The sequence below is a fragment of the Bufo bufo genome, chromosome 1 (genome assembly GCF_905171765.1).
Source record: "Bufo bufo chromosome 1, aBufBuf1.1, whole genome shotgun sequence".
NCBI classification, from domain to species: Eukaryota; Metazoa; Chordata; class Amphibia; order Anura; family Bufonidae; genus Bufo; species Bufo bufo.
This window is the reverse complement of record NC_053389.1, coordinates 764,743,844-764,859,493: the sequence shown is the minus strand read 5'-3', so window position 1 is coordinate 764,859,493 and position 115,650 is coordinate 764,743,844. Positions and strand designations below refer to the sequence as shown.

General features: G+C 44.1%; 1 protein-coding gene and 1 long non-coding RNA gene across 10 annotated transcripts; both read left to right on the top strand.

Moving 5' to 3' along the window:
• Positions 1-13,649: 13,649 nt before the first annotated feature.
• On the top strand, positions 13,650-81,705 carry LOC120986241 (patatin-like phospholipase domain-containing protein 6). 9 transcript variants are annotated; one of them, XM_040414710.1, is made up of 35 exons: positions 13,650-13,675; positions 16,173-16,259; positions 19,190-19,289; positions 20,920-20,972; positions 21,780-21,820; positions 21,893-22,024; positions 22,182-22,341; positions 23,730-23,810; positions 26,249-26,377; positions 28,778-28,858; positions 29,811-29,883; positions 30,076-30,171; positions 31,268-31,335; positions 31,979-32,062; positions 32,570-32,647; positions 34,193-34,395; positions 36,649-36,780; positions 38,389-38,512; positions 43,030-43,143; positions 48,566-48,641; positions 50,714-50,824; positions 50,914-50,977; positions 51,147-51,315; positions 53,645-53,827; positions 53,990-54,108; positions 54,203-54,359; positions 54,543-54,659; positions 54,737-54,806; positions 54,883-54,999; positions 55,076-55,224; positions 58,884-59,036; positions 68,694-68,810; positions 70,150-70,241; positions 78,253-78,314; positions 81,106-81,705. In XM_040414710.1, exons 2-34 carry the CDS (start codon positions 16,209-16,211, stop codon positions 78,281-78,283), a joined length of 3,525 nt encoding a protein of 1,174 aa, XP_040270644.1. In that variant the 5' UTR covers positions 13,650-13,675; positions 16,173-16,208; the 3' UTR covers positions 78,284-78,314; positions 81,106-81,705. The 9 variants fall into 9 exon arrangements, 8 of the variants coding, with proteins under 8 accessions (XP_040270644.1, XP_040270640.1, XP_040270637.1 ...); XM_040414706.1 differs by having other exon boundaries at positions 30,079-30,171; positions 70,150-70,276; positions 81,106-81,701; XM_040414703.1 differs by having other exon boundaries at positions 70,150-70,276; positions 81,106-81,701.
• Positions 81,706-83,629: 1,924 nt separating this feature from the next.
• LOC120987212 lies at positions 83,630-96,257 on the top strand. Its single transcript, XR_005775959.1, has 3 exons — positions 83,630-85,696; positions 91,886-91,889; positions 96,247-96,257. It is a non-coding gene; the product is annotated as an uncharacterized LOC120987212 (long non-coding RNA).
• The last annotated feature ends 19,393 nt before the right edge of the window (positions 96,258-115,650 follow it).

Genomic DNA, 115,650 nt, shown 5'->3' with positions numbered 1-115,650 from the left:
GAGGTCAACTCGGGACCGTAAAGACTTGAGCTACAACTAGGACATCTGCTTTCAGGCACTCTTGTGATCCTCTTTCTAAGAAAGTCCTGATAGTTTGTGTTTCTTTAGTCAAATCTTCAGGATTTGCCTCCAGCTAAAGGTTAAGCACATGATCTTTCTTAACGAAAAAAAAAAGTATAAAAAAAAGAATGTATTTTACTGCACTAAGTTACTACATATTTCAGCACAATGTTTGATTCTTATAGCTTGGGGTCAACAAGCGTCTATGTCCCAAAAACAAGTTCCTAGTATGGAGAACTCTTGTACTGTACAGCGTGTCCCCCACTATTACAATCAATGTTTGGTTTGTTTTTATAAGTAGTGAGCGAATTAAAAAGAAGAAAAATCACAAGCTAAAGAACTAGGTTTGAGCAACAAGATGCATCTGTTAAAGACATCTATACTTGTGGAGATGAATCGCTCTCTGAAGGGCCTAATGGTTGCATAAGTACCCACTGTGCTGTTCCATGAATTCCTGGAGATTGACCCCTTGACCTCTGTAGGGGCAGCAACACAGAGTTTAAAAATCCACCACTCACCCTCAGTGTTTCCTGTCCCTACGGGGGCACCTCACAGAGATACCTCCTGTAGGAGGTGAAAGATGGCTGGGTTTGTTTTTTAAATACCTGTTGGGATCGCTTATCCCTTCTCTCTGCCCTCCGACGGCTCCGTCCTAAGCTGGGCAGAGGAGGACTATGGAGTGGATCTCGTTCCTGTTCCAGCAGGGGCCCCGAATCCCTCCCCAAAGTGCAGGGTCCCCCTTCCCTCAGTAGGAAGCTGACTGCGCACCATTGAACGTGCTGCACGCGGACCCCTCAGTGTGAAGCCGCAGTGTTCTCTGTTCCGGCAGGAGGTTGAGGGGGCGGGGCTTGGAGCTAGGACGCGCGCACATGGATGACGTCAGACGCTGCATCTATCACTCAAAGGCGGCAGATTTGAAAGGAACTAGCGTCCCAGTGAGGTTCCTGCTCCAGATGTCAGCCCCCGATACCCCTGCAGACCAGATGGACTCCACAGATTTCCCCTCGGCTACTCAAATCATGAGTTCCCCTGTGGGGGAAGAAAAATATGTATCATGTTATGCTGCCTCTTGAAATAGCCTACTGATACTGGGTTGCTCCTCTTTTAGGGAATTAAAGATCCCAGAACTAAGGCCAAAATCCCTAGATGCGCTACTTGTGGCAAGATTGCTGGAAAATCACAAAAAGAAGCTCTGCCAAGTCTGCATTAATGAGCTTGTCAAAGAGGAGCAGCCATCCATACTTATGGAGGTCAAATCAATGATTCAAAGCAAAATAAAATCCTCGCTAGCCTCTCTCAGATCTGCCCCTCCTACTCCGCCTGCGACAGGACATGGACGAAGACTCTTCCACCTCTAGACAGAACGTAGACAAGAGAGAAATGGTGGAGGACCGGAAAAAGTATTTATTTTAGTCTGAAGAGATGGAGGAATTATTGGGTGCCGTAAGGGCAGCCATGGGCATTGAGGAGGTACAAAAACCTCGATCAGTCCAAGACTAGATGTTTGGGGGGCTCAGATCTAAATAATCTAAAATATTTCCAGTGAACAAAAATATAAAAGATTTGATCATGGATGAGTGGACGGACCCTGAGAGGGGACTGGGAGTCCCCAGAGACTTCAAAAATAGATTACTGTTTGATCCAACCGATTTTTTTTTTAACGAAATTCCAAAACATCGACGTCCAGGTAGCAAAGCTGGTCAAGAAGACCTCCCTTCCTTTTGAGGACTCCTCTCAATTACAGCATCCGATGGAGAGAAAGGCGGATTCTCTCCTGGGAAGCGTCCATGTTCGGTATAAAAATGAACATGGCTGCAACCTCTGTAGTTAGGTCAATGTACTTCTGGCTTAGCAAACTAGAAAACCATATTAAGAATAAAACCCAGAGAGAAGAAATTCTAAATTCCATTCCTCTCCTCAAATCAGCTACAGCATTTTTGGCGGATGCCTCAGCCGAGTCCGTTAGGTTTGCCGCCAAGGATGCTGCTCTCTCAAATTCCGCAATATGGCGGTAGAGGCGATAGTGTCAAAAGAAAAATTACGCTCTATCGCTTTTTCAGGGGGATATGTTTATGGTCCCGTACTGGATTCCATCCTCGAGAAAGCGGCAGATAAGAAGGGATTCCCTGAGGAAAATAAAAAGAAGCCCTTTCGTCCCTTTAACACCCAATCCAGGTCCTATAGGGGGAAAGGGAAAACGGGTAGGTGGAGCTACCAAAAAGGAGGAAAGGGCAGAGTGTTCCTTCTCAATCCCCAAAACAAACAGTCTGACAAACAATGACACCAGAGTGGAAGGAAGGTTGAGGAGATTTCTACCTTTTTGAGAAACCATGACCCAGAACCCCTGGGCCTTGGATATTTAAAAAAAACTGTTACTGGATAGAATTTTCCTCAACCCCTCAAAAAAAGTTTTGGATAACCTCCCACAGCTCAAAAGTTCTGGGAAGGATTTGGCAGGGCGTCTTGCAGTTAAGAGTCAGGTGTGGTAGTAAAAGTCCACTGTTCAGAAGAAGGAAGGGGTTATTATTCCAGCCTGTTTTTGGTACACAAGTCAGACGACCTAAAGGGGTTAAATACGTCCATTGTATACAGGAAATTCAAAATGGAATCTATAACCATCACTACTCAAAGAAGGAGATTACATGATGTCCATAGATTTGAAGGACGCTTACGATCATATCCCCATACACGAAATCTCGCAAAAGTTTCTCAGGTTTGCACTGATAGACAGCACCGGAGTGGTAAACCACTTCCAGTTCCCGGCTCTACCCTTCGGAATTTCTTTGGCTCCGAGGGTTTTCACAAAGCTAGTAGTGGAAATGATCTCTCCTCTCAGATCAGAGGGAATAAAAATCTTCCCGTATCTAGATGACTTCCTCATTCTGGGAGACTCCGAATCAGAGGCGTCCAGTCTCACCAATTACCTAATTCATCGGTTTTCAGAGTTGGGCTGGATAATAAATTAGAAAAAAATCTTGTCTGGTCCCATCAACCAAGATTAAATTCCTAGGAGTACTTTTAGATTCAAAAACTCAGATGACATCTCTTCCTCAAGAGAAACTAACAACCTTCATAGGAAAAAAATAAAAAATGTCAGGGCCAAGCCAAGTGCTCCATATGCAATGCCATGAGTCTATTGGGAATGTTGACATCCTGCATCACATCGGTATTGTGGTCCCAGGCTCATACCAGGATAACCCGATCCTGAAGAATTGGGACAAGAAACAGTCCTCCTTAGGCCTCTTTCAGACGGGCGTTGTGGGAAAATGTGCGGGTGCGTTACGGGAACACCCGCGATTTTTCCGCGCGAGTGCAAAACATTGTAATTTCTCGCGTGAGAAAAATCGCGCATGTTTGGTACCCGAACTGCTTCACAGAAGTTCGGGTTTGGGATCGGGGTTGTGTAGATTGTATTATTTTCCCTTATAACCTGGTTATAAGGGAAAATAATACATTCTTAATACAAAGAGTAAAATAGCGCTGGAGGGGTTAAAAAAAATAAAATATGTAACTCGCCTTTAGTCCACTTGATAGCGCAGCCCGGCGTCTCCTTTCTTCAGGACCTGGGGTGACGTCACTCCGGTCTTCACATGATTCATCACCATGGTAAAAGATCATGTGATGACCGGAGTGACGTCACCACAGGTCCTTTACCCAGGTCCTGAAGAAAGGAGACAGAAGAAGATGCCGGGGAGCGCGAACAAGTGGACTAAGGTGAGTTAAATTATTTATTTTTAACCCCTCCAGCCCTATTGTACTATGCATTCTGTATTCAGAATGCTATTATTTTCCCTTATAACCATGTTATAAGGGGAAATAATAATGATCGGGTCTCCATCCCGATCGTCTCCTAGCAACTGTGCGTAAAAATCGCACCGCATCCGCACTTGCTTGCGATTTTCACGCAACCCCATTCACTTTTATGGGGCCTGCGTTGCGTGAAAATTGCAGAATATAGAGTATGTGAACGGCCCCATAGAAATGAATGGGTCGGTATTCAGTGTGGGTGCAATGCGTTCAACACGCGCATCGCATCCGCGCGGAATACTCGCCCGTGTGAAAGGGGCCTTAAAGAAAAAAAAATCCATTCCCATTCACGCAAGATCCAATTTGAATTGGTGGATAGAAAAGACAAATCTGTCAAAGGGTGTAAGTTGGATAAAAGATGCAGGTGTTCACAGATGCAAGCGGCACTGGATGGGGGGGGGGGGGGGGGTGAGTGTAGGCTCCTCAAACTACCAAGGCAGATGGGCAGACGACATGAAAGTAAAATCATCAAACTACCGAGAACTAGGGGCGATCTGGGAGACTCTAAGATCATCCCAAAAGATAGTACTCGGAAAACACCTGAAGATTCTCTCCGACAATGTGATGGCAGTAGCATACTTAAAGCACCAGGGAGGCACAAGATCTCCAAGTCTAGAGAAACTGGCGGGGAAAATATTATTTTGGGCAGAAAAGAATGTATCTTCCATCACGGCAATTCATCTAAAAGGTACAGAAAATGTACAAGCAGACTTCCTCAGCAGAAAGACCATAGACCCTGGGGAATGGTCCATAAATCCAGAAGTGTTCAGACAAATCTCCAAAAGGTGGGGAACCCCCTCAGATAGACCTTCGCAGCAAGAGAGAACGCGAAGGTCGGGCACTTTTGCTCCCTAAACCCTGAGAAACACCCTTGGGCGGTGGACGCCTTCTCGATCAGATGGACCTGGGAACTCGCCTATGCTTTTCCTCCATTGGCGTTAATTCCCAGAGTACTACAAAAGATAAGGTCCGACCCGGTAACAGTGATCCTAGTGGTCCCATACTGGACAAAGAAACTAGTTCCCGACCTAAAGGAATTAGCGCTGGAGGAGCCATGGAGAATTCCCTTCCGGGAGGACATTTTATTGCAGGGTCCGATTCTCCATCAGAATCCAGGCCTATTTAAATTGTCGGCATGGATCCTGAGCGCGAGGTATTAAAAAGCAGGGGTCTTTCCGAAAAGGTCATCAATACCCTTAAATCCAGCAGGAAAAAAGTCACCTCCGCGATATATCTCAAAATCTGGAGGAAATACTGCAACTGGCTAGGTCAGAACCCTCCAGTAAATTCTCCCCCAAACATCATAAACGTTCTTGATTTTCTTCAGAGGGGGCTGGATTTGGGTCTGAGACCTAGTACATTTAAAATACAGATCTCTGCCTTAGGAGCATGCCATGACACAGACCTGGCCAGCCATAGATCGGGGAGAAGATTCGTAAGAGCTGCCTCGAGATTAAGAACATCCATAACCCCAAGGGCCCCTCAGTGGGACTTAGACCGGGTTCTGAAAGGATTAATGAAACCACCATTTACCCCAGTACAGGACATTTCTGTCAAACATCTGGCGCTCAAGGCTGCCTTCCTAATTGCCATAACGTCAGTTAGACGTTTAGGAGAGATCCAGGCGCTCTCCTGTCGGGAACCCTATCTTTCTGTATTTCCCGATAAAATAGTATTAAGGTTGGATCCAGGTTTCCTTCCAAAAGTCGTTTCTGACTTGCATAGAGACCAGGAAATTGTCCTCCCGTCATTCTCTAAAGAGGTGACGAGTACATCGGAGGATCAATACCAACTCCTGGATGTCCGAGATACTGTCTTACAATACCTAAGGGCAACAGAGGAATTCAGGAAGGAAGTTAATCTTCTCGTTCAGTTTGCTGGTCCTAACAAAGGGAAGAAGGCATCTAAGGCCTCCATTGGGCGCTGGATCAGGTCCACTATATCCTGCTGCTACCAGATGGCGGGTCTTGATAGTCCTACAGATATAAGGGCCCATTCCTCAAGAGCGGTGGCCTCCTCATGGGCAGAAAAAGGAGGTGTTTACTTAGATAAGATCTGCAGACCAGCCACCTGGTCCAGTATTAATACATTTATTAGGCACCATCGTATTAACGTTTTGGCTTCTGCTGACTTGACCTTCGGTCAAAAGGTCTTGCAAGCAGTTACCCACCCTACTAAATAATCTGGTAGTTCTCCAGGTTAAGCCGTCATGGTGGACGAAATGGAAAAACCGTAATTAGACTTACCGGTAATTCTGTTTCCTTGAGTCCACCATGACGGCTGGTATATTTCCCTCCCCTGAGAATTTAAAGAGGGGTTAGAGTATGAATTAATAAAAAAAAAATAATAATAATTATATATAGATATAAAATTAAGGCTGCACCCACTTGGTAATTTGGAAAGCACTGAGGGTAAGAGTGGGTGGTGGCCTTTTAAACTCTATGTTCCTGCCCCTACAGAGGTCAAGGGATCAATCTCCAGGTTAAGCCAGGTGGACTCAAGGAAACAGAATTACCGGTAAGTCTAAGTTTTTGTTTTGTTTTTTGTTTTGTTTTGTTTTGTTTTTTCGGATAGGATGCGGACCCATTCATTTCAATATTTCAATGGGTCCGCAAAAAATGCGGACAGCACACCGTGTGCTGTCCGCATCAGTATGTCCGTTCCGTAGCCCCGCAAAAAAATAGAACATTTCCTATTCTTGTCCGTTTTAGGCATTGTTACAGGTCTGCTCTCCTAATAGACCCAATGGCCTCTTTCGCACGGTCAGTATTTGATGACCATTTTTGCGTCAGTATTCGTAAGCCAAAAACAGGAGTGGGTCCAAAACACAGATCTAGATATACCTTTTCTCTGTAGGTTCCACTTCTGGTTTTGGTTTAAGAATATTGACGCAACATGCGGACTGTGAAACAGGCCATAGGCACAGCAATGATTGGGGCAGATTTACTAAGTCTATAGATGGCACCAGATTTATCACAGGGGCTCAGGCTGGATGATAAATGTGGAGCAGGGATAGACACTTTTCTTGGACTCTGTACCGGCTACTGGTTGGCTCCATATGAGACAGAATTTTACAGCAGAAATGTGGGGCAATTTTTGCATAAAATGTTGAATCTTAGACCACGCTCCTAAGATCAAATAAATATAGCCGAAATAGCTGGTAAAACATCTACCTAGTAATACAATCTGCCTTAATCAGTTGGGGAGATTTATCAAAACTGGCTTAGTGGCCCATAGCAACCAATCAGATTCCACCTTTCATTTCTCACTTCTCCTTTGGAAAATGAAAGGTGGAATCTGGTTGCTATGCGCAACTAAACCAGTTCTACTTTACACCATTTTAAAAAAATCTCCCCCAGTGAGTATATTCGATGGAATACTATAGAGCCACAAGATCCTACAAATATACAGAAGTAAATGTTATATAGTTCCGATAGGTCAAAGAATTTTTTAATCCTGCCCTGACGCTGGATTAAAGGACTTTCAAGATATTGCGTCCCTTTAAGATCAAACATGTATTTAGAGTGTTTTTGCTTAGTACTATTAGGGCTCATGCACACGACCGCTGTATTTATCGATCCACAAAAAAATACGTACTTTGAGGAACGAAACAGCTGGCCCCTAATAGAACAGTCCTATCCTTGTCCATAATGCAGGCAATAATAGGACATACGGAAACGTGCGGACCCATTGAAATGAATGGTTCTGCTTACGGTCTGCAAAAAAAAAAAAAAAAACGCAACGGACACAGAAAGAAAATGTTTGTTTGTGTGCATGAGTCCTTACTAGTACATACCATACGCGCTGCCCCGGACCAGCACTAGCTCTAAAAATAAATCTATTCCAGGAAGAAGGAGCGGTATGTGGAGCAAAGGGCAAAATGTTACTTATAAACTAGACTAAACAGCAACCTAGAATAGTTGGCTACATGCCTGAGCACAAATCATGAAGAAATCATGTACACCAAATATTTTTAAAAAAAAATGCACAATCTTTATTCATCAATTACCATGAAAACACAGAATTCCACACAAAAAGATGTCCCATTATTTACATCAATAGAAAGGATTATTTTAATTCATGTTACTTTCATCCAGCAGGTGTCCCCGCTGTTCCAAATTTCCATATTTTTTGTGTGTGGAACTCTTTATTGTATTTTTATAGTAATTGATTTTTTGCATTTTTTTTTTATATTTATTATTAATTGGTCTACATGATTTCTTTGGATTTATAAACTAGACTAATAAACCCATCACAGCTGATATACTACTGTCACCCGTAGAGCAGATTATATACTGCACTATAGAATGCAGTATATACCGCTATCACATGAATTCCTGATTTTAAAGGGGCAGTGCACCTATAGTCCATATCCTATAGGAGAACAGCATTCTACGGAGGTGTATGATGAGGCCTCATGCACACAACTGTATGTGTGCATGCCGCCTATTTTTTATACCGCCTGTAGAAATGTCCTATCCTTGTCCGCATGTTCCCGTGTTCTATTTTAATTTTTTTTGTGGACTCTACATACGGATGCGGACAGCAGATGGTGTGCTGTCTGCATCTTTTACGGACCGAAAATAGTGTAATGTGCATGGGGTCTAATGTAGTAATCATGGTGGCAGGAGTTTTCTTGATTTCCTTTCGTTAACCTTATTACTGTTGAGCGCTGCCCAATCTGAAATGACTGATAACAGAGAACAATAGGTTGCAAATTGCAATCAACCAAGCAGCAAATTGAGATGCATTGGGAATTTGGGGCTTATTTATCAAGCTTGCCTGTTTTTAGGTGTAATGGCGGATTTGCTCTGCCTGTCTTTCTTTTGCCTAGTAGTTGATGAATTAGGCACATTGCTATTAGTCTGACCTCTAGTGGTTCTATTTCAGTACGACAGGTTCACATTCAGTTAGGTCTCTCACACGAACGATACGAATTGTCAGAATGCGTTCAGGGTGCGTTCAGTGAAACTTGCACCATTTTGCAAGCAAGTTCAGTCAGTTTTTGTCTGCGATTGCGTTCAGTTTTTTTGCGCGGTTACAATCCGTTTTTACCCCTTTTTCACGTTCGCAAAAAAAAACACCTGAAGATTTACAAACAACATCATCTAGCAGCCATCAGTGAAAAACGCATTGCATCCGGATTAGGGCTCATGCACACGACTGTGTGCCCAGCCGGGCCAGTACTGTGGACCTTAAATTGCGGTCCGCAATGCACGTACACACTGTGGGGCCTCCACATGCGGATTGCGGATTCATTCACTTGAATGATGTCCGCGATCCGCATCCGATGGTCTGCACCGCAAAAAAAAGTAGTGCATGCACAGAAACCCCACGGAAGCACTTCGTAGTGCTTCCGTGGGGTTCTGTGCCTCCGTTCCGCACCAACCTACCGGATTGCAGACCTATTCAAGTGAATGGGTCTGCATTCGTGATGCGGTGCCAGAACGGCCGGGGCCCGTATTTTGCAGACCCGCTGTTTGTGGGCCGCAATACAGGCACGGCCGGCACACGGTTGTGTGCGTGAGCCCTTACAATGAGTTTTTGACTGGAGACCTGTTGAGGAAGGGTTGAGATATATGCATATGTATATATGCATGCGACGTGCATGTATGATTATATGCATACATAGGCACATTGTGGGATGATGTGCCCAACATCAGCGCACATCTGTCCTTAATATTCCACAGGTGCTCATTGTGGCCCCTGTGGGAAATATGTGCCCCCTCATATGTCCCATATATATACACATTGATGTGTCCCCTTATAAGATCCATATTCCTATACCCCCCCCCCCCATATCCATAGGCCCCATTTGATGTCACCTGAAACCAGAGGTATCAGTGTGAATGTGGTTAATTGCATCAGAATGACCGGACAAGAGTCCGGCCATCCTGCATGCTTCAAAGAACTCCGATTCAATAGAATCTGAGTCCTTTGTTGTAATTATCTCCAGCGCTGCTGGAGATAATTTTGCATGATAGAAGGAAGGGAGAAACCTCCCCTCCTTCTATTATGTGCATTTCGGCAGCGCGATTACTATCGCACTGCCCGGAATGCAAAGTGTTACAGGCGGGAAATCAAAGGCTTCTCCCGCCTGTCAGGAAGTGGGGCGGCCCCGATGCGCTCGTGCAGGGACGCGCGGGCTGGTGCTGGACATAAATATCCGGCGGCCCCTGCACTGGGCAGAAGAGCCAAGCCGCACCCCTAAAGAGGACCCCCCCCCCCCCCTGGACAACGAGCATTCCCTGGATGGGCTGAGTATCCACTACCCCACCAACGATTAACCCCTACTTGCCCATATTACTTCTCCATATTCCCTATCCCACCAACGAACCCTTACCACCCCTACTCCCATATTCCCTATCCCTGATATAACCCCTGGAGGGATCCACTCTTTCCATTAACCTCTGCCTTGCCAACCCACCATTCCTTGCTCCTATACCCCCTATCCCTGCTGTCCTGACAATACCCCACCATTTACCCCTATCCCTGATAAACCCCTATAACCCCTGCTCGGTCCCACCATTAACCCCTACAATATCACCCCCTATCCCACCAACAATTACTCCTATACCCTATCCCATCAATACCCTTACAATCAGTGGTATTTAACCCTTCATTTCCCTGTAGGGATAGTTTAGTCCAGGTTGGGTGGGCTGCTAATGTATGTGTGTGTGTGTACTGTAGAGTTAGTTTGTGGGTGGAACTTGGGATTGAATAGTGTATTTATGGTGCTGTATTGTGTACTGTAGGTTGATAATAAATATTGTGTATTTGTATTATACCTATCGTGCTACGTGTGTTTATTAGCGGTAGCTAGCTCAGTTAGGCGCTTGCAGCTAGTTTAGTGATTAGCGTAAGGTAAAATGAAAGTATTATTCTTTACTTAAAGGGCTTCTGTCACCCCACTAAACCGTTTTTATTTTTTTTGGTTACTAATAATCCCTACACTGCGATCTCTGCATACATAAGCAAAATAATGATTTTTGTTCAGTAGAATTTGCTAAAAATCGATTTTTAAAATATGCAAATTACCTTGCTACCAGCAAGTAGGGCGGCTACTTGCTGGTAGCAGCCGCATCCTCCGATCCAAATGATGCCCCCTCAGCATTGTGATTGACAGGGCCAGGGAACGGAATCTTTCTCTGCTGGCCCTGTTAGAATTTCAAATCTCGCGCCTGCGCCGTACATGTCTTCAATCAGCGCAGGCGCATTGAGGGGCGGCCGCTGGCTCGACCGCTCCATCCTCAATGCGCCTGCCCCGGTGACGTCATCGCATACACCCGGAAGAGAAGACGCCGGCATCGCTGGAAGGAGTCCGGATGACGTCGCTGGATGCTCGAATCAGGTAAGTATGTAGGTAATAAGCATGCTGCCACAAAAACCACCAACGAAATGAGAATAAAAAATAATAAATGATTTTATAAAGAGTACAATTATTAACACTATACCACCAACGAATATGAATAATAAGCACCTAGTCAATAAATATACAGATGCTTATATATGACACATATAAATATCTGTATATATCTGTCAAATAGTAAATATATATATATATATATATATATATATATGCCATTTATATATATTTTTGAGTAAGTGATATATATCATTATATATGTTTCTTTGTGTATATATATATGTTCATGGACTGGCATATATATACACATAGAAACAGATATAGAGATACACATAAATATATGTGAGCTGTGCGCTGCGATTGGCCAGCGCTGCAGCCTAGGAGGGGGAGACGCCCACAGGACAAGGGCAGACACCGCCTACTATAACTTACTGAGTAAAGATAACGGGAGAACGGAGCGTCTCCTTAGCACTCCCTCAGTGCGCCTGCGCCGATGACGTCTTCTCTTTCGGTGATGTCATCGGCGCAGGCGCACTGAGGAGACGAGCCTCCTCATCTCAGAGCGCCTGCGCCGAATGACCAGTGGCGCGCGATTTTTGAATTACTGACAGGGCTGTCCGGAGGAGGAGATCCCGGCTGGCTCTGTCAATCAACACGGCGAGGGGGCGGATTGCTGCTGCGGCTACCAGCAAGTAGACGCCCTACTTGCTGGTAGAGCCCTCATTTACATATTATAAAACTTCGTTTTATAAAGAATCGGCCGCATGAAAGTAAGTAAGACTATTATATTCTCCTATATCGCCCTATAAGGAATCTAACTATCCAAAAAAAAAAAAAGGAGTTTTGTGGGGTGACAGAAACCCTTTAATGCTCTCCACAGGTCCTATACAGTAAAAGAGTCAGACGGAGATGCCGGGCATCGCGAGCAAGTGGATTAAGGTGAGTTAAATGATTTTTTTATTTTTTTTTAACCCCTTCAGCCCTGTTTTACTTAGCATTCTTTATTCAGAATGCTATTATTTTCCCTTATAACCATGTTATAAGGGAAAATAATAAGGTTCGGGTCTCCATCCCGATCGTCTCCTAGCAACCGTGCGTGAAAATCGCACCGCATCCGCACTTGCTTGCGGATGCTTGCGATTTTCACGCAACCCCATTAATTTCTATGGGGCCTGCGTTACGTGAAAAACGCACAAAGAGGAGCATGCTGCGATTTTCACGCAACGCAAAAGTGATGCGTGAAAATCACCGCTCGTGTGCACAGCCCCATAGAAATAAATGGGTCAGTATTCAGTGCGGGTGCAATGCGTTCACCTCCCGCATCGCATCCGCGCGGAATACTCGCTCGTGTGAAAGGGGCCTTAGTTCACAATGTTTTTCAAGGTGAAAGGTCCTCTTTAAATAAGGTGAACCTACATAAATAAGTTGCAAAACAGGCATAAAAGTTAGAAAACTTCTAAATTAGGGTGCATTCACACAACTATATGTATTTTGTGGTCCGCAAAAAATACGGATGATCATGTGATGTCTGTGTTGCAACCGTTTTTTGTTTTTTTTGGATGACCCATTGTAACAAAGCTTATGCTGCTCTGCAAAACCGACAAGATTAGAACAAACGCAAAATACAAATGCAATAGCACTCTGCAACCAACATTCTGCCCTGCCCTTAGAACACTTTCTATCTTTTTTGCGGGGCCGCCAAACGGACATACAGATGTGGACATCTCACGGTGCGCTGTCCGCATTTTTTGGAGCCCCATTGAAATGAATCAGTCTGATGCGGATCTGATGAAGAGCAAAAGTACGGTTGTGTGAATGGAACACGGATAACGGCTGTGTGCATTCCGCATTTTGCGTAACGGAACGGCCGGCCCCTAATAGAACAGTCCTATCCTTGTCCGTAACGCAGACAATAATAGGACGTTGAATTTTTGTTTTGCAGAACGTACATGGAATGCACGCTGAGTTATTTCCGTTTTTTTGCAGCCTCACTGAAGTGAAGGATTCCCGCAAAAAACAACAACGCAACGGACGCAGACAAAAAATACGCTCATGTGCATGAGGCTTTAGTGTAAAAAAAATCTAAATAGGTAAACGAGGCATGTTTTCAGCAGTAAATGCGGCAAAAAATAATAATTCTACATTCTAAAACAGCATTATGACCCCTAAAAAAACGCGCAGACACCATAGTAATTGTGCCTCTTCGACTTTAGGTCATGTCCCTTTAATGAATGAGCTGCCCTTGGTGTTTACAAGCGCTGGTGTAGTCAGCTGGCACATGTCCGCCCATATACAGGGATCCTGGGTGGAGTAATCGTGCTGGTGTTTACTATGCCACCCAATTATGGCTGCAGTCCCTGCCCAGCGCAGCCCATGATGTCACCAGTAGTGGCTGAGACTTGATAATAAAGTCAAAAGAAGGTCGAGCGAGTGAGGAAAGAGGTGAACGGTGTCCTTCTGTGATCGGGAGCTACTGCCAGACATGGGAGGGGGTGTAATAGTCTGCAGGGGTCTGCTTGCTCCTCTGTGCCTGTTTATCCTATAGTAAAGCATGCACAGCTTTATTTAGGTGAAGGCGCAACGCTCTGCAGAAAATAATGCAATGTTAAACTTGCTGTATAGTCTTCACCCCCTCACTTTTTACTGTTCTTTTATTACATTAGTAATAGCTCATTTTGGATTTCTCACTGTGTGAACGTGGTTTTCGCGTGTTTTGCGCCTTTTGGACCCCATTTAAGGCTGGATTTAAGGAATTTTGGTGTATTTAAGGGGTTTAGTACCATGTAATAGTTTGATCGGTGAAATGATGCGTATGTGTGTTGGTTTGGCTTTTATCACTAGGGCTAAATCTGTATTTGGTGAACTTTTTCAGCAAATGTGTGGTAAAATCAGCAAGTGTTACATGAAAAGGGATTAGGCTACAGATTCACCAGGACTTTACACTGTGTGGGAGATTTATCTAAATTGGTTTAAGGGAAAAATGGCTTACTTGCGTCTAACAACCAATCAGATTCTGTCTTTCATTTTCCAAAAGGAGCTCTGAAAAATGAAAGGATCAATCTGATTGGTTGCTATGGGCAACTAAGCCAGTTTTGGTAAATCTCCCTCATTGTGAACCAAAACCAAAGCGTACTCAGAGATAAGGTATAATGTGTGTGTTTGACCCGCACCTGGTTTTGGTTCACAATAACTGACCAAATAACTGAAGTGTGAACTGAGCCTTAGTTGCCCATAGCAACCAATCAGATTCCACCTTTCATTTTTCAAAAGAGTTGTGAAAAATGAAAGATGGAATCTGATTGGTCGCTATGGGCAATTAAGCCAGCTTTCCTTTACACCAGTTTTGATAAATCTTCCCCTGTTCATTTTAAAGAGGAACTCTCCCCTGTCCTGACATGTCTGTTTTAGTAACTACTTGCACCCCCTCCCCCCCCCCCCTCTAATAGCAATTCCATGATATGTCATGCCTTTATTATTCCTGCTGGAAGTTATGAATCAATTGCTAGCAGTTTACATATGAGGTCCAGCTGGGTGTTACCAGTTGGCGGTGTGTCCTTCCACAATCTGAGATTATCCAATCGGTGATGCCAGTGTAAGTGAGTTTTCCATCTGGATGCGATGCGTGTAGAGAACGCATAGCGTCCGGACTAAATCCTGACCGGTTAATTTTCACGCAACCCTGGCTCCATAGAAGTGAATAGGATCCGGATGCAATGCTTTTTTCACTGATGATTGCTGAGAGATGAAGATTGTGAAATACGCATGCACTCCGGATACAATCCAGACAGAAAAAACACACACTGAATGCAATAGCGGAAAAAAACTGATTGAACTTGTGTGCAAAACCATCACTTTTTCCTGAACAGATCCTGACATACACACTGTATTGTTCGTGTGAAAGAAGCGCAACCACCAACTGGTAACACCCATTTGGACCTTCATTGTAAACTGCTAGCAATTAATTAATAACTACTAGCAAAAATAATAAAGGGCTGGCACATCACAGAGTCATAAGAACAGATGCTCCAAAACAGTTGTTACATGGGGGATGCAAGTAACGATTACCACAGACCTGTCTGGAGAGGTGACAGGTGCCTATTAAATGGTGAAATCTGAGCTGAAATCCGAGAGATTTCACAATTTGAAAAGTTGCAGAATGCTTGTATTTTTATGCATATTACATTTTATTTTCATTACATGCGAATGGGCTTCTGAAAACCTGATGTATTGCGCTGGCGATTTGCTCATTATTCAGGTGATCACTGCCACATGTACACAGGAAAATTTATGCAAACCAGTGTTTATATGAGCAGTTGTTACTGGTAAGTGGCCCAGTCGTCGACCTGTGTGGATAAAGCTTAAAGGGGTTGTCCAGAATTTTGTTACTGATGACCTATGCTCAGGATAGGACATCAATATCAGACTAGCAGGGATTTGACATCCCGCACCCCCACAGATCAGCTGTTCAGGAGTGGCACCAGAACTAAACAGCTCTGCCTGTTCTCTAGTGGACGGAGCTTGTAAATGCAGCACTGCTCCCATTCACTTCAATGGGAGCAGTACTGCAGTTACCAGCTGAGGATAGGACATCAATATCAGACTAGCAGGGATTTGACATCCCGCACCCCCACAGATCAGCTGTTCAGGAGTGGCGCCAGAAGTACACTGCTCTCCCTGTTCTCTAGTGGACGGATCTCGTAAATGCAGCACTGCTCCCATTCACTTCAATGGGAGCAGTCCTGCAGTTACCAGCTGAGGATAGGTCATCAATATCAAAATCCTGGACCCCTTTAATTGTTAGAATACTACTACTAGGATGTGGGGGGGGGGTGTTTAAAAAGGGCATTATGATGTCAAATCCGCCTTAGCATCCTGGACCTGTCACCTGATTCTCCACAGAAACCAAATTATTGACGCTGTCTCCAATTTCATTGACCAGGATATTGCAGTATAGAAGGTCTCCTATTCGGGCAGGATGGTCGGTCACGTGATGCAGGAAGGGCTGAAATTACTTGAAATTGACTTGGTAAGTGTGAGGCACAGTGTTTTTTGCTTGTCATGTGTCATAAAGAGATTTTAGACCTCAATTTTTGGGTTCTTTGTAGAAACCCAGTAGAATCCCTCTGATGGTCCCAGAAATAGTCCGAAATTAAAAGGGGTTCTCCAGCTTTTTAGCAAATAACTGTTCTCATTCCCTACCAGACCTGAAGAGTTTTTTGTTTCCGTTCTGTTTTTCCGTATGCCATATACAGTATACATTAATTACATAGAAGAAATTGGGCTGGGCATAACATTTTCAATAGATGGCTCAGCAAAAACGGAACGGATACGGAAGACATACGGATGCATTTCCGTATGTGTTATGTTTTTTTGCGGACCCATTGACTTGAATGGAGTCAAGCACCGTGATTTGCGGACAAGAATAGGACATGTTCTATCTTTTCACGGTACGGAAATACTGAAACGGAATGCACACGAGACACTTCAGTTTTTTTTTTCTGAACCATTGAAATGAATGGTTCAGTATATGTACCGTATACTGAACGCAAAATACTGTCGTGTGCATGAGCCCTTATTCTGGCTTCTTCTATCCACCACTCCGCATGCTGGTGCCCACTTGTAAACTTCCAGTTCGGATGGGAGTCATGTGTGCCACTGCAGCCCATAAATGGCTCCAGCAGTGACATGTCGCCCAAGCGCCATGTGACTGTCACGATAGGTAGGTAAGCAGGGAAATAACCAAACACCGGAAAACAAACGACTAGGCCCAAAAGCTAGAGAGAAAAGGGTCACCTCCTAGCGATCCCTAAAAGCTTTCCCTAAACTGCTGTGCCCATGTGTATACCCTTATGGTGTATATGCACATGCCCTCATGCCTAAACCTAAACACCCTGGGCAAACCCTAAGCAGCAGGGAAAAGGGAAGAGGCAACCTACTTCTTCAAACCAGGAGGAAGCAAGCGTCTCCCTAGAGGCTTAGATAAAACACACAAAGGGAAATAACGAAGAGGACTTATCTTGAGCAGAGCTGGAGCAGACAATCCACCACACATCAAGAGCTCCCAGGAAAGAACTATAACCCGCACAGGCCACTGGGGGGGGGGGGAAGAAGGGATAAATAGCCTCACTAACAATGAAACCCAGTACACCTGAGGGAAGGTGGATCCAGCTCAAACCCAAATCAAAACAAACAGAGAAGTCACACATGTGCAGCCAGTCTGACAGACCTCTGCACATTCACAGGGCAAGGCGTGACAGTGACAGGAGGACTTGTTCTGCCCTGCATTACACAGACCATACATTGACTTGGTGGACATTGTGTACCACTTGATTTCTCCAGTGGTGGCACTGCAGAGAAATTGAACGCTTATTGCTAGGAATTCCCCTAAAAGTTACAGCTGCTCATCTGCCTCAAAGAGGGCCTGTCACCTCTCCGGACATGTCTGTTTTAGTAACTACTTGCATTCCCTATGTAATAATAATTCTAGAGTAACTGTTCTTGTCTCTATGTTGTGCCATTCCTCTAGTATTCCTACTAGAAATTTATAAATGAATCGATGGCAATCTGCAATGAATCTGGGTCTTACCAATTAGAGGTGTGTCCTTGCATGATCTGACCCTGGCAGCTCAGACTGGATAGTGTCAGACTGTGCAGGATCACTCACTCAACTGGACCTTCTTTGAAAACAGCTAGCAATTCCTTCATAACTTCCAGCAGGAATAATAAAGGGTAATCGAAGTAGTTACTAAAACGCACATGTCAGGAAGGTAACAGGTCCTCTTTAATTTCAGGTGGTGCCTTGTGTGGAACTTTCTATTGCACTCTCCTTTCCTTCTGGATAACCATACAGTGCCCAAATATTATAGCTTCTGTTGAGCGAATCGAAGCATCCAATGTGGAATTCTATCAGATCACAAAAAAATAATATTTGCAATGAATCCGAATTTCCTTTCGCTTCGTGATAACGAATAGGTTTTTTCATAAAACGGCGGCTACATGTGTTAACAAAGTGAAAATTAAGAAGCCCGGGAATGCAAGATCACTCATAATGCCGTGCAGACAGCCAATCGGCAGCTAGCAAGCCCTTGTGATGTCACAGCCCTTTAAAATCCTCATCCCACGCGGTCTCCGCCATTTGACTCTGAGCTCAGCAAAGGGAGAGAGAGACGTGACAAGCGCCAGGGACGGTGTTGCTAAAAGCTTTTAATTGTGGAATATTGGATAGGGAGAGTGCAGGGACAGTGTAGGGAGATCGTAGGGACAGTTTTTACACACTCAAGGGAGAGCATAGGGAGACTGCAGGGACTGTAATATAAAACTGAAGGGATCCATAGGAGACAGTTTGCATCAATCCTTTTGTAGGGCACAGAGCTAACTAATTGTACAGTGTCCTCCTTGTTTATTATATAAGTAATTCAATTAGGCCTTGATTCTGAACTTGGATCTGTCTATTTCTACTGTTCTTGGGGTGCCCATCTGCCTGTCACAGTAACTGTTTCACTACTAGCTATGAATGTTGCTGCAATGCACAGTGATGTACACCGAGATACACTTCCCCTGCAGGCCAGGATTTAGCTGATTTAACACGCAAATTTCTTGAAAAAATTCGGAAAAGCGTCCAAATTGAATTTTTGAAAACTTCGCTCATCTCTATAACCGTACAGTGTAAAAATAACACTGCCTCACCCTAAATCTGATTCTCCAGGAAGCGGTGACCTCTCAGTTCTTTGTGATAAGGTTATTAGTGATTAAGATTGACCAACAGAAATGTTTCCCTAAAAAGTGGAATTTCTATGACATTTCTCCATCCATCTTGTCAGTGATCCACCTCCTTGGTCCCTAATATCTGTAAAACACAACCACTATAAATGTCAGCACTCCTAGTGTAGACCGTGCAGAGTCAGCACCATTCTTACGCGTCATCTTCATATGTAACCAGGAATTTATTCCCCTCAGGATTTCACAGTGACAAATTACACCGTGGGGGCAGGACTACTCGCGGGTGGCGTATGCTTATTGTGGCTCATCCAGTGGTTATCACAAAGTCAACAATCAGGTGAGTCCTATCATTTGTATCCCCCCCCAGGGGCGTAGGTTGAGGAGTTGCAGAGGTAGCAGTCACACCCCCTGGTATCTGATGGGGCCCAAAGGTCCCTCTTCCCAATAAGATGTCACTAGATTTTGCTTTGAGGCTCAGGAGTTTCAAGTCACGCCTCTGCCCCTGCCCCTGAGGAACATGAGTTCATTCTTGTATTACCATTACTAAGTTCTTCAAATAGTTTTTACCCATCAACCATACAGACAGAATGGCATAGATATACTATTGCAAATGCAGTTTAAGACAGAATTTTGGTGCAGAGGCCATGCACCACAAGTACTAAATGCTGCAGACACTTTTTTTTATTGCCCCATTCGACAATAGGATGGAAAGTGGACTGGGAGCTGATCTGCAGTAACATGGCACACCCTCTACACTTTTAACGGAGCTGTGCTTATGGCTCTGTTTAACCCTTTCCCAACGTGTGACGTCATAATACGTCATATGTCGGGTCTTTAAAGATGGTGCTTGCTCTGGGGGCCCGCCTGCTCTGCCATAGCTGCTGGGTGCCCGCTGTTTCACACATGTCACCATGGCATATGAAGGGAGAAAATGCTGAATCCGTGCTCTTTCTTGTAGCAGCCTCCCTTTGCTGAGATCGGGGAAGCTGTTGCACTGTAATAATAGCCCAGAGCCTGCATGAGGCTCTGATGCTGATTGCTGGTATATCCTAATACAGGCCTGCAGGTGGTAGCACTGCATTGGGACATACTGAAATCTTCTGTAATGAATAATACAGGCCATCTCTTTTTGTGGTGTGAAAACCTCTCTGATTCAGTGGGGCATATTTATCGAGCTCGTCTGTTTTGAGGTGTAAAATTAGACAGGCGGATTTGCTTCATCTGTCTTTCTTTTGCATAGTATTTATAAAAAGTCGTACAGCACTTCATGAATTAGACTAGGCGTATTGCTATTAGTCTGGCCTCTGGTGGATCTTTTTTAGTCTGACAGGTTCATATTCACTAAGACTGGTCTAATTAGTATGCACATTAAAATGTTGCACAAGTGAGCTGAGAATAGGCGCATGTCTCCATGAAAGTGCGACTTTTAAGGAAAACTTTTGCGCAATTCGTCACTCAAAGCCAACAAAGAAAAGTACTCTAGCCATGGAGTGGAGTAGAAATTAGACTGTTTTGTGACTAAATCAGGCACAAAATAAGGCACACCTACATAAATAGATTAGAAAATAGGCACAAAAGTTAGAAAACTTCTGAATTAGTCTATAAAATAAAAAATAGGCAAACGAGGCGCAAATGCCTCCAATACAGGCGCATTTTCAATAAAAAGGAATAATGATGCCCCAGTGAGTTTCATAAAAAAACTTAAGGGCAACCACAACCAGTAAATAGAACTTACTGCACGTCACAGGCTTTTCCACTAGAGGGAGCTATAGTATTGAAATTACAATGATCACCGCCATTGTAAGCTGCTTCTAATTTCCCAGACCTCATATACAGTAAATGGTTTTCTTTAGATAATTTAGGTCTACATCATACCTACAGTATTAGTTATTTGAGGATTTGAGGTCCATAAAATATTCAACACAACTTTCACAATCATGATGTATGTATTATGTCATTCTCGACAGACCCTCCATTACCTGAAACTCCGAGGCGGCCAATACAGAAGATTCCTCACAGGGTAACATTAAATGCATTTTCTTTATTGTACAATTTTCACTCAGATGTGTCACAGATATGACATTACAGCTCATTCAAGTGAGTGGGACTGAGCTGCAATACTAGACTCAGCCTGTGGACATGAGTGGCGCTGTTCCTGGAAATCTGGTAACCAATGAAGGTGGCACGGCGCTCATTGCAGTTCTTCAGCTCTTTCATTCAGCTGATTGGTAGGCTTACTGCAAGTTCCCCCCCCCCCCCCCCCCCCCCAACGATCTGATACTGGTGGCCCATCTTAAGGAGAGTTAACAAAATTAAAGAGGACCTGTCACTTTTCTAACATGTCTGTTTCAGTAACTACACGCATTCCCCATGTAATACCAATTCTGGAGCATCTATTCTTACTGTATGCTCAGTATTGTGCCACTCCTTTATTATTCCTGCTAGAAGTTATGGATGAGTTATTAGCAGTTTGCAATGAAGGTACAGTTGGGTGTTACCAGTTAAAGGGGGGGGGGGGGGGGAGGTGACACTATCCAATCAATCCTGCCAGTGTCAGACTGTGTAGAGACACAACCCCAACTGGTACAACCCAGCTGGACCCTCATTGCAGACTGCTAGCAATTCATCCATAACTTCTAGTAGGAATAATAGAGAAATTGCACAACAGAGTCATATGAATAAATATTCCAGAATTGTTATGATTTTGAATTCAAGAAGTTACTAAAGCAGACATGTCAGGAGAGGTGACAGGTCCTTTTTAAAGAGGACCTGTCACCTTCCTTATCTGATATGCCTGTTTTAACAGCTAATAAATTTATCTTTTTAGCAGAGTAAGAAGAGGAAGAAGGTGCTGAGCATGAAACAAAGGTGAAGAAAGGTAGAAATGGTCTGGTCCACATATATGAATGACTTGATCGTCTACAGCAACCTTTATTGCAGGATTCGCCAGGGGAAAAGAGAACCCTCCCAACATCACCAAGAGTCCATGCCTAGTCCTCTCCTCAGCCGCCCTTCTGAATCCGAGACACCAGCTTTGCCCCCTGAAGTGATTTACATGCTGAAAAGTGTCCGGTGAGATGCACAGTCCCCATAATATTGTGGTGCAGGGTCCACGGGTTCCTCCTCAGTGTGCTGTGTAGACCTTATCTCGAGGGACAGGACTGTGGGAAGTTAATACTTGACCTCTGTAACCATCTCGTCTTCCTCCTGCTTCCCTTGTCTTGTATAGCGTGCTGGGACATTTTGAGCGACCTCTCTTCCTGTCATTGTGTCAACACGTGGTGTCGGAGTATTATGAGCCCGGAGATTTGGTCTTCTGCCCTGGACAGCCTGACTCCAGTATTTACATAGTCCTGGAAGGCAGACTGGAGCTCTCGCTTACTGATCCAGTAAGACTTATTCTTGGCATGGCGGCAACCATTCCATATGTTGGGTGAATTATTCTGTAAGGTTTCAGGAAGGTTCAGTCAACATTACAGATAAGTTCTACTTAGGCTTTCCTTCACCCCCTCCCTTCTGCCACCCGGGGCACATGACTCATTTGCGCCCTTTCCTTTACTCCCTCCCTCCTGCCACCCAGGACACGTGACTCCAGTATGCCCATTCCTTCACCCCTTTCCTTCCTGCCACCTGGGGCACATGACTCCGGTGTACCCTTTCCTTCACCTCCTGCCACCTGGGGCACATGACTACGGTATGCCCTTTAATTTACCCCTTCTCTAATGTCACCTGGTGCACATGACTCCAGTATGCCCTTTCTTTCACCCCCTTCCTCCTGCCACCCAGGGCACATGACTCCTGTATGCCCTTTCTTTCACCTCCTGCCACCCAAGTCACATGTATCCTTTAAATGCTTTTCTTCACCCCCTCCAACTTAGCACCCGTGGTACATGACTCCTGTATGTCCTTTCCTTCATCTCCTGCCAGCTGGGGTACATGACTCCTGTGTCCTTTCCTTCATCCCCTCTCTCCTGCCACATGTGGCACATGTATTCTGTATACCCTTTCCTTCACCCCCTGCCACCTGGGGCACATGACTCCTGTATGCCATTTCCTTCACCACCTCCCTCCAGGCATCCAGGGCACATGCACCTACCTCCTAGAATCAGCTAGAATTGTATTCTGTTATAATGGCCATATAGGTTGATCCAAGTGGCTGACCGCCTAATATGTATGGGGTTTTCCAACTTTATAATAATGGCAGATGTCGTTGGAAAGAAGGATTGGACTATTGGATTTTAACATGCTTAATCCTTTTGCTCCTGTGGGAGTTAAAGAGGCATGTCAGCTTTTACAAATTGATAACTAAACCTCTGGATAGGTCATCAATGTCCGATCGGTGGGAGACACCGGGCACTCCCACCGCAGAGAACTATCAGTGGATGGGGACAAAAGCTGAAGGCTCTATCCACTGTGTTGTGGCCGTGCTGACGTACTGCAGTACTGAAGTCAATGGTAGATATATATATAAGCTGCAGTACCCAGGCGTAACCACTACGAAGTGGACGGACCCTTCTGCTTCCGGCTTCTTGCACGGTTTAGATTTCATTGCAAGTGCTTCAGGAAAGAATTGATGGGTGGAGGTGCAGGGTGTCTTATATTGATGACCTGTCTGGAGGTCAGCTTAATTCTACAACCACGTGAACAAGCAATACTCCATCAAGTCCAGGGTTTTGACCGTAGGACGTCACAGTCCTCTCATCTACTAATCTCATATGCTCATTATACCCAATACATTTCCTGACATCATCAAAAAAAATCTTTATCTTCTTCAAAGGACGGTACCAGACATTACATGAAGTCCATAGTTCCTGGTGACAACGTCCACAGTCTTCTGAGTATTCTGGATGTTCTCACGGTAAGCTGATGTTATGAGCAGGGGCGAACGTACCATATGTGCACCTTCTAATTGTAGGACAACTAGGTTGTATCCAGTGGTCCAAGTTTGAGCTTGGTTGCCAACATAGAACACCCACTATTGTTTAAATTTTCCCAAAATTCAAAGGAAAGGTTTCTTTGGCTCTGCCAATATATCTACCAAACACGCCCTCTGAAAAGGAATCTGTCAGAAGTTTGACCATACTAAACTGTTGACAGAACTAAGTAGGGATTATCAGGGGGAGAAAAACAGAACTGGATCGCACATCCACAATGCTATGCTTTGATCTGACTCGCTTCTCAGCGCTATATTAAAGTGTACAGCCCCCCATACTGCATGCTGTACAAGAGGCATTAGTGTACATTTTGATCAAAAGGCATAAGCCCACTCACCACGTCAAGGTCGCCTCTTTGAGTGGGACCTACTCTGACAAAAAGGCGCAGCGACAATGCGGTGACAAAGCGGCACTGCCCTAGTAGGCGGCGGGACCCAGGAATCAAACAGCACCTCTGCTGTCTGATAATGCCACCCATCTTTCTTCTTTACTACTGGTATCACATTGACCTGTAGCTCCTTATAGCAATGGACATCTTGTGTTAGACAACTGTTCACATGGTGCAGTACTGCGTGGTGGCCTTTGTTTTTGTGGCGCTGTGCTGGTGGGTTGGTCGGACCCAGTGCCATGGGTGGCATTGTCGGACAGCAGAGGTGCTGTTTGACTCCTGGGTCCCGCCGCCTACTAGGGCAGTGCCGCTTTGTCACCGCATTGTCGCTGCGCCATTTTGTCAGACTAGGTCCCACTTGGCGTGGTGAGTGGGCTTATGCCTTTTGATCAAAATGTACACTAATGCCTCTTGTACAGCATGCAGTATGGGGGGCGGTACACTTTAATATAGCGCTGAGAAGCGAGTCAGATCAAAGCATAGCATTGTGGATGTGCGATCCAGTTCTGTTTTTCTCCCCCTGACCAGAACTAAGTAGGGGCTGGGGGAGAATATTACAAACATACCTTTTTTTGTGGAGCTTTGTATTATCATGAGTGGTGTGGATATGAAGTTTTATTCTGCCATGCTATTCTCCTGCCAGGGTTCAGGGCAGGGTTTCACTGTGAAATGTTCATTGCTCTCTGCACTAAATTACCTCACTGCCTCTCTCCTCTCCTCTGGGTAAAAGCGATACTGGTCTCCTGGTTGGAGGCTACAGCAAAGGGTGGATGATAATAGGGCCGTTTGGATCTGCAGCCCTGGGCTCTATGTCAATGAGGGGCTCATTATGGCCCCAAGCGCCATTATATATTCATATTTTCATTTCTCACTAAGCGCAGCTCTAGTGCTGCTCTAACAGTAGGCAAAGCCCCAAGTGGAAGGAGTAAGGGAGAGAAGAGTGAGGAAGGACTCGCTTAACTGCAACACCTTCTGTCTGCCAGTCCCCACTATAGTGGGGCAGCACGCGGTTGCACCCAGCAGGGATGGATCCAGCAGGTTGTTCCCAAAAATGTCTCAACTATTAAAATATGAAAATAGTTGTCCTGCACAGTGTACGCCGTAAGGTAAAAAAATTAAAACACACGATTTGCCATTTTTGGTCACCTTATCCCCTTCTGAAAAAAACCCTGTACATTTGGTATCGCCGTATTCGGATTGAGCCGCAGAATAAGGACCTCATGTCCTTTTTTAGCGCACAGTGAACGCTGTAATATCAAAAACCCCAAAACTTTGGCAGAATTGTGGGTTTTTTCAATTGAATCCCACAAAGATTTTTTTTTTCTTGTTTTCCAATACAGGACCTGGTAAATCAAATGGTGCCATTAAAAAGTACAACTTATCCCACAAAAAAATAAGACCTCATATGGCAAAATGAACAGAAAATTAGAAACGTTATGGCTATTGGAACTTGAGTTGGGAAAAAATGAAAGTGCAATCCTGAGCCAATTTAGATTGAATGAACATGTGTCCCAGTAATGGGACCCTCAGGAAAACCGAAAAATGCAAAGAAGTTGTCCAAAATTTTCGGAATTGGTTTTATGTATCTGAAATAGAAAAAAATAATACATTTTGTGATATACTGACTTGATATTTGGGTGACTGTGACAGTACCGTAACATCCTTAATGACAACACATTAGTGTGGTGGGGGCTTGAGGAAACTGGTAGCAGGTACTGGGGCAGAATTTCATAGATGTTGGATTAGACTTTAGAGGTGCATTTTTGTACTATATAACATTAAGGCAGTGCTCATTTTTAGTGTTTTTGGCACAGTTAACATTACAAAAGGTCATAAACCCAAACTTTCTCTTTTTTGAATATATAATTGGTATTGGATAATTTTTTAGTAGCAGATCTTATTTTTATTTTCCAATACTAGGTGTATTTCATAAAAAAATAAAAATAAAAAATAAAAAAATGTTTCCTCATATAGGGTCATCAGAGGCCTTACCGCACAGTGACGGCAAAGGCCATAGAGAAAAGCACTGTACTGCGTCTTCCTGTTGAGGCATTTTGTGCTGTCTTCAAGGAGTATCCCCAAAGCCTCACCCGAACTGTTCAGGTTGGTACATGCATTTTCTAGGTCTTATTTTTACATATGGTTCTATCTATCTATCTATCTATCTATCTATCTATCTATCTATCTATCTATCTATCTATCTATCTATCTATCTATCTATCTATCCATCCATCTATAAACTATTATGACTCTTTTTGTTAGTGCAGTACGCAGCCCTGCAGGGTGAGTGAATGTGAGGTCACAGGGGTAGTTAACAAACCGAGGGTTGCTCTTGGTACTCACAGTTTTTATATACCCTGGGCAGGCGTACAGCAGTGATGGAGAGGCTGGCACATGGATCCTCTGGGGCACTCTCTGTGTATAGGGACCAGGCCAGGTGGTAGGTGAGGTGCCCTGGGTGTTGTAGGTTTAGTGTGCCTGTGGAAAGATCCCTTATAGTTCGTGACGCCAGTGCCGGTAACGGTGGCACACCGATTTATTGTAGGAAGAATTGAGGTACACACAGTTGCAGTGAACCAGAACTTCTTTTTACTGAACAGTTCAACTATGTACAGTCTTCAGTTAGTTCCATATGTATAATGTTGAATACAGGCAGGCTTCATACAATTGGCAGGCAAAGTCTTTGCAAGATACTCAGAGGGTATAACACTTACAGATCAGGCTGTACTTTCCTCAGATCCTGTCTGGCTTTCACCAAGGCCCGTATGCCCTATTGCTGGCTTTATCCTTGGGTAGGGAAAACGTCCTCCGGTATATATCCTCTTGCTGTAAATATCCTTCTGCCCTTCAGCTTTCTATTTGGTTGGATAAAAGTGGCTCTGCACTGTACTTGGTAAGGTGCTATATATCCTCAGGAGGCAACTTCTTCCCCTGGATTAACTTCTGAGCTTCTCTTGCTCAGGGACCTCAGGCAGGCTAGCCTGAGCTACTTAGCCTCCTGGATTAGACTGAACTAACTCCTTCCTGTCTGGGCCTAACTATATATACTAAGGGGTTCCCTAGCTCCCTCTACAGCTTGGGAGGAGAAATTACAACCCTAACATGCTTGGTACACAGGAATTAACATGACATTATACATCACATTGCAATATAAAATACCATAGCAATTTCCCACAGGAGGTGGGGCAACATGACCCTTAGTAGTGCCCACCCTTACGTAGTGGGACACTACATTAGGGCATGCTGGGAGTTGGAGACCACTGCTCTAAATCTTGGCTCTTCAAATAATAACCTATGGTTTGCATGTGTGTAACCATATTCACGTAATGTCTTCAGATGAATAAATCTTGTAGTTACAAGAAGATTAATCTATAGTTGGTATGACGTCAATGATCCCCTATTTTGTGGTCCAATAATAATCAGAAAGATGCAACAATTATAATTTTGGGGAAATGTTCTTTGTTTGAGCATCCAAAATGTGGACATGAGAGTACAGAATAATGCATGATGATTGGTTTCAACCATGGACACTTTTAGTTTTTTACGAGTTGAGAATTTTTTGGGCTGAGAATGTTCATTCATGGTGACACGTAATCACAACTGTATTGCATAAATTATGAGCACACAGTAAGAGATCCCTCTGAGTTGCCTTAATTTTGTGTTGGACAAAATTCATTTTCATGATGGTGGTCTACAGAACATTTGTAAAACCTTTTCTCATCAAAGGGCCATATTGTCAAACTCAACCACTGCAGCACTTCCATGAGCTACAAAAAAGAATAGAATTTACAGTTAAGACATTTATGGCATCTCAACAGTATATGCAATAACTATCTGGTAATTGGGGTCTATTTTTGGACCCTTTTCTTTGTATTGTAGTTTATTGGAGAAGTGGAAGATCTTGAGCTTTTCACACCTCCAATAATCTTAAATAGAGGGAGTTTTTCAGGATTTTACAATTGATGGCCTATCCTGAGGATAGGCCCTCAATATCTGATCAACAGGGGACTGATATCCTACACCCCTGCTTTTGGTATTGATCCTGCACCAGAAGTCAGCACCAGAATTACACGACTCCACTTCTGCTCCCTTTCACATCAATGGAACCATCGATGCAGTAACCAGCTCCATCCACTATACAATAGATGAAGCTTTGGAGTTTCTGCACCAACTTCAGGTGGTGGAGCTACTCTTAAACAGCTGATCGCTGGAGGTGTCAGACTCCTGATGATCAGATATTGATTGACTATTCTGAAGAAAAGCCATCAATAGTAAAATCCTGGACAAACCCTGTTATACACTGCCCCCTGAGGCCTACACTAGGCATTACACACTAACAGTGTTGCTTGGATCTTTTGACAGCTATGTGTTCTTTAGATGCCAGATGCCATGCAAATTGACATTGCAGGCCTCTGGTTGTGTGCTCTTGATCTGTAACATTTGAGCTGAAAATGCCTTACTATATTTCAGTATCCCAGTTACCCCTTTTTTTCCTCTCAACAGATCATTGCCCTTCGTCTGCAAAGAGTCACATTCCTTGCCCTGCATCATTATCTGGGACTTACTATTGAGCTCTTCCAGCATGTGAGCACCATCGACTTAGTTACAGAGCTGATAAAATAAAAATAAATTACACAGGTCCATCAAGTCCTACCTATAATCTCACTGTGTTGATCCAGCAGAAGACAAAAAACCCTCTGAGGTGGAAACCAATTGCTCATATTAAAGAAAAAAAAAATCTTCCTGTCTCCAAATATGGCAATTAGAATAAATCCCTGGATTATGTCCCTTCTCCAGAAATCTAGTACATATATCTTGTCATAATGTTTCTCTCAAAGATATCTGTTCCCCTCTTGAACTTGTCCAATGAATCAACCATCACAACCTCTTCTAGCTAGGTGTCCCAAAGTCTAATTGCTCTTACAGTAAATAGTCCCATCTATGTTGATGATGAGACCTTCTTTGCTCTGTAGAGAATGCATTCTTGTCATGGCTACAGGCGTAAGTATAAAAAGATTATTGGAAGGATCTCTGAACTGTCAATCTATATATTTGTATATTGTAATTAGATCTCCCTAAGCCATGTGTTTTTTCCCCAAAGTGCCCTCGTCTACGCTAGTTGAGCTATATACTTCTTAAACACAGGTGCCCAAAATTGTGTACAATATTCCATGTGTGGTTTGACTAATGATTTGTTTAATAGGCAGAACTGTGTTCTTTTTATGAGCATCAGTGCCTCCTTCATACATCCCATAATTTGCCTTGGCAGCAGCTGCCTGGCATTGGTTGCTAAAGTTAAGTTTACTGTCCACTGATATTTCCAAATGTTTTAGTGGCACATTTATCCAATGTTTTACTATTTAATACATAATTGTAGAACTTGCTTCTTCTGCCCATAGCTATAACACTTATCCCCAATAAATTTAATTTGCCATCTCTTAACCCAAGCCTCCAGCTTTCCCAAATCCCTCAGTCTGGATTTTAACAAGTGTGGTGGTTAGAAAATGTAACCAGGGGTTTGTGTCTCTATGAACAGGACCTGCAAGCCGAGTCAGGCACTACTCGGGCAGCACGACCTCGTCTTGCTAGAAGTATGACTCATTTTGAAGGTAAGATTAAGATACCTTCACATTTTGGGAATAATTATGGGTGATTTCTCAAGATACCTTATAGATGTTGACCCCCAGCTGTTCTTAAAAAAAAACATATATCTCCAAAGACCGTTTGTTGAAATTACTTTCCAATGTGGCGTTAGAGAACTATTTCTTCATGCATCATAATATCCACTTTTTTAATTTAAGTAGATTTAGAAAGTGCTGCAGTGGCATCATCAACTCACCAGAGACCTCCAATGCTGGGTAGTTGCAAATCTTCTTCGAGAAGACCAGGTGTGAATGGTACTACAGTTACTTGTGACCACTTATCTTTTGTTATTTCAACAGTGAAACCTCTCCAGAAGACCACTACTTTGAGTAGACCACTTCTGATGTTATGCGGGTTGGCCACTCTGTGAGGTCTTTTATAGTCTTGGATAACCCCTTTAAGTTATCATTATATGCTTTAATATTAGGGAAGGTTCATAAGTTGTTGTCACAACAACCCCACCGTGGTGTTTTTGAGATTCATGAGATTTTATACACTATTAGTAAGGGCATCTTCTAGCTGACCTTGGCTGCAGTGGTGACTACTGAAACCAAGTAAATTGAGACCACTAGGGAGGACTAGAGTGGCGACACTGGAAGAGCGACTTTTGTGCTGAAACATTGTTGTTATGTTCTGCTCGACAATAAAACATTAAATCTGCTGGTACTTTGGAGCCTTCTTGCGTATTGGACTTCTATGTTGGATCTAGGTGGAATCCAACTCCATGTAAACAGGCCTCATCCTTACCTGGTCCAGATGTTGCCTGTTTGGATATACCATCTGCTCTGTTTCATAGTAATTTAGTTAGTATGCCATGATCTTTATCATTTTTAGGGTCCATTCACACGTCCGTTTTTTCTTTCCTGATCTGTTCCGTTTTTTGCGGAACAGATCTGGACCAGATCTGGACCCATTCGTTTCCCTTGTTCCGTTCCGCATGTCCGTTTAAATATAAAACTTGTCCTATTCTTTTCCGCAAAATTCAGATCCTGGTACAATACAAAGTCAATGGATCCGCAAAAAACGGAAGACATTCGGATGTCATTACGTATGTCATCCGTTTTATGCGGATTCCGTTCCTGGAAATTACATTTACATTTTTTATTTTTTCAAAGAAATCCAAACAACTTTATTTGCTTATTGAAATTTATACATGTTTCCGTTTTTTGCGGATCCGCAAAAAACGGATGACATACGGAAACATTTTCAGGAACAACGGATCAGCAAAAAACGGACCGAAAATCGGGATATAGAAAAATACTGACGTGTGAATGTAGCCTTATTGTGTCTTCACAATGGTAGCAAAAGAGTTCTGTAGGGTTTTTCTAACGTTAGTATGATTACTTACAGGTTTTTGGCGGTCTCTGGACTGTGAACTGGAACAAAGTCATATCCTACAGACATCTACATCTGATGTGGTAAAATCTTGCTTTTGAGAACAGAGACCTAGTGGTTGGAGATGATTTTGGTGGGTTCCCTTTCCCTCAGGAGCCCACGTTCCCTGTCTAATAAAAGAGCTGTGTAAAGCTTTAGTGGATGGGTTTTATAGGTCTATAATATCATCATAAAGGATTGTGTGTGATCCAAGAGCAGCCATATGGGGGTAGGGGCAAGGTTTAGCTTTTACACTCCTGAGCTTCAAGGTAAATATTACTGTCTGGGACTCCTGTGGATTAATGTCAGTAAGGCTACTTTCACATTAGCGGCAGCCTTCTCCGGCAGGCTGTTCCGGCGGGTGAACATGTCGTAGTTTTATTCCGGCTCCTCTCGGCATGTTTGCTGTGCTGGCGCCGGACCTCCGGCCCGCCCCCATTATAGTCAATGGGGCTGGAGCGGACTTCCGGCGGCATGCGTGCACTAGCGGCTGCACGGATCCGGCAGGCTGTTCACCCGCCAGAACAGCCTGCCGGAGAAGGCTGCCGCTAATGTGAAAGAAGCCTAAACCTATCCTGTCCTTTATAACAAGCATGTAAATTTTTCTCACACTGATTTTATGGGAATTTTGGGGGATTCTATGGATGAATACTTTTTACTTACCAAAGTCTATGGATTTTGTTGGAGGATCGAGACTGGGAGTCTGAGGAGAAGACAAAAAGACTATTAGAGAATGGAAAGAGACAGCTGGCCACACTGATGGACATTGAGGTGACATTTGTTCATATCATTATATTTTTTTCCATTTCCATATACACAGTTGGCCTTAGGTTGGGTGGTGCCCTGTGCGACACCATAAGGTGTATACAGTTTAAAAAGAACCATACTGAACAGTGCCTAATTATACCAAACAGTATGGTATCTAAATATAATTTCCATATATTGGCCAAATACTGCTACATACACTCCAACAGTAATATACTAAGTAGCAGTGCCACTCGATAACCGTCATACAGTGCTCAAATAATACCAGCACACAGTGACCAAATAGAAGTTCTGTACATAAATGTATCTAATAGAAGCACTATCCAAATAATACTGCTATACAATTAATATTAAGATTCATGGTGGTCACAAGCCTCACGTGCCAGGCATTCTGAGACACTCTGTTCAGCACAAGTGACTGATGCCTCCTATGGGGACTGCACAGGTCGCACACCCATAAGGCCGGCTTTGTCTATATATTGCTCATTTTTACCCCGATAACCTGTTTTGCAGGATCCTTCTTTACTGGAAAATAAGGTATCTGTACATCATGTAAAAGCTGAGACCATTATTGCACAGAAAGGAGAGCAGGTGGGTTTTGGAGTAAGAAGTCTATGTCTATCTGATTTACTATCATGGATGATATCCTATTCATATCTCCCACATCCAATTTCTATCTTGCCTATATCTATCTGACAATCTTTAAAGAGGCCACATCAGCAAGATCAACCCTATTAACCAGGCACAATGCCTGGTAGGATTGATTCTGTTGAGTAAAAATATACATTTCTTATGTAAATCAGTTGAGCAGTTCTTGTATAGTTAAAGTTTAATTATTATGTAAATTAGATGTTCACAGAGGGGTATGTCTGTGTTGTTTGATGCAACTTAGCTCCAGCCCTGTCTCAATTGCTTCTCCACCTTCCCCTTAACTGACAGGTCCAGGTATCTCACCTGACCCTGTAATCACACACCTGTATCTCCAATGGGCACCTCCACCCAGGGCCCTTTAAGAGGAAAAAGTACTTGTTTTCGTGACGCCAGTTGCAGTGGCGCAACAAGGGCACAGGGCCCCTTTTTAGTGATGTAGTAGATGGTACCCAGGTGTTGGAATGCCAGAGTGGTGTAGGGTGGCCTAAATGTCCCTTAATGTTGGTGCACGTGTCACGGTGCTCCTACCTGGATACTCTGGACCCTAGGCGTTGGCTCCGAAGCAATGAAAGGGCGGTTGTTGATGAAGGGGATGATTAAATAAATTGAGTCCAGACCTTGTGATGAAGTTCAATAATAGCTTTACTTGAATAAACGTTTCTCAAACAGTTTCAGGCTTTGTCTTGGTTCCCAGCAGGCTTTAGCATTAACTCTTACAGGCGAACAAACTCAACTCTGCTACATCTGGTGCTCTCTGGCTCTGCTGTGTTGACAGGCTGACTGAAAAACTTTGCTTTAGCGGTCTGCTGCAACTTCTCTATGTAGTTTGACTCTAGCTTAATCTAGGGAATTTTCCTTCTGGCTTCAGAGGCTCCAAGCTGTGGCCTCCACATCTAGCAGAGCTGAAGGTGCTCTGGCTGGCTTTGGCAAGGCACGTCCAGCAGGGACGTGCACCTGCTGCACACCCTTCCTTGGCAGGGGGTAAAACTGCAACTGACTTCAACTAACTAGTCCCCTCTCCTCCTTAGAGGGAGAGTTAGAATGGAAAGAAGGCTCCATTCTCTATAAATGTAGCTCTGCAATGCTTTCTGCCACATTCTGGTGAACCAGGTAACCAGGTACATTACATGAACATTAACAGTTACATAGGAATAACAATGTACATTGTGTAGGACCTGCAATAAATGCATAAGATGACACTGTGTTAGCCCATAGGAGACAGTAGCGGGGTGCGGAGTGGTAATGGCACTCTGGGTCATTACACATCTTGCACTAACTCGTGTGCAGTCGTAAGCTAAAGCAGATGTACTGCGCATGCGCTCCATTTGCATTATAATAAAACCTTGACTGCACATGAACAGTGCACCTGAATTACATCATCAATGTATGCTTTTAATCAGCAGGGTCAACCCTGTCAGACACTGTTTCTGTCAGTTCCTCTTTAATGTTTTCCATATCTCAAAGTCTTCTCTTTCCTCCTCTCAGGATGTTGGGCTCCACTACGTCCTGTCAGGCCGCCTCCATGTTTATCAAGGGGTCACAGGCCGAGAGGACTCTTGTATCTTTGAGACAGCACCTGGTGAGATGATTGGACAGCTGACTGTTCTTACTGGAGAACCTTTGATCTTCACGATTAGAGCCGTCCAAGACACCTCCTTTCTATGCTTGAGTCGCACTCACTTTTACGAGTAAGTTTCTTGCCCATCTTGTCTGCTGTTTGCATATCTTGTATTGCTCATGATCATTTACCGTATCTGTAAGGAAAGTCTTACTCTCTTGATCACCATTTGTATACATAATCGAGGAACTTTTTGGTTCAGTGGAAGTGCTCCTGGTTTCTTAGTGAACAAGCGGAAACCAATATTCATGATTTCTGTATATTTTCTGTTACACAGAGATGTCCACAATTGGGGCACGACCTACATAAAGTGTTGTATGAGCATAACATCCATGCAGAGCATTCTCCAAAAACTTGGGTCAAGGATTAAATTGAAATAAGGGCTCATGCACACGAACATAGGTGCACATTTATTGAGACCGGCATTTTAGACGCTGGTTTAAATGAAGCTCTGCGCTGGTTGTGTTTCTGCTGGAGTTTTGAAGAGGCGCCGGCCTCTACATAACTTCAGCGGATCCACCGTCGCTTCTAAATGTAAGGCAGATTCCTAGCTGTCTTACATTTAGGCCTCATGCACACGACCGTTGTTTTATTCCGTGTCCGTTGTGCCATTTTTCATGATTTTCTGCGGACCCATTGATTTTCAATGGGTCTGTTGAAAACTCGGCTAATGCACCGTTTGCCACCCGCGTCCGTGATCCGTGGTTCCAGTCCGTCAAAAAAATATAACCTGTCCTATTATTTACGCGGAAAACGGTTCGCGGACCCATTCAAGTCAATGGGACCGCTAAAAAACACGGAGGCACACACGATTCATCCGCGTCCGCGTCCATTTTATTCCTATCATTTGCATGGCAAACCTGTCTTTAGACTTTTTTTTTACATTCCTTTATGTCTGGTGGTCCTCCAAAAATAAAGGAAGACACACGGAAACAAAAACGGATCACGGAACAACGGAACCCCATTTTGCGGAATGGAACGCAACAACGGTCGTGTGCATGAGGCCTTAGACTATTTTCTATGTCAAAAACATGCGTAGAAAATTGTAAATTAGACGTGCCTGCCGGCCCATCCCATTCGCCGCACCTGCCACTTTTTTTTTAGACCTGGCGCGAGCGGGGAAAAGTCACAGATTGCAGCACAAAGGACCTTGGCCCCGAAATCTGTCCCAGAAATATGCCTGATATAGGCTATTTCTGTTTAAATAAATGACCCTTGTATTTTTTTGTCTGCATCCAATCCGCATTTTTTGTGGTTTAAATATGGACTAATTCACTTCAGTGGGGCCACAAAAGATACGGACAGCACACAATGTGTCCGTTCCACTGCACCCACAAAGAACAAGGATAGGACTGTTCTATGATGGGCCGGGCGTTCCGTTCTGCAAAATGCGGAATGCACATGGCCGGTATCCGCAAAGGTTTTGTGTGCATGAGCCCTTAGAAAGTGTGCACTCTCCCTATTCTGACTAAATCAATGGAAAAAGACTTGCAGGGCCTTCCTGCTTGTTTGGGGCTGTTGACTTCTTGTTTTTGCTTCATGACAAGCGTATATGTTTGAATACAGTTGAAACGTATCAAAATGTATCGCTTGATGTACCTTTACGCTATATTTGGGCATACGTAGTCCAAAAGTGCATACAAAAGTCTATGGGGGAGATTTATCAAAACTGGTGTAAAGTAGAACTGGTTTATTTGCCCATAGCAGCCAATCAGATTCCACCTTTCATTTTTCACAGCTCCTTTGGGAAATGAAAGGCGGAATCTGATTGGTTGCTATGGGCAACTAAGCCAGCTCTACTTTACACCAGTTTTGATAAATTCCCCTGCTTTGTTCGTCCTTATTTACATCTCTATGGGAAAGATTTATCGAACTGGTGTAAAGTAGAACTGGCTTAGTTGTCCATAGCAACCAATCAGATTCCACCTTTCATTTTCCAAAGATGGAATCTGATTCCTTTGCATCAGATTTGATAAATCTCTCCCTATATAGTTTGGCAAGGGCAGAAACCTATGTGACATGGATGGAAACGTAAAGTATTACAGTTCCATAAAGTTTTCATTAAAAGTGGACATAAAAGTAATGAAAAATGGGCACATTTTTCAGAAATTCCCTACGTTTTATACGTTCAGCATGCACGCCAGGTTTTAAAGAGTGCTCTTTATAGTGGAGATCCCCCTCCCATATTGTTCCACTTCCATAATAAGGTTCTAACAAGATTCTTATGGTTTTATAACTATTAAAGGGAGAGGATAGTAATTTCACCTCATGAATACAATGTGTGCTTTACGGCCACCTCCACCTCTGTCTGTCTATGTTCCAGGATACTTCGTTCTCATCCCCATGTTCTTCTCTCTGTGGCACATTCTGTTGCTCGACGTGTCTCTCCATTTGTGAGACAGGTGGATTTCGCCATTGATTGGATAGGGGTGGAGGCCGGTAAACAGCTTTACAGGTAAGTGTACTGACAGATATCAATTCAGAGCCATACCTAGGTAAAGATTTAGGCCTCTTTCACACAGGCGTCCCAGATTTTCTCCGGATGCGTCACGTGTGCATTGCGGGAAACCCGTAAAGTGCGCACGCAATTTCAGTCAGTTTTGACTGCGATTGCGTTGCGTTGTGCACGCGCGTGATAAAAAACTGAATGTGGTACCCAGACCTGAACCCTGACTTCTTCAATGAAGTTCAGGCTTGGGATCGGTGTTCTGTAGATTTTATTATTTTCCCTTATAACATGGTTATAAGGGAAAATAATAGCTTTCTTTAGTACAGAATGCTTAGTAAAATGTCGATTACTCACCTCATCCAGTTGATCGCACAGCCGGCATAGTCTTCTTTCTTCTTTCAGGACCTGCAAAAGGACCTTTGATGACGTAATCAGCAGGACCTGTGCTGACGTCACCGCGCTCAAAGGTCCTTTTGCAGGTCTGGAAAGAAGACGAAAGAAGACGATGTCGGCTGTGTGATCAAGTGGATGAGGTGAGTTCATTTATATTTTTTTAACCCTTCAAGCAACATTTTAGTAAGCATTCTGTATTAAGAATGCTATTATTTTCCTTTATAACCATGTTATAAGGGAAAATGATACAGCAAATTGACTTTTATCAATTTACTAACATCATCTCCTAGCAACCATGCGTGAAAATCGCATTGCATCCGCACTTGCTTGCGAATGCTATGCGATTTTCACGCAGCCCCATTCATTTCTATGGGGCGTGCGTTGCATGAAAAACGCAGAATATAGAACATGCTGCGATTTTCACGCAACGCACAAGTGATGCGTGAAAATCACTGCTCATCTGCACAGCCCCATTGAAGTGAATAGGTCCAGATTCAGGGCCGATGCAATGCGTTCACCTCACGCATTGCACCCGCGCGGAATTCTCACCCGTGTGAAAGGGGCCTTAGTGTAGCTCCCCCACTCTACTAAGGCTTGGTTGAGATATTTGCCAAGAACTCACATATGAACCAAGACTACCAGTGTTTACTATACTCTGCATCGTTGGATAGTGCCGCATACCGCCGAATCCCCATTGACTATGATGGCATCCAACTGAGACCTGGCATAAATGCCGTCTTTTGGCCAGACTAATACCACTACATGCAGTATTTTTTGTCTGGCCAAATGCTGACATTTATGCCGTAAACCAGACAGATCTACCTTAGATCCCATTATAGTCAATAGGGATCCGGCGATATGCGGCAGTATCCAGCGATGCCAAATACAGTAAACTCCGGTACACCAAGGTTCTTGCGGCATATGTGAACATAGCTATAGTGTTCCTACTTATAGAGACTAGACTACAGATAGAAGATTGGCTAACAGTAACACATATCAAAATCCCCACAATCTATGTTCAAACCATTTTACTCTACGGTATAAAAGAGTATTTTAGGAAAGTGTAGGACCTCTAAAAGACAAAGATGTTTAGTGTCAGATTCCACCGCCTACCTGTCCTGTTATCCAAGATGCCTTGACTCTACATAAGGTATAACATGGTCTTAGTTTCTATCCTTAGTTTCTGTCCTTTCTATCTCATGTCCTTTCTATCTTCCACAGTAAAGGAGATCCTTCAGATTGTACCTATATTGCATTGAATGGTCGTCTTCGTTCAGTGATCCAGCACAAGGGTGGCAAGAAATGTGTGGTGGGGGAGTATGGACGAGGGGACCTGATTGGTATGGTAAGACTGGGAGTCTCTTTTTTTTTTTATTGGATTTTTCAAGTTACAGAGGTCAAAGTAAACAAATACATTTCAACACAAACCAGAAAAAACATAAGTCTTCAATGGAGAAGAAATACTGATCCTCAAGCCCACTATAAATTATCTATAAAATATTTGCAGTACCTCAAAAAAGGGCCTCAGGATTAGTAATGTAGAATTGTCCATTATTCCCACTCACTCAACAATCTCACACCTACACCACGCCAGTGCATTAAGAATCTATAACAGCAGACATTTGTGCTTGAACCCAAAGATTCCAGATTTGAAAAAAAAAAAAGATCTGGGACCTCTCTAGTAGCATAGGTCAGGTTGTATAGCAGGAGATTTAAATGTATCAATTTTACCCACTGAGTGACAAGATGGGGTCTTAGGGGTTTCCAGCTCAGGAGAATACATTTCTTAGCATAGAACATTAAAAGACAATGAAGTTCTTTCCCATATTTAGTAGGGATTCAATCGGAAATCATACCCAACAAACTAATCTTGGGAGAGACGCTCCAGGAAGCCCCAGTTTTATGTTCAGAAAGCTGCCAGTTCTGTTGTATAGAAGGGCATAGCCGCACCATATAAAACAAAGAGCTTCTTGGTTCATTGTACCTTGTAAGTGGGATCTGGGAGTCTGTGGATCCGGAAAAATCTGACCGGTGTTAAATAGACCCTGTGAAGCCACTTAGTCTGTATAATCTGATCTCTTGCACTAATTACTGTAGACCTCCAACTAGACTATAGTTCTTTCAGTTGCGAATTCTCCAATTTTGGCATATCCATTTTCCACTTAGTGAAATACTTTAACAGATGAGATTTCTGCACAGCCAGAATCGCACTGTATAAAGAGGAGACCGGCTTTAAAAGTTTAACCCTCCTCGCTATGGTCTTCACTAGACCGCATTCAAAGGTCAGTCTCTCTACCAAACTGGTCCACACATGCACATCGCAACTGAAAATATCTATATAAGCTAGAACTTAGTAGATTAAATTCTTGCCACAGTTCCCCCTCATATAATTGAGAAGGATATTTTACCCTGTGCCATGGCCAAACCTCAAAATCAGGCAAATGGGTTGCACCAAAGCTGCAAGTAGGGAGACCAAGTCTCCCCCTTGAGCATGACGATCTACGAAAGTAGTCCATCTCACCACTGTCACAGCCATATTAGCTATAATAACGCGACGGGTAGACCCCCTTCGATATACAAAGTTTGACAGTGCCTCACAAGAGCCCAATAAAGCCTCCTCCAGCACCACGGCTGGGTTGTTAGTCTCCCCTTAGCCACCAAGATACAAATGCTAACTGTATAGCAGCATGTATACTGCAAATATCTTGCCAGTATATACATACAGTTGCAAGTAAAAGTATGTGAACCCTTTGGAATGATATGGATTTCTGCACAAATTGGTCATAAAATGTGATCTGATCTTCATCGAAGTCACAACAAAAGACAATCACAGTCTGCTTAAACTAATAACACACAAAGAATTAAATGTTACCATGTTTTTATTGAACACACCATGTAAACATTCACCGTCCAGGTGGAAAAAGTATGTGAACCCTTGGATTTAATAACTGGTTGAACCTCCTTTGGCAGCAATAACTTCAACCAAACGTTTCCTGTAGTTGCAGATCAGACATGCACAACGGTCAGGAGTAATTCTTGACCATTCCTCTTTACAGAACTGTTTCAGTTCAGCAATATTCTTGGGATTCTGGTGTGAATCGCTTTCTTGAGGTCATGCCACAGCATCTCAATCGGGGTGAGGTCAGGACTCTGACTGGGCCACTCCAGAAGGTGTATTTTCTTCTGTTTAAGCTATACTGTTGTTGATTTACTTCTATGCTTTGGGTCGTTGTCCTGTTGCAACACCCATCTTCTGTTGAGCTTCAGCTGGTGGACAGATGGTCTTAAGTTCTCCTGCAAAATGTCTTGATAAACTTGGGAATTCATTTTTCCTTCGATGATAGCAATCCATCCAGGCCCTGACGCAGCAAAGCAGCCCCAAACCATGATGCCCCCACCACCATACTTCACAGTTGGGATGAGGTTTTGATGTTGGTGTGCTGTGCCTCTTTTTCTCCACACATAGTGTTGTGTGTTTCTTCCAAACAACTCAACTTTGGTTTCATCTGTCCACAGAATATTTTGCCAGTACTGCTGTGGAACATCCAGGTGCTCTTGTGCAAACTGTAAACGTGCAGCAATGTTTTTTTTGGACAGCAGTGGCTTCCTCTGTGGTATCCTCCCATGAAATCCATTCTTGTTTAGTATTTTACGTATCGTAGATTCGCTAACATGGATGTTAGCATATGTCAGAGACTTTTGTAAGTCTTTAGTTGACACTCTAGGATTCTTCTTCACCTCATTGAGCAGTCTGCGCTGTGCTCTTGCAGTCATCTTTACAGGACGGCCACTCCTAGGGAGCGTAGCAGCAGTGCTGAACTTTCTCCATTTATAGACAATTTGTCTTACCGTGGACTGATGAACAGCAAGGCTTTTGGAGATACTTTTATAACCCTTTCCAGCTTTATGCAAGTCAACAGTTCTTAATCGTAGGTCTTCTGAGAGCTCTTTTGTACGAGGCATCTTTTACATCAGGCAATGCTTCTTGTGAAAAGCAAACCCAAAACTGGTGCGTGTTTTTTATAGGGCAGGGCAGCTGTAACCAACACCTCCAATCTTATCTCATTGATTGGACTCCAGTTGGCTGACACCTCACTCCAATTAGCTCTTGGAGATGTCATTAGTCTAGGGTTTCACATACTTTTTCCACCTGCACTGTGAATGTTTACATGGGGTATATAATAAAAACATGGTAACATTTAATTCTTTGTGTGTTATTAGTTTAAGCAGACTGTGATTGTCTATTGTTGTGACTTAGATGAAGATCAGATCACATTTTATGACCAATTTGTGCAGAAATCTATATCATTCCAAAGGGTTCACATACTTTTTCTTGCAACTGTATTTGGAAAGGCAAGACTGTTTAATAGGGGGCTTTAAACGTATCCCTCGCTAATCTAGAGGTTTACTTGTACCACAAGAAAGGGGAGAGGAGACTATCAATGGCCGTGAAATGAGCATTGGGGAGTTTCAAACGTGACGTCTGGTATAAATAAAGTTGTTTTGGGAGTGGGACCATTTTAACAGACAAAGGGGGTCATTTATCAGTAATGGTGTAATTTGCGCCAAAAACATACTAATGTTACAAATCAAAAGTGGTGATTTGTTTCACCTCATATATCAAAAGGTGCACGCCGCTTGTAAAATGTGACTTTTTAAAATATCAACTTGATTATTCGCCTATTTCTCTTGATTTGAGACATTTTAACGCCAATAGCACTAAAATGAGACTTTTCAGCCAACCCTGCCATACCACACTTGCGACTTTTGAAACATATTTGCAACCTTTGAAGCATATTTGAGACATTTCCAGTAGTAAATTGCGACTCTGGACATTTTTGTAATTGTTGAATGTCAATTTACTGACAGAACCCTGTTGTTTAGCTCATTTATATTAGATAAAAATAAATGCATCCTATTTTAATACTTACCTGTCACTTGTTCCCACAACACTTTGGTTTTGCTTTTCATAAATGCAACTTTTTACACAAATCACCACCAGATAAGCTGGCTTAATTGTCTGCAACAATTTGAGTCATTTCTGCCAATAAGAGGATGATGTGCAATATGCGCCAATTTGATAGCCCCGCCCACTTTGACATATATAACTCATTTCTGGCGTGATGCATTCTTTATGGAGAAAATTGTGGAGAAAACAGTTGATATAAATGGTGCAAATTAAAACGCCATACTTTTTGGCACATTTTACGCCATCATTCTGGCTCAACATGCTTAATAAATGTCCCCCAAAGGCTCCTTTTACATCTGCGTCAGAAGCTCCGTTCATGGCTGTCGCCCAGAAATTGTCAAAAATAGCAGATAGAAAAGTCCTGCATTTGTCTCCGCTAAAAAATGTTCTCACAAGCAGAAACTCAAATGGATCCCATTATAATCAATGGATTATAGTCAATGGAATCTGTTAGTTTCTGTTATATGTGAATACGGCACTTCCGTTATTTTGATTATTCTCCTATGAAGGAGAAAAACAACAAAAAAGTGTTCATGTGAAAGCAGCCATATCTGACCACTAGGAACAAGGGCAAATGTTCTCATGCTATCAACTTACGGCAAAAATACTCCATAGTAGGAATATCATTGAGCTGGACAAATGTACCTACATCTCACTGTTCCCAAGTAGGTAAATTGTTCAACCACTAAAAGTTAAGACTTAGGAGAAATACTTTCTTGGAGGCTCCGTATTTAACACTAGAACCAAAAACCTGGATCCAAATTGCTGAAGGCCATGGATATAGTCATGCAAGACAATGAATAAACCGTTACTTCAGCTGTTGTAAACCTCTCAGTAGAAATTCATTTGGTGTTCTTCCTTCTTCATATCTTACTTATCAACTATCTTTTCAGGTTGAGGCTTTAACCCATCAACCAAGAGCAACATCAGTCCATGCAGTGCGAGATTCTGAATTGGCAAAACTGCCAGATGGTGCTTTGTCTTATATCAAAAGGAGATACCCGCAGGTATTTACATAAAGGAAAGTGATTTCATGGAACCTCAGAGGCATCTCCTAAATAATTGGTTACATAAATGAGTATTTAGGGTCCATTCACACGTCCGCAAATTGCGGATCCACAAAACACGGACACCGGCGGACCGCACATGCCAGGCACTTTAATAGAAATGCCTTTTCTTGTCCGTGGCTGTGGAAGGGAAGTGCAGATGCGGACAGCACACTGTGTGCTGTCTGCATTTTTTCCCGCCCAATTGAAAATGAACAGGTCCGCACCCGTTCCGCAAAATTGCGGAACGGATGCGGACCCATTCATGTGGACGTGTGAATGGACCCATAGCTGATTTTAATGTTGTCAGTGTCCTTTCTATCTCCAATAATGGCCTACAGACCCAAAGGAAGATAGCAATAGTGTAACGGATCTCCTGGCACCCCGACCAGGTACCTCCGTCGATGGATGCTCCTAGCGCTTCCTGAGTACTCCAAGCACTCCACTTGACACCATAACCGCCACAGACCCCACGAACCGCCGAAGCTTGGTTGAGGTCTCGCCGTCTCCTACCCACCCTGGACCTACGACAAGGCTCCAGTGGGTGAACCTCTCCTAAATCCAGAGAGCTGGAACAGCTCTTACAAGAGCTAGTAGTTATAGCCAGGGGAGTATAGCAAATCTTCAGTGTATAGCAATCCCCAGTGTTGATCAGTTACCCAAACACCAGCCTCAACATGATGAAGGGTAAAACAGGAACTCTCTATTGAACACACAAGCATTGACTTATACACATTTTCCAACAAGGTTACCACCCACAGGGTTTTGTAAAAACAACCAATAAACACGTACAATACAGTAAAACACTCCCACACAAAATCCTCCCCTCTGCCTGTGATACAATTACCTTACACAATGAGTTAATGTAATCATCACAGGCAGGAGAACACACAATGTCTTCTGTCCTGGAGACAACCGAGGAGTAATTCAATTATCTCTCAAGACAAAGGGAAATCACCAATACACACGTGGAGACAATAGGACAGAGATCACTACTCAAATATACAATGTCCCACCCTTTACAGTACACATAGACATTTAACATATCCCAAAATGGCACGAATTAGACCATGGGTTCAAAAGTTTTGCATGGGCTGATGAGAGGGCCTATAATCCTGGGGCAAGAGGCTGGCAAACAGGCCCCTCCAAAACCCAGTGGCGAGGTTGGTTTCGCCACAAATAGCATATAACATTATGGAGAAACATTGATCATATGATCACCCGAGGTAAAAAGACAATTTTATTATCGGTGCTTGGCAGCCTCTTTATTTTGAGGATAGTGAATTGCCCGGAAAGTCCTTTTAACCCCTTATCGCCCTGCAGCGTACAGTTACACCGGACGCAGCTAGTTCTTAAAGAGTACCTTTCATCGGTCCAAACATTGTGAACTAAGTATCATGATCTATACAGCGGCGCCCAGGGATCTCACTGCACTTACTATTATCCCTGGGCGCCGCTCCGTTCTCCCGCTATGCCCTCCGGTATCTTCGGTCACTTGGTTATAGTAGGTGGAGACTTAGGGGACTTGGTTATAGTAGGAGGAGACTGCCCTTGTTCTCCTGGGCGTCTTCTTCTCCCAGGCTGTAGCGCTGGCCAATCGCAGCGCAGAGCTCACAGCCTGGGCCATTTTTTGTCTCCGGAGGGCATAGCAGGAGAACGGATAGGCGCCCAGGGTTAATAGTAAGTACAGTGAGATCCCTGGGCGCCGCTGTACATATCATGATACTTAGTTCACAATGTTTGGACCGATGAAAGGTACTCTTTAAGAACTAGCTGTGTCCGGTGTAACCAGTACGCTGCAGGGCAATAAGGGGTTAAAAGGACTTTCCGGGCAATTCACTATACTCAAAATAAAGAGGCTGCCAAGCACCGATAATAAAATTGTCTTTTTACCTCTGGTGATCATATGATCAATGTTTCTCCATAATGTTATATGCTATTGCTATCTTCCTTTGGGTCTGTAGGCCATTATTGGAGATAGAAAGGACACTGACAACATTAAAATCAGCTATGGGTCCATTCACACGTCCACATGAATGGGTCCGCATCCGTTCCGCAATTTACTCTAGACATAACTACTGTGGGGGGCAAATCTGGGCATAACTACTGTGGGGGGCAAATCTGGGCATAACTACTGTGAGGGGGAATATCTGGGCATAGCAACTGTGAAGGGGACACATATTTGGGCATAACTACTGTGAAGGGACACATACAGTATCTGGGCATAACTACTGTGAGGGGGCACATCTGGGCATAACTACTGTGAAGGGGGCACATCTGGGCATAACTACTGTGAGGGGGAATATCTGGGCATAGCAACTGTGAAGGGGACACATATCTGGGCATAACTACTGTGAAGGGACACATACAGTATCTGGGCATAACTACTGTGAAGGGGGCACATCTGGGCATAACTAATGAGAAGGGGGCACAACTGCAGGGAAAGGGCATAGCAACTGTTAAGGGGGCACATATCTGGGCCTAACTACTCTGAAAGGTGGCACATATCTGGGACCTACTACTATGAAGGGGGCACATATCTGGGCATAACTATTGGGAAGGGGGCACATATCTGGCCATAACTACTGTGAAGGAGGGACATATGGGCACAACTACTGTGAGGGGCACAATGTGGGCATTACTTTGGTGAAGGGGGCACATGTGGGCATTACTTTTCAGCCAACCCTGCCAGACCACACTTGCGACTTTTGAAACATATTTGCAACTTTTGAAGCATATTTGAGACATTTCCAGTAGTAAATTGCGACTCTGGACATTTTTGTAATTGTTGAATGTCAATTTACTGACAGAACCCTGTTGTTTAGCTCATTTATATTAGATAAAAATAAATGCATCCTTACCTGTCACTTGTTTAACCCATCAACCAAGAGCAACATCAGTCCATGCAGTGCGAGATTCTGAATTGGCAAAACTGCCAGATGGTGCTTTGTCTTATATCAAAAGGAGATACCCGCAGGTATTTACATAAAGGAAAGTGATTTCATGGAACCTCAGAGGCATCTCCTAAATAATTGGTTACATAAATGAGTATTTAGGGTCCATTCACACGTCCACAAATTGCGAATCCGCAAAACACGGACACCGGCGGACTACTGTGTGCTAGCACAAAGGGGGAATATTTACTATGTAGGGGCATTAAGGGGACTGGGTATGTATAGTTATGCTTTGGGCAGAGTTATAGACATGGCCTAGTATGAAAGAAATTGCACATAATGTCCCTATTTTAAATTTTCCAAAGTTGATAGGTATGGATAAGTTCTTATGGTGGGATATTCCTGAACAGTCTTTCTGAGTATTGAATAGTTTTTTTTAGCAGAGCTGATTGTTAATACATGGATGTTAAAATAATTGGACACTTGCTTTTGTGGAGGTTTGGTTCTATCAGTAATCATACAGTAGAAGAGCTTCAGGAGATATCTCTAGAAGAGACCAAATAATTAAAGGGGTTGGCCCATCTCACACATTGGTGGCATATTGTTAGGACATTTCTTAGCTCTATTGTTTGTATATATAACGGTGTGCAGCCATTTAGTTTTTTGTAATTATGTTTGCTTCATGGATATGCACCTGTGATTCTGAAGGTTCTAGTCTAAATTTTCTTGCAATATATTGAGGGTAGCACCTCTTTTAGACTGAACACGCCCATCTACCTGGGACTTCTGAGCAGAGTACGTTTGTAGCTGGTTCCTACACTGCCCTGAATATTGTAGGCTTAAGTAAGTCCATAGTGAGGCAGTATATTTAGTGATAGGGACCCATCTGCGGAAGCCACCTTGACGCCTGGTAGATGGGCCTGACACGTATGTGCGCTAAGAGCTTCCATTATTCATTTATAGTCGGTATTGTACCACTTTTATCTAGAATGACCCCCCATTTCTTAGCTCTATTGTTTGTATATATAACGGTGTGCAGCCATTTAGTTTTTTTGTAATTATGTTTGCTTCATGGATATGCACCTGTGATTCTGAAGGTTCTAGTCTAAATTTTCTTGCAATATTGTGAGGACATGCCACAAATGTCCAATAGGTTCGGGTCCCAACTGTGGGATCTGCATATATCTCTGGAATGGCACCCCCAAGGCGAAGAAGAGGGCACCTCGCATGCTCTCCATTTGCTTCTATGGGAGTTCCAAAAAGAGCCAAGTCAGCATGCTGGGCTATTTCCAGAACTCTCATAGAACTGAATGCAGGGCGCAATGTGCAAGTAGGTGCTTGTCTATTTGCGGCACTCCCTTATGAATGAAGGGTGGCCGTGCTTGCGCAGTGTGCCCTCGTTCACTTTGGGGGCCTAATTCTAGAGATAGGTTTGGGTCCTAGAGGTGAGACCCGCACCTATCAAACATTGGTGGCATGTCCTTGCGATATGCCACCAAAGTGTGACATGGGACGACCACTTTAATTAAGAAGGGCAAAAACAGTTTTTTTCATGTTTCTAAAGTTTTTGTCTGAGATGTGGCGAGCTCACGCATGTAAGTCTGCGCCTACACATTGACTCACTGAAGACAAGAATACTGCAGCGGGGAATAATACACAGGCACCAGAAACGCTATTGTACAGTGCATGCACAATTCTCTGGCACCAACAAGGATATTGAGGCATGTTGGTTGGTGGCAATTCAGCACTTAGGTGATACTGGCCTAGCGATTGTTTGGTGATGAGGCTGTCTATAACCGGTCTTCCCTAACTGTACGGCAGTGTCTGTAGAAGCTGAATATAGCAGGTCACTCTGCTGTCTCTCATCCTCTCAAAGCTTTACTTGAGGCAAATTGGTAATTTTCCTCTCTGAAGAAATCTGTAACAGGAGAAGGAGCAAGGCAGTCTGCGTCCTTTCCAGTCTGTCTCTAGACAGGAACCCCCCTCTCTTTGCAGGAAGCAGAACCAGCCCACTCCTACCAAGAGGGGAGGAACAGGGTGGTTAACCCTGTTCCTGCCAACCTTTGCCAAAACTTCCTTGCTGGTAGTATAAGCCAGGAAACAAACAATGAAATACAATGCATCACAATAAACAATGTGTAGTACCCCCAGATCTTTTTCACTACACATATGCCAGATGTGAGGATGGAATCACTTGTGGGGACGCAGTGAGCTTAACTTCAAGTAAGAAAATTGCTACCCCATTGACTTAAAGAACCTTATTTACATATGACCTGCAGGGGAATAAAACTTTTTTTTCTGCGATCATGCGCATCGGACATCTCAGACAAAAACAACGTTAGAAGCATGATGAAAGCATCTGTAAGATAATGCTGGCGGTTTATGATGCATTTTGTAGCTGACATTCCCTATAAGTATCTGTTTACTGCTTTTTATTAGCAATAAGTATTTTTTATATATTTTGTATATTATCTCTATTATCTCTATAGGTGGTCACCAGACTTATTCATATTTTAAGCCACAAAATCCTGGGAAACCTACAACAACCACAAGGCGATCTCAGTGGTAAGATTGTTTTCTTCATTGGGACATAGAGGTTGTCTCACTTAATAAATGGGTGTCAATATCTAATTTCCAAAATTGTCTCTACATTGGCCATGTCAATCCTAATATGTTGAGTAAGATAAGCACTAGTGTCTATAGATCAAAACCATTTAATATTCCACTACGGCAGGGGTTCTCAACTGGTGGCTCTACCCCCTACTGTGTGGCTCACTATGGGAGTCCTGAGTTATAATCATATGTACTGGCAATTGACAATGTTGCACACCTATTGTAGATTTGCCACCAAACAGTGCCAATTTGGATGGTATAATTCTAATATTAAAGTTCACACTAAAATATTTAACAGCAAATGTTTGCAAATTTCAGGTTTTTTGTTACTCCACATTCAAAATTTCTCTCCTCTATTTTTGAATTGCCTGTTGCTCCCGACCATCGATGAAAGTTGAAAAGGTTGGGAACCTCCGCACTAGGGTATTTCCCTGGATATTGGGAGACATTACCAACATTGTCTTAGGGCAGATATATTTGAGTCTGTAATACCTGCTCAAAGTTCTGCAAATGTAATAAAATGGAGCAGATGGCATTAAATATTTAGTACGTCTTGCTATGAATGTTGTACTCATTTCTTCTCCATGTACCACCATGTGGCTGGTGTACATGTACACTATCAATTTACTAATCTTAGCTAAGTCAAAGACTATCTTAACTACTCAAAGAGTTTAAAAGGTAGTTACTGGAAAGCATTACTTCCTATAGAAGTCATAGTTGTGGGGGAGAACAAATATGTGGTGGGATAAACACACGTAGAAAGTAGATATAAAAGTCATGTGAGTCTTAAGAACAGGTACAGAAAACATAGAAACATAGAATGTGTCGGCAGATAAGAACCATTTGGCCCATCTAGTCTGCCCAATATATCTGAATCCTATGAATAGTCCCTGGCCCTATCTTATATGAAGGATAGCCTTATGCCTATCCCATGCATGCTTAAACCCCTTCACTGTATTTGCAGCTACCACTTCTGCAGGAAGGCTATTCCATGCATCCACTACTCTCTCAGTAAAGTAATACTTCCTTATATTACTTTTAAACCTTTGCCCCTCTAATTTAAAACTGTGTCCTCTTGTGGTAGTTTTTCTTCTTTTAAATATGCTCTCCTCCTTTACCGAGTTGATTCCCTTTATGTATTTAAAAGTTTCTATCATATCCCCTCTGTCTCTTCTTTCTTCCAAGCTATACATATTAAGGTCCTTTAACCTTTCCTGGTAAGTTTTATCCTGCAATCCATGTACTAGTTTAGTAGCTCTTCTCTGAACTCTCTCTAGAGTATCTATATCCTTCTGGAGATATGGCCTCCAGTACTGCGCACAATACTCCAAGTGAGGTCTCACCAGTGTTCTGTACAGCGGCATAAGCACTTCACTCTTTCTACTGCTTATACCTCTCCCTATACATCCAAGGATTCTGCTGGCATTTCGTGCTGCCCTATTACATTGTCTTCCCACCTTTAAGTCTTCTGAAATAATTACTCCTAAATCCCTTTCCTCAGATACTGGGGTCAGGACTGTGTCAAATATTCTATATTCTGCCCTTGGGTTTTTACGCCCCAGGTGCATTATCTTGCACTTATCCACATTAAATTTCAGTTGCCAGAGTTCTGACCATTCTTCTAGTTTTCCTAAATCCTTTTCCATTTGGCGTTTCCCTCCAGGAACATCAACCCTGTTACATATCTTTGTGTCATCAGCAAAAAGACAAACCTTACCATCGAGGCCTTTTGCAATATCACTTATGAAGATATTAAACAAAATTGGTCCCAGTACAGATCCCTGTGGAACCCCACTGGTAACATGACCTTGTTTTGAATGTTCTCCATTGACTACAACCCTCTGTTGTCTGTCACTCAGCCACTGCCTAATCCACTCAACAATATGGGAGTCCATGCTCAATGACTGCAGTTTATTGATAAGTCTTCTATGTGGGACAGTGTCAAAAGCCAGTGTGAAAAGTTAAAGTCCTGGGTTGAGGACCCATAAGAAGCCGACATAGTCCCTTCTCATTTTCTTTCTTAGATCCTGGTAACATTGTCAAAAATCTCAGCACTGTATGCATTCTACCCTGCAGCAACAATGTCCCTCTCTCTGCATTTACCCTGGAGCTCAAACATGCAATGAGTGCCATAGGTAAGTCCTCAGCAGGAGAGTGGTTTATAGGACTACTCTCCTGAGCGATGATGGTAGGGCTTAATTGATTGACGATCTGCCTCTTTTAGGACCAACACTGGTTCTTACAAGTGACATCATCAGGGTGCGGTTTGGAGCCTATGCTTTAGAAAGGTTTGTGAGGCCCTTTCCATGCAATGCTCAGCCTGGCTTAAAGCGCTGTGTATAAACAGCTGGCTTGTTGGTGCAAATTACTGCTCAGCATGATCAAGATGAATGTTGGCTTTATTAAAGGGCAACATTAAGATACCTATTTGGTTATATTTGATGCCTTTTTCTGCAGCACTCATGAATGTCAGTTGTCTACCTGGTTAGCTCAACAAGAAGACAATCACCGTATTGTCCTATACCAGACTGAGTTTTCACTCACACCATGGACCATACGCTGCATCCGTCAGGCTGACTGTATTCTACTGGTGGGATTAGGAGAAGAAGAGCCAAACCTGGGGGAGGTGAGAGGGCAACATGTTTCATTTGACCACTGTTCTTAAAACCAAACCATGGAGACAAATGTATTTCTTTGACAAAATATTATTATTTACTTTTAGTTTATTTTTCATTTTGGTTGTAAGAAACTGTATTTAACTATTCCTTGGTCCACACCCATTTCTATAAGCTTGGCTGAAACCAATATGAAAACCATTACCCGTTGTTAAAATGGCTGCTTCCTGTGTTTGAATTAGGACTTGTAATCAGCTGCTCATATACACTGCTCAAAAAAATTAAAGGAACACAAAAATAACACATCCTAGATCTGAATTAATTAAATATTCTTCTGAAATACTTTGTTCTTTACATAGTTGAATGTGCTGACAACAAAATCACACAAAAATAAAAAAATGGAAATCAAATTTTTCAACCCATGGAGGTCTGGATTTGGAGTCACCCTCAAAATTAAAGTGGAAAAACACACTACAGGCTGATCCAACTTTGATGTAATGTCCTTAAAACAAGTCAAAATGAGGCTCAGTAGTGTGTGTGGACTCCACGTGCCTGTATGACCTCCCTACAACGCCTGTGCATGCTCCTGATGAGGTGGCGGACGGTCTCCTGAGGGATCTCTTCCCAGACCTGGACTAAAGCATCTGCCAACTCCTGGACAGTCTGTGGTGCAACGTGACGTTGGTGGATAGAGCGAGACATGATGTCCCAGATGTGCTCAATTGGATTCAGGTCTGGGGAACGGGCGGGCCAGTCCATAGCATCAATGCCTTCGTCGTGCAGGAACTGCTGACACACTCCAGCCACATGAGGTCTAGCATTGTCTTGCATTAGGAGGAACCCAGGGCCAACCGCACCAGCATATGGTCTCACAAGGGGTCTGAGGATCTCATCTCGGTACCTAATGGCAGTCAGGCTACCTCTGGCGAGCACATGGAGGGCTGTGCGGCCCTCCAAAGAAATGCCACCCCACACCATTACTGACCCAATGCCAAACCGGTCATGCTGGAGAATGTTGCAGGCAGCAGAACGTTCTCCACGGCATCTCAAGACTCTGTCACATCTGTCACATGTGCTCAGTGTGAACCTGCTTTCATCTGTGAAGAGCACAGGGCGCCAGTGGCGAATTTGCCAATATTGGTGTTCTCTGGAAAATGCCAAACGTCCTGCACGGTGTTGGGCTGTAAGCACAACCCCCACCTGTGGACGTCGGGCCCTCATATCACCCTCATGGAGTCTGTTTCTGACCGTTTGAGCAGACACATGCACATTTGTGGCCTGCTGGAGGTCATTTTGCAGGGCTCTGGCAGTGCTCCTCCTGTTCCTCCTTGCACAAAGGCGGAGGTAGCGGTCCTGCTGCTGGGTTGTTGCCCTCCTACGGCCTCCTCCACGTCTCCTGATGTACTGGCCTGTCTCCTGGTAGCGCCTCCATGCTCTGGACACTACGCTGACAGACACAGCAAACCTTCTTGCCACAGCTCGCATTGATGTGCCATCCTGGATAAGCTGCACTACCTGAGCCACTTGTGTGGGTTGTAGACTCCGTCTCATGCTACACTAGAGTGAAAGCACCGCCAGCATTCAAAAGTGACCAAAACATCAGCCAGGAAGCATAGGAACTGAGAAGTGATCTGTGGTCACCACCTGCAGAACCACTCCTTTATTGGGGGTGTCTTGCTAATTGCCTATAATTTCCACCTGTTGTCTATCCCATTTGCACAACAGCATGTGAAATTGATTGTCACTCAGTGTTGCTTCCTAAGTGGACAGTTTGATTTCACAGAAGTGTGATTGACTTGGAGTTACATTGTGTTGTTTAAGTGTTCCCTTTATTTTTTTGAGCAGTGTATATATGTGTGTGTATGTGTGTATATATATATATATATATATATATATATATATATACCTTAAGTCCTTGCCTGTGCAATAGGTCTCAATAGATCTGCCAGGTCTCTCTAGCTAACCAATCTTCTATGGGTGCTAAATGATTCTACAGAATTAGAAGAAGCATGGCTGCTTTCTTCTAGAAACAACACCACAACCATCCATAGATTTCATTTGTTATTGCAACTCAGTTCTTTGAAAGTGAATGGGGCTGAGCTGCTATACCACACACAACCTGTGGACAGATCTGGAACTATTTTATGAAGAAAGCAATCAAGTTTTTCTAATCCTGTACAACCCCATTAATATTACTCTTTCCCAGCAGTGATGGATCCACCAGAGCCATTGGCACTTGGGATTCAGAGGTCTACATTACATGTTTAGTTCCCTCTGAAATTAAACGTTTAGTTCCCTCTGTAATGCTGTTTAAGTCCTAATGTTATTGTCACTCTCTAGCTAGAAAAGTTCCTTGACAATTCTCCTGTTAGAGCCCTCAAACAACTTGTTCTCCTCCACCGGATGGATGGCCCTTCTCCTACAGGGACAGTGGAATGGCTAAAACTGAGGACTTGGGTCTCAGGACATTTTCATATTCGAGGTCCAAATAGGCTGTTCACCAAGAGACCTCCACATAGAATGGTAACTATAAAATGGTTTAAAGCAACTAGTAGATACCTAAAAAGATAAGTTCTTGAGAGTGAAAGTTTGGGGATGTTTAGACTTCATATTGTGTACCACTGGGGTTTGGTACATATAGAAACTATACCTTTGAAGTTTAACCCACTTAATCCTTCTTATCAGCTGGAATTCTACTCTAGAATCCTGAAGAAAGAAGTTGACTATCACAGTGACTTCTCACGACTTGCTCGTACTCTAACAGGAAATGCCATTGCTTTAGTATTAGGTGGTGGTGGAGCCAGGTTAGTGGACACAAGTCTACATTTTTTATTGCTTTATATGTGTTTCTTTATGTTGTTCAGGTTTTCAAATGTATTATGTTACTATTATGTACAGAGGATTCGCTCATGTAGGGATCATTAACGCTTTGGAAGAGGCAGGCATTCCGGTGGACATGGTGGGGGGAACGTCCATGGGGGCCTTGGTTGGTGGTGTTTATGCTGAAGAACTTGATGGCAGTAAAACTAAAGATAAAACCAGCAAATGGGCACAGGTAAGCTATTTTCCTCAATGGTTTCAACCTATATTTAGTTTGCAATATTCAGATGTACTTGGTTGGAATGTACTTGGTTGGAATGCTCATTCCTTTAATGGTCATCTGACACTCTCACATTCAATTTCTGTCATTTTTGTATATTTTTGTGTTATATTTACTCTATGTACTCTTAATCACCAGATGATGTCCTCTCTGCCCAGGACAGCCCTGGATCTCACCTACCCAATTACCTCATTATTATCCGGATCTGGGTTTAACACAACATTGATTCACCTCTTTGGGCAGCGGCAAATCCAAGTAACATATTTGTGGCTTTGATTTGAATTTTTAACTTTTTTATGTAGTGCCTCTCCCATATATATTTTTTATTTTAGGATTTGTGGTTACCATATTTCTGCATCACAACAGATATCAGTTCTTCGTCAATGAGGGTTCACCGAGAAGGTAAGAGGTACGTCTATATGCTGTAATTTATATTTGATAGGAACAACAGGAAATTGATTTTGATATCGCTCTGCAGGTATGCTTTGGCGCTACATTAGAGCTACTACCTCCTACATGCCTTACCTTCCTCCTCTGTGCGATCCAGTGGATGATCACCTTTTAGTGGATGGATGCTATGTCAATAATCTTCCAGGTAAGAAAAGAATGAGAGTTGAATATTGAAAAGTTGTTTCCATCTTTCTTTTAACTTCTCTGTTTTTGGATCCTAGCGGATGTGGCTCGTTCTATGGGAGCACGAACAGTTCTTGCAGTTGATGTTGGCCAGCAGGAAGAATGGAATACATATAATTATGGAGACAGTCTGTCTGGATGGTGGCTACTCTGGAACCGTATAAAACCTTGGGGAGCAAAAGTGAAGGTAACTCTTGAAGAGATGGCCTAACAAAGCTAGTAGCAATTTTCAGTTTTTTCTTTTTCGTTATTTACTCCCTGCCTTCCAGGAGCCATTTAAATGTTTCCATTCACATAGATGTTTGAGGGCTTGCTATTTGCCGGACAAGCAGTACTTTCTAATGAAATCATTTTAGATTGCATATGATGCAGTGGAAAGCTACCCCCCCCCCCCCACAATTCTGCCATAGTTTTATTGGTTTCATTTTTACAGCGTTCCATATGCGTTGAAAATTATCTGTAACCTTCAATATCCAGGTCAGTGCGATTACAGCGATGCCACACTTATATAGTTTTTACTTAAAAAAATAAAAACCTAGAAAGAAAACTTTCTTTTCTTTGCATTGCCAAATACTGACCCTCATAACTTTTTTATAGTTACAGCTGAGGGCTCTTTTTCTATATACTTATGTCCCCTTAGGAGACTTGAACATGCGATCGTCTGATCGCTTCTCCCATACACTACAATTAACTACCATTGCAGCCTATACGTTTTTCATTATGTTACTATGGATCCCAGTTAAAACCGGACAGTGACACACATCCCTTTTTTCGAATGTTATTATTTTCTGAACATTATTATGGGGCGACCATCTTGCCTTAACTGTTCTTAACAGCATTTTGAAAGCATTAAAAAATTGCTTCATGGTAGCCACATGGTTCATAGACACAATGGACAGGATAAACAAGCTTTGACCTATTGTGAATGGTGGATCTTGTCTTATCTATTGTGACACAGTGAGAGGTTTGGTCTGGAAAGACAGGTATTTTACTCCCAGCATGTGCTGCTGGGCTGATTTACAGACGGGTGAGGTCAAATACCGGACTGGATTTTAAATGACCGTCTGGGTTTTTGCAGCACCTGGCTGTCCTTAAATAGGCAGCTGGGCTCAGAAGCCATGTCTCTGTGTTGAGATCTGGGAGCCTTGTGTCTGGATGAAGGCTTGCTACCTGTTTGGCGTGAAAACAGGTTGTCACTGCTATGAGCAAGTACTCTTTCAGGCAGAATTGCCGCATGGTGTGAATTACCATCAACACTGCAAGTTGACTTTTGTTTAAATATGACTGCTTGTTTTGTCACTTGCCTAAAGTATGAATAAAACACTGAACTGTGGATAAATAGAACTGTAAAGAAATCAATAAATGACAAAAAGAAAGCATATAAATCACTAAAACAGGAGGGTAGCGAGGAAGCACTGAAAAACTATAAGGAAAAAAATAAAACATGTAAAAAACTAATAAAAGCGGCCAAACTAGAGACCGAGAGATTAATTGCCAAAGAGAGTAAAACTAACCCTAAAATGTTCAATTATATAAGTGTTAAAAAGTATAAATCTGAAGATGTAATGAGGGGGGAGTCGCAGAGAGTGACGAGGAGAAAGCAAATATTTTTTTCTCCAATGTATTCACTGAGGAAAATAAACTGTCAGATGAAATGCTGAATGTAAAAATAAATTCCCCATTAAAAGTGTCCTGTCTGACCCAGGAAGAAGTACAACAGCAACTTAAAAAGATTAAAATAGACAAATCGCCAGGACCGGATGGCATACACCCCCGTATCCTAAGGGAATTAAGTAATGTCATAGCTAGACCCTTATTTCTGATATTTTCGGACTCTATAGTGACAGGGAATGTTCCACAGGATTGGCGCATAGCAAATGTGGTGCCAATATCAAAAAGGGTCCAAAAACAGAGCCTGGAAACTATAGGCCGGTAAGTTTAACATCTGTTGTGGGTAAACTGTTTGAAGGTTTTCTGAGAGATGCTATCTTAGAGCATCTCAAGGGAAATAAGCAAATAACATCATATCAGCATGGCGTCATGAGGGATCGGTCATGCCAAACTAATTTAATCAGTTTCTATGAGGAGGTAAGTTCTAGACTTGACAGCAGCGAATCAATGGATGTCGTATATCTGGACTTCTCCAAAGCATTTGACACTGTACCACATAAAAGGTTAGTATATAAAATGAGAATGCTCGGACTGGGAGAAAACGTCTGTATGTGGGTAAGTAACTGGCTGAGGGATAGAAAACAGAGGGTGGCTATTAGTGGTACACACTCAGATTGGGTCACTGTCACTAGTGGGGTACCTCAGGGGTCAGTATTGGGCCCTATTCTCTTCAATATATTTATTAATGATCTTGTAGAAGGCTTGCATAGTAAAATATCAATTTTCGCAGATGACACTAAACTGTGTTAAGTAATTAGCACTGAAGAGGACAGTATACTACTACAGAGGGATCTGGATAGATTGGAGGCTTGGGCAGATAAGTGGCAGTTAACACTGACAAAGATATGCACATGGGAAGGAATAATGCAAGTCACCCGTACATACTAAATGGTAAAACACTCGGTAACACTGACATGGAAAAGGATCTAGGAATTTTAATAAGCAGCAAACTAAGCTGCAAAAACCAGTGTCAGTCAGCTGCTGCCAAGGCCAATAAGATAATGGGTTACATCAAAAGGGGCATAGATGCCAGTGATAAGAACATAGTCCTACCACTTTACAAATCGCTAATCAGACCACACATGGAGTACTGTGTACAGTTCTGGGCTCCTGTGAACAAGGCAGACATAGCCGAGCTGGAGAGGGTCCAGATGAGGGCAACTAAAGTAATAACTGGAATGGGGAAACTACAGTACCCTGAAAGATTATCAAAATTAGGGTTATTCACTTTAGAAAAAAGACGACTGAGGGGAGATCTAATTACTATGTATAAATATATCAGGGGTCAGTACAGAGATCTATCCCATCATCTATTTATCCCCAGGACTGTGACTATGACGAGGGGACATCCTCTGCGTCTGGAGGAAAGAAGGTTTGTACACAAACATAGAAGAGGATTCTTTACGGTAAGAGCAGTGAGACTATGGAACTCTCTGCCTGAGGAGGTGGTGATGGTGAGTACAATAAAGGAATTCAAGAGGGGCCTGGATGTATTTCTGAAGTGTAATAATATTACAGGCTATAGCTACTAGAGAGGGGTCGTTGATCCAGGGAGTTATTCTGATTGCCTGACTGGAGTCGGGAGGGAATTTTTTTTCTAAAGTGGTGAAAATTGGCTTCTACCTCACAGGTTTTTTTTTTGCCTTCCTCTGGATCAACTTGCAGGATAACAGGCCGAACTGGATGGACAAATGTCTTTTTTCGGCCTTATGTACTATGTTATGTACTATGTAACTGTTTGATCCAAAGAACGTGTTGTTGCCTCTATACTGCATCCGCTAATCCTGTCTACCTTGCTAAACCCCACACTATGCACAGAGGAGGTATCATTACAGGCAGGATTAGAATGACAGATAAGCAGGTACCTGCAGTAAAGTGATCTGTACAGATTAATAAGTGATGCCGGTTATTAGGAGCGGCCAGTGCGAAAACTGCAGGATGTTATGTTTTTTGTTTAAATATAGATGGAAAATAAAAAATGACATAATCAAAATGTGTTAAACCTCAAAACTTGATTTAAACAATAAGTTATTTTCTGATGACACATTTCCTTTACCTACCACTTGTTAGGGCTGGTTGGCCAAGTTTACCATGGCTGACCATTAGTTACATTTGTCTGGACACAATCCAAGGATTCCATGTACATTTTAATTTCTCCATCTCTTCCACAACTAGATCCCAGACATGGCAGAGCTACAGTCCCGCTTGTCATATGTCACTTGTGTGCGACAGCTCCAGATGGTGAAGCTCAGTGGTTACTGTGAGTATCTGTGCCCTCCAGTGCAGCGCTTCACCACGTCAGAATTTCGTCGCTTCCAGGAAATATGTGTAAGTTGGTGAAAGCTGACATCTTCACTGGATATTAACCCCAACAGCCTTGTAATATTTACAGTACTTCTTTCTAGATAGCTTGTTATATCAGTACTGCTGGATCTGTTAAATAAAGTTGAGGTATGTTGCTTACTTTGAGGTACCCTTTGTAAGGTGGCCTTTGGATTTGCGCCACCTTGACCCTTTTTTTCTTTTTAATTTTCCTTTTTTAGAAAAAAAACACACAAAACAATCAATAAAGAAATAAAACCAATCTCAATCCTCACCCCAAACCCATCAAGACCTCACCAGAGGAGAAGAAACTAGAGAAATTAAAAAAATTAAAAGCAAACCCTGTTGACCATATTCTAATCCAACTGCTAATTTTTTTTCTTATTTTTATACCAAATGATTTCATTTTCTATTTCAACACCATGACGGCCTCACAAGGAGATTAAGCCCTGACCTCTGTAGGGGTAGGGGAAGGAACAGAGAAAGGTTAAACCCCCCCCCCCCCCCCCTCCACCATACACCAGTGTTTCCTTTCCCTACAGAGGCCAGGGCAGAGAAAGGTCTCCCTGGTTGTCAGGAAGATGAAGGAAGAAGAGTTTGTTTTTATTTTCATGTAGCTCTTGGGCTCCCTGTGGGGATGCGTCATAGCATGGCACTTATCTTACATGTAGTTCCCCTGCACTCCGGCATTCTTTTACCAATGCTGAGCAGGGGAGAATCGGGAGGGCTCGCTCGCTCTGGTTGATCCGAAGCCTGCTCCCAGAGTTGCGTCCTCCTCCTGGCACCTCGCACTAAGCGCTCTGGATTATCGTCACTTACGGTGCATCCAGGAAGTTACTCAGGAGGCGGGCGGTGTGCGGTGCGTGGCGGCCAGCACTCAAAATGCCGGCCCCTCTGGCAGATGGCGCACGGTGGTGATTTGCACCTAGTCGCACTTATATTTATGTATTCTATCCTTCTAATTTTGGTCTGTTCTCACCTCATAGGTATCTAAAGAGGCACAGAAGAAGCAAAAAAAACCTGCAAAATGTATTTCCGGTTTCAAAAAATTGCAGGATGGGTACCCCAAAAAAAATCTGCAAGGATTGCATTTCTAACATTGTCCGGGGGAACATATCTCTCTAAGGGATGAGTTCCGTTCCATGATTCAGGAAGAGGTTAAAGCTTCTCTATCCCAAATGTCTGAGGCTGATCAGGGACCGTTACCTCCAAAACGGCAAAGAATAATACCACCCTCTTCTTCTGATTCGGAATGCTTGGGCGATGATGCCTTTTCCTCTAAACAATGGGAGGAGGAAGACCCCCTTTCGGAAGGAGAGATTTAGGAAGGAAGTAAAAAATTCTACATTGCGGCAGACGAGATGTCTGATCTGGATTCTGGAAATCTGGGAGAAGTAGGGGTGCACCGAAATGAAAATTCTGGTCCGAAACCGAAACCGAAAATTCAGGATGCCCTTGACCGAAAACCGAAACCGAAACCGAAACTGCCTTTTTGCCCAAATACTTTTAAAATACTTTTTTTTTAATGATTTTATTAATAATTATTTTTCATGAATGAAATTCATCTGTGGGTGGCGCTGTTATGGAGAGGGGGATCTGTGGGTGGCGCTGTTATGGAGAGGGGGATCTGTGGGTGGCGCTGTTATGGAGAGGGGGATCTGTGGGTGGCGCTGTTATGGAGAGGGGGATCTGTGGGTGGCGCTGTTATGGAGAGGGGGATCTGTGGGTGGCGCTGTTATGGAGAGGGGGATCTGTGGGTGGTGCTGTTATGGAGAGGGGGATCTGTGGGTGGCGCTGTTATGGAGAGGGGGATCTGTGGGTGGCGCTGTTATGGAGAGGGGGATCTGTGGGTGGCGCTGTTATGGAGAGGGGGATCTGTGGGTGGCTCTGTTATGGAAAGGGGATATGTGCACTGTTATGGGCATAACAGTGCACAGATCCCTTTCCCCATAACAGTGCATAGATCCCTTTCCCCATAACAGTGCACAGATCCCTTTCCCCATAACAGTGCACAGATCCCCCCCTCCCCATAGCAGTGCCATAGACCGATCCCCCTACCCATAACAGCCCCGGCCCTGCTGCTCACAGCGGACTAATCACTCACTGCATCTTTATTTTACCTTACAATCGTCACGCTCCAGTAAGAACTCTGCAGGCAGAGCGGAGGGCGGCGTAACGTCACTTACTCACGTGACGCACCTGCTCCGCCCACTTTATGAATGAAGGAGAACTGTGTGCGGTGTGGGAATTCCTAAACAGAGAGGTTCTTCAGAATCATCACCTGAGGATCCTCTCAGACAACACAACGACAGTGTGTCAGACCTTAATTTGCAGATATATAAATATTTTTATGACCATAATTAATCATTCTTAATTGAATTATTACCCCCGACAAGTGGCTTACCTCTCTCATCAAGGAGGAACGAAGTCAATGAAGCTTCTAGGCCTATTGAACAAAATTTTCTACTGGGCAGAATAAAATGTAAAGTCTATCTCAGCTGCCCACCTCAAAGGATCTCTGAATCAGGAAGCGGACTATCTAAGCCGACACACAATAGACCAAACAGAATGGTCTCTAAATCTGGAGGTCTTCAAAATGATAGTCGACAGATGAGGGTCTCCAGACATAGACTTGTTTGCTTCAAAAGACAACAGTAGGTGAAGCGATTCTGTTCCCTGGATCCCAGGGGTAATCCTTTGGCGATAGACGCATTTGCCGTGACATGGGGCTGGAGTCTGTGTTATGTGTTTCCACCAATACGATGATTCTGAGGGTAGTTCAGAAAATCCAACAAGAGAGCTCGACATTCATCCTGATAACCCCCTTTTGGCCGAAAAAGAGTTGGTTCTCTTCCCTCAAAAGACTTTCAATCTCCAGCCCTTGGACCCTTCCGCTCACGAAGGACCTATCAAGGTCCCATCCTACATCCTCACCCAGAATTCTTAAGACTGACAGCTTGGATCCTGAAGTCAAAATACTGAGGCACCAGGGCCTTTCAGACAAGGTTATAACCACTCTCAGGTCCAGTAGGAAAAAAGTGACTTCCGCTATCTACTTGAAAATTTGGAAGAGGTTCTGCTCCTGGGAACCATCTCCGAACCTCGAGAGGCCAAAAATACAAAGGATCCTAGATTTTCTTCAACAAGGACTAGAGCTAGGCCTCAGACCCTCTACACTAAAAGTACAAGTATCGGCACTCAGCTGTTTCTTCAATTCATATTTAGCCAATCATAGATGGATAAGGGAAAATAATAGCATTCTTAATACAGAATGTTTAGTAAAATAGGGATGGAGGGGTTAATATTTTTTTTTTTATAATTTAACTCACCTCATCCACTTGTTCGAGCTGCCCGGCTTCTCTTCTTTCTTCTTCTTTGATGACCAGGAGGAAAAGGACCCGTGGTGATGTCACTGTGCTCACCACATGGTCCATCACATGATCCAGCACCATGGTGATGGATCATGTGATGGACCATGTGATGTGCGCAGTGACATCACCAAAAGTCCTTTTCTCCCAGCTCATCAAAGAAGAAGAAAGAAGAGAAGCCGGGCAGCGTGAACAAATGGATAAGGTGAGTTAAATAAAAAAATTTTAACCCCTCCATCCCTATTTTACTAAGCATTCTGTATTAAGAATGCTACACTGCTCAAAAAAATAAAGGGAACACCTAAACAACACAATGTAACTCCAAGTCAATCACACTTCTGTGAAATCAAACTGTCCACTTCGGAAGCAACACTGAGTGACAATCAATTTCACATGCTGTTGTGCAAATGGGATAGACAACAGGTGGAAATTATAGGCAATTAGCAAGACACCCCCAATAAAGGAGTGGTTCTGCAGGTGGTGACCACAGATCACTTCTCAGTTCCTATGCTTCCTGGCTGATGTTTTGGTCACTTTTGAATGCTGGCGTTGCTTTCACTCTAGTGGTAGCATGAGACGGAGTCTACAACCCAAAGGTAGTGCAGCTTATCCAGGATGGCACATCAATGCGAGCTGTGGCAAGAAGGTTTGCTGTGTCTGTCAGCGTAGTGTCCAGAGCATGGAGGCGCTACCAGGAGACAGGCCAGTACATCAGGAGACGTGGAGGAGGCCGTAGGAGGGCAACAACCCAGCAGCAGGACCGCTACCTCCGCCTTTGTGCAAGGAGGAACAGGAGGAGCACTGCCAGAGCCCTGCAAAATGACCTCCAGCAGGCCACAAATGTGCATGTGTCTGCTCAAACGGTCAGAAACAGACTCCATGAGGGTGATATGAGGGCCCGACGTCCACAGGTGGGGGTTGGGCTTACAGCCCAACACCATGCAGGACGTTTGGCATTTTCCAGAGAACACCAATATTGGCAAATTCGCCACTGGCGCCCTGTGCTCTTCACAGATGAAAGCAGGTTCACACTGAGCACATGTGACAGATGTGACAGAGTCTTGAGACGCCGTGGAGAACGTTCTGTTGCCTGCAACATCCTCCAGCATGACCGGTTTGGCATTGGGTCAGTAATGGTGTGGGGTGGAATTTCTTTGGAGGGCCGCACAGCCCTCCATGTGCTCGCCAGAGGTAGCCTGACTGCCATTAGGTACCGAGATGAGATCCTCAGACCCCTTGTGAGACCATATGCTGGTGCGGTTGGCCCTGGGTTCCTCCTAATGCAAGACAATGCTAGACCTCATGTGTCTGGAGTGAGTCAGCAGTTCCTGCAAGACGAAAGCATTGATGCTATGGACTGGCCCGCCCGTTCCCCAGACCTGAATCCAATTGAGCACATCTGGGACATCATGTCTTGCTCTATCCACCAACATCACGTTGCACCACAGACTGTCCAGGAGTTGGCAGATGCTTTAGTCCAGGTCTGGGAAGAGATCCCTCAGGAGACCGTCCGCCACCTCATCAGGAGCATGCACAGGCGTTGTAGGGAGGTCATACAGGCACGTGGAGTCCACACACACTACTGAGCCTCATTTTGACTTGTTTTAAGGACATTACATCAAAGTTGGATCAGCCTGTAATGTGTTTTTCCACTTTAATTTTGAGGGTGACTCCAAATCCAGACCTCCATGGGTTGAAAAATTTGATTTCCATTTTTTTATTTTTGTGTGATTTTGTTGTCAGCACATTCAACTATGTAAAGAACAAAGTATTTCAGAAGAATATTTAATTAATTCAGATCTAGGATGTGTTATTTTTGTGTTCCCTTTATTTTTTTGAGCAGTGTATTATTTTCCCTTATAACCATCTACACAACACCTAAAAAATCTACACAACACCTAACCCAAACCCGAACTTCTGTGAAGAAGTTCGGGTTTGGGTACCAAACATGCCAATTTTTTCTCACGCGCGTGCAAAACGCATTAAAACGCTTTGCACTCGCGCTGAAAAATTGCGCATTTTCCCGCGACGCACCCGCATCTTATCCGGCCCTCACACGCGACGCCCGTGTGAAAGAGGCCAAAGAGTTTCTAGGTCTTCCATTGCCAGGTCGATAAAGAATTCCATTACCTAATGCTATAGCGTTCAGGGGTTTTCTTCTCCGGTTAACTTAAAAGCTCAACTAATGCTATGTCCTCTTCACAAGTGGAGAAAGCGGGTGCATCTCTGGAACACATTTGAGGAGCAACAACTTGGTCCAGTATGCATACTTTTATAAAGCATTACCTTGGATTTCTCCAATACTTCTGAATTGTCTTTTGGACGTAAAGTCCTCCAGGCAGTAGCCCCCCCTTAATGTTATAGTTTTCTATATCTCTTTGTGAGGCCGTCATGGTGATGAAATGGAAAAACTGAATTAGACTTACTGGTAATTCGGTTTCCATGAGATCACCATGACGGCCCATTAATCCCTCCCAATTTATCATTTTACTTTGATTCGTATATGGTATGAAGTAATACCTTCCGTTTCTATATTATGTTACTATAATTAAATCTCCACCTTCTCACTCTTTAGTAATTTTGGAAGCACTGGTATATGGTGGAGGGGGGAGGTGTTTTAACCTTTCCCTGTTCCTGCCCCTACAGAGGTCAGGGGTCAATCTCCTTGTGAGGCTGTCATGGTGATCTCATGGAAACCAAATTACCGGTAAGTCGAATTCAGTTTTTCTCTTACCCGTTTAACCTAATTTACCCTTGTCTGTACTGGAGTTGGGAGTTGCTGGGGGCCAGGTTATTTCTAGTTACACCACTGTGTTAACAGAGGATTTTTAAGTTTTCATTTTTCACTCACTTCACCTGCCTTTCTAGAACCACCATAGTTTTATGGTTTTGTTTTTATGGCTTTCCCTCTGCGGTAAAACTGACCTTTTACCTTCATTCTCTGGGTCATTACATCTACAATGATACCTCATTTGTTTTTCTGGACGACACTGGAGAGACGGATCCGGTATTTCAATGCATTTGTCAGACGGATCCGCATCCGGATCCGTCTGACAAATGCCATCCGTTTGCGTCTGGATTGCCGGACGGAACTGCGACAGAACTGACTGCCAGAATCCTCTGCCGCAAGTGTGAAAGTACCTTTACATGCCACTTTACATAGTCCTACATACTACTATGTACTATATAATAATAATCTTTATATAGCACCAACATAATCCTCAGGACTTACAATCAGGGAGTTAATGTACAAACAGAGTCATAAATAACATAGCAACAAACCAGTTAACAATTAAAATAAGGGCCCTGCTCGCAAGAGGACATTGGAGATAACACCATAGGGGAGTAGATATGATGCTGCATGAGCCATCACCAGCCGATATCCATAGTGCTTCTGAAAACATAGGGTGTGGATATTTGACAATAGATCACGCTAACCTAAAAATGTGTTTTTAGACAGCGCCTAAAATTGTAAGTCATTGATTGAACAGAGAGCACAGGGTGGGTGATAGACAGAAATGAGTTTAGAGATGTTGAGGGTCCAGCACTGTGGAGAGCTATGTGGGTGAGAATGACCAGTTTCAATTCAATCCTGTACTGTATAGGCAACCAGTGCAATGACTGGCACAGGGCAGAGGCTCATCGGAGTAGCGGTTGGACAGATAGATTAGCTTGGCTGCTGTATTCAGAATAGATTGGTGAGTGGAAAGTCTGGTGAGGTGAAGACCAATTAATAATGAGTTACAGTAATCAAGAGGGGAATAGATCTGGGCAACAATGAACGCTTTTCTTGTATCCACAGTAAAAAACTGAGGATTGCAGAGATGTTTTTGAGGTGCAAGCAGCATGAGCAGGCAAACGAAAGGAAAGATCAGTGTCAAACATAACACCGAGACAGCGGGCGTGCTGCCTAGGCATGATGGTAGTGCCACACACTGAGATGGAGATATCAGGTTTAGGTAGGTTAGTAGATGGAGAAAACACAAGTGGTTCCGTTTTTGAAAGATTCCGTTTCAGATAGAGAGAGGACATGATGTTAGAGAAAGCAGACAGACAGTCACTAGTGTTCTGTATTACAGCAGGCGTGATGTCACAGGAAGATGTATATGGTCGGTGTCATTGGCATAGAGATGGTACTGAAAACCAAATCTGCTGATAGTCTGTCCAATAGAGAAAAGAGGAGAGGACCTAGGACTGAACTCTGAGGAACCCCAACAGCAAGAGGGAGAGGAGAGGAAGTACAATCAGCAAATGAAACACTGAAGGAGCAGTCAGAGACATAGGAAATAAACCAAGAGAGAACGGTGTCCGTAAGACCAATAGATTGGAGCATGGTGAGGAGGAGATGGTGATCTACAGTGTCAAATGCTGCAGCGAGATCAAGGAGAATTAGTAGAGAGTAGTCACCATTACATTTAGCTGTCAGGATGTCATTTGTCACTTTGGTAAGGGCAGTTTCTATAGGATATAGGGTGTGAAAACCAGATTGTAATCGATCAAGGAGAGTTAGCTGTGAGATAGCAAGAGTAGACCCGATGCTCCAGGAGTTTGAAGGGGAGAGATGAAGGGGAGATTAGAGATAGGTCTGTAGTTATTTGCGCAGGATGGGTTAAGAGAAGATTTTGGCATTATGGCAAAATGTTTGAAAGAGAGAAGTTGAAGGTTTTAGTTTGGTGAGTAGTAACAGTTGGGGAGAGAGACCAGAGGAAGTATGAGGAAATAAGGTCTGTAGTGCATGTGGTAGGATGTGAAGAGGAGAGGAGCCTGGAGACTTCTTCTGTGACTGGGTAGAATATGGGGAGTGAGCCAGAGGACATGAGGAGAGAAAGAGATCTTTGACACTTATAGGAGCTGATTTCCTGCAGCAGATTTTCAATTTTCTCTTTGAAGTGGGAGGTCAGATCTGCAGTACAGAGGTCTGTACTAGGCGCCTGCACTTTTGGATTGAGGAGGGAGTGAAAAATGCCAAAGAGGTTTTTTTAATTGTTGGACAGTGAGGAGATCAGGGATGTGAAGTAGGTCTGTTTGAAGAGGTGAAGGTCACAGTTATAAGTTATTAGTATGAATTTGTATTGGAAGGAATCTTGTGGTGTGCAAGTGTTTCTCCATAGGCTTTAGGCACCTCAGGAGCATCCCTGGAGGAAGCGAGTTTCAGGTGTAAGCCAGGGTTGCTTTTGCCTCTGTTTGGCAGTTCTGGGTGTAGAGGGGGGCTACTTCATCCAAAATGTTTCTGAGGGTGTCATTATAGTGTTTTGCAGCCAGGAGAGGGAAGAGATTGGGGACAGTGATGACTGTAGAGAGTCCCTAAGTTTCTTGGTGCCAATGGCATGTAGATTTCTGAGTGTGTGATAAGTAGGAGTGTGCCGAGAAGGATTTGGATTTGTGACAGTGAAGGAGAGAAGATAGTGGTGAGGTAGCGGGAGAGGATAGTAAAGTTGGGAACAGAGCAGAGCTGGGAAAGACCAGGTCAAGTGTATTACCATCTTTATACGTCTGAGAGTTAGAATGTTGTGGAAGTCCAAGATAGGAGGTTGGAGATAAAGGCTGGGAGGCAAACTGGGAGATACGTAGGGTTGTCAGTGGAGATGTTCTCCCAAAATAAGAGTTGGTAGTTCTGAGGACAAGAAGTGTGACAACCACGCAGCAAAGTAATCCAAGAACTTGATGGGTGAGTCAGGGGGTTGGTAAATCACCTCCACTGTAAGGATGAGAGGATGGAAGAGTCTGAGAGTGTGGACCTCAAAAGATGGGAATGAGCGTGATAGTACTGAGGGAATGACCTGGAAAGTGCATTGTGGGGATAGAAGCAGGCTGACTCTACCACCATGTCTCTAATATTGTTTTATATAAAATATATGCCATTATATAAAGTCTTGTTTGCAGTGTTGTAAAGACTTATATTCTACCTGAAATCACCTTACATGCAATTTGATATACCATTATGTATAGCATCCTATGCAAGTTTGTAAAGCCTTATATTCTGACACATACTGTATATGAACTTACTGTATATGCCTTAAATACTACCCTACATACTTTAGTTTTATTTGTCAGTTTATCTAGTTTGATAGCAGTGTGGTTCTTACTTTTGGGGTTCCTTGTGTAATAAATGGATTTGTAAAAGGCTCTGGATGTACTCAGCACTGGAAATTCTTTATATAGTGCTGATCATGGGGTCAGGGATTTTCCAGGAATTATATCCTGTAATATCATTGATGTCCCACCCACCCATATTACCAATTCTATGTCATTCTCTCATCTGTGCTCTGAATTTAACCTATTCTTTATTTTGCAGAATATTGGATATGACTACGGAAAACTTATATTCACAGAGTGGCATCGAGGAGACATCATTGAGAAGATGCTGCAGGACCACAGTGCACCCGAATTAGACCAGCGTCATGAGGGTGATGTAAGTGTGACATCCCTTATTAATATCACAGAGCACCTGGTAACTAACTACACTCCTTAACATTGAAATTTGCAACACCAAGCATGACAAGGCGTAAGGCTATACAAATCGAGGGAGCAACGGGTATCACGAAGATCTTCAGATGATTACATTTTCCTGCAACTAGCTCCAATCTGTGGAATGTAGGAGGGGCATAAAAGCTATAATGAAAGCAAAGTTTTTTAGCTACATGAAAAATCTAAAATTCAATCAAGTCATGTGGGATGCCTCCTGTTCGTCACATGACAGTTATCACCACACATCACACAGCAAGAAGGACAGAAGCCTTGAACTGAGAGACCATAGTTTATAACTCCAGCAGATCAATGTTGTGTGTCCTGGTGGTTGGGAAAACTCTGACAAACTGGAATAACAGTAAGAGGTGCACAGAGGTGAATCTATGCACGGAATGATTGTCTATTTAGAAGAATGACGCTTAGTGATCTCTTCTGTACTGCAAGTGAAATTGGACATCACATCCCAAGCCTAGGGTGGCAAACAATGTCTACACAACCCATCAGAAGGCTTTTTCAGGACATTGAGCTATGAGCCAGACATCCAGCTACTGGTGTTCAATTGACTTCACGCCACCGACCTCCAAGGCTATCTTGGTGCACAGCAAGACTGCAATGGAGGGTGGAATGGAGGTCTATCCTCTTCAGCTTTTTTCTTGGATGCAATGATAGCTGGAGATTGGTCTGGAGACTACCTGGGTAATACCCTGAAGAGGCCTTTACTCCTTTCATCTTCATATCAGGCACACTAAAGGCTGCATTACATTGATTTAGTCATGGAACCAACTTTATGGTCATTTCTCCAAAGTGTCCCATAAGCTGTTTTTCCACAGGACAATGCCAGACCACATGTTGCTTGTGCAACTGTAATTGGCCTCCATGGCCTGCAGCGTCCCCAGACTTGTCTCCCATGGAGCACATTTGGGACGTCATTGGTTTTCAATTGCAAACAGAACAGCCAACAGCAGATCTTGATGATTTGAGTGTCCAAGTGCATTCAGTGTGGCAGAACATTCCTCAGGCAACCATTAATAACCTCATTGATAACACACCAAGGCATGTAAGTATGTCTATTTCGCTCATACACAATACTGAATAAATTGAGATGTTTTGAATATTTTGTTTCCATTTTTTATCATTTACTGTACATTTCCTGTGATTTCCAGAATTCCACAACTTTCTTTTTCTTGGTGTTGCAATTTCACGGTTGAGAAGTGTCTATCCATATCCTCAAACTAGAGATTATAGCATAGCCTTGTGATGTCTTACATGTTTCTTGTATATAGATTGGCATGGTCCCAGGCTTCACTGATCTGGCTGAAATTGTGTCTCGAATTGAACCTTCCAGCAGTCGATACATTCACCAAGACCAACAACGGTCAGCTGAGAGAGATCATATCATGCGTTATGCAGGTACCTGTGCACACACCAAGGGATCATGATGATGAGAAATATAAAGAATTCTCCCATGCATCTTCCTACTCTTTGTATTATAATTCTAGAAACCTGAGCATGCTGCTGCTATTTGCAGACCTTTTGCACTGAAGGACTATTTTAGTTGTCCTAGGGAATGCAGGACTTACATTAACCAGTTCCCAACCTCCCATAGACTATATGGGGGTGGTCGGAACATATGTCTACACAGACGTTTTAAAATGTTAGCGCAGAGATCATAACTGGACTCCCCATAGAGAAGACAGGGATGATTTTTCACTGTCCCTGCCTTCCCTATCCCTTTATACACAGTGTGTGTAGATAAGAAAATGTGTCATACTGTGCGCTGGCAACAAACACAACTCCACTGGTCTTAACTGAAATTTACTGAAGTCTTAAATTTAGTGCAAAATAGCAAATGTATGAAAGCAATAACAATTGTAAGGAATAGCTTTTCAGGCCTGCGGGCTGAGGGACTCCCCTTCTGTCCACACATGTTCTAAGACCTCACCTGCTGGCTCTCTCTCTATCACAGTCCTTTGCACTCCTTACTCTGCAGGCCCTATTCTGTGTGAGGAGCATCACACCACAACACACTCCTCTCTTGCTCAAGCCTCTTACTGCTCAGCCTCACCTCCCTCCTAGCATAGACTACTTCTACCACGCAGGCTTCCTGCTTCTGTGGCCACAGCCCTTCCCTTGTGCTCTAACACCATCTATTGGACAAGAGGTCCAACTCTGGACAAGAGGTCACACTGCGGTCCCTTGTTAGCAGACCCAGATCAGCTCTGCAGAGAGGTGTACAATGCACTACCTTTGTGGGGACTGTATTTCCACTGTAACTGGAGCTACTGTCAAGTGTTTGAAGTGTAAAAAAGTTGAAAATGTCGACTCATCCCACCAAAAATTAGCCCTGGCACAAGACCATCGCCGCCAAAATAATAAAAAATATGTCTTAATAACTTTTTTTTCAAAAATGCTTTTATTGTGTAAAAGCAGAAAAACAAAAAAACAATATAAGGGTCTATTCACACGTCCGTAATTTGGGTCCACATTCGTTCCGAAATTTGCGGACCCATTCACTTTCAATAGGGCTGGAACAGATGCGAATCCGCATTTCGGAGATCCGCTTCCGCATACTTCTCTAAAAGGTGAATAAAATAAAAGTTGAATAAATGTCATATGTACCTCAAAGTAGAACCAATGACAATGGAAACTTATTCTGCAAAAAAAAAGCTTCTTTAAGAGAAAAATAAAGAAATATGTTTATCAGAAAATAGCTATACTGGTACCCCAGACAATGTTCAAAAGCAACACCGTGCCATTATTTTGACTTCACTTCGGAGCCTCTGTATTTGTCAGCCAATGCTCTATAAATCCCCAAACTAGGCCTTAAATATCATATGGTGCTTTTTTTTTTTCTGAACCTTGCAATGTGCCCAAACAGCAATTTATGACCACATAAGGGGTACTGCTGTGATTGGAAAAATTATGTAACAAAATTTAGTGTGCTTTTTCTCCTTTTACCCCTTGTGAAAATGAAAAGTCTGGGGCTAAAGCAACATTTTAATGGAAGAAGAGATTTTTTGTTCATTTTTACAGCCACGTGTTTTTAACCCCTTCCCGACCTTTGACGTACTGTTACATCATGGGAACCATTGAGTTCCCGCAATTTGACGTAATAGTATGTCACAGTGATCGCGCGGGCACCGGAGCGGTGCGCGCGCGATCACTGCAGGGGCCCAGCAGTCCGTGGTAGCCGGGCCCCTGCTGTATCCGCCGACGTGGCTGTAAAAGCCGATGCCGGTGGATTAACCCCTTCTATGCCGCGGTCCGCGCTGACCGCGACACAGAAGAGGTTTGTGTCAGGTGAACGATCGCATCGAGTCCCCGCACTGCTGTGGCGGGGACTCGAGGCGACACAAGGCAGCCCGATGCCGTGCAGAGGCTGCCCAATGCCTTGCACGGCATCGGGAACTGCCTTCTACAGGTGCCGAGGAGATTCGGCCTCAGGCCCGGTCTCCTAGGCAACCTGTTAGTGTATGACTCAGTGTCATACACTAACAGGCAATGCATTACAATACAGATGTATTGTAATGCATTGCAGAGGGGATCAGACCCCCAAAAGTGAATGTCATAAATAAAGTAAAGTAAAAAAAAGTAAAAAAAAAGGGTTTTTAATAAAATTAATAAAGTAATAAAATTAATAAACTAAAAAAGAAAAAAAAAACGGCCCTTTCCCCTTATTTTATAATAAAAAAAACTGGAAAACAAAACCCACACATATTAGGTATCGCCGCATCCGTAATGACCGGCTCTATAAATATATCACATGATCCACCCTGTCCGATAAACACCATAATTTTTTTTTTTAAAGTGTAAAAAAAAAAGCCTTTTTTGTCACCTTACATCACAAAAAGTGCAACACCAAGCGATAAAAAAGGTGTATGCCCCCAAAATTGTATCAATAAAACCGTCACCTCATCCCGCAAGAAATTAGCCCCTACCTAAGACAATCGCCCAAAAAATAAAAAACTATAGCCTCAGACTATAGAGACCCTAAAACATCATTTTTTTTCTGCTATTATTGTGCTAAAGTGAAAAAAATAAAAAAAGTATACATATTGGGTATTGCCACGTCCATAACAAACAGCTCTATAAAAATATCACATGACCTAACCACTCAGGTGAACACCGTAAAAAAAAATAAAAAAAAATGTAAAAAAAGCCATTTGTCACATTACATCACAAAAATTGTAACAGCAAGTGATCAAAAAGGCGTATGCCCTCCAAAATAGTACCAGTCAGACCGTCACCTCATCCCGCAAAAAATGAGACCCTACCTAAGAGAATTGGTTAAAAAATATAAAAAACTATGGCTCTCAGACTATGGAGACACTAAAATATGATTATTTTTTGCTTCAAAACTGCTATTATTGTGCTAAAGTGAAAAAATAAAAAAAAGTATACATATTAGGTATCGCCACATCCGTAACAAACAGCTCTATAAAAATATCACATGACCTAACCACTCAGATGAACACCGTAAAAAAACAAAAAACAAAAAAACACGTATGCCCCCCAAAATAGTACCAATCAGACCATCACCTCATCCCGCAAAAAATGAGACCCTACCTGAGAGAATCGGTCAAAAAATAAAAAAGCTATGGCTCTCAGACTATGAGACACTAAAATATCATTATTTCAGTTTCAAAAATGCTATTATTGTGTAAAACTTAAATAAATAAGAAAAAGTAGACATATTAGGTATTGCCACATGCGTAACGATCTGCTCAATAAAAAAGTCACATGACCTAATCCCTCAGGTAAACGCTGTAAAAATAAAAACGGTGCCAAAACATCAATTTTTGTTACCTTGCCTCACAAAAAACGTAATATAGCGCAATAAAAAATCATATGTACCCCAAAATAGTACCAATAAAACTGGCACCTTATCCCGTAGTTTCCAAAATGTGGTCACTTTTTTTAGTTTCTACTGTAGGGGTGCATCAGGGGGGCTTCAAATGGGACATGGTGTCAATAAACCAGTCCAGCAAAATCTGCCTTCCAAAAACCGTATGGCATTCCTTTCCTTCTGCGCCCTGCCGTGTGCCCGTACAGCGGTTTACGACCACATATGGGGTGTTTCTGTAAACTACAGAATCAGAGCCATAAATATTGAGTTTTGTTTGGCTGTTAACCCTTGCTTTGTAACTGGAAAAAAAATATTTAAATGGAAAATCTGCCAAAAAAGTTAAATTTTGAAATTGTATCTCTATTTTCCATTAATTCTTGTGGAACACCTAAAGGGTTAACAAAGTTTGTAAAATCAGTTTTGAATACCTTGAGGGGTGTAGTTTCTAGAATGGGGTCATTTTTGGGTGGTTTCTATTATGTAAGCTTGCTTCTAAACTTCTAAGCCTTGTAACGTCCCCAAGAAATAAAATGTCATTCCCAAAATGATCCAAACATGAAGTAGACATATGGGGAATGTAAAGTAATAACTATTTTTGTAGGTATTACTATGTATTATAGAAGTAGAGAAATTGAAACTTGGAAATTTGCAAATTTTTCAAAATTTTGGGCAAATTTGGTATTTTTTTATAAATAAAAAATAATAATTTTGTCTCCATTTTACCAGTGTCATGAAGTACAATATGTGACGAAAAAACTGTCTCAGAATGGCCTGGATAAGTCAAAGCGTTTTAAAGTTATCAGCACTTAAAGTGACACTGGTCAGATTTGCAAAAAAATGGCCTGGGCAGGAAGGTGAAAACAGGCCCGGGGTTGAAGGGGTTAAATTCTTTGAAACACCTGTGAGTTCAAAACACTCACTATATCCCACAAAAAATTCCTTGAGGGTTGTAGTTTCCAAAATGGGATTTCTACTGTGGAGGTACCTCAGGGTGCCTTCAAATGTGACATTGTGCCGGAAAACCATTCCAGCAAAATCTGCCCTCCAAAAGCTATATGGTTTTCTTTCCCTTCTGAGCCCTGCATTTTGCCTATAAAGCAGTTTTCGTTCCTATACTCAGGAAACACCATGGTAACTTTGGGGTACTTTTTCAGCTGTTGCTCCTTGTAAAAATGAAAAGTTTGGGACTAAAGTCACATTTTATTGAGAGAGATTTTTTTTTTCATTTTCACAGCCAAGTATTTCAGAATTTTAGAAAACTCCTTTTGGGTCAAAGCACTGTGCTGTGTTAAATGGATTAAAATGGAAAATATGTAAAGAATGAAATTTTTTTATTTCACCTCCATATTGGTTTCATTCCTGTAGAACAACCAAAGGGTTAACAATTATTTTTTTTTATCTGTTTTGAATAATTTTGAGGGGTGTAGTTTCTAAAATGGGTTCATCTATGCATGGTTTCTATTATATGAGCCCCTCAAAGTGACTTCAGAACTTAATTGGACCTTAAATAAGTGGGTTTGGGAAATTTTCTTGAAAATTTGAAAACTTGCTTCTAAAATTCTAAGCCTTAAAAACGTCTTAAAAAAAAAAGTTACATTTATAAAATTATGCCAACATAAAGTAGACATGGGGAATGTTAATTACTATTTTATGAGGTATCACTATCCGTCATAAAAGAAGAGAAATTGAAATTTTTTTTTAATTTTTCAAAGTTTTCACTGTAAAAGCATTCCTAAGTTATTACCACATAAAGTGACATATTAGACTTGCAACATTAGGCTTGGTCAAGAATATGAAAACTGTCTGGAAACTAAAAGGAATGTGTCACCTATAACTTTTTTCTGCCAGTTAAAACCAGATGGCAAAACGCATTCTATTTTGTTCTAATCTGTTTTTATTTTTGGATATTTTTATTTTTCTATTTCCTGGATGTGATTATGGGGGCAGCATCTTGCACGGGCTGCTATTAAAAGCATTTCAAGATTTGCTTTGCAGTAACCACATGAACCATAGACACGATAGTATGTAGAGGACTCATTGACTTCTATGGTAGAGTTTTCTAGGCTTGCTCTGTGACCTGCGCAGAGGTCATTGTGCAGGGAAGGGGTATAGATAAGCTGTGACATCACCTATTGTAAATGGTGATTCCTGTGTTGTCAATACGGAGCTGTTATCTTTCATTGTAATCCTGCTTATGATGATAAGGAAATGACTGCTGAAAAGTGATCTACACGGAACAGGAAGTCTTCATATATCAATAGTTAGTGGATTTTATGATTTTTTTAAAATATAGATAGTGAAATGAAAAAATGTAAAATTTTTTAAAAGGAATATTTTTCAATGACACGTTTCCTTTAAGGATTATAGTCTCTAGACTATAGACTCTCAAATTTAATTTCTTAAGCTGACATTCCTTAGTTTTACTGTTGTTGGAGCAAATAATCTTTTACAGGGTTGGTTTTTGTAGAAAAATATTTATTTTTTACTTCAATGCCTTTACAGTAAAGAATACTTTACAAATCTCTCTGTCCCTATAAGCATCAGGGCAGCGTCGGTACTGCACATGACATAATAACATCAAGGATGGAGAGATGTTGTGTGTCATGTGTACAACACAACTGCGCACGTGCAGTCCTGCAGAGTCCCTGGAAGTAATGCCGAAGCAGCTGCTATATAGTTTGTCCACAGGTACTGCCCCACGGGTGTATGACATTATGAACAGTGATATAGTATGGAACCTGTCTAATTAGTATTCATACTGACTAAGAGATCGTGGGCTTCCTCTTGCCTTTGGCCCTAAGGCAGTGCCTGCATGATCACCTTGACCCTGCTATCCGTGTGTTATCTGACTTTGGCATTACATAGGACTGCAGGTAACATCAACTCTACATTATCTGTGCACTGAGATTGATCAAGGTATTGTCTGTGGCATTACATGGGGCTGCAAGCAACAATCTACTTTATTATGTGCACCCTGTACAGAGTACAGATAATGTAGTAGATGTCACAGCAGTCCTATGTAACACCACAGACAACACTGTGATAATTCTCTCAGTACAGATAGTGTAGTAGATGTCACAGCAGTCCCATGTAACACCACAGATAGCACAGTGATAACTCTCTGAGTACAGATAGTGTAGTAGATGTCACCTGCAGTCTTATGTAACACCACAGATAACACAGCGACAACTGAGTGCAGATAATGTAGTAGATGACAAAACAGTCCTATGTAACACTACAGATAACACAGTGATAACTCTATTAGTACAGGTAATGCAGCAGATGGTTCCACCATAGAGACACTGTTTGTTACTGAATGTCCACCCTGGTGTCCTCTCTTTTGGATGTCCGTATGCCCTAGTAGAACATTTTTAAAGGTTTTGTCCTGAAGAAGATTTCTTCAGATGAGATGCAATATTACCCTCTATGTGATAGATCACCAGGTCACATTGTCTATGGAAATATTATTAGCAATATTACTGTACTTTGCTAGGTCTTGGCTGCCACCAGGCATATGGATGTCATCCATCATATATACTTAAGGAAACAAAAAAATCACCATTTGTGCTGAATGTGTAGTGTGTCAAACAAACCTTTTTTCGCATATTCAGTTTTTGTACCACATTGTGACAGGATTTTGTTTTGCATTCTCATATAGACAGCTAGTTGATGTTGACACCATTTAGAACCACAACATGTTCTTTTTTTGTGGATTTTCTTGCTTTTTTTTCCCCTTTGATGTCAGTGGGATATCAACACATCCTGTAAAGAATCCTTATATAATTGGAGAAGAAATCACAGTTGACATCTGGTGTTGACTGCAAAATATCTGCAAAAAAACACCACAGAGAGGATCTTAACTGTAGAGGATGGAAATATAGCAATCCTATTGGGCCCTTGTGCCTAAGGGGTGCCCAATGGTCCCTCTGCTACATAAGAATACACCCTTATTACAAAAGGCACATGGTAGGCTTGTCCCAGATTTGTTGCTTCTGAGACCACTGAGCGAAGGTCAATTTTTCAGTGATTTTTTTTGGTGCTTTTTTAATAGATCTTTTCTTTGAGAAGAATGCTCTTCTAGTACACCATTTTGACTATGCCTTTAGGTAGTTGTCTGGGTGGTAGAAGTAGGCTGTGCTAGGAGGGAGGGGGAGGGGAGGCAGAGCAGTAAGAGGCTTGAGCAAGAGTTATCCAACAAAAACTATTTATCACCTATCACGATCCTGAGAACTAGGGGTTCCAGAGTCCCCTATGTGAATGGAGTAGCAGTGCATATATGGGTCCAATGCTTCATTCACTTCTATAGGGCATGATCCATCATTCTCATAGAATTGAAGGGAGAGGTACACTGACATGAAAACTCCCACTCCTTTCAGACTCCCACTCCTTTCAGAGAGGGGACTCAAGGACCCCTCATTCTCAAGATTTTGTGTTTGTGTGTGTGTGTGGGGGGGGGGTAGTAGTTATCTGTGGAAATAATGTAAGAAATTTCATCATGGTAGAACTTTCCATAAAACTCATAAATCATTTGTATTTGTAGAGGAATGCTTACTAAGTGGAGACAAACCTGATACCAAGTACAGAAGAGAAGCCTGTGAGACAGTAAGTGTACCTATTGTTCATTCAGAAAGTCTTCACTCACTTTTTTTTTTACATTTTATGTTGTGACCTTGGACTAAAATAAAAAGAAGTTCAATGTTTTCCCCATCATTCTGAACCCAATACCCCATAATAATAAAGCGATAATTGAATGTTCAAAATATTTGCTTATTTATTGAAAAGGAAAAACTTATATCTTGCATTGACATAAGTATTCAGACCCTTTACTTTGGACTCAGTTGAAGCACCTTTGCTAGGGATTCAGCCTTCAGTCTTCATAGGTATGGTGCCACAAGATTTGTACACCTGAATTTGGGAATTTTCTGCCATTCTTCTCTGCAGGTCCTCTCAAGCTCTGTCAGGTTGGATGGGGACTGTCAGAGTACAGCCATTTGCAGATCTCTCCAGAGATGTTTGATTGTGTTCAAGTCAGGGCTCTGCCTGGGCCACTCAAGGACATTCAGAGCGGTCCTTAAGCCACTCCTGTGTTGTCTTCGCCGCGTGCTAAGACTTCTGACCCCAACACTCAACTGAAATTGCCCTTACCAAAGTCAAACGACATTACTCTGTCTTCTTTCTACTTGACCTGTCCTCTGCCTTTGAAACCATCAACCACTCCCTTCTGCTGCAAACTGTATCATCTCTTGGCACCATGGACTTGGCCCTCTTCTCTCTCATCATACCTCACAGACCGGACATTTAGTGTCTCCCACTCACACACCACCTCCTCGTCTTGTCCACTCTCTGTCGGTGTCCCTCAAGGCTCTGTCCTAGGACCTCTGCTCTTCTCAATCTACACCTTCAGCCCGAAACAGCTCATAGAGTCCAGTGGCTTTTGGTATCACTTCTATGTTGACGATACTCAAATTTACATCTCTGGTCCAGATATCACATCCCTACTATCCAGAATTCCTATCTTCCTCATTCTTCTCCTCTCGCTTTCTAAAATTTAACACAGTGAAAAACAGAATTTATCATATTTCCCCCACCTCACTGAGCTTCCTCAAAAGACCTATTTATCACAATCAATGGCTCTCTGCCTCTCTCAGGCAGGATCTTCTCTCTCCTTATGTACCATTTGGTAACTCATCTTGTTCATGATTGTTGAAATTGTTTCATATTGCATATGTACAGTGGGATGGAATGAATGGAGCTTTAATAACAAATAATAATAATTGTTTTGTTGGAAGGTGAACTTTCAGCTCAGTCTGAGGTCCAGATCACACTAGATAAGGTTTTCATTAAGGCTACTTTCACACTAGCGTTCGGGTGTCCGCTCGTGCGCTCCGTTTGAAGGGGCTCACGAGCGGCCCCGAACGCATCCGTCTGGCCCCAATGCATTCTCAGTGGAGGCGGATCCACTGAGAATGCATCCGCCTGCCAGCGCTCAGCCTCCGCTCCGCTCAGTGAGCGGACACCTGAACGCTGCTTGCAGCGTTCGGGTGTCCGCCTGGCCGTGCGGAGGCGAGCGGATCCATCCAGAGTTATAATGGAAGTCAATGGGGACGGATCCGCTTGAAGATGACACCATATGGCTCAATCTTCAAGCGGATCCGTTCCCCATTGACTTTCAATGTAAAGTCTGAACGGATCCGCTCAGGCTACTTTCATACTTAGAAAATTTTCTAAGTTTTAATGCAGACGGATCCGTTCTGAACGGATGCGAACGTCTGCATTATCGGAGCGGATCCGTCTGATGAAACATCAGACGGATCCGCTCCGAACGCTAGTGTGAAAGTAGCCTAAGAATATCACTTTGATCCATTTAGCTTTCCCTCAACCCTGAACAGTCTCCCTGTCCCAGCCACTGAAAGCACCCCCACAGCATGATACTGCCATCACCATGCTTCACTGTAGGGGATGATATTGGGTAGTGTCTGGTATGCTCAAGACATGACTCTTAGAACTGAGGTCAAAAAGCTCAATCTCTGTTTCATCAGATGAGAAAATACTGTTTCTCACAGCCAGAGAGTGCCTTTTTCCAAACTTTCATGTGTCTTTTACGGAGGACAGACTTCTTTCTGGCCACTCTATACCATAAAGCCCAGATTGAAGGAATGCTGCAGTGACCTTCTGGAAGTTTCTCCCATCACAGGATCTTTGGAGCTCAGCCAGAGTGATCAATGGGTTCTTGGTCACCTCTCTTACGAAGGCCCTTTTCCCTCCATTACTTAGTTTGGAGGGATGGCCAGCTCTAGGAAGAGTCCTGGTTGTTCCAAACCTTTTCCAGAATTAAGAATTATACTATTGGAAGCTTTCAGTGCAGCCAAAGTTTTATATGTTCTCTTCCCCAGAAGATCATGTCTCTGGGTTCTTGAGTCAGTTCTTTCCTCCTCATGGTTTGGTTTTTGCTCTGATATGCATTGTCAGCTATGAGACCTTACATAGACATAGGCTGTGTCTTTCCAAATCTTGTCCAATCAACTGAATTTACCACAGGTGGACTCCAATCGAGATGTAGAAACATCTCAAAGGTGATCAAAAGAACTGTGAGGCCCCAGAGTTAAATTTTAAGTGTTATAGTAAAGGGTCTGAATACTTGTCCATGTGAAATTTTTGTTTTTCCTTTTTAATAAACTTGCAAACATTTCTAAAGTTCTGTTTTCACTTTCTCATTATGGAGTGCAGACTGATGTGGGAAATCTTTTATTTTTTCAAATTTTGTAAGAAGGCAGCAAAGTAACAAAATGTGAAAAAGTGAAAGGGTCTAAAGACTTTCCAAATACAGTGTGTGAATTTTGAGTAGGTTATTTATATATTGTCATGATTGACTATTCTTTCTTTTGTCAATCAGGATGAAGAGAAGTCATTAAGGATGAACGATGTTGTTGGCTCTGGTGTCCCTCATTGAGCAGGGAGACATGAAGTTATAGATATTTATCGAAACTATCTGAAAGAAAAATCTAGTCTTGTCGTGCATAGCAACCAATCACAGTGCAGCTTTCATTTTTCCAGGGTAGTTTAAGAAATAGAAGCTGAGCTCTGATTGGTTGCTTTGGGCAACAAGGGCAGACTTTCTTATTTATTTTTTTTATAAATGAGGCATGTCTTATTTCTGTGACTGTTAAAAGCAATTTCCACTAAATGAAGATAAAATCCAGCATGCCAAAAATCCAGTCAAGGAAAAGGGGCCTTTACAAGCACTGGACTTGGGGAAGGGGGAGAGTTAGCAAACCCCACTTATGGCCAGATCTGCACAACGGAAGCATATTTACCAGCTACTCGCCGATCCCGACATCTTCGCTTCCCGGCCTCAGCTGCCTTCCTCAGGTACCCTGTTTTAAACACCAACTTTGACGCTGCAGCAGCCAATAAGCCTTGCGTCATGTCAACTGGTCATGTCATGCAAGGTGGTCAAACCCCCCTTCCCCCAAAAAAAAAAAAGAAATGGTGTATCCAACCCTTTTAAGGCTGATTTTGGTGGAAAAAAGTTACATCTAAAATGATGCCAAATGTATGCAAATATGTGCAACGTCTTTTTTTTTTTCTTGCTCCAAAAATCATAACGGGTGAAAAAGTGAACCCGGGAAAAATGTAAATGTACTCTTTGCCCCATTCGCCATTATTAATCAATGTGAGCATTGAGTGGAAGTTTCAAGTTACAGAAGAGAGGTTACCCTATAGAACATTGAACATTATGGCCCAGATTTACTAATGTGTCTGCACTAGTGTTGAGCGAACTTGTGTTTTAAGTTCGGCGTCTAAAGTTCGGGTTATCGAAGTATCCCGTTATGGATTCCGCTACCATGGACCATAACGGAATTTAGAATCCATAACGGGATACTTAGATAACCTGAACTCGAACTTTAGACGCCGAACTTAAAACACAAGTTCACTCAACACTAGTCTGCACCTAGAATCTGTCTAAAACGTGAAGCTAATTGACACAGTTTCTATACTTTTTTCAGACCAGCTTGACAAGAGGTGCGGCTTAGTGACAAGGGGTGCAGTTTAGCTGGAAAGGGGGCATGGCCGAAAATAGACCCTTCAACTCCAATCAATCAATCAATGATGCAGCAGGCAGGGAGGTGCCCTAGCAGAATGAGCAGACCGCTGTTCTGTGCTGAGCTGTAAAAGAGGGTGGTTGGGTGTTAAGGCGTCTGCCAGAAAAACAATCTTAGGCCCCTTTCACACGAGCGAGTTTTCCGCGCGGGTGCAATGCGTGACGTGAACGCATTGCACCCGCACTGAATCCGGACCCATTCATTTCTATGGGGCTGTGCATGCGAGCGGTAATTTTCACGCATCACTTGTGAGTTGCGTAAAAATCGCAGCATGTTCTATATTCTGCGTTTTTCACGCAACGCAGGCCCCATAGAAGTGAATGGGGCTGCGTGAAAATCGCGATTTTTGACGCACGGTTGCTAGGAGACGATCGGGATGGGGACCCGATCATTATGACTGCAATTGGGTACCTACTCGTGCGGGTTTGCCGCAACGCATCCGGACCTAATCCGGACACGGTCTTAGGATGTCAGGGACAGTCAAAAATCAATCAAGCTTTTCGCCATGGAGAGTGAAGGGAAAGGCAAGGATTACAAAAAGGAAGAAGAATTACTGTATGCGTGTTGTGTAGAATAGGGACAAGCAGGGCAGCTGACAAAGAGGGAGAAAGAAGACAGGAGCTGTGGCTGGCTGTGCTTGCTATCAGAAGTGCAGATGGAGTCCTCTTGGTCTTCACTGCCCCTTCCTAGCAGGGCGCCTTCCTTTTTCCTAAGAAGTGGCAAGAAAACCCCACCACGCCCTACAGCAGATAGTCAAGAGAGTCTCCATGTTGATGACTTGTGTAAGAGCCCTCACCGTTTGGGCTGCCCTGAGGAGGGGGAGGAGGCTGGTGACCCCATGCATACCTGTGTGTTGATGGTGGTGGTAATAATGGCACCTGTAGCCATGGCATTGGTGGTGAGGGCAGCGACAGTGACAGTTGGGGAAAACTCAGAACAGGGGATGGAGGCCCAGGAGCCCATCATGATACCTCATAGTTGCAATTAACATTTATTGAGACTTGTTGAATTTAATTAAACCAGCATATGGGGGATCAATACACCAGTAGACAGGCTAGGGTAACAATTTATCTGGGAGTGTTAACAGAATATTTAGGGTCAGGCGTCAATAATCCTTTTACGTATATATTCAGTTTCCGCATGTTTGGAATAATTTTTTTTTGGGACTTGTTGAATTTTATTAAACCAGCATATAGGAGATCAGTACACCAGCAGACAAGCTAGGGTAACAATTTACCTGTAAGTGTTAATGCAATATTAAGGGTCTGGCTTTAATCGTCCATTTATGTATATTCAGTTTCCACATGGTTGGAAAGGAATAATATATTTTATTTGTGACTTGTCCAATTAATTAAGCAGCATTTATACATGATTACTGTATTAATACACAAGGTACAGCCGCAATCTACCTGTGAGTGATAACGTGAAATTGAGCCAGTCGTTAACTTTCATTTATTTCTCCAAACAGTTGCAGTCTAATTAAGCACCATACGTGTTTACTGCACTAATACACAGGGCAGTACACAAGATCTGAGAGGGCCAAATATGTCCAGGTTACAGAAGGTTTCTAAACGAAAGAGCCAGAATGTGGGTAGTAGCAGCACCAACTATCTGGCCAGACGTAGGAGTAGTAGGTTGCAGTTGTCCCCACTGGCTTCAGAAAGGCGCAACATTATAGTTGAGAACAAACAGGATGAGATTTTTGATTGGATGGCTCACTCCTCCTCTCAGTTGCAGAAGGATGATGTGGAGGTGACTTCAGAGTTGGACATCATACCATGTAGCCAGTGGTTACAGAGTTCCTCCTGCTACTCCTACTTGCAGCCCCAAGGAAGGCTTTCAGTGGAGTCATCTCAGTCTTCACTGCCCCTTCCTAGTGGGATGCTTTCCTTTTTCCAAAGTAGTGGCAAGAAAACCCCACCATGCCCTATAGCAGATAGTCAAGAGAGTCTCCCTGTTGATGACTTTTGTGAGTCCTCACCGTTTGTGCTGCCCTGAGGAGGTGGATGGGAAGAAGGTTGGTGACCCCATGAATACCTGTGTTGATGCTAGTGGTAATAATTGCGCCTGTAACCATGGCATTGGTGGTGGGGGCAGCAACAATGACAGTTGGGGAAAATGCAGAGCATGGGATGGGGGCCCAGGAGCCCATCATGATACCTCACAGTCTGATAAAAGTGGCAGGGAGAGTGAGGACAGGACCTGGGAGCTGGATCACGGTGCTGAGTAGGAGGCAACACGTGGAGAAGGGCAGCAATAAAGAGCAGAGGCCACGTACCTCCCAAAGAATAGGCAGGGCCACGTCGGCTGCCATGGATCTGGTGATGCCGCTCATGTTGTGGGTGGGTTAGGCCCAAAGCTAAGCCCAGCCTGGCTGCCTCTACCTCTGCTGTATGAGTATCTCCCATCTGGATGTTTTTTCTCTATGCTGATGGAAGACAAAAGCATTGCCTTGTGCAAGCTGTGCAAGAGCAAATTAAGATGTGGGCACCAGCCAGGCCGCATCGAAAAGCAGTACGGTGCCTTTCACATCATCTTCCCTTTCTGTTTCTCCCGCTCAAACTCCTTATCCTTCGTTCCATTGTCAGCCATCGATAAAGGAATTTGTGGCCAGGAAATAACTCTACACGCCGAGCAATCCAATGGTGTGCAAGCTTAATTCCCACCTTGCCAAGTTGCTGATGGGGCAGTTGTTGTCGTACCATTTAGTCGAGGCTGCTGCTTTTAGGGAGCAAAAGGAATGCACTCAGCCTTGCTGGAAGATTTCTAGCTGGCATATCTCCTAAAAAGCCACCCCTGCATTGTACTCTCACGTTGCTGATAACGTGGGCCACTCCCTGCGATTCTTGCTGTGCAGCACAGTTTACGCCACGGTGGACGCCTAGAGCATCTCTTACGGGTAGGGACAGTACGTCTTTCACGGCCCACTGAGTCAATGTTTTTACAGGCAGCGACGAGGCAGCATCCTGGCAACTAGGCCAGGTCCTTTTGAACCCCCCACGATTGTGTCAGCCTGGATCCTACACCAGGCACTTATTCGTCGTCTCCTCCATGGACATCGTCTTATCCCCAACAGCAGCTGGACACAGGGTTGCTTGCACTACCCCACCTTCCTATAACATGTCAGATCAAGTGTTGCCACAACATGTTGGAGCTGATCGGCCTCGGAAAGAGTAGCCACACTGGTGAGCAGTTGCTGAAGTACACCAAGCAGCAAACATTCCGCTGGCTGTCACCCCAACTGGACAATGTGGTCAGCGACAATGTTCTCAACATCGTGGCTGCCCAGAACCTGGGCAAAATAACACATGTTCCCTGCATGGCACACGTCATTAACCTAGTGGTGCATCGCTTTCTAAATAAGTACACTGGCTTGCGCAAGTAACGTCTCCATGCCACTTGTGATATAGTTGCAGTGGGCATTTTTTACATTGTGCCTTCATGAGACTCCAATTGTGAAGTGAAATTACTCCACTAGTGTCTCCATGCGATGCGGTAAGATCTATAATGGCATGCTTCACAGCAGGTGCTATCGCCCCCGTTGCTATTGAGTCCGTATGGCTTGTCTTTTCTGCAGGTAGACATAAAAAAGGGTCATGGGTACTTTATTTAGTTCCCTATACATGTGATTAGGCCATATTGGAGTAAACTTTGTATACCCATTGATGCCTGCTATCTTTTCTAGTTTTCCACCATACTTGATGTATTGTGCGTAGCAGTTGGTAATTATCCCCTTTTCTATAGAATGTTCTATCTTCTAGGGCTGAGATTAGACATTTTCCCTTAAGGAGATGTCTTACAATCCTCCCGGCCGTATTTATCATATTCTCCTCTCCCCAACCCCTAATATGTTGTAGCTGGGCCGCCAAATAATATACAGTTGCAAGAAAAAGTATGTGAACCCTTTGGAATGATATGGATTTCTGCACAAATTGGTCATAAAATGTGATCTGATCTTCATCTAAGTCACAACAATAGACAATCACAGTCTGCTTAACTCCTTAAGGACACAGCCATATTTCACTTTAAAAGGAACCTGTCATGTGGATATTTGATTATAATCTAACTAATTATATACAATCATTAACTACTAAAAAGTGCCTTAGATGTATTCACTTACTGGTGTGACAGATGGTTACCTCATAATATACACACAAAGATGCCACATGCTAATAAGCTGATTTGAGTCCAGTGTGATGTCATTGAGTCCAGCGTTTATTTAATTAACAGCTACAGCCACTCCCCTGCCCACCTGCTGCTGATTCATATGGAAAATAACTGTCAATCAGCAGCCGGTAGGCGGGGAGAGTCAGGAGCTGAATTGACCTGCGGTCACGGGACCCCCCTGCGCATTTAGCCGAGGTGCCTGCTCAATGATTTGAGCAGGCACCGGCTTCCGATCACCGCCCGCCGGGCGGCGGTCATCAGAAATACACAGGGCGTACAGGTACGCCCTGTGTCCTTAAGTACCAGGACATAAGGGCGTACCTGTACGCCCTGTGTCCTGAAGAGGTTAAACTAATAACACACAAAGAATTAAATGTTACCATGTTTTTATTGAACACACCATGTAAACATTCACAGTGCAGGTGGAAAAAGTATGTGAACCCGTAGACTAATGACATCTCCAAGAGCTAATTGGAGTGAGGTGTCAGCCAACTGGAGTCCAATCAATGAGATGAGATTGGAGGTGTTGGTTACACCTGCCCTGCCCTATAAAAAACACACACCACTTCTGGGTTTCACAAGAAGCATTGCCTGATGTGAATGATGCCTCGCACAAAAAAGCTCTCAGAAGACCTACGATTAAGAATTGTTGACTTGCATAAAGCTGGAAAGGTTTATACAAGTATCTCCAAAAGCCTTGCTGTTCATCAGTCCACGGTAAGACAAATTGTCTATAAATGGAGAAAGTTCAGCACTGCTGCTACTCTCCCTAGGAGTGGCCGTCCTGTAAAGATGACTGCAAGAGCACAGCGCAGACTGCTCAATGAGGTGAAGAAGAATCCTAGAGTGTCAGCTAAAGACTTACAAAAGTCTCTGGCATATGCTAACATCCCTGTTAGCGAATCTACGATACGTAAAACACTAAACAAGAATGGATTTCATGGGAGTATACCACAGAGGAAGCCCCTGCTGTCCAAAAAAACCCATTGCTGCACGTTTACAGTTTGCACAAGAGCACCTGGATGTTCCACAGCAGTACTGGCAAAATATTCTGTGGACAGATGAAACCGAAGTTGAGTTGTTTGGAAGAAACACACAACACTATGTGTGGAGAAAAAGAGGCACAGCACACCAACATCAAAATCTCATCCCAACTGTGAAGTATGGTGGTGGGGACATCATGGTTTGGGGCTGCTTTGCTGCGTCAGGGCCTGGACGGATTGCTATCATCGAAGGAAAAATAAATTCCCAAGTTTTTCAAGACATTTTGCAGGAGAACTTAAGGCCATCTGTCCACCAGCTGAAGCTCAACAGAAGATGGGTGTTGCAACAGGACCACGACCCAAAACATAGAAGTAAATCAACAACAGAATGGCTTAAACAGAAGAAAATACGACTTCTGGAGTGGCCCAGTCAGAGTCCTGACCTCAACCCGATTAAGATGCTGTGGATATGACCTCAAGAAAGTGATTCACACCAGACATCCAAAGAATATTGCTGAACTGAAACAGTTCTGTAAAGAGGAATGGTCAAGGAATGAAGTTATTGCTGCCAAAGGAGGTTCAACCAGTTATTAAATCCAAGGGTTCACATACTTTTTCCACCTGCACTGTGAATGTTTACATGGTGTGTTCAATAAAAACATGGTAACATTTAATTCTTTGTGTGTTATTAGTTTAAGCAGACTGTGATTGTCTATTGTTAGATGAAGATCAGATCACATTTTATGACAAATTTGTGCAGAAATCCATATCATTCCAAAGGGTTCACATACTTTTTCTTGCAACTGTATCCATGGGTCTGGGACCTTACGTCCTCCTTGAGTTTTAGGTCTGCATAATGTAGTGAGCTTTATACGTGGAATTCCCCTCTTCCAGATAAGATCTCTTAGGGTACATGCACACGTTCAGGATTCATGTGCGGAGAATCCGCACTGAAATCTGCAGGTGTTTGCAGGCAAATTTGTGCGGTCAATCTGCATCATTTGGTGCAGATTTTCATGGGGATTTGCGTGCGGATTCGGTGCGGATTTTCCGCATGAGGATTTTACTAAGTGAATGAAGAAAATCTGGTCAGGAAAAATGAAATTAATTGACATGCTGCAGATTTTAAAATCCGCACCGCAGGTCAAAATCCGTGCGGAAAAAATCTGCATTGTGTGCATTGAGAATTTCAAATTCTCATAGAATACAATGTACATGACCTAAGGTGCGGATTTTCCGCACGCAATCCTGATTGTGTGCATTTAGCCTAAAGATCGCATTAACAGTGTAGAAATTTTTTTGTGGTATCCAAATTGGGGCATTATGTAATAAGTATAATAGCTGAGGCATGAGAATTATTTTCAGTAAGTTAGTACGTCCAATCATCGTAAGGGGCAGACGGGTCCAGGCCTGGACCTTCCGTCTGAATTTGTCAAGCATCGGTAACAAATTCACTTCTCCAAATTCCTGGTTCCTGGCTGACACTTGAATGCCTAGGTATTTAAAGGAAGAAAATACTTGTAATCCTGCCGTAAGATTGGCATCATTCCTTATATTTTTTGACAGTGGCATCAACACGGACTTCGTCCAATTAATGACCAAGCCGGACAGTTTGCCAAAGCCATTTATTATTAACATAGCCTCTGGAAGAGAGGAATACCATTCGTCCAGGAATAGTAGTAGGTCATCCGCATATAAAGTGACCTTTTCAGACAAAGACCCATATCGGAAACCTCTCCATGTATTTGCCTTTCTCAGTGCCTCCGCCAGAGGCTCCACCGCCACAGCAAACAACAAAGGCGACAAGGGGCAGCCTTGCATAGTCCCTCTATGAAGCTGAAATGACTCTGAAAGTCTCCCATTCACCCTTATTTTGGCTGTGGGACAAGCATAGAGTAGTTGTATCCACTTAATAAACTCTGGCCCAAACCCCATCGCCTTAAGAACCATCCACAGGTATCGCCATTCCTGTCGAATGCTTTGGCCGCGTCAAGAGATGCGGCCGCCGCATTCAAGGCGTGGACCTGACCAACCTGATTATTCAAGTAAAGTCTCCTGATATTCACCGCTGTTGACATAGTGGGCATAAACCCTGCCTGGTCAGTGTGGATGAGCGATGTGATCACTGAGTTTAAACGGTTTGCCAGTACTTTCGTCTACCTGCAGCAAAGAGATAGGTCTGTTGGACTCTGCCGCCAGGACACGTTTACCTGGTTTCGGAATCACTACTATAATCGCTTCATTCATGGAAATGGGCAGTTTACCCTGCTTGTGAGCCTCCTTATAAACATCTAATAGTTGAGGCAAACGTATGGAGGCATAGGTTTTATAAATTTCCATTGGCAGTCCATCTTCCCCCGGGGCCTTATTATTGCCCATATCTCCCACGGCTGCTTCCATTTCTTTTACAGTAATAGGGGCATCTAATATAGACCTCTGCTCCATAGTTAGCGTAGGAAGTCCTAAGGGGTCGAGAAATCCCTTAATCTCTGCTTCGGAAGCACAGATTTTAGAATCATACAAAGATGATTAAAACGAGTGCATAATCTCTAATATCTGTTTCGGTGTTGTACATAGTTCCCCAGTGGAATTGCGTAGAGTAGCTATATAAGTTGGTTGTTGTTGAGTTCTAGCCACTAATGCCAGTACTCTACCCACTTTCTCCCCTTCTTCATAATATGAAGAATGAAGCGTTTATTTTTTTACATTTAGTAGCAAGCGTTCATTCAGCTTCTGTTGCGCTTCCGACCATTGTTTTTCATGATCAACTGATGGATGTGTCACATACCTAGCCTCTGCCGCCTCTACCTCTAATAGCAGCTTTCGAGCCGTGGCTCTAGTTTCATTCCTTTTTTTATTTACCTCTGCTATTAATACCCCCCTGAGAAAGGCCTTCATGCTGTCTCATACTGCCAATTGAGATGCTGTGGGCAAATTACGTGTAAACTCTTTCAGCTGTTCACCTATGCCAGCCACATCTGCAAGCACATTTAGCCAGTGTGGATTGAACTTCCACGTCTTATCCCCCCTCAACCCTGGAGGCAGGATGTTGGCTATAGCAAGTACTGGGGAGTGATCAGATATCCTCCTGGGAAGACATTTGATCTCATGAATTAGGTGGCCCATCATAGCATTACCTAGTATTAGATCTATTCTAGATAACGATCCATATTTACTGGAGTAGCAGGAGTATTGTTTCTCCTGTGGAATTCTCAGTCTCCAGAAATCTATCAAGGAGGCTTTGTTCAGAATTCTCCCAAATGGGGTAACCTCCCCTTCTGTCGGATAGCCAGACCTACCCATTTTATCTAAAGCTGGGCCTATTACGTTATTAAAATCTCCAAGCAGTATTGTTGAAATGTCCGGCAGGTCCGCAAGAAAGGAAATCACTCTCCTGACGATTAGCGGTGAGTATGGTGGAGGAATATACATCCAAATTATAGCACAAGGGGTTGCAAAGAGTTTGCCATATAGACAAGCGTAACACCCCTCCTCATCTAGCCGTTTTGATATACATTCAAACGCTATATTTTTTGTGAATAAGGATACTCACTCCTCTCGCATATGTGGAATAAGTGGCATGGAAGTGTCCCGCCCATTGGGGAGTAAGTAAGTGAGGCTGATCTGCCATTAGATGCGTTTCTTGCAGGCAACATATCAAGGGTTGGTAATTTTTCATACAATCCATAATGGCTCTTCTTTTATTAGCTTCTTTAACCCCCCTGACATTCCAACTCAAAAAGCTAGCCATAGCTTTCCCATGATATAATAGATTTAACCAGTTCCCTTCTCCTGGTCAATGACACATCCAGAGCATGTTTACTGATTACATTGTGAATCACGATTGGATTCAACAAGACCCTTTTCCTCATAATAATAATAATAATAATAATAATCTTTATTTATATAGCGCGAACATATTCTGCAGCGCCTTACAATTCAGGGGTTCATGTACAAGCAGTCATAAATAACATAGCAACAGACAAGTTGATTATTACAACAAGAGGAATGAGGGTCCTGCTCGCAAGAGCTTACAATCTATGAGGGGATAGGGGTGACACAAAAGCTAGAAGTGCTTATGTACGATAGTCCAGCCATCTTGGGAGAATAGGGGAGCAGATATAAGGCCACATGAGCCGGTCAGCAGCCAATATACAAAGTGCTTCTGGGTACAGTGGAGGCTCAGCTTCAGGGAATGATAAATGGGCTATGGGAGGTTAGATCAAGGGAGGTGATAGGCCACCCTGAAAAGATGTGTTTTTAGCGAACGCTTAAAACTGTGCATGTTGCGATTAAGCCTGATTTCTTGTGGTAGGGCATTCCAGAGAATCGGTGCAGCTCGGGAGAAATCTTGGAGCCGGGAGAGAGAGGTTCGGATTTTTGTGTCATAAGTCATTGGCTGAACGGAGAGCACGGGTAGGGTGGTAGACAGAGATGAGGGAAGAGATGTAGGGTGGTGCAGCACTGTGGAGGGCTTTGTGGGTGAGGACGAGCAGTTTGAATTGGATTCTCTAGTGTATGGGTAGCCAGTGCAATGACTGACACAGGGCGGAGGCATCAGAGTAGCGGTTGGACAGATAGGTGACCCTGGCTTCTGCATTAAGAATAGATTGGAGAGGGGAGAGTCTGGTGAGGGGGAGGCCAATTAATAGTGAGTTGCAGTAATCAAGGTGGGAGTGGATCAGGGCAACAATGAGAGTTTTTATTGTTTCCATAGTGAGAAAGGGGCAGATACTAGAGATGTTTTTGAGGTGCAGGCGACATGAGCGGGAGAGAGATTGAATATAGGGGGTGAAAGAAAGATCAGTGTCAAGTCAACCAGAGACAGCGGGCGTGCTGCCTAGGAGTGATGACAGTGTTGCACACCGAGAGGCAGACATCAGGTTTAGGTTGCTTAGTAGATGGAGAGAACACAAGAAGTTCAGTTTTTGAAAGATTTCATTTCAGATAGAGAGAGGACATATTGTTAGAGACGGCAGAGAGACAGTCACTGGTGTTCTGTAATACAGCAGGTGTGATGTCAGGGGATGAAGTGTATAGTTGTGTGTCATCAGCATAGAGATGGTACTGGAAACCAAATCTGCTGATAGTCTGTCCAATTGGTGCTGTGTACAGGGAGAAGAGGAGAGCGCCTAAGAATGAACCCAGAGGAACTCCAACAGCGAGGGGGAGAGGTAAGGAAGTGGAGCCAGCGAATGATACACTGAAAGAGCGACCAGAGAGATAGGAAGAACACCAGGAGAGGGTGGTGTCCTTTAGGCCGATGGATTGGAGATGGTGGTCTACAGTGTCAAAAGCTGCAGGAGAGGGCAAGGAGAATGAGCAGAGAGTAGTTACCCTTGCATTTTGCCATCAGGAGGTCATTTGTCACTTTGGTGAGGGCAGTTTCTGTCGAATGCAGGGGGCAGAAACAAGATTGGAATGGATCGAGGAGAGAGTGATCAGAGAGATAGCGAGTATGGCGAGAGTAGACCAGAAGCTCCAGGAGTTTAGAGATGAAGGGAAGATTCATAACTCATAACTGCAGTTCCCGAGGTATGGTCCCCAAACTTTCCTCAAACAATGCCTCTTCAAAGGCAGTTAACAACTAATGTTGAAAGCGCCGGCTTCCCCAACAGGTTCCCGCCAAAACACCTATTCCTAGGTCTGCGGGAGCAGAGAACACCTGCCGAAGGAGCCAGCTATATCTGGTGAGCTTATCCACCAGAAAGAGAGGTGGCATTCATAGAACGGGTAATAATAAAACTGTAATAACACTGAACAATAGTTATGTACTCTCTAATATCAGAGCCTATAGCGCCATGTCCTCCGACACCTCTCCCTTTACACAAGGCCGACCTATTGCATACAATACCTCCGCCACAATCTAACATTATTTGTACATCCTGAATATAGTTAGCATATCATGACAGATATTCTGTATATTATATAATTTTGAGCAGGCACACTCATACGCATTCCCACTCCTTGTATGCAACCAGGTTACTTGCGTTTGAGTATGTAAACCAGGTATTAGTCTTCTTGCCGCCTTTCCTCACGCAGCTGGCTTTCCTGTCGGTCCAGCTATCTCATCGCCTCTTTTGAATCTTCAAAGAAACTGGTGTTTCTGGGTATATCATAGAATAAGTGACATTGAGCGCCCTTAGACATCTCTTTATATCGAGGAATCTCGCTCTTCTTTTCTGCACCTTTAAGGTGTAGTCAGGAAAGAGTGACACCTTGTGTCAATTGATGGAAAGCTCGGGCAACTCTCTGGCTTTTCTGAGGATAATGTCCCGGTCTCTGTAATGGAGTATTTTCATAAGTACAGGTTCTTGGCGGTGCGCCCGGTGGTAGTGGGCCAGTAGGGACTCTGTGGGCGCGTTCAACCGCAATTAATGGGGTTAGGATTTCCACACCAATCTGTTCTTTCAGCCAAGCCTCAAAGAACTCTGTGGGATTTGCCCCCTCTACTTTCTCCGGTACTCCTACCAGTCTGACATGTTTTCGGCGTGACCAATTCTCTAGGTCATCTTGTTTGGCTGCTATTGAATCTAGTCTTCGAGTATGTTCCGTAACATGTTTTTTAAGAGGATGTATGGCGTTCTCCACATCTCCCATGTGGTCTTCCAGGGCGGTTGTACGCTCAGCCAGCTTTTTTAACTCATGTCTGACTATTGTGAAGTCTTCTTTTATAGCTCCCAGTTGCACTGTGAGAGCGTTAAGCGAATTTCCACATTTAGCTATAGTTATCATAACATCTTTGTGAGTTGGCTCTTCAGAGTCCGACTCTAGAGCTCCTGTCTCCATTACTGCACCACATTTTTGTAAAGATTCATATCTGATAGGGCTACATATATTTCCTACTTCGGACCCTGCTCCTTCATCTTCTGAGACTAGACCATTATCATCTTGTGGATGTAATCGTTTTTCATGAGTTCCTTTTGTGTTAGATGTTGTGGCTGAGCGAGCATATTTTCCCAGCCTGGCCGCAGCATCACACTGTATCTCAACTGTGTGGTCTGGGCTCCCGGGAGTAGCTACTCCGGTGCCATCTTGATTGTCCTTGTCTGCTCCTCTCACCTACTTTCTCTTGGTCATGGCTGAAAAATGATAATTCCGCCAGGCACCAGAGCAATACTTGATGCGTCAGGAACCAGGTAAGTGTTATGGTAGTGTTAATGCAGCTTTAAACAATAGTGATCAATAGCTGGCAGAATAAGAATGCACCTGTTGTCCAATCAAAGTTCTGTGCTAGTACTCAATGTACTTAGCACCTCTGCAACTGCCCTATCTGCTCCAGGAATCCAAAAGCAGGTTCTAACCCAGAATTTCAATGCAGCTATAAACAGTGGTGCTCAGAGACTAGGTTTCATCCATGCTGACTTCTGTAGCTACAATCCAAACCCTTCCCAACATTTCTTATCCATTGAAATGACAGCTCTGTTTAACTGCATATCAAAATGGCAGCCTCCATGAAAATTTCAGCGGACGGTAAACTGAGCGTGTCACAATAGAACACTTCAGCATCCATGGATGATGACATACCAATAACCCCTTGCTGGTTTCCTTCCTGGCAGCAGCCATGATTCTTCATTCTTCAGTCAGGTGTGGATCCATTCACATCAACAGGTATGGTGCCAATCCACAGGCAAGGGCGCGTTTCTGTTTGTGTCAAACGAAGGTGTCAGTTTATGGAAAGATTTGCTTGATGGAAAATTGGATTTCTATGCAGATTGGATTGCTGTCCAGCGACTATTAGCAGGCCCAGAACACAAAAACCTTCTTATCTGTTTCTGACGGTATGGCCATATGAACTTCGAGAGTTCCCCTCTTTACCCCCTGTTGCAACTTGGGGAAGGAAGCGGTCACCGATGGAGCAATACCTTTTCTGGCTTTTGCTTTTTGGCCACTGCAATGCAGGTGCAGATCAGTTTAGCATCTGCAACTCAACAACTATCATGAGATATTATACCTTTTATGGATTTTTGGAGCTGGCAGAATGAGAATGCACCTGTTGGCCAATCAAAGTTCTGTGCTAGTACTCAATGTACTTAGCACCTCTGCAACTGCCCGATCTGCTCCAGGAATCCAAAAGCAGGTTCTAACCCAGAATTTCAATACAGCTATAAACAGTGGTGCTCAGAGACTAGGCTTCGTCCATGCTGACTTCTGTGGTTGCAATCCAAACCCTTCCCAACATTTCTTATCATTGAAATGACAGCTCTGTTTAACTACATATCAAAATGTCTGCCTCCAGAAAATCAATATGGCAGCCTCCATGAAAATTTCAATTGACGGAACACTGAGCGTGTCATAATGGAACCCTTAAGCATCAATGGATGATGACACCACAAAGGGCCCTTGCTGTTTTAATCAGTAACAGCAGCCATGATTCTTCATTCTTTTATCAGGTGTTGATCCATGCACATCAACAGGTATGGTGCCAGTCCACAGGTAAGGGCGCATTTTTGTTTGTGTGAAAAGATGGTGTCAGTTTATGGAAAGATTTGTTTGACGGAAAAATTGCATTTCTGTGCAGATTGGATTACTGTCCAGAATCTTTTAGCAGGCCCAGAATACAAAAACCTTATTATCTGTTTCTGACGGTATGGCCATATGAACTCCAAGAGTACCTCTCTTTATTCGCTGTTGCAACTTGGCGGAAGGAAGTAGCCACCGACAGAGCTATGCCTTTTCTGGCTTTTGCTTTTTGGCCACTGCAATGCAGGTGCAGATCAGTTTAGCGTCTACAACTCACCACCTCTCATGAGATTCCATATCTTTTATGGATTTTTGGAGCTGGCAAAATGAAAATGCACCTGTTGTCCAATCAAAGTTCTGTGCTAGTACTCAATGAACTTAGCACCTCTGCAACTGCCCTACTTGCTCCAGGAATCCAAAAGCAGGTTCTAACCCAGTATTTTAATGCAGCTTTAAACAATAGTGCTCAGAAACTAGGCTTCGTCCATGCTAACTACTGTGGTTGCAATCCAAACCCTTCCCAACATTTCTTATCATTGAAATGACAGCTCTGTTTAACTACATATCAAAATGATATAACAAAACAATAACAAACATAGGTGCACTCTGCAGTCTCACTAATTCTCAAACTGATTTTAAAATTGAGAGATTAGTCAACATGTCCTACGGTGTAGAACATGTCTTAAGCCCGGACACCACGACAAGGTTTCTCAAGTAGCCCGGGACCCTACACTCTCCTACCTGAGCCATATGGGCAATACCAGGAGCCAGTGGGCAAATTACAGGAGCATAGGGCCGACTCGCAAACAACTCACCAGTTACCTCCAGCATGTGGCCATGCTTGCAATGGGAGGAGGGAGGAGTCTGTGAGTCCCACTCAAGACTTGCTGATATAGCCCAGGCTTCACAGGTGCACCTAAATGTGACCTGTAGATGGAAAACAGGCACATTTAAATAGGAGTTTATACACCTCCAGGAATCTATATATACAAACTAAGAAGACAGGTTGGCATCAGCAGGAGCTGCTCAAACCCACATGCAGTTGTGCATATATATAGGGGAGCAAATCCTGCACTTGTGGCCCGTTGCTAATGGCAATCCCCAGCAAAATGCATACAATGGAGGATGCCCGCGGCGAACCACAAGTACCACAATAGACATCCTACACAAGGTAACAAGTGCGGATGTGATAATTAATATAACAATATAACAAAACAATAACAAACATAGGTGCACTCTGCAGTCTCACTAATTCTCAAACTGATTTTAAAATTGAGAGATTAGTCAACATGTCCTACGGTGTAGAACATGTCTTAAGCCCGGACACCACGACAAGGTTTCTCAAGTAGCCCGGGACCCTACACTCTCCTACCTGAGCCATATGGGCAATACCAGGAGCCAGTGGGCAAATTACAGGAGCATAGGGCCGACTCGCAAACAACTCACCAGTTACCTCCAGCATGTGGCCATGCTTGCAATGGGAGGAGGGAGGAGTCTGTGAGTCCCACTCAAGACTTGCTGATATAGCCCAGGCTTCACAGGTGCACCTAAATGTGACCTGTAGATGGAAAACAGGCACATTTAAATAGGAGTTTATACACCTCCAGGAATCTATATATACAAACTAAGAAGACAGGTTGGCATCAGCAGGAGCTGCTCAAACCCACATGCAGTTGTGCATATATATAGGGGAGCAAATCCTGCACTTGTGGCCATTGTATGCATTTTGCTGGGGATTGCCATTAGCAACGGGCCACAAGTGCAGGATTTGCTCCCCTATATATATGCACAACTGCATGTGGGTTTGAGCAGCTCCTGCTGATGCCAACCTGTCTTCTTAGTTTGTATATATAGATTCCTGGAGGTGTATAAACTCCTATTTAAATGTGCCTGTTTTCCATCTACAGGTCACATTTAGGTGCACCTGTGAAGCCTGGGCTATATCAGCAAGTCTTGAGTGGGACTCACAGACTCCTCCCTACTCCCATTGCAAGCATGGCCACATGCTGGAGGTAACTGGTGAGTTGTTTGCGAGTCGGCCCTATGCTCCTGTAATTTGCCCACTGGCTCCTGGTATTGCCCATATGGCTCAGGTAGGAGAGTGTAGGGTCCCGGGCTACTTGAGAAACCTTGTCGTGGTGTCCGGGCTTAAGACATGTTCTACACCGTAGGACATGTTGACTAATCTCTCAATTTTAAAATCAGTTTGAGAATTAGTGAGACTGCAGAGTGCACCTATGTTTGTTATTGTTTTGTTATATTGTTATATTAATTATCACATCCGCACTTGTTACCTTGTGTAGGATGTCTATTGTGGTACTTGTGGTTCGCCGCGGGCATCCTCCATTGTATGCATTTTGCTGGGGATTGCCATTAGCAACGGGCCACAAGTGCAGGATTTGCTCCCCTATATATATGCACAACTGCATGTGGGTTTGAGCAGCTCCTGCTGATGCCAACCTGCCTTCTTAGTTTGTATACATATCAAAATGGCTGCCTCCAGAAAATCAATATGGCAGCCTCCATGAAAATTTCAATAGACGGAACACTGAGCGTGTCATAATAAAACCCTTCAGCATCCATGGATGATGACATCACAAAGGGCCCTTGCTGCTTTAATCCCTGGCAGCAGCCATGAGTCTTCATTCTTCAATCAGATGTGGATACATGAACATCAACAGGTATGGTGCCAATCCATAGGTAAGGGCGCTTTTTTGTTTGTGTCAAACGAAGGTGTCAGTTTATGGAAAGATTTGTTTGAGGGAAAAATGGCATTTCTGTGCAGATTGGAATACTGTCCAGCGACTATTAGCAGACCCAGAACACAAAAACCTTATCTGTTGCTGACGGTATGGCCATATGAACTTCGAGAGTTCCCCTCTTTACCCCCTGTTGCAACTTGGGGAAGGAAGCGGTCACCGACGGAGCAATGCCTTTTCTGGCTTTTGCTTTTTGGCCACTGCAATGCAGGTGCAGATCAGTTTAGCATCTGCAACTCAACAACTATCATGAGATATTATACCTTTTATGGATTTTTGGAGCTGGCAGAATGAGAATGCACCTGTTGGCCAATCAAAGTTCTGTGCTAGTACTCAATGTACTTAGCACCTCAGCAACTGCCCTATCTGCTCCAGGAATCCAAAAGCAGGTTCTAACCCAGAATTTCAATACAGCTATAAACAGTGGTGCTCAGAGACTAGACTTCGTCCATGCTGACTTCTGTGGTTGCAATCCAAACCCTTCCCAACATTTCTTATCCATTGAAATGACTGCTCTGTTTAACTGCAAATCAAAATGGCTGCCTCCAGAAAATCAATATGGCAGCCTCCATGAAAATTTCAATAGACGGAACACTGAGCGTGTCATAATGGAACCCTTAAGCATCAATGGATGATGACACCACAAAGGGCCCTTGCTGTTTTAATCAGTAACAGCAGCCATGATTCTTCATTCTTTTATCAGGTGTTGATCCATGCACATCAACAGGTATGGTGCCAGTCCACAGGTAAGGGCGCGTTTTTGTTTGTGTGAAACGAAGGTGTCAGTTTATGGAAAGATTTGTATGATGGAAAAATTGCATTTCTATGCAGATTGGATTACTGTCCAGAATCTTTTAGCAGGCCCAGAATACAAAAACCTTATTATCTGTTTCTGACGGTATGGCCATATGAACTCCAAGAGTACCTCTCTTTATTCGCTGTTGCAACTTCGCGGAATGGAAGCAGCCACCGACAGAGCTATGCCTTTTCTGGCTTTTGCTTTTTGGCCACTGCAATGCAGGTGCAGATCAGTTTAGCGTCTACAACTCACTACCTCTCATGAGATTCCATATCTTTTATGGATTTTTGGAGCTGGCAAAATGAAAATGCACCTGTTGTCCAATCAAAGTTCTGTGCTAGTACTCAATGAACTTAGCACCTCTGCAACTGCCCTACTTGCTCCAGGAATCCAAAAGCAGGTTCTAACCCAGTATTTTAATGCAGCTTTAAACAATAGTGCTCAGAAACTAGGCTTCGTCCATGCTAACTAATGTGGTTGCAATCTGTCAGGAAGCAGGGGGTGTTACCCCTACTCTGGGACCACGGGCACGGCGCAGGGCACGGGTTTCCCTTCAGCTCGGTAGAACACCTGGTGCCCGAGGTGTGGGTGCACGACGTGTGCGCAGTACACAGGCTGCTCGCACATTTCCTGGTGCATAGAGTTCCTGCATTATCCGGCTGTCAGGTGTGAGCCTTGCTGAGGGAGATTCCCAGTACACACCTTCCACCTTCCTCGCCTGCCATTGGTTCCTGGGGAGGGTGGTTCCTACCTTCCCTGGCTATAAAGACCTGGCCTGAGCTCTGGTTCATTGCTGAGTTATTCCACCTTATGGTGAACACCTAGCCTCCCTGCAGATCCTTCTATTGCCTGTTGTTTCTTTGTATCCTTCCCTGCTACTGACCCCTGGACTGTCTTCCGCCTTGAACCTTCGCTGCCTGCCTCGACCCGGATTGGACATTGACTACCCCTCTTGGATTATCCCTAAACTTGTACCGCGTTCTGGGCGGTCAGCTGCTTACTGCCAGTGGGTTCCGCATCCCACTACTGGCTCCCTGGGAGGTTCTGACAGAATAACTCAGCCTTCACCATGGAACCCGCAAAAGCAGTGGATCCCATGACGGCCATGGCCCAGCAACTTAACCTCATGACGCAGGCCTTCCAGGAGATGCAAGCGAGTCATGAGCACCTGCTGCAGAGGGTTGCCACACAGGAGCAGCGCATCGCAGAGCGCACCGCGCTACCACCCTCGCCTCCCCCGCGGGCGCGCACCCTGGAAGTGGTCTCTAGCGAGCCGTCAGTCAGCCTCCCTGAGCGGTTTTCAGGAGATCGGAGGAAGAATCGCTCCTTCATCATCTCCTGCGAGCTGTTGTTTTCCCTGAAGCCACGTACATATGCCACGGACTTCGTCAAGGTACGCACGGCAATTTCCTTGCTCTCAGAGCCTCCCCAGACCTGGGCGCACCAACTCCTACTAGCCGATGACCCAGTTCTGGCATCCTGGAAGTCCTTTGCCGCAGCTATGCAAAGACTTTATGATGACCCCCTGCGTTCTTCAACCGCCAGGGGTACCTTGCGCACCCTCCGCCAGGGCAGACGTCCAGTGGAGGATTACATCATGGAATTCCGTGAGGTAGCCCCGGATACGGGCTTGAACGAGGTGGCCTTGATTGACCAGTTCCGCATCGGTTTGTCCGATCAGCTCAAGGATGAGCTCGCCCGCATTGGGGTGTCGGGCTCCTTGGGGGGCCTGATGGACTCAGTAACCCACCTGGATCGCCGCTTCCGGGAAAGACGACAGGAGCGACATCAGACCCCGCCTCTAACGGAGCGCCGGTTGGAACCCTTAAGGCTTCCTGTTCCTGTGGCGGCAGACGGTAACCAGGAGGAGCCGATGCAGATCGGGGCTGTTCGGGGTCCCCTGTCCACGATGGAGAGAACCAGGAGAAGAACCTTGCATCTGTGTTTATACTGCGCAAAACCGGGCCATTTCCTGAAGGACTGTCGCATCAAACCTCCCGAAGGTAGGCCGGTGACACCCACGGTATGCATTAACCTACCTATGTATAACAACTCGTCTCATCTCACCATCCCTGTTTCCCTGCAGCTGGGCAACAACAATATTGATCTCTCTGCCATCATTGATTCGGGCGCAAGCAGCTGTTTTATGGACAAGGATCTGGCTTCCCAACTAGGCATCCCGTTGCGCCCTAAGAAGAACCCATCCCAGCTTCATCTGGTGGATGGCAGCACCCTAAAGACGGGACCTATCGCCATGGAATCACATCCCTTGTTCCTCCGCATCGGCCTTTACCATTCCGAGAAGATCGTGTGGGACATCGTGCCTTCCCCCTTGTTTCCAGTCATTTTAGGCATCACCTGGCTTAGGAGACACAACCCCACGATTAACTGGACCTCTGGCTCCATCACCTTCACGTCCCCCTCCGGTTCTCCTATTCATGCGTCTCCGGCTCCTAGCCCTCCTACGGTTCTGGGCACCGTTGAACACAGACTACCCGACAAATATCGGGTCTATGCAGACGTTTTTGAAAAAAAAAGAGCAGACGCCTTGCCACCACACAGGCCTTATGATTGCCCCATTGACCTGCTCCCTGGAGCCCCACTGCCGTACGGACGCTTGTACAATCTGTCCGAACCCGAGACCAGGGCCCTGAAGGACTACATAGAGGAGAGCCTAGCGAAGGGGTTCATCCGTCCCTCGACCTCTCCAGTTGGGGCCGGCATCTTCTTTGTGGGGAAAAAAGATGGGGGTCTCCGGCCCTGTGTCGATTACCGGGCCCTGAACGACATCACCAAGAAGAACCGGTACCCACTCCCTCTCATTCCCGACTTGCTGGACAGAGTTAAGGATGCCCGTTTCTTCACCAAGATCGACCTCCGTGGGGCCTACAATCTGATTCGTGTCAGGGAGGGGGATGAGTGGAAGACAGCATTTCGCTCACGGTTTGGGCACTACGAGTACCTTGTCATGCCCTTCGGGCTCTGTAACGCCCCTGCCACTTTTCAGTGCTTCATCAATGACGTCTTCCGTGACCTGTTGGATACCCATGTTGTGGTATATCTGGACGATATCCTTGTCTTCTCCAGATCACTGCCACAACATGAACGGCATGTCAAATCGGTGCTCCAGCGTCTGCGGACCCACAGTCTCTATGGCAAGCTTGAAAAAAGCACCTTCGAAGTCTCGTCCATTGAGTTCCTGGGCTACATCCTATCCCCAGGTCAAGTGGAGATGGACCCCAGGAAGATCCAGGCCGTCCAGAATTGGCCTGTCCCCCGCAATCAGCGGATGGTGCAGCAGTTCATTGGTTTTGCCAATTTTTACCGCCGATTCATTCGGAACTTTTCAGCGATCTGCGCTCCCATCACTGCTCTGACCAGGAGCAACACCCTGTTTGAATGGACCCCGAAGGTCCAACAGGCATTCCAGCACCTTAAGAGGCTGTTCACACAGGCACCTATACTGGTACAACCAGACGCCTCTTGCCCGTTTTTTCTGGAGACCGACGCCTCCGAGGGGGCTATCGGGGCTGTTCTCTCCCAGGTCCAAGGGGAGAAGCAGCTTCTCCATCCCGTTGCCTTTTATTCCCGCAAACTCACCGGGGCCGAACGCAACTATGATGTGGGTGAGAGGGAGCTGCTCGCCATCAAGGACGCCCTGGAGGAATGGAGACATTTGCTGGAAGGAGCCGAAAACCCTGTGGTGGTGTACACCGACCATCGCAACCTCGAATATCTCCGCAGTGCCAAGCGACTGCGTCCTCGACAAGCCAGGTGGGCTCTCTTTTTCTCCCGTTTTCGCCTCCAGATTACCTATCGACCGGGATCCAAGAACGGCAAGGCTGATGCCTTGTCCCGTATGTGCTCCTCCGAGGCCGATCCTGCACCTCCGGAACCGATCCTGCCAGCCGCATACTTTCTAGCCACCCAACACTCCTTGATCGAGAGGATCCGACGGGCCAGCATGCCAGCTCCAGAGGAGGAAGCCCATCTGCCAATGAAGCAGGGGCTTTGTTACCACCAACAGTGGATCTACGTCCCAGTCTCCCAGCGACTGCCTGTACTACAGCATCACCATGACCACCCCACAGCAGGCCACCGAGGAAGGCGCAACACCACGGAATGCATCCTACGTCAGATTTGGTGGCCCTCTTTGGAAGCCGACGTACGCTCCTTCATAGAGTCTTGTTCCGTGTGTGCACTCTACAAACGTCCCACCTCAAAACCTGTTGGGTTATTACAGCCTCTGCCAGTGCCAACCCTTCCATGGCGCAACATAGCCATGAATTTCATTGTGGACTTACCGCCTTCACAAGCCTGTACCACCATCATGGTGGTGGTGGACAGATGTACCAAGATGTCCCACTTCATTCCGACCTCCGGTCTCCCGACGGCCCAAAAAACCTCAGAGTTGTTCCTCCAACACGTGTTCCGGTTGCACGGCCTCCCTGATTCCATCGTCTCAGACCGGGGCTCACAATTCACCTCCCGCTTTTGGACCCAGTTTTGCCGTAGCCTTCATATCACTCGCAGCCTGTCTTCTGCCTATCACCCCCAGTCCAATGGGCAGACCGAAAGGACCAACCAAACCCTCGAACAGTTCCTTCGCTGTTACACATCCCATCTACAAGACGACTGGGTGAGCCATCTACCCTTCGCGGAATTTTCCTTCAACAATCAGCTTCATTCCTCCACCGGGCTCTCACCATTCTATGCCAACTATGGCTATCATCCCGCAACTCTCCCGGATCTCCCCCTTGATGTCCCAGTGCCTGAAGTGGCTCAACGACTCCGGCTCCTACGAGAACTGAGGCGGACCCTAACGCAGCAACTCCAGGCCGCTCAGCAGCGGCACAAGATGCAGGCAGACCGTAGACGCACAGAATTCCCCAGGTACAAAGACGGGGACAAGGTGTGGCTTTCCACACAGCACCTCAAGCTGTCCTGTCCCTCCCGAAAACTGGGACCCCGTTACCTTGGTCCCTTTGAGATCGTGAGTATGGTCAACAACGTTGCAGCCAAGCTCCAGTTGCCTACTTCCCTGGGAATCCACCCGGTATTCCACGTGTCCTTGTTGAAACCACACCGTGCCAACCCGTTCCCGGACCGGGCACCTGCTCCACCACCTCCCATCCAGGTGAATAACGATGATGAGTATGAAGTCCAGGAGATCCTGGACTCCCGCCGCCGGCGTGGGGTCCTGGAGTATCTCATCCACTGGAAGGGGTACGGTCCCGAAGAGCGTTCCTGGGAGCCCTTGGGGAATGTCCATGCGGCCGCCAAGGTGCGGGCGTTCCATCGGGCTCACCCCGAGAGGCCTTCCCAGGGTCGCGTCCGGAGGCCGCTCCTTGGTGGGGGGCTCTGTCAGGAAGCAGGGGGTGTTACCCCTACTCTGGGACCACGGACACGGCGCAGGGCACGGGTTCCCCTTCAGCTCGGTAGAACACCTGGTGCCCGAGGTGTGGGTGCACGGCGTGTGCGCAGTACACAGGCTGCTCGCACATTTCCGGGTGCATAGAGTTCCTGCATTATCCGGCTGTCAGGTGTGAGCCTTGCTGAGGGAGATTCCCAGTACACACCTTCCACCTTCCTCGCCTGCTATTGGTTCCTAGGGAGGGTGGTTCCTACCTTCCCTGGCTATAAAGACCTGGCCTGAGCTCTGGTTCATTGCTGAGTTATTCCACCTTATGGTGAACACCTAGCCTCCCTGCAGATCCTTCTATTGCCTGTTGTTTCTTTGTATCCTTCACTGCTACTGACCCCTGGACTGTCTTCCGCCTTGAACCTTCGCTGCCTGCCTCGACCCGGATTGGACATTGACTACCCCTCTTGGATTATCCCTAAACTTGTACCGCGTTCTGGGCTGTCAGCTGCTTACTGCCAGTGGGTTCCGCATCCCACTACTGGCTCCCTGGGAGGTTCTGACACAATCCAAACCCTTCCCAACATTTCTTATCATTGAAATGACAGCTCTGTTTAACTACATATCAAAATGGCTGCCTCCAGAAAATCAATATGGCAGCCTCCATGAAAATTTCAATAGACGGAACACTGAGCGTGTCATAATGAAACCCTTCAGCATCCATGGATGATGACACCACAAAGGGCCCTTGCTACTTTAATCCCTGGCAGCAGCCATGATTCTTCATTCCACTCTTTACCCCCTGTTGCAACTTGGGGAAGGAAGCGGTCACCGACGGAGCAATGCCTTTTCTGGCTTTTGCTTTTTGGCCACTGCAATGCAGGTGCAGATCAGTTTAGCATCTGCAACTCAACAACTATCATGAGATATTATACCTTTTATGGATTTTTGGAGCTGGCAGAATGAGAATGCACCTGTTGGCCAATCAACGTTCTGTGCTAGTACTCAATGTACGTAGCACCTCTGCAACTGCCCTATCTGCTCCAGGAATCCAAAAGCAGGTTCTAACCCAGAATTTCAATACAGCTATAAACAGTGGTGCTCAGAGACTAGGCTATGTTCATGCTGACTTCTGTGGTTGCAATCCAAACCCTTCCCAACATTTCTTATCCATTGAAATGACTGCTCTGTTTAACTGCAAATCAAAATGGCTGCCTCCAGAAAATCAATATGGCAGCCTCCATGAAAATTTCAATAGACGGAACACTGAGCGTGTCACAATGAAACCCTTCAGCATCCATGGATGATGACACCACAAAGGGCCCTTGCTGCTTTAATTCCTGGCAGCAGCCATGATTCTTCATTCTTCAATCAGGTGTGGATACATGAACATCAACAGGTATGGTGCCAATCCACAGGTAAGGGCGCTTTTTTTGTTTGTGTCAAACAAAGGTTTCAGTTTATGGAAAGATTTGTTTGAGGGAAAAATGGCATTTCTGTGCAGATTAGAATACTGTCCAGCGACTATTAGCAGACCCAGAACACAAAAACCTTCTTATCTGTTGCTGACGGTATGGCCATATGAACTTCGAGAGTTCCCCTCTTTACCCCCTGTTGCAACTTGGGGAAGGAAGCGGTCACCGACGGAGCAATGCCTTTTCTGGCTTTTGCTTTTTGGCCACTGCAATGCAGGTGCAGATCAGTTTAGCATCTGCAACTCAACAACTATCATGAGATATTATACCTTTTATGGATTTTTGGAGCTGGCAGAATGAGAATGCACTTGTTGGCCAATCAAAGTTCTGTGCTAGTACTCAATGTACGTAGCACCTCTGCAACTGCCCTATCTGCTCCAGGAAACCAAAAGCAGGTTCTAACCCAGAATTTCAATACAGTTATAAACAGTGGTGCTCAGAGACTAGGCTATGTCCATGCTGACTTCTGTGGTTGCAATCCAAACCCTTCCCAACATTTCTTATCCATTGAAATGACTGCTCTGTTTAACTGCAAATCAAAATGGCTGCCTCCAGAAAATCAATATGGCAGCCTCCATGAAAATTTCAATAGATGGAACACTGAGCGTGTCATAATGGAACCCTTAAGCATCAATGGATGATGACACCACAAAGGGCCCTTGCTGTTTTATTCGGTAATAGCAGCCATTATTTTTCATTCTTTTATCAGGTGTTGATCCATGCACATCAACAGGTATGGTGCCAGTCCACAAGTAAGGGCGCGTTTTTGTTTGTGTGAAACGAAGGTGTCAGTTTATGGAAAGATTTGTTTGACGGAAAAATTGCATTTCTGTGCAGATTGGATTACTGTCCAGAATCTTTTAGCAGGCCCAGAATACAAAAACCTTATTATCTGTTTCTGACGGTATGGCCATATGAACTCCAAGAGTACCTCTCTTTATTCGCTGTTGCAACTTGGCGGAAGGAAGCAGCCACCGACAGAGCTATGCCTTTTCTCGCTTTTGCTTTTTGGCCACTGCAATGCAGGTGCAGATCAGTTTAGCGTCTACAACTCACCACCTCTCATGCGATTCCATATCTTTTATGGATTTTTGGAGCTGGCAAAATGAAAATGCACCTGTTGTCCAATCAAAGTTCTGTGCTAGTACTCAATGAACTTAGCACCTCTGCAACTGCCCTACTTGCTCCAGGAATCCAAAAGCAGGTTCTAACCCAGTATTTTAATGCAGCTTTAAACAGTAGTGCTCAGAAACTAGGCTTCGTCCATGCTAACTATAATGTGGTTGCAATCCAAACCCTTCCCAACATTTCTTATCATTGAAATGACAGCTCTGTGTAACGGTCCCGTACACACACACACAGGGGGGAGGGAAGTGACCACTGCGCTCCACCTTTACCCCTGGCCCTGCCTACTTGCCTCGCGAGTCCTAATGACAGGGGACAACTGGACGGCAATCCCTAACTTGGAGTAAGTGCAGGGATGACAGACAGACAAACAACAGGACGTGAACGGACCGAGTCAATACCAGGAAAGCTGCAAAGTACAAATGGAGCAAGCAGAGAATTGTCAGGAGAAGCCGGGGTCATAAATACCAGGAGAGCAGAGAAGTACAAGAGGAGTCCTAAGAGAGTAGTCAGGTGGGAGCCGAGGTCACAATACCAGGACGGATGCGCAGTACAGGAGGATCAGGCAAAAGGATGGTCAAGGAACAGGATCAGGTAAGTATTCAGCAGTCCAACAAATAGCCAGGAATCTAGAAATTAACAGGCAACCTGTAGCCAGCAGGCTGCCTGTATTTATAGTGGGGAGTGAGGGTCATGTGACGTGGCCAGCGTCACATGACCGACAGACCAACCAGTCGAGCACCGAGTGATCAGCTCGGCGCTCAAGGCAGACTTAGGAGCAAGGAGCCACCCAGCTAGTAAAGCCGCCCTGGGAATGAGGTCAAACACAGAACCTCATTCCAAAAGCTAAGCAACAGTTCTGCGGGCAATGGGGGACCGAGTGCACCTTCGGAACCCCGTGACAGTACCCCCCCTTTTACGAGGGGCCACCGGACCCAAGACTTCAGGCGATGGCTTTTCAGGGTGTTCTAAATGAAATTTACGAACAAGTCTAGGAGCATGAACCTCCCTGGCAGGTACCCAAGATCTCTCTTCAGGTCCATACCCCTTCCAGTGAATCAGGTACTGCAAGGAATTACGCACCTTCCTGACATCCACTATTTTAGACACCACATACTCGACAGCATCATTAACAAGAACTGGCGGAGGCGAGGCTTTTGATGGTACTACCGGTTCAAAATATTTTTGAAGCAGAGATTTATGGAACACATTATGAATGTGGAATGACTCAGGCAGCTCCAACCTAAAAGATATCGGGTTAATCACTTCCGTGATCTTATATGGTCCAATAAAACGAGGAGCAAATTTTTTAGAAGTTACCTTGAGAGATAGATTCTTGGAGGACAACGATACTTTATCCCCAACCTGAAAGTTTACCCCCCTTGAACGTCTCCTATCGGCCTTGAGTTTTTGAGAACATTGAGCCTTTTCTAGGTTCGATTGAACCCGGGCCCAAACTGTGCACAGTTCGGAGGAGAGTTTATCAGCTTCAGGGTTAGAGGAGGAAACGGACGACCCAGAATGAAAACGGGGATGAAAACTATGGTTACAAAAGAAAGGGGAGACCCCAGCAGAAGAATTGACACGGTTATTCAGAGCAAATTCAGCCAACAGAAGGAATTTGACCCATAATTGCTGGTCATCAGCAACATACAACCTCAGGAATTGTTCCACAGACTGATTAAGGCGTTCAGTCTGCCCATTACTCTCAGGATGGTAGGCGGAAGAAAAAGACAACGAAATTTTACATCTTTGACAGAAGGCCCTCCAGAATTTGGACACAAACTGCACACCCCTGTCCGAAACAATATTTTCCGGGATACCATGCAATCGAACAATTTCTTTCACAAAAATAGACGCCAGGGTTTTGGCATTCGGGAGTTTAGACAGGGGAATGAAATGGACCATCTTGCTAAACCTATCCACCACTACCCACACTACAGTCTTACCCTCCGCCAGCGGTAGGTCAGTTATAAAGTCCATCGAGATATGGGACCAGGGTCTACTGGGAATGGGTAGGGGTCGTAGGTTACCAGCAGGACGAGTCCTAGGTGTCTTGGACCTGGCACAAACCTCACAGGCTGACACATAGGACTTGACATCCCTAGTTAGAGTGGGCCACCAATAAGATCTAGAAACCAGATCCTTAGTGCCCTCAACACCCGGATGTCCACAAAAGGCAGAATCGTGACACTCACCCAACAGCTGGAGACGAAATTGTACGGGAACAAACAACTTATCTGTTGGGGTGGATACCGGTGCCAGATGTTGTTCCGACCTAATGTGAGCCGAGATATCCTGGGTAAGAGCTGCTAAGAAGATTTTTGCTGGTAGGATGGATTCAGGTGGTACCTCAGTAGGTTGAAAAGCCTGGAAGCTCCGAGATAATGCGTCCGCCTTCACATTTTTACTTCCCGGCCTGAACGTGATGGAAAAATCAAAACGAGTAAACAGAGCCCATCTGGCTTGACGGGGATTCAACCTCTTAGCAGACTCGAGAAACATAAGGTTTTTATGGTCAGTGACAACAGTTACACAATGCCTTGCCCCCTCCAGAAAATGCCTCCACTCCTCAAATGCCCATTTAATGGCCAGCAGCTCCCTATTCCCTATGTCGTAGTTTCTCCCTGTGGGAGAGAATTTCCTGGAGAAGAAGGCACATGGTCTCAGATTAGTGAGGCTGGCAGGACCTTGTGAAAGGACTGCTCCTGCGCCGTCCTCGGACGCATCCACCTCCACAATAAAAGGTCTCTCCTGATCAGGCTGGATCAGAATGGGAGCGCTACTGAATGCCTTTTTTAATTTTTCAAATGAAGAAATGGCCTCAGACCAATTCTCCAAATCCGCCTCTTTCTTAGTAAGGTCGGTCAACGGTTTAGCAATTACGGAAAAATTCATAAATTTACGATAGTAACTGGCGAAACCTAAGAACCGTTGTAAGGCCTTTAAGGATGAAGGTCTTACCCATTCCTTAATTGCTAGTACCTTACCAGGATCCATCTTGAAGGCGCGAGGAGTCAGAACATGCCCTAGAAACAGAATCTCCTGCACACCAAAGACACATTTCTCTTGTTTAGCGGATAGCTGATTCTCCCTCAACACCTCTAATACTTGTCTAACATGAGACACATGGGATTCGAAGTCAGGAGAGAATATCAAAATGTCGTCATGATAGACAATAACAAATTTACCTAAGAACTCCCTAAGAATGTCATTCATGAAGTTTTGGAACACAGCTGGGGCATTGCTGAGTCCAAAAGGCATCACCTGATATTCAAAGTGTCCTACCGGAGTATTGAACGCCGTCTTTCATTCGTCTCCCTCCTTGATTCGGATTAGATTGTATGCCCCTTTCAGGTCAATTTTGGAAAACCAGGTTGCCCCCAGGACCTGGTTAAATAAATCCGGAATCAATGGGAGGGAGTATCTATTCTGGACAGTGATTTTATTTAATCTCCGGTAATCGATACATGGCCTAAGACCACCATCTTTTTTCTTAACGAAGAAAAACCCCGCCCTTATAGGAGAGACAGAAGGTCTAATATGCCCTTTACCAAGGCTCTCCTTAATATAATCTTCCATGGCCTTGCGTTCGGGCATAGAAAGATTATAAATTCGTCCTTTAGGAAACTTGGCCCCCTCTACTAGCTCTATGGTACAATCATAAGGTCTATGGGGGGGTAGAACCTCCGGGGTTGGTGATGAGAATACATCAGAATATTCTCTAACAACAGAGGGTAAAGTATCAGACTTTACTGAGACCCCAGCCTGTACCACGGACAGGCACGAGTCACACTTAGGCCCCCATCTCACCAACTCCCCATTGGACCAATCTATAGTGGGGTTATGTAGTCGGAGCCAAGGCAACCCTAGTACCACCTCAGCAGGTAGGTTCTCCAGGACTAGAAGCGAACATCTCTCTGAGTGGCACACACCCACGGTTAGAGAAATCTCCGAGGTACATAAGCTCACCGTACCACCAATAAGAGGAGTAGCATCAATAGCCATGACATGGATAGGAGTTGGTAAGGCAAACATAGGAATACCCAATCTAACAGCATACTCAGAGTCAATAAAGCTAGCCGCTGAGCCAGAATCAATAAAGGCCTTACCCGGCCATTTATCTACTCCCAGAGAAATCGTAATGGGTACCGAAAGCTTACATTTAGAAAATTCAGGGTGTACCTGGTCTTTAGGTTGCCTTGCCTTAGGAGACTTGACAGAGAGGACCTTCTTAGGACACTGGTTGATCCAATGGTCAGAATCTCCACAGAAAAAGCATTCTCTACGTCTGCGGCGAAGATTCCCTCGGGTCATGCCAACCTGCATGGGTTCCTCAGTGGAGACCTCAGCATTGTCTCTGGGATAGGCCTCTGGCTGGACCACCATCTGGGAAGAGAACTGTTGTTCCTGTCGTCTCTCTCTAACCCGTCGGTCAAGTCGGACAACAAGGGTCATCATCTCCTCTAAGGTCTCTGGAAGTTGATAACTGACCAGAAGATCCTTTAATTTATCAGACAGACCTGACCTGAACTGACTCTTCAGGGCTGGTTCGTTCCATCCTGAGGGGACACACCACCTTCTGAATTGGGTGCAATAATCCTCCGCTGGTAAATTGCCCTGAACCAGTGCCTTTAGAGCCGTCTCGGCTACTAGAGCCCTGTCTGGTTCATCATAGAGGGTACCTAGGGCATGAAAGAACCCCTCCACAGAATATAAACAACTGGCGCCAGCATGTAAAGAGAACGCCCAGTCCTGGGGATCACCCTGTAATCGGGAAATGATAATGCCCACGCGTTGACTCTCGGGGCCAGAGGACACGGGGCGCAAACGGAAGTAAAGTTTGCAACTCTCCTTAAAAGAGAGAAACTTCTTCCGGTCTCCAGAAAAGGTTTCTGGGAGCTTAATCTGGGGTTCAAAATGCGGACTGGAGGCCTGAGGAGTGGAAGAGCCTTGCCCTAACTCAAAAGAGCTGAGTTTTTCCCCTAACTCCTGCACCATCTGCGTCAGATTAGAGACATAGTCAGTCAGGGTCACCAGAGGATTCATAATACAGTGGTTATTGGGCCTGTTAATCTGTAACGGTCGCGTACACACACACACAGGGGGGAGGGAAGTGACCACTGCGCTCCACCCTTACCCCTGGCCCTGCCTACTTGCCTCGCGAGTCCTAATGACAGGGGACAACTGGACGGCAATCCCTAACTTGGAGTAAGTGCAGGGATGACAGACAGACAAACAACAGGACGTGAACGGACCGAGTCAATACCAGGAAAGCTGCAAAGTACAAATGGAGCAAGCAGAGAATTGTCAGGAGAAGCCGGGGTCATAAATACCAGGAGAGCAGAGAAGTACAAGAGGAGTCCTAAGAGAGTAGTCAGGTGGGAGCCGAGGTCACAATACCAGGACGGATGCGCAGTACAGGAGGATCAGGCAAAAGGATGGTCAAGGAACAGGATCAGGTAAGTATTCAGCAGTCCAACAAATAGCCAGGAATCTAGAAATTAACAGGCAACCTGTAGCCAGCAGGCTGAGTGTATTTATAGTGGGGAGTGAGGGTCATGTGACGTGGCCAGCGTCACATGACCGACAGACCAACCAGTCGAGCACCGAGTGATCAGCTCGGCGCTCAAGGCAGACTTAGGAGCAAGGAGCCACCCAGCTAGTAAAGCCGCCCTGGGAATGAGGTCAAACACAGAACCTCATTCCAAAAGCTAAGCAACAGTTCTGCGGGCAATGGGGGACCGAGTGCACCTTCGGAACCCCGTGACACTCTGTTTAACTACATATCAAAATGGCTGCCTCCAGAAAATCAATATGGCAGCCTCCATGAAAATTTCAATAGACGGAACACTGAGCGTGTCTTAATGAAACCCTTCAGCATCCATGGATGATGACACCACAAAGGGCCCTTGCTGTTTTAATCAGTAACAGCAGCCATGATTCTTCATTCTTTTATCAGGTGTTGATCCATGCACATCAACAAGTATGGTGCCAGTCCACAGGTAAGGGCGCGTTTTTGTTTGTGTGAAACAAAGGTGTCAGTTTATGGTAAAATTTGTTTGACGGAAAAATTGCATTTCTGAGCAGATTGGATTACTGTCCAGAATCTTTTAGCAGGCCCAGAATACAAAAACTTTATTATCTGTTTCTGACTGTATGGCCATATGAACTCTCTTTATTCGCTGTTGCAACTTGGCGGAAGGAAGCAGCCACCGACAGAGCTATGCCTTGACAGAGCTATGCTTTTTCTGGCTTTTGCTTTTTGGCCACTGCAATGCAGGTGCAGATCAGTTTAGCGTCTACAACTCACCACCTCTCATGAGATTCCATATCTTTTATGGATTTTTGGAGCATGCAAAATGAGAATGCACCTGTTGTCCAATCAAAGTTCTGTGCTAGTACTCAATGAACTTAGCACCTCTGCAACTGCCCTACTTGCTCCAGGAATCCAAAAGCAGGTTCTAACCCAGTATTTTAATGCAGCTTTAAACAAAAGTGCTCAGAAACTAGGCTTCGTCCATGCTAACTACTGTTGTTGCAATCCAAACCCTTCCCAAAATTTCTTATCATTGAAATGACAGCTCTGTTTAACTACATATCAAAATGGCTGCCTCCAGAAAATCAATATGGCAGCCTCCATGAAAATTTCAATAGACGGAATACTGAGCGTGTCCTAATGAAACCCTTCAGCATCCATTGATGATGACACCACAAAGTGCCCTTGCTGCTTTAATCCCTGGCAGCAGCCATGATTCTTCATTCTTCAATCAGGTGTGGATACATGAACATCAACAGGTATGGTTCCAATCCACAGGTAAGGGCGCTTTTTTGTTTGTGTCAAACGAAGGTGTCAGTTTATGGAAAGATTTGTTTGAGGGAAAAATGGCATTTCTGTGCAGATTGGAATACTGTCCAGCGACTATTAGCAGACCCAGAACACAAAAACCTTCTTATCTGTTGCTGACGGTATGGCCATATGAACTTCGAGAGTTCCCCTCTTTACCCCCTGTTGCAACTTGGGGAAGGAAGCGGTCACCGATGGAGCAATGCCTTTTCTGGCTTTTGCTTTTTGGCCACTGCAATGCAGGCGCAGATCAGTTGAGCATCTGCAACTCAACAACTATCATGAGATATTATACCTTTTATGGATTTTTGGAGCTGGCAGAATGAAAATGCACCTGTTGGCCAATCAAAGTTCTGTGCTAGTACTCAATATACTTAGCACCTCTGCAACTGCCCTATCTGCTCCAGGAATCCAAAAGCAGGTTCTAACCCAGAATTTCAATACAGCTATAAACAGTGGTGCTCAGAGACTAGACTTCGTCCATGCTGACTTCTGTGGTTGCAATCCAAACCCTTCCCAACATTTCTTATCCATTGAAATGACGGTTCTGTTTAACTGCAAATCAAAATGGCTGCCTCCAGAAAATCAATATGGCAGCCTCCATGAAAATTTCAATAGACGGAACACTGAGCGTGTCATAATGGAACCCTTAAGCATCAATGGATGATGACACCACAAAGGGCCCTTGCTGTTTTAATCGGTAACAGCAGCCATTATTCTTTATTCTTTTATCAGGTGTTGATCCATGCACATCAACAGGTATGGTGGCAGTCCACAAGTAAGGGCGCGTTTATGTTTGTGTAAAACGAAGGTGTCAGTTTATGGAAAGATTTGTTTGACGGAAAAATTGCATTTCTGTGCAGATTGGATTACTGTCCAGAATCTTTTAGCAGGCGCAGAATACAAAAACCTTATTATCTGTTTCTGATGGTATGGCCATATGAACTCCAAGAGTACCTCTCTCTATTCGCTGTTGCAACTTGGCGGAAGGAAGTAGCCACCGACAGAGCTATGCTTTTTCTGGCTTTTGCTTTTTGGCCACTGCAATGCAGGTGCAGATCAGTTTAGCGTCTACAACTCACCACCTTTCATGAGATTCCATATCTTTTATGGATTTTTGGAGCTGGCAAAATGAGAATGCACCTGTTGTCCAATCAAAGTTCTGTGCTAGTACTCAATGAACTTAGCACCTCTGCAACTGCCCTACTTGCTCCAGAAATCCAAAAGCAGGTTCTAACCCAGTATTTTAATGCAGCTTTAAACAATAGTGCTCAGAAACTAGGCTTTGTCTATGCTAACTACTGTGGTTGCAATCCAAACCCTTCCCAACATTTCTTATCATTGAAATGACAGCT

What these genes read in the sequence shown, in the direction of transcription:
- LOC120986241 (XM_040414703.1), top strand. Translation starts at nt 16,209, where the DNA reads ATGGTCGGTCACGTGATGCAGGAAGGGCTGAAATTACTTGAAATTGAC. An exon ending in ATCACAAAGTCAACAATCAG is followed by an intron (nt 19,290 to 20,919) that starts GTGAGTCCTATC and finishes CATTCTCGACAG; the next exon opens with ACCCTCCATTACCTGAAACT. An exon ending in AGCTCTCGCTTACTGATCCA is followed by an intron (nt 22,342 to 23,729) that starts GTAAGACTTATT and finishes TCTTCTTCAAAG; the next exon opens with GACGGTACCAGACATTACAT.